At 42.2% G+C, this 140,725-nt stretch overlaps 1 protein-coding gene across 5 annotated transcripts; it reads right to left on the bottom strand.

Annotated features, from left to right (window-relative positions):
• Positions 1-19,322: 19,322 nt before the first annotated feature.
• On the bottom strand, positions 19,323-124,592 carry CYYR1 (cysteine and tyrosine rich 1). 5 transcript variants are annotated; one of them, XM_073363052.1, is made up of 5 exons: positions 124,269-124,592; positions 119,888-119,990; positions 55,647-55,804; positions 30,289-30,426; positions 19,323-21,092 (listed from the first exon to the last, which is right to left on the bottom strand). In XM_073363052.1, exons 1-4 carry the CDS (start codon positions 124,336-124,338, stop codon positions 30,323-30,325), a joined length of 435 nt encoding a protein of 144 aa, XP_073219153.1. In that variant the 5' UTR covers positions 124,339-124,592; the 3' UTR covers positions 19,323-21,092; positions 30,289-30,322. The 5 variants fall into 5 exon arrangements, with proteins under 5 accessions (XP_073219153.1, XP_073219170.1, XP_073219179.1 ...); XM_073363069.1 differs by having other exon boundaries at positions 19,323-20,949; XM_073363078.1 differs by lacking the exon at positions 19,323-21,092 and adding an exon at positions 25,524-25,569.
• Positions 124,593-140,725: the final 16,133 nt, after the last annotated feature.

The raw sequence follows: 140,725 nt of genomic DNA, 5'->3' as shown, positions 1-140,725 counted from the left end.
ACAGAGTTGGAAATGCAATGTTTAAAAATGACAGGCTAATTTGTAAGTTGCTAGGAACACTTAATTGCAGCTGAAGACTGAAGAGAATACACAACCATAAATAATTAAACAAAATAGAGCATGTCATCTATAATGACCAATTTTGTCTTTAACACAAAGAGTTTGAGCTGAAAACACTTACCCCAGATAAACAAGTAGTAATGCATTGAGACTAAGGAGCTTTCACACACACCCTCCCCCATATGCTGGGCACTGTCCTGGAAAGCTTTTTTGAAGGAAATTTTTTTTACTTCTTTAGCAATATTTGTGCTGCCTGACACATTTTTACAATGGAAAAATGGCCTTTTACTTCACTGGTTAAACATGCCAGTAAAGATACTGGGCCCCAAAATCCTCAAAGGTACTTTGCCACCTGCCTAACTCCCACTGAAACAGTTAGGTTCCTAAACAACTTTGAGGATTTGGACCTAAGAACCCTGTTCCTGCTGATTTCAGTGGGAGATTGGTCATTGACTTTAGGGGTGCAGGCTTGGACAGTAGGTAAGCAAACTGCTTGGTTTGGGTTCTTTGTTTTGAATTGTCTAGTAAAGTCTCAAATTGGTCAAATGCTGCTGTCAGTTGCATCTTTTACCTGGTTCTAAAACTGCACAAGTAGCTTAAAACATTAAAACAGGAAGCACTTCTCAAAGACTCAAACCAGGCCAGTGTTGTTTTCAGAACCAGTCAGCTGTGGTAAACGACATTCATCGATCACACCATAGATTAAATCATAATAAAATCCTTTCATAAACTCACAAGAAACACCACAAAAGATCAATAGGCTGAATTAAAGCCAAGATATAAAAGTTTTCTGAGAGTTAAGAAATGAAATGTTTATAGCTCACTGACATTAATCCGTTGTCCCTTGTTTTATCTGTTACATTATAGGAGTGTTATATTAATTTTCCAGAATTGAATCAAAGCTATTGAAGGAGAAAAGTGGGTTTGCAGAAGACTGAAACAAGTTATTAAACAGCCTCAGAGTATGGAGCTAGCTTTAATAAAATTGTTCTTTATAGCCCTTGTTATGCTATCATGATTTCAGTACTTTGTCTCCTTTATTCCTGAGCTGGAAAGGTTACAAATATACATTTAAATTCAGTCTAGGAGTAAGTGGGCTCAATTCCAGATTGAGATGCTAAAGGAGCACTCAAGGAAGATAAGGCCATTGTGGAAAAATGAAATCTTGCATCCGTCTTCACAGTTGAGGATGTGAGGGATATTCCCAAATCTGAGCCATTCTTTTTAGGTGACAAATCTGAGGAACTGTCCCATATTGAGGTGTCAACAGAGGTGGTTTTGGAACAAATTGATAAACTAAACAGTAATAAGTCACTAGGACCAGATGGAATTCATCCAAGACTTCTGAAGGAACTCAAATGTGCAATTGCAGAACTATAGTATGTAATCTATCATTTAAATCAACTTCTATACCAGATGATTTAGTTGGGGATTGGTCCTGCTTTGAGCAGAGGGTTGGACAAGATGACCTCCTGAGGACCCTTCCAACACTGATATTCTACGATTCTATGGTTCTATGACTCGAGGAAAGTTAATGTGATGCCAATTTTTAAAAAAGCTTCAGAGGCTATCCTGGTAATTACAGGCCGCTAAACCTAACTTCAGTACTGGGCAAATTGGTTGAAACTACAGTGAAGAACAGAATTATCAGACACATAGATGAACATGATTTGTCGGGAAAGAGGCAACATGTTTTTTGTAAAGGGAAATCAGCCTCGCCGATCTACTACAATTTTTTGAGGGGGTCAACAAGCATGTGGACAAAGGGGATCCAGTGGATATAGTGTACTTAGATTTTCAGAAAGCCTTTGACAGGGACCCTCACCAAAGGCACTTTCGCAAAGTAAGCTGTCATGGGATAAGGGGGAAGATCCTCTAGTGGATCAGTACCTGGTTAAAAGATAGGAGATGAAGGGTAAGAATAAATGGTCAGTTTTCAGAATGTAGAGCGGTAAATAGTGGTGTCCCCCAGGGGTCTGTACTGCGACCAGTACTATTCAACATATTCATAAATGATCTAGAAAAAAATTGCAGATGATACAAAACTACTCAAGATCGTTAAGTCCAAAGCCGACTGTAAAGAATTTCAAAGGGATCTCACAAAACTCTGTGACAGGGCAACAACATGGCAGATGAAATTCAATGTTGATAAATGCAAAGATAATCCCAACTATACACATACAATGATGGGGTCTAAATTATCTGTTACCACTCATGAAAGATCTTGGAGTCATTGTGGATAATTCTCTGAAAACATCCACTCAATGTGCAGTGTCAGTCAAAAAAGTGAACAGAATGTTGGCAATCATTAAGAAAGGGATAGATGGTAAGACAGAAAATATCATATTTCCTTATATAAATCCATGGTACGCCCACATCTTGAATACTGTGTGCAGATCTGGTCACCCCCATCTCCAAAAAGAGATATTGGAATTGGGAAAGGTACAGAAAAGGGCAACAAAAATTATTAGGGATATGGAACAGCTTCCATATGAGATTAATAAGACTGGGACTTTTCAGCTTGAATAAGAGACTACTAAGGGGGGATATGACAGAGGTCTATAAAATCATAACTGGGGTGGAGAAAGTAAATAAAGAAGTGTTATTTACTCCTTCTCATAACACAAGAATGAGGGGGCACCAAAGGAAATTAATAGACAGCAGGTTTAAAACAAACAAAAGGATGTATTTCTTCACAGAACACAGTCAATCTGTTGAATTCCTAGCCAGAGAATGTTCTGAAGGCCAAGACTAACAGGCTTCAAAAAGGAACTAGATAAATTCCTGGAGGATAGGTCCATGAATGGCTATTAAGCAGGATGGACAGGGTTGGTGTCCCTGGCCTCTGTTTTCAAGAAGCTGGGAATGGGCGACAGGGGATGGATCACTTGATGATTACCTGTTCTGTTCATTCCCTCTGGGGCACCTGACTTTGGCTACTGTCAGAAGACAGGATACTGGGCTAGATGGACCTTTGGTCTGACCAAATATGGCTGTTCTTACCTTCTACTCGGTCATTCCTATATATTTTGTACTCTGGTATTACCATGTCTCATTGTTTAGCATTGTTCCACAGTTTCATTGATGACTTCAGCTTTTATACCATGTGAGGTAATAAGGTAAATCAGCAAAGTCATGCTGCACAAATATTTAAAGAAGTTATAAGGCACTAAGTATGTCACCTCCCTCTGGGCAACTGCAGAATTCTGTATGTTTTGCAGAGCACTATATGCTTATTCATAGCAATTAACAAAAGAAAATTTAAGTCAAACATAGTGCTCTAATCTAGCACGGAGACTGCATGGCAATACAGATTTCTTGGCACTGCCCACATAGCTTGTGGTTTCTTTCTGTTCCCACACCAGTTTTGTGGGCACCATCCTGGCAAAACATGGCATATTTTCTGCAGTTTCTGTGAATAGAATCCTTCTCTGCCTTTTGTGGACAATGGACATGCTTCAGGAGAACATACTCCAGAAGTGCACAGAATTATTAGCCTCTTTTTGCCTCTCCCTCACACCTTCCAGCCACCAACCCCCACCCCACTAGCAACCTGCAAAGGTGCAATTACTAGATTGCCTCTACTGCACAATCCTTAAATAGGTCCCCACCACCCACGACCTACCTTTGTTTACTAACCTTTTCCCAAAACTGGCAGAACAGCCACCGCCAGTGCACCCCCCTCATACCACAGGAGTCCTATACAAATAAGAGAGGCTGTGAAAATACCTTGTCATTTTGTTTCCCGTGGCATCCTGCAGGGCTAGTTCCTTGGCCCTACACTATTTAACATCTTTATCAATGATCTGGAAGAGCAAAACAGTCATCACTGATAAAGTCTGAAGATAAACACTGGGGGAGTAGTAGATAATGAGGGTGACAGATGATTCAGAGCCATCTGGATCACATGGTAAACTGTGTGTAAGTGAACAATGTGTGTTTTAATATGTATACATTTGCATTTAGCCTTCTAGGAACAGAGAATGTAGGTCATATTTACAGGTTGGGGGACTCTATTCTGGGAAGGAAGGACTCTGAAAAAGATTTGGGGGTTGTAGTGGATAAACATGAGCTCCCAGTGTGATGCTGTGGACAAAAGAGCTAATGTGATCCTGGGAATGCATAAATTGGAATCTTGAGGGGATTTTATCTCTATATTTAGCATGAGTGCAACTGCTGCTGGAATACTGTGTCCAGTTCTGGTGCCAACAATTCAAGAAGGATGGTGATACATTGGAAAGGGTTCAGAGAAGAGCCAAGAATATGAATACAGAATGAGATAATATGCCTTATAGTGATAGGCTAAGTAGATTGAGGTCCTCGAGTCTAACAAAGAGAAGGTTAACTAGTGACTTGATTAGTCTACTAGTACCTATATGGGAAACAAATATTTCGTAATGGGCTTTTCAATCTAGCAGAGAAAGGTATAACATGACCTAATGGCTGAAAGTCAAAATTAGACAAATTCAGACAGGAAATAAGGCATACATGTTTAACAGTGAAAGGAATTAACCATTGGAAAAAGCACCAAGGGATGTGGAGTATTCTCCATCACTTACAGTTTTTCAGTCAAGATTTTCTAAAAGACATGCTCCAGGAATTGCATGGGGATGTTCTATGGCCTGTCTGTTCTAGTCTGATCTTCTGCAGGAGGTCAGACTAGATCAGTGATTTTAATTTTTTTTTCTGGCACAGTTGAAGAATATTGTTGATGCCTGCGACCCAAAGGAGCTGGAGAGGAGGGTTTTGGGGTGTGGGAGAGGCTCAGGGCTGGGGCAGAGGGTTGGGGTGGGGGGTGAGGGCTGCAGGGTAGGGCCAGGGATGAGGGGTTTGGGGTGCAGGAGGGGGCCAGGGCTCTGGGCTGGGTGTCCAGGCTCTGGGGTGGGACTGGGGTGCAGGACTTTTAACGGCCTAGTTGGCGATGCTGACCAGAGTCACCATGACCCAGTGCCTTACATTCCGCAACCCAGTACTAGGTTGCGACCTGCAGTTTCAAAACCATTGGACTAGGTGATTGCAATGGTCCCTTCCGGTCTTAGAATCTATGACAAGCTCAACCAAGACTGGGAAGAGCCTAGGGGAATAGAATTTCACATTTAAGGAAAAAGCAACATTTTATCACTGTCTACATTAACTAATTGTCCATTCCCTACCTGCCCCCCCCCCCCACCAATAGCAACTGACATGCTGTGGTGATAAAACAGGAGTACTAATATTGAGTGAATGTCTGTCCAATCTACACTGGAGGAATAGGAGCTCAGGAGATGACATGTTCAAAGAACTCATCAACATCCCAAGAGAGGGCTAAAAAGATGAAGTGGAGGAAGTGTTCCCAAAGAACAACAGAGGAGAGAAAAGTATGTGGAACTGGCTAGGTCCTCACATACACAGCTATTGGTGATGATGGAGAGGCAAACACCACTCGAAGAGAACACAGTGGCTTTCTAGTCAAGGACTACATCACAGACTACAAATCCCCTGCAACCCTCTACCCTGATACTGGAGCACTCTGGGACACACACCATTCACTGCAACAATGCCCAGAAACAGGTCATTTTCTAGGCAATCTTTGCCACAGGACAACAAAAGAATAGAGACAATGGGAGATCCCCTTAACTCCCTCATCATTGAGGGGAAGGCCTTCTACTGACATCCCAAGATGCAGAGAGCAATTTTGAGCAACCTACATACACAAAATTGTGACTTTAAAAGCACAAAATTGACTGCACACTATATTTCATAAGTTTATTGGGGTTTCGATGAGTTTAATTCACTTTGTTAGGTATATTTAATAGTATTTTATTCACACTGTTTAAATTGGTGTATTTATTAAAAATTCATTGAAAATGTCTTCAGTCATACAACTAGAACAGTTTGCGAATATCAATCTCCATGCATTAATTTATGCAACAATCATTAAACAGTTCATGAAAATGCACATCCTGTACACAAATTCATTAAAAAACCCATGAAAATACCACCTGCACATACACTACAAGATTCATACATGCACCAACTCAGAATCCCCACATGAAGCATGATAAAAGCTTTGCATCATTGCACACACAATGTGCGTGCTGTAATCCTAATTAAGACTACGATTTAGTCACAGAGGTTACAGAACTCACAAAATTTGTGACTTCCAAAGACCTCCGGGACTTAATCCCCTAGTGGCTGGGAGCTGCAGGGTTCCACAGCCTCCTGCAGTGACAGGGAGCTGTGAAGTATTCCCACTGCCTGAGGCAGCAGTGTCCTCAAGCTCCTAGCTGCCGGCAGCAAGGGGTATGCCCCATGCAGTCCTGGTAGTGGCAGGGGAGTTACCTAGCAGCTCCCCATGCTGCTGCAATGGGCAGGGGACCCCAGCGGCTCTGCCCTGAGTAGTTGTAACGTTTCTTAAAGAAATTTTATCTGGCTGATCAAAACATTCAGCAAGTCTACCAGCCTTCTCCTCCCATCTATCTGAAACGCTCTCCCCTTTGATTTCACCAGTATTGTGCAAAACACTGCAAACAGCTATAAGAGGCAAATACTTTTAGTCAGTCTCCAGCCTCGACACCAGATTCCTTCTTCTGCCTTTCAGTCTCCCAAATGCATATTCCCCTGTCATTCTAGAACTAGTCAAGGTATAATCGAACAGTTCCTTTCTCTCATCCTATTATCGAGGAAAAGGCTTCATAAGCCATGGATGCAGATAGTAAGCAGGGTCCCCCAGAATGGCAGCATGGATGGCAACACCATCAGTGTCCATAGAAAGCATGGGAGCCAAAGTTCTATTTCACATTGCAGAAAACAGTCTAGAGTTTCTAAAGATCCAAGACATCCTGGACATTTCCAGATCATCTCATGTTAACACTGATTGACAGTGAGCAGCCAGGCCTTGCAGCACCATGGAGACCCTTTCTGTGGATGAACTCTGAGGTCTGGTATTGGGGGCAAAGAATAGGCACACAGGCCCTTTCAATGACTTATGAGGAGAGGCTGAGGGAACTGGGGATGTTTAGTCTTCAGAAGAGAAGAATGAGGGGGAATTTGATAGCTGCTTTCAACTACCTGAAAGGGGGTTCCAAAGAGGATGGCTCTAGACTGTTCTCAGTGGTAGCAGATGACAGAACCAGGAGTAATGGTCTCAAGTTGCAGTGGGGGAGATTTAGGTTGGATATTAGGAAAAACTTTTTCACTATGAGGGTGGTGAAACACTGGAATGTGTTACCTAGGGAGGTGGTGGAATCTCCTTCCCTAGAAGTTTTTAAGGTCAGGCTTGACAAAGCCGTGGCTGGGATGATTTAGTCGGGGATCGGTCCTGCTTTGAGCAGGGGGTTGGACTAGATGACCTCCTGAGGTCCCTTCCAACCCTGATATTCTAATGGCCTCAATACAGCTGGGCAAAACCATTAATAACCTCTTGTCAATTGTCAGACCTTATGATCCAGAGGAGCAGTACCTTTTTGATAACGGCACACCTCCATGGCATCAGCCCTGATGGTTGCTCTACCAACACCAAACTGACTAGCTACTGACTTGAGGCAATTGGAGGTGGCGAACTTCCAGTTGGTGATGGCCACATGCCTCTCCTGCACCAACACATGCTGGTGTTCTGCAGCTGTAGTTCTGCCAAGAATTCTACACTGATTTCTAGGAAAGTTGCTTTTGACATCCTGAAGTTCTTCACCAGTGCTGATCATCCCTATCCTGTCCCACCAGTCAGTGCTAGTTGGCTGAGCTCAAAAGTGGTGCTCTAGGAGTGAAACCACTCTAGAAAGAGATCTTGGAGATGTGTCTGCTCAAGTTCAGCCCCCCCCCCCCTCAGGTGCTCTTATTACCCTGGTTCTGTTTAGATATGCTTCCAATGGCCTATTTGTATTGATTACAATGCTTGCCAATGTTTCCTCCATGCTGTCTGAGAGCACTTTGAAAATCGTGCTGGCTTGTAAAAGTCAGATGACTGATGGGATGGAAGAAACATCAAGGGGAGTTTTTAGTTTATCCCCAAGTCCCAGAATCCCATTGCCTTCTGGTAGGTATCTCACAATTTGCAACGCAATAAAGAAATGATCCATGTGATGTCTGACCAGAATGCTGAGTACTTGCTTTGGAACACTGCTGTGCTGCATGACCACAATAATGAGAGAAAAGAATAACCTAACGGTGGGATAACAATGTGGTATTTATGCACTGCTTGTGCCATGGTTGTTGTGGATCGCTTAGGGTATGCCTGCACTGTAACTAAAAACCTACAGCTGGCTCACGTCATCTGACACAGGCCAGCCATGGGCTATGTAGACATACATTACATGTGGATACCCAAAACACACAGCAAGTTTCAAGTGTACACCTGCCCTAATGCACACTACTTAAATTTAGGATACTGAGTAAGTCACTTGCAGTGAACCATTTGTATTCAATCCAGAGAATAAAATAATAAATAAACTGAATGCATTCTAAGAATTAAATCTCTGAATAAATTACATTTTACTTATGGATGCTCCATGTGCAAAAAGGGGAAAGAATCAAAATTCATGAAGCAAATGTTTCACTGGGCTTTGCTTTTAAATGTTATTTTGGCTTTGGTGTACCGCATTATGGGGGAAGTGTCCCTTCACATGGCTGAATATAGTGCCAAAGATCCAGTTGAGGCCAGTGTCACCTGTTTTGATTTCCCAGTAAGTGTCCACAGCTGAAGGAACCCTCACAGCTTTGGATTTTATGAGGATCTGCAAAACTTTTTTAAATGGCCCTCTAAAAGCTAAAGAGCATATGCTAGGTCCCAATAACAAAACAGCCCACTTTTCCTTGTTTTTTAAAATGGTTTTTGCCAAGAGAGGGAGGGCGTAGCCACTATCCTTAATTTTAAAAAACAAACATGAAAACTGTGGTTATGACCAAAAAAAAAAAAAAAAGTAGAAATGGATTGTCATGGACCATAAGTCTCATAAGCTGGAAAAAAGTGAACAAAGTTGAAAAAAGTTTTGCAGGTGACTTGAGAAAATTACTCTACAGCGATCAAAATGCCTCTTATGTTTTTCAGTAACTGGGCTATAATAGATTTGTAGAACAGTCTGCTTCCTTCCTGCAGTAAGATATACTGGATGCCATTCCATGAAAACATTGTTATCTGTGGGAAGAAAAGAAAATTCACTATTTGCCATTTAGTTCTTGCTCTAACTTGAAAATATCCTTGATGTATCATTCCATTATCAAATAATGTCACTGATGCATTCCGGGACTTCACAAAGTTTCGGTACAAATTACCTTCCTTCCGAATCAATTAGGTTTCTGTTCTGGGATTAGGATAAATAATTTTAGAAAAAGAAAGAATAACCAACCTTTGCAAAAAGTACGGATTTCCTTTTTCAGTGAAATTTGTCTCCATGAGAACGAGTCCCCAGAACGATAACTATATTGCAAAAGTGTTTAGCCAATCAATAAACTGCTTCCTACTCTGTAATTACTTTTCATTAGAAATGAACATTTATTGAAATAGGATCTTCCCATGTACCCCGGGTGCCTTTATATTGAATGGAGATATCTAACAACCTGAACCAGCAACTGTGCCTGGAAAGGGCAAAATTTGCTTCCTCAGGATTCAACACTACCGCTCAGCATGAAAGAAACAAACTACACACACACAAACTCACCAAAATGAGAAGAGATAGTGAGACCACTGCTAAAGATGGTGTTTCCCAGACCATTGCTGTATCCCTGACCCTCACTGCTAAATGTTCTATTAAATGTCAGCTCTGTTTGGAATTTAAATTTCTCTCTATCCCTATTCCAATTTTTTTTTAAATTAATGGAAGGCTAAGTTAAATAACCTGGGTCAAATACACCTTGATGCAAAGCTAATCAGCTTCCTCACCTTCTCTTGTTACCTCTCACTCCTTAGCCTAGCCCTTCCTCTCCTTGCAGGGTGTAGCCACTTGCAGAGTGACAAAAATGGTAGGTACCCCAGTGAACAAAAAGCCTCTCTCTCCCCCCCACCCAGCTCACTGTACAACTAGTTCTGTGCTGCTCTGTATTCCAAGAGGTTTCTTCATCACCCCTGGTTTCAACTGCTGAACCATGCTTGTTCCTGCTATAATGTAGCCATCAAGAACCAGCAACAGAAAGAGGCAGAATATGGTAGCAAGATGATAGACGTTACTCGCAGGAAGAATGAGTTATGTTTGGGACAAACTTCTCTTCACCATTCCAAAGTGGGCCCCTATCATGCCACAGTGACCTCCCTTAAACTATGGAAGTTACTCAGTCCGCAGATAACACCTTCTGCGTATTAGTTAGTTTCCTAAGGGTTACACTTGAAGCTGTGACTAGCTAGTCAGGAGAAAAATGTCACCATAAATGTCATGAAAACCTCCCATATTATATTGAAATGCTAATGGAAACTATCAGTGAAAAGTTTCTGATCACCTCTAGCTGTGAGGCATAGGCTTCAAATATGACTGAAATTGCATCCATAGGCCCTGATCCTGCAATTGACTTCAGTGGAGCTACTCACATGGTTATGTCTTTCAGGATTGGTGACATAACTTGTAGGTAAATAATGCAGTATACAAATATTCACATGATTGGGCTGGAGGCTAAACACTTGCCCCCAAATAGTTCTATGTTCACCTTTATAACTGAAAGAACAAATGTCTAATTTTACTAAACAGCATTAGCAGTCAGATGTGTTGGGCTCTTTTGGTCTGGGTCAACTAATTCATATTACCTATTCACCATAGGTGATTGTCACGAGGTGCTCTACTCACCGCTAGATAGCACCTCTTCCTGGCCGCTCTGGGGATTAACTCTGTGAACCAATGCCCCTTCCTGAGTTTGCACCCCATCTCTCACTCCAGGAGCTGCTGCGGCTTCATGACTTAGCCCTCTGGCCAGGTCACCATGCAGTTTCCCTTTCTGGGGTATCAAAGTCCTTTCTTTGGAACAGGCTCAGGCAGTCTTCTCATTCACTGCCCAGCCAGTGCCACTTCCCCCAATGGCTTCTAGGAAAACCTGGGCCCACCCTCTACTCCACATTCCAGTTCAGAGACCCTCTAATCAACAGTCAAGATCTATCCCCTTCTGAACCTTGCTGCTACTTTTCCTGAGGCTTTCCTGTCTGGCTCCTTTCTCTCTCTCTGGGGTTGCCAGCCTCCCAGTTCCTCCTCCTAGGTAGTAGTTGTAGGCTACTTGCTTCTGTAGTCTCCAAACACACATCTCTTCATGAAGAGACCTACTGCAAACTACTTCCCTGCAGGTCCTCACTGCTCTCAGCTACAGGGCTTTATAAGAACCCCCTTCTGTTTCTCCACAGGTGAGTTTGCTCCTAATTAGCTCCCTCCACACATCTTATGTCTCCCTCATTTGCTGCTTAATTGGCTGATTGGGCCCACCTGGCCTAATTCAGCCCTTTCAGAACCAGTGTGGGGAGTACACCCCCAACAAACAGACAAAATCATATGTGCCAAATTTGAATGGGATTTGAAATTCTGTCCAGAAATGGGCTGGGGAGGAGGAAGGTTGTGGAGTTCTGCATGTTCGCCTGCAGCCAGCTTCCATATGGCTTAGTCGAGTGGTGTGCGGCCCATCAGGGTAATCTGGTTGCCGGACGCAGTTGACCATCCGCAGGTATGGCCCCCGCAGCTCCCAGTGGCTGTGGTTCTCTGTTCCCAGCCAATGGGAGCTGTGGAAAGTGACGACCAGCGTGTTCCAGGTTGCCCACCACTGGCTTAGTCTGTTCTACTGCATCATCATGAATTCTAACCCAGTCCTGGGTGCTGAAAGCTGCAACGTTTTCCTGAAGCAGAAACTCTAGATAGGTAGTCACACTGCAGGGAAGGATGTATTTTCCAGGGCCACTTGGGAAGCTGACTAGACTACTCCAGTCAGAGATGTGCTGTTCGATCACTTATATTTGACTACTTCGGCTGCTTACACTGCAGGTTTCCCACCAGTAGCTTGGAATAACATCTCCCTTTGCCCATAGGGCACCGCAAGTACAGTTATGTCCTCCAAAATATGGAAGGCCTGACATGACTGACGTGATAGAAAAAGTTTCTGTAGCACGTCCACTGCAATGTTTTAGAATATAGTAGTTCTGTAATTTTTAGAAAACAAAAGACAGCTTTGAATTTTAACTTACCATTGTCTCTGCACTTCTTTCACTGTGATTAACCAGGCTGTGTCCAGGGAGCTTCTGTGGTCTAAAGCATCTCTCTGACAATACACTGAAGTTCACTTTGGAAAAGTCACATTTTATATCTTTGAAATTCCACAAGGATTTTTTCTGTGCTCCTGCACTGAGCTATTTGAGACAATAACCCTCTGTGTCTTGTCTTGTTCCAGGCCTCTCAACCTTTACTAGCAGCAGTACCTCCACAGGTTGCCCAAACTTCAGCAGAAGCCTGGGCTGACATACTGTTTCAAGAGGAAGCATTTCCATGATGAACTTATGGTTGAAGTTCTGGAGAGGGCCAACAAGCAGGCCCAGTAACACAGAGAAAGGGTCTTACAGCTAGTGGAATGGCATGGTGAGAGGCAAGAGGAAAGGCAGAGGCTGGCTGCACAGCTTGTGGACAGGGTCTCACAACAGGAGCAGACACTTGCATTGTAGTTCCTGGAGCAGGAACGGTGACTAAGGGAGGAGGACAGAGCTGAGCAGAAATAACTGTTTGAGTACCTGACATCACTAATGGCTGCTAGGGTATTGGCTCCTGCTACATCACCCACACCAGGGCTCGAGTCCCCTGCATGGTACCTTGTGATGCAGTCCAGAAACAGCGTGGAAAACTCCACGGCTGGGTGCCCCATGGAATTGGGCCCCATGAGTGGCTGGACTGGACAACCTTGTCCCATGAATCCCTCAATATTGACCTCCTCCCCTGTGGCTGCCTTCACCCCACTTTTTTTAAAAAAAATATGGAGCTATACCTATCTCATAGAACTGGAAGGGACCTTGAAAGGTCGAGTCCAGTCCCCTGCCTTCACAGCAGGACCAAGTACCATCCCTGACAGATTTTTGCCCTAGATCCCTAAATGGCCCCCTCAAGAATTGAACTCACAACCCTGGGTTTAGCTCAATGCTCAAACCACAGCTCAAACCAAACCCTCCCCTCCCAGTGCCAAGTGCATGGCAAACAGGGAAAGAAGGGGAAAGGGTCAGGGGACATGCAATGGTAGGGGGTTTCTGTCTTGTACTTGGTTTCACTGTTTGCACTTGTTCTTGCACTTTTTTTGGAAGGTTCTGTTGTTCCTGGTCATGTCATTCACAGGTACATTACATGGTAATCAAGGCCCCGATCCTCCCCAAGCACGGAACCTCTCCCCCCCGAAATCAATGAGTCCCATCTCCACTGCTCACAAATACATTCATAGAAGTACTATTCCCCCTCCTCCATTGGCCATGAAAGTCCATAATGTGAAAGCACAGAGCCTCCCTGACTTCTGTTGCCTGGGTGCATCCAGCTCCCGCAGTGCTAGCTGCACGTTCTGGCTGAGGGGACCGATTCAGCAGCCCCTCGCTGTCATAGGTCCATTCATAGGGAAATAGCTCACCTCTGGCTTCACAAAGGTTGTGAAGAGCACAGCAAGCCCCAGTAACGTGAGCAGCATTGATGACACTGGAATCCAAACAGGTCGATAGACATCTGCAACAGGATTTCAAACTGCCAAAAGCACATTCAACAACCATTCTGTACCTTTTGCTAGGGCCTCTGAAATCAGGGTAAGGTTTCATAAGACACGGCAAAAGGGGGTATGCAGTGTCTCTCAGAATAACGGTGGGGACAGTAACTCTCTTTATGACAGTGTCGGGGGGGGGGAGGAGGGAAGGGAAAATAATGTCCCAGCCTGTCCATGAATACAGATTCCTGACTGGCAAAAACCACAGGTATCATGAACTTTCCCAGTGCAATCCACACCAACATACATAAATTGCCCTCTGTGGTCCATGAGGGACTGCATAACAATGTACCCTTTGGGTTTATGTACTCATGTACTCTTTGAGGAGGGCAAACTATGGGCATGAGTCCCATCAATGGCCCCAGCACAGGTTGGAAACCCCATTGTCTCAAAGCCAGTAATTTCTTTAGGAATAGCTAGTATGCTGCCACCTTGGGGTAAACCACACATCTGGTAGGCTCAGAAACATATGCCACCACTTTACCCAAAGTCAACTTTGCAATGCCAGTTGGTTGGCAACAAGCCTGTAGCAGTCCTGGGTGGCCAGCTTCCAGACAGTTATAGCAACCTGCTTCTGGACTGGCAAAGGCTGCCCTCATGTGGGTCGGGACAAGCCTCTCACAAAGTTCCAGAAATGTAGCTTTCTTCATGCGAAAGTTCTGGACCCACTGCTGGTGATCCTAGGCCTGCATGACAATGTGATGCAGAAAGCACCAGTCTATGCAGGGGTCATCAGCGGCTCTACCGCGAGTCATGAGCAGCATCAGTCAGTTTGACTCTGCCATGCTGGGGTACTCCTCCTCCTCCATCACAAGCTCTGCCATTTGGTGGGTCAGAAAACACTGCCAAAATGTCCATCAGGGCCACACGGAAGCTGTGCCTGTCTCCTGGCACAGCAGTGGAAGCACAAGCAAGAGAAGGTCTTCAAAAGGCACTTCGTCCATGGTGCTGGCTCCAGTAGCTGGGAGCACACAGGCTAAAAAAACTGCTCGTCAGGCTGTGCTGGTGGGCTGTTTCAACTTCCTGTAACATGCAGCGTGGACAGTCAAGTTTACCCACAGTGCACCAACTAGAGCAGCAACATTTTGGAAGGGTGCTAGGGAGGCTGGGATATGGTTAGTCTGACTCAGGTCTGCATGCTGCAGTGCAGATGCCAGAGCCCAAGGTTCAAACCCACGTTAGAAAATTCTCAATGTGAGGTTAACAATCAGTGTTGAGGCTCAGTCCCTGGGTTCTCTAACCCAGGGTCAGCTACTTGAGTTTTACTAATCCTGGTCTTACATTGCAGTGTAGACATACTCTTCATCGTTTCTCAGCCCCTCTAGCTCCTGCCTCCCCTCAGAGACATTTTAGGCCATGTCTACACTAGAGAGCTTACAGTGTCACAGCTGTACCAATGCAGCTGTGCCACTGTAAGATCTCCTGTGTAGCCACTCTTTGCTGACAGGAAACAGCTCTCCCATTGACATAATTAAACTACCTCCAATGTGTAGCACACTCCTCAGGGCATTCTGCACCAAAAAATTAAAAATTCTGCACCTAAAAATTCTGCACTAAAAAAAAAAATTCTGCGCACAATATTTAAAAATTCTGCAAAATTCTGCAAATTTTATTTGTCAGATAAATGTGGAGGCTCTAGCATGGCATTGGGGAGCACAGGCCAGTGGTTGCACAGAGGTGGGAGATCACTCTGCAGCCTCCCCACCACCCACCCCCAGGACACGTACTCAACAGTGAGGCCGCACCCAACCCTGACACAGTGCAAGGACCGGGCCTGTTCCAGAAACACCCCAGGGCCTTGCTCCTCTGTGCCTGGTGCACCAGGTGTGTGCAGACAGGCTCAGTCCACCAGGATCCAAGCATGGAGGGGCTTAGTGTGTGGGGATCCAGGTGTGGGTTGAGAATGTTTTGTGTAGGGCAATCTGGGTGCGGGTGGTTCATTGGGGGATCTGGGTGAGGAGGTGGGCAGATCTGGATGCACAGAGATTTGTTGGTGTGGGGGTTCTGAGTACAAGGGTATTGGGACTCTTCAGGGGCTCCAGTGAAGGTGGTTGGAGCTCAATGGGGGTGGAGGGTCTGGGGGGGGGGTTCAGTGCAGGGTCCAGATGCTGGGGGAGTGGGGCTCAGTGGGGTGGGGATCCAGGTGCAGCTGGTGGGGCTCAGCAGGGCAGGTTCTGGGTGCGGGAGGTGGGGGGAGAGATCTGAGGCTCGGCAGGAGAGTCTGGGTATGAGGGGGTCTGGATGCAGGGGATAGATGGGAGAGCAGCTCCCTGTACAGTGATCCCTCCCCCTGCACCTAAGGAGCAATGGGTGCAGGAAATGGGGGTGGGGAAAGTTTGCAGAGCTTCCTGCAGCCTGGGGAGAAATCTGGGGGTGGGTCTGACCCAGCCCTGGATGCTGTGCTTACCCTGGCGAGCTGCATGCCAAACGTTGCTGATCCCTTGGGTAAGGGGTGCTTGGGCAGCTGTGGGGAGCCTGGGTCCCTTCACCTGCCCTGGATAGGAGTCCTGGGGTGGGGACACAGGTAGGGGACTACACAGGTAGGGTCCTCAGGGGGTCCTCAGGGGGGAAGGGGCAGGGGGGGATGGGGCCTTGGGGGGTGGGGTGGGGGACCCTCACCCAAGCACTTTTGGGAAGGCTCTGCCACCCCTTCTCAGCTGCAGGACATGAATGGACCTGTATGACTGTGGACTCCAGCTAGACATGTAGCTCCAAAAGATCTGCAACATGGTTTGATCTATAGTATGTTTTACTGTATATTTTAAAGACATATTAATTCAGTCCAAACAGACTTTAAAAAGATTTATCAATTTTAAAATATATGCATTACACGCATACCCCTATTTTGGTTTTCCCTGTTAAAAGGACATACAATCATGATGTTTTCAGATATTGAACATAATGCAGTCTTTATCTCAAAACAAGGTAAACATTATGACAAGAGCATGCAAAAGCCTATTTTGGTGGTATTTTAGAGAACACTGATTTAAATAGCACTCTGAAAATTTCAGTTATCTGCACTGATAGATTAAATTCTCTCAAGGAAAGATTCCAGTATGGCAAGTAAACTGGTACCGGGATCACCTCCTTGCCTCCTTTTGCATAAATTTAATACTCTGAGATTTAATCTTTTGAGATTATTTGCAGTAATTTCTACTTTTCAATGTAATATGACATTTCCTTTGATAAATACTCCCATTAAAGGGTTAGAATTTGCTCCCTAAACTTGCAACTCCAAATTTTCCTCAAGATGTAACAATACCTTCAATTCAGTATTTCCCCCTCCCCAAAGCTTGTTTTCACAGGGACTGTAGACATCTAGTTTAGTTGCAGGAACCTCAGTGGCTAGGAAAAAGGGAGAAACTATCAAGTGAAATATCTCAAGACCCCCAATTCAACAAAGCACTTGATTATACACTTAACTTTAAGCATGTGCTTAAGTGCCATTGAAGTAAATGGGACTTAAAGATATGTTCAAGTTCTTTGCTGAATATGGGCATCTGCTCAGGAGATTTAGATTACCCAGAACAGTCACTCATATCTGCATATCAGAGTGTTTCCATTCTGGTTTCAAAATTAGATATGATGAGGAAGCATTTTAGGAAACACATTTCTTCAATACACTGATATCAGCTTTATCTTTAGGGAGTAGCCATCCCTTATATGTTGGCTCTTAATGACAAGACTGGAAACTAAAACACATGGCAAAGTTCTTTAACCCATGGCGGGGAAAAAAGCCACTCTCAAGTTTAAATTAATCAAAACCCAGTCACATTGAATTCTACACTATTCATGTTGAATGCAGCATATTACAAATAAACTATAAACCATCACCAACAAGAAAAACTAGGAGCCCTTAAATTCTACTCTAAATTCTATGGATGGAATTCAGTCACAGTATATGTAGGTGCTTTTGCCATTGGAGCTGCCATATATCTAGAGCATCAGATGTAGTTAGTGTCCCATATTAAAAAATTCTGTCCCAACAGCTGTGGGCATTATACCGGTTTGCCTTGTTCTAAGCCTGTAGGGCCAGTGCATACCTCAGACCCATGCCCTTCTCCGTCAGGAGTACAGCTACACATTCTCCACCCAGGGTCATCAGCGTGATCACCAGTGATCTGCCAGTCTAGCAGGGCTGAAATATAACACCTGGAGCATTGTCCGTCTCCATGGCAGTACAATAACTGAGAGTAATGGAAAAGCAAAGACAACAGGGACCACCTTTAAAGACTGCCTTTCAGTACCAGCAGTGGTAGCCCAGAAGGCATCCCAAAGCAACAGCAGCAGTAGTCCAGGCAGCAAAACAAGCACCTGACAGCTGTATTGGCTCAGCACAAATTAAACCCAGCAGATCAGATGACACCTCAAAGCAGGTGGCATTTTAAAAAGTCCAATGGCTTCTCAAGACAGTTGCTGATTCTAGCCCAACAATGGGCCAAATTCAGTGGTGATACTGTGGATGTATACCTGTGAAACGAAGGGAAGTTTGGACCATTGTCTTGCTGGAACCATTGAGTATAAACAGTGCTTCAATAAACCAGAACATCTTCCATGTGGACTGTTTTTCCCCTCTTCACAGTCATCTCAATGTCAACCATATATATGTGCATTTTCAGGCTCCCATGCTACATGAACATTAATAAGATATTTTTGCCCCTGCACATTTCCAGGAATTACCAGTTTAATATTTATTCTCTCAAATCCACCCACACTATGGTTAGGAAAATTGGTTTACTGGATAAGTATGTGTTTGAAATCTCTGGAAGATTTACCCTGCACTGACACAAACCATGTCCAAAATTCATGGATTCCAAAAGACATTTAAAACAGACCGGAATGCTATTCCAGACATAGCATAACTGAGTGGTTGCCATGGATAAAATAGCCTTAAAATGCCCTGCAGTCACACACCTCCTCTGTACTTTAGAGACATTTTGCAATGACAAGTTTGGATTATTGTATGGAAAATTATATTAAGACTAGCTAGTACCTATAATGTATTTGCCCTTATAATTAGATCATTATTTCTATTTTGATGAGAAATTATCCAAAGGCTAATTGGAAAGCACATCTGTGATGGTCAGTGTCAATTAACCCATGGATACCAGCCTGGGTAATTTCTTGTTAGTGCTCCTGGTTGAACTACTGCTATAAATATCACCCTATTTCTATTTATTTATTTTATTAACCAGAGAGTCTTGCCATGCAACAGCTGTTCTCTGCTGAACTAGGGAGGGAAAATATCATCTGCTCCTCATCTTGAATTAACAGGCTATGACCTGCAAAATGTTAATGTATGGGAAGAAAACCAAAGAAATAAATAATGAAACAATCAGTGCCACAACCTACGTGCAATAACCAGATTCTTAGCATATTCAAAGACTGAATTTCTACAGGTGCTTCTTACTGACCCCAAAAAGGACAAATGCGTGGGAGGTGTCACTGTTTCCCTCAACACTGGAGCTAAAAGAAATAGGATTTTTTCACCCTTACTTCTTAAAACATAAATACCATTTAGTAGTGAGAGATTAAACATTCCCGAGTCAATGTCAGGCAATGAACACAAAATGTATTTAAACGGATTTATTATTACCTACAGACAGACTGAGAAAACACTTTCACAGAAAAAAGGAAATAACTACTATTCCAGCTGTTGTAATGACTGGTTTTGCTGACATCTCTGTTGATATTTGTCTGCTCCATATTAGTTTTTAAGCTGACACCCACACAATGTAGAAGAAAACTGTGACAGTTTTAATTTTAATCTCCACTCCCTAGACAGATGAGCAGTTTTCTCACATATTTTGTGGGATAATTAAGAAATTATATCAAACATAAAATGTGTTTAACAGACAGAGGGCTGAATTACAGACCACTTCAGAGAACCATAAGGCAGAAGTTGGTGATGATTAAGGCATCTATTCCTCACAGATCTGTACACACAGCTCCCATTAGCAGGCAGTGTCTGTTACAGGGGTTCTTCAGAAGATTTCTATATGGATTGCCACAGTTTTGTCACTTTTTTTTTGCAAAGATATTGAGCAAAACAAGAAAAAAATTAAAAAGCATTGCAAAGCATACTTCTCAACTGTGCCACATTTTTAGGGACAACACTCATTTAAACTCCAAAATTATCTACATTTCACTTTACTCCAGTGTCCCTTCACTTTCATGTTTGACAATAATTTACATTAGAAATGCAAAATCATAAAACTGAGGTTATAGAAAGTTAATGACGCCAAATGAATGAATTCCACAGCATTTTAATACGTGAATAATTTTCTCTCTCCCTTTAATTTGGGGCCTGCACCACACACTGTATATCACATTTAGGCTTTGACAGATGGTCAAAGGCAAGTTGAGCAGTGACTCACCTCAATGCTGAGGAGATTTTCTCCTAACAAAAAAGAATGAAATGCCAAGAGACACAAGTAACTGCAGGTATCAAGCTAAAGAAACTGTTGGCCGTATATTCCGGGGAATCTACTGGTGTATCTAATTAAGCAACAGCAATGGTTTAATGCACACAAAGTTTATATATAGAGGAGAATTTGAAAAACAAGTTTTGTTAAGTAGGATATCTAGTAATACAACTATTGCCAGCACTGAGCCAGACTTAATGAAAATTCTCTGGCTTCCTGAAGCAGAAACTTGCCTAAGTCCTAACAAATAAAAAAATACTGAGGCTAGATTGGCTTCAACTCTATGGAATTCTTGCAGAATTTTAGTAGACACTGCCTCATGACCAATATACTGAAAATTGCTATCTCTACATGTGTACACACATAATATGGCTACATTAGATGTTACTTAGATTCCTGTAGTAGTTAGTGCTAAGAACTAATGCTAAAATATTTCAGATTTTCTGCCATGGTTTAAGGTTTAGCTTCTTAACCCCCCACACAATGTAAACCTTCTATATTTATTTAAACCACCAGGGCAAAATTCTAACCAGATTTTCCTTTCTTAACACTTTCATCACTTTAAGAAAAGTGCTAACCAAAGCTGGTGGTTTATCAAGTCATTTCCCCAACTTAACAGAGCCAGAAGATAGAAAAAAACCTAAACAATAACAAAAACCCAACAGCACTTAGAGGGTAATGATTGTTGTCAGCTTCAGGTCAAAGTTGTTGCTACTTCCTCAGGCTGGCAGAATCTCTGGTCCCCTGAGGTCAGCTCGAAAAGCTCAACTGAGGTGAGGTGTTGTTGTTCGATGAATCCCGTCCTCTTTATTAGTGAGTAGGACCAGCAGAAAGAGTATAAGATAATTAGACAAACACCAAATCCTGGACCATCCTGGGCACATTGTTGAACCTGAGAAATACTATAACTCAAGACTCAATAGGCTTAACATTCATCTATCCCATGACCTGGAGAAGAAAATAAAGAAAGTGATAGGCAAAGCAAACACACCCCAGTCCCTAAAAAGCAAAGGGGCACCACCTCCCTCTGGGATTACTCTGTTTTTTATACATAGGAAACCTTCTGCCACCTGCAAAATGTTTCAGTGAGAGAATGCTGATAGCATAGTTATCTAGCTGATATACACGATCAGTTTAATAGTCTCAATCTTCCCTTGTCATCTATGTAGCTTAAGCAACTTGAGAGATTTAGTTCTTAATTTTTTTTTTCTTTAATGGCACAAGGGTCACTGACTGCCGGGGTAGTCCATTCGCGGCCCTCTTATAATTTTAAGGTATTAAGATGATAGTGACCTGACAAAAAAAATGCACGAACTGAGCAAGACCCTTGTGGTCCCTTCTAACCCTGTGGTTCTATGATTTTAAGATGAATACTTGCAGCCAAATTCTATTTTCAGTGTTAGTGGATAATGTTTGACAATCTGCTGGACTTCCCAGAATTGTGAGTTACTCTGTTACCCCTCTTTGCCCCAGCAGTTGAGAGTTTTGCTGCTGCTAAGCTATGTATCAGCTCCCTCACACACCAACTTGTCTGCTTTGCCAGCAAACTCTTCAGGGTGCTGCCCATCCAAACCTTGCCCCGCAGGCAACAATCAATGAACCCAGCTCACAAGTTCTTCAGAGGTGTCTCTCTCAGTGTCCAGCCCTCTTACTGAGCACTCATGGAGGTTATTAAGTTCTCTCCTCCCTCAGAGAGTCAGCACTCAGCAGCTTATTACCTTAACTGGGGTTAACAAACACTCTATTTTAATCAAAGCACTGAACTGGTTTGTAGTAAAGCTAAAACAAGTTTAAGTGATGCCAAGTATAAGGAGTAATGATAGAAAGGGTTACAAGCAAACAAAAGTAAAAATACACTTCTAAGACTAAAACCTGAATTAACAAACTAGCTCTAACCAAGTCTTTTTTCCAGCATGGCTGACGGCAATGTTCCCTCTAATTTTTTCGACCCATGTGCAGAATGAATTTTGTTATGTGCGCCAATAATATTGAAGTAATGTGCAGATGTGCACCACCAGTTGAAACAAAAAACCTATATATACTGCATTTATTTTCGTGCAAATTTTAAGTTATTTTACAGATATAACTAAAAATACAATTTGAAAACAAGCAACTTTCATCTGCACAGTATCTAAAGTTATTTATTTAACTAATGTTTTTTAAACTGGCACTTCTAAGGTTAGTACAGGCTAAAGTTACATTCTGGAAGGGTACTATTATTTGATTGTACTACTTTAAATAATGAATGACAAAGCACAATATGATAATAAAAGTAATAATGATAATTACTCCAGTCAGGACAGGGTAGGCATTTTAGAACTCACTAGTCAACGCATTAAATTTAAGTAGAAGAGAGAAATAAAATTATGAAATGGACAGACCAGTCAAAAAACTAAAATAACAGCACTCTGAAAGAATAAAATTACAGAGAACATATGTGCATTGCAGGAAGTACCAAGAAGTAACACCAACCACACCGCCAAAAGTATGTGTTGGGAGGTGAGTGTGAAAAAGACAATGTGTGTGTGTGTGTATGTATATGAGAATGAGAGACAGACGGACAGGCAGGGTGTATGTGTGTGTGTGAGACAGAGACAGTGAGAGAGAGAGAGAGTGTGTGTGTTTTGGGGAAGTGTATAGGAGATTGTGCACTGTCACTTTAAGCAGAGCAGCACTCACCAGTCTAAAGGCTTGTTCAAACACAGGAACAGCCGCCAGCAGCTCCATCTCACTCCTGAGCCCTGTCCCTGCTCCCGCCCACTGCTCTGCAGAGATGGGTACATGGGCGGAGGGGAGAGGTTGGAGGAGGGGGACACCTAACATCAGCACTCCTTCCATTCTGCACAGCAAACAGGAGACTCCTCGAAGCAGCTGACCAGGGATGGCTCCAAAGCAGAGGGCAGGAGCAGCCTGGCAGCAGAGCAGTGGAGGGAGGGGCACTGAACACAAATCGCTGAGGAGGAGGTGTGCAGCTGTAATAATCGAGTGCACGGCACTTGATGGACTGTTGTGCGGCCATGCAGGTGCATAACTTAGAGGGAACACTGCTGACCAGACTCTCTGGCTAAGACCCTTCACAGAGCTCAAAGTGCTCAATTTCTTTGACTCCGCAGGTGAAGGATAACTTAAGGGTTCTCTCCCCCTCTCTTTATAGTCCAGTTAATCTTTGAAATGCATTCTTCTGAAGTGTGTACCCAGATAAAGTTCCTTTCCCTGGATGGGTGTAGACACCACGCTGGTTCCTCCCCTGCTGGTGGTTTTTACAGTGCAAATGATCTCTTCCTGCAACAACCTCTGATACAAATGAATAGCCCACAGAATTTGGCCACAGCTGGTTTGAGATGTTGTCCTCTTTCCTTTGTCTGGAGAAAACCCGTTTATCAACTCCCTCTGACATGTCTAGTTTAAGTACCTTTTAGTCACATATTTCCAGCACCTCTGTAAAGTTCTTTGTGGGATTACTATATGGACATCATGTAAGAATGTTAATGATCAGTGGGGTATTAGTTTTCCAGTGATACAGTATATGCTACATTCTGGGTAAATATCATAACAGTATGCCATCTGGCATTGGGCACTCCTAGTGTGTTAGCTCTCAGATTTGGGAGATGCTCCCTAGTGATCAGATGAAAAGATCCTGATTAGATGCAAAACCTACATACATTAGAGATGGACCCTCCCTCAAACCAAAAACTGAGGTAAAATTCTAACCTCATTTAAGACAATGGTAAAACATATTAACTACAATAGGGTCAAGATTTCACTCCAGGGGTCTAGATTCAAATTTTACAAATGGCACCTATCTATATAATGGGGTGAATCAAAACCTTGGATTCTCAGCACTCACCGAACTTTGACTTTGCACTGTTCAAAATTTAAATGAATATCCAGAATTTTCAATTTTGAGCCCATATCTAGTATGTGGCAAACACGAACTTAAATACTGTCTATGACTGAATCTGACAAATAGGATGTGGACTTCTGAGTGGAGTTTGCAAAACATTGATTTATTTCTTCACTAGATAAGCCAATTTAATTACTTGTCCACATAGAATGTCTCCCTTGATCAAATTTCAGGCTATCAGCTATTTGATCTCATTGGCATTAGGTTTGCAAAGCTGGATATCTATCATAAACAAATTGCGGGCTTATTTGATGAGTATGTGCATTAAAGTGGCTCCAACTCTCTTCTCTGAAATATCTTCTTGTAACACAAGTGTCTGATTCAAAAATATCTACAGCTATTTTAATGACTTCTGAAGAGCCTTTCTGCAATTACTTTTTCTATCAACATGAAAGGTGTTTAATGATTCCAAAGATGCTTTCCTCCCTTACATGTAGTAACTGTAATAGTAACTAAAGCCCAGAAAGATTCTTCAGTATGTGGTCCATATTGATTGATTCTTTTGATAATTGAGAAGATGATTCCAGCACAAAAGCTGGCCATTAGGGTGACATGAGAATGACCAAACTGATGTATAGATCAGAGCGTCTTTATTTCGGAACCTCTTGTGCAACATACAATATCCCTGCCTCTGGCTTTTGAATAACTGAAGAAACTCCTCCTCCTCCTGGCTTCTCAATCCTGAGGAATATATTGACTTCCTTTATTAGAGAAGTTGGGACACAGAGAGCTCTCATGGTAATGGTTCCTCTTTTGGGTTCAAAAGGGGTTGTACTGTCTACAATATCATTTATTCCTAAAAAAAATTGGTGTTGAAATTGAGGTATTTCACATTTAGTATTCTGAATATAAATTAACCCTTTGATCATTAGCTGACGTATGAGACGGAGTACTTGTGGCACCTTAGAGACTAACCAATTTATTTGAGCATAAGCTTTCGTGAGCAGCTCGCGAAAGCTTATGCTCAAATAAATTGGTTAGTCTCTAAGGTGCCACAAGTACTCCTTTTCTTTTTGCGAATACAGACTAACACGGCTGTTACTCTGAAACCTGACGTATGAGAATGAGTCAGCTGTTAGACCTAGATGGGACTACCCACTATCACATCTAGTATAAGCTAAAGCACTTAACATGATTAGCTTCTGAGAAGGGGTTTACTGAATCAGAGTAGCAGGGAAGAAAATAGAAAAAATTAATTTCCTTATCAGGGGGTAGCCGTGTTAGTCTGTATCCACAAAAATAACAAGGAGTCTGGTGGCACCTTAAAGACTAATAGATTTATTTGGGCATAAGCTTTCATGGGTAAAAAACACACTTCAGATGCATGGAGTAAAAATTACAGATGAAGGCATTATTGTACTTACACATGAAGAGAAGGGAGTTACCTCACAAGTGGAGAACCAGTGTTGACACGGCCAATTCAATCAGAGTGGATGTAGTCCACTCCCAATAACTGATGACGAAGTGTCAATTCCAGGAGAGACAAAGTTGCTTTTGTAGTGAGCCAGCCACTCCCAGTCCCTATTCAAGCCCAAATTAATGGTGTTAAATTTGCAAATGAATTTTAGTTTGGCAGTTTCGCTTTGAAGTCTGTTTCTGAAGGGTTTTTGTTCAAATATGGCTACTTTTAAATCTGTTATAGAATGTCAAGGAAGATTGAAGTGTTCTCCTACTGGCTTTTGTATGTTACCATTCCTGATGTCTGATTTGTGTCCATATATTCTTTTACATAGAGACTGTCCGGTTTGGACAATGTACATGGCAGAGGGGCATTGCTAGCACATGATGGCATATATCACATTAGTAGATGTGCGGGTGAATGAGTCCCTGATGGTGTGGCTGATGTTGTTGGGTCCTCTGATGGTGTCGCTATGTAGTAGTATGGGGACAGAGCAGGCAATGAGGTTTGTTACAGGGATTGGTTCCTGGGTTAGTGTTTCTGTGATGTGGTGTGTAGTTGCTTGTGACTATTTGCTTCAGGCTGGGGGGCTGTCTGTAAGTGAGGACTGGCCTGCCTCCCAAGGTCTGTGAGAGTGAGGGATCGTTTTCCAGGACTGGTTGTAGATCGTTGATGATGTGCTGGAGAGGTTTTAGCTGGGGGCTGTATGTGATGGCCAGTGGTATTCTGTTATTTTCCTTGTTGGGCCTGTCCTGTAGCAGGTGACTTCTGGGTACCCGTCTCGCTCTGTCAATCTGTTTCCTCACTTCCCCAGGTGGGTATTGTGGTTTAAGAATGCTTGATAAAGATCTTATAGGTGTTTGTCTCTGTCTGAGGGATTGGAGCAAATTCGGTTGTATCTTAGGTCTTGGCTGTAGACAATGGCTCGTCTGATGTGTCCTGGATGGAAGCTGGAGGCATGTAGGTAAGTATAGCGGTCAGTAGGTTTCTGGTATAGGATGGTGTTTATGTGACCATTGATAATTTGCACTGTAGTGTACAGAAAGTGGATCTCATGTGTGGACTGGTCCAGGCTGAGGTTGATGGTGGGGTGGAAATTGTTGAAATCCAGGTGGAATTCTTCAAGGGCCTCCTTCCCGAGAGTCCATATGATGAAGATGTCATCAATGTAGCGCAAGTAGAGGAGGGGTGCTAGGGGACGAGAGCTGAGGAAGCGTTGTTCTAAGTCAGCCATAAAAATGTTGGCATACTGTGGGGCAATGCGGGTACCCATAGCAGTGCCATTGACTTGAAGGTATACATTGTCCCCAAATCTGAAATGGTTGTGGGTGAGGACAAAGTCACAAAGCTCAACCACGGCACGCTGGACAGTCTCTATGAAAAGACTAAATGGACACAAATCGGACATCAGGAATGGTAACATACAAAAGCCAGTAGGAGAACAATCTTCCTTGACATTCTATAACAGATTTAAAAGTAGCTATACTTTAACAAAAAAACTTCAGAAACAGACTTCAAAGCGAAATTGCAGAACTAAAATTCATTTGCAAATTTAATACCATTAATTTGGGCTTGAATAGGGACTGGGAGTGGCTGGCTTACTGCAAAAGCATCTTTCCCTCTCCTAGAATTGACAGCTCGTCATCAATTACTGGGAGTGGACTACATCCACCCTGATTGAATTGGTCCTGTCAGCAGTGGTTCTCCACTTGTGAGGTAACTCCCTTCTCTTCATGTGTCAGTATAATAATGCCTTCATCTGTAATTTTCACTCCATGCATCTGGAGAAGTGAGTTTTTTACCCACAAAACTTATGCCCAAATAAATCTGTTAGTCTTTAAGGTGTCACCGGACTCCTTGTTGTTTAAATTTCCTTGGGTACTACTGAAGCGTTCTGCATCCTCGATCTGTACCATCATGAGGATGGGAATCTGAGCTTTCTGGAGAGGCATTTGCTTTCCTTTTGTTTTAATTTACAGTACAGAATAGCAGTCACCCAAGACATTTGTTTCCTTTTCAGGTGACATTTTTTACAGTTTACAAGAATCTCAGATTTAAATTTTGTTTCTGTGAAAATAATTCAGACATGTTAATTCTATAAGAGGCATCTCACAGAGATCAAAGACTACAAGAAGCCAGCCTGCCAGCCTATGCATTGTTCTAATGATACCCATATTTTCTGGATCCAAAGCAGTAATGGATTAACTAGAGAAGTCTGAGTCCAGACTTTTGTCCCTGTCTTAGTATGAATTAGCCTCTCATTGTCTACTTTTCTTATTGTAACAAAGTCAAAAGCCATGGTGATCCTCTGTCCTCCTGAGGGGTGACCTTCTCTTTAAGAAAAGGTTGATGAGTCATATTCCAAAGTTCAGCCTGATGCAATTTGAAAGAGTGAAGAGATTAAATAACTGGGTAAAAAATGGACTTTCAGGGCTTATAACCAAAAGGCAGATGAACCGTTACAAGAGGCCCTTTCATTGGCAGCAGTGGTATTAATCATATTGTCAGAAGAAGATTTAATCTGTTAATCATTAAGCAAATGTTACGAACAGTAGCTCCTGTGCATTCATAATAGCCAATTCAACTGAATTTTAGGGTTTTATTTTTATATTACATTTTAGATGCACAAAGCACTGAACAGCAGTAAAAATACAGCGAGGACAGAAAATAAGATACAAGCTCATCAGAAATTAGTCTAGAAGGAAATAGTACAATTAACACAAGAGGTGGATAGTGGAGCTGCGTGTGAAGACTAGAACAGGCTGATGTCATGGAACAGGGAGGTTTGTAGCAGAGATATGAAAAAGTAGACAAATTGGGCTTCTAGCTTGCTGATTGGGAGGCTGCCCCAACCTTAGAAAGAAACTTGGGATGAGAGCAGATCCTCATTCAGCAGATGCAAATTGCTATATTGGCCTAGGATCTGACTCATCGAGGTAAGCATAGGGCAAAAGAAAAAATAAAGCAGAGAGGGATGAAGTTTAGTGGGACTATGGGAAGCCTGAGTCTCATCTCACTTACCTAAGTGTAGCTCCGTTAACCTCGGTATAGTTATTCTTGACTTTCACTGATTGAGATGAATGAAGAAATAAACCCAAGGAGTGGAATAGGGCAGCAGTTCTCAAACTGTGGGTCAGGGTCCCTAAGTGGGTTGTGACTCCCTTTGAATGCGGTCGCCAAGGCTGGCTTAGACTTGCTGGGGCCCAGGGCTGAAGCTCGAGCCACACTACCCAGGGCCGAAGCCAAAGTCGAGAGCTTCAGTCCTGGGCGGCAGGGCTCAGGGTTGCAGGCCCCCTGCCTGGGGCTGAAGCCCTTGAGCTTCAGCTTTGGCTCCCTTGCCCAGAGCAGTGAAGCTTGGGCTTTGGTCCCTGCTCCTGGGGGTCGTGAAGTAATTTTTGTTGTCAGAAGGGAGTTGCGATGCAATGAAGTTTGAGAACGCCTGAAATGGGGCACAGAAAGATTTTCCCAAGACACAATTTTTCCTTTTTGTACAGTTTGTTGCACTAGTGTTTCAAGTAACTAGAAGGATTTTAGTGGTATTTATTTATTGAATGCTGCTAATCTTCATTTGAGGAAGTACAGGAGGGTCTGGAGCATACAGGAAGAATAGGCAGAAGACTCCAGCAAAGCATAAGTACTTCTGTCCTCCTGGAAGAGGAAGAACTGGTAACTCTTTTATTTGCTCTGGCCGTGGTAGCAATAATCACTGGAGATGCATTTGTGTAATCTTACTAGATACTGGTTTGGAATCAATTACTATGAAGAGAAGGAAAGATGCCTGTTTCAAAAAGCTAGTAGAGTCTGAAAAATCAGTAAGTGAAAAATCTAGCTGCTGCCACTGTTTAAATATAGCACAGATTAACCAATTTAGTGCAATATTCAGGATAAACCTGCCAGCTGGTCACCTACCAATTAGTATCTAAGCTGGTTTGAAACAACAAAGATATTGCCCCTCAAAAGCCAGGAGTCATATTGCAATGTCGGAGAGAACATTAACGTAAGATCTTCAGTCGTCATTGCAATAAATCTGATGTTTTAGTAGTGTTAATTTTCCACTAAAAAGAAAAGGAGGACTTGTGACACCTTAGAGACTAAAAATTTATTTGAGCATAAGCTTTCGTGACCTACAGTTCAATTCATTGGATGCATCTGATGAAGTGAGCTGTAGCTCACGAAAGCTTATGGTCAAATAAATTTGTTAGTCTTTAAGGTGCCACAAGTACTCCTTTTCTTTTTGTGGATACAGAGTAACACGGCTGCTACTCTGAAAACTTAATTTTCCACTGTTGAGGATAAAGCAAAGAGTAGTTGGCCAGGGAGTGCTCAGTGGTGGTTTTCAAAGTTAAGATCAGTTTCTCAGCTGTTTTAGAATATTTTTCTTCAAACAAACTGAATGACATTAGTCCACAGTAAGTGCAATTGTCTGCCAAGTTTCCTTTTTCTCTTCAATATTTAATTAGAATTCAAAAGACTGACACAAACATCGCAGATCCCAGTCTCACAAGCTGCCCTTACTGAAACCTATTTCTTTCAACAAGGAGAATGAGGAAGTCAGAACAAGTTTCTTTAGCAGAGCTGAATAAATACTGAAAAAAATTCACATGAATATTCATTCAAATGTTTTAGAATTTTGCTTTGACAGGTCACATGCCAATTTTATTTGCTTTCCATAATTTCAAATTCATAACTGGGAGCATACATTCTGGAAACAAGATTCTAAGAATTATGCTCTTAGAATCCATGTATCCAAGCACCATGTGACTTATGCGTCATGGAGGTTACTGGGTTAGCTGGATCTCTGTCCACATGCTGGTCTCTCTGAGTGTGACAGGTCTCATTACCTCTTATGTGTGGAACTGTGCACTTCTCTCCCTCTTACACAGGGTGCTGTAACACAGGGCACGATCTGTCAACAGTGGTTACTTTGCAGGTCCAACTGTGTTCAGAACCTGAAGTTCTTCTCTTTGGAAATCTGTGACCTGTGGTGAATATAATGACCAGACAGTCTTCTCAAAAACCAGAGAATTGTTTATTTTAACAGATATAACAAAGCATTTAGAGAAAAAGGATTTTTAAAAAGTCCACAGTTTACCTTAGCTGAAGGCTTACCATCCCATGATGGTAACTGAAGTAGGCATATGTTTCATTCAGTGGGTGCTTGCGTTTCATTCTGATTTTCCCCAAAAAACTACCCCGCTTCCCATAAGAGAAGGTTCATTTTAATCCTTTCAGGGATCTTGTGTTCTTCTGTGTTCCCCAGCTGTGACCCTTCAGGTCATTACTAGTTTGTAGGCTCAGCAGGAGATTGAACCGGAATCGCAAAAGCATTTAGGTCTGGCATTTCGCCTTAACAACTCTCAAGTGTTTGCAGAGAAGTGGCTTATTTTGAGCCTTTCTTTTTCATTCCTGCCTGTTTGTCCAGGCAGCCTAGTTGATTTAACTCAATATATTCATACAGCAAGCATCTCAATAACCAAGCCAACACACAATATTCATAAATTATTACAGAGTGGTTCCAAATCAGCCGCTCTATGTAGCCAATAAAACACAGTTTTGTTACAAATTATTTGACCTGCTCTACTTTTTGGTCTTCTTATATTGGGATTATGAATTCAATTTGATTCTTGAGGAAAAAAATTAAATAGAAAGATTACAGTGAAGAAAAAGAGTAGAAGGAAGGAGAAAAACTATTGGTCAAAATAAAATCTTTAAAGATTAAACAAGAAGATGACAAATTTGGACCTACTTGAAATGCCTCTCTTAAAGGCTTAACTGATTTGTACCATATTTTGTTAAAAATATGTATCTTTGTATACAACTTGACTGGCATTTTAACCCTAAAATGTCTGAGATGCTAAGTCTATGACACTGGCATTTATAATGCCTAGTCTGACAGAACCTACTGAAAAATGTATCAGGAGACGAGTTTGAATGTGCACACATATTCATGTAGAAAGTGTGAGCAAATGCAAGGTAACACATTTGGGATAAAAATGAAATGCTGTCATTGGGCTAAAACAGTGGGTAACTCCTTTTGTAATGAAGTAACATCAGAGAGGAAGGTGGCCCATACAGAGACTGAGCCTAAATCATAGAATCATACAATCATTGAATTGGAAGGCACCTCGAAAGGTCATCGAGTCCAGTCCCCTGCACTCATGGCAGAACTAAGTATTATCTAGATGATCCCTAGCAGGTATTTGTCTAACCTGCTCTTAAAAATCTCCAATGATGGAGATTCCACAACCTCCCTAGGCTATTTATTCCAGTGCTTAACCACCCTGACAGTTAGGAAGTTTTTCCTAATGTCCAACCTAAACTACCCTTGCTGCAATTTAAGCCCATTGCTTCTTGTCCTATCCTCAGAGGTTAAGAAAAACAATTTTTCTTCCTCCTCCTTGTAACCACCTTTTACGTACTTGAAAACTGTTATTGTGTCCCCTCTCAGTCTTCTTTTTTCCAGACTAAACAAACCCAATTTTTTTCAGTCTTCCCTCATAGGCCATGTTTTCTAGACCTTTAATCATTTTTGTCGCTCTTCTCTGGTCTCTCTCTAATTTGTCCACATCCTTCCTGAACTGTGGGGCCCAGAACTGGACATGATACTCCATTTGAGGTGTAATCAGTGTGGAGAAGTGCAGAAGAGTGACTTCTTGTGTCTTGCTTATAACACTCCTGCTAATACATCCCAGAATGATGTTTGCCTTTTTTGCAACAGCGTTACACTGTTGACTTATATTTAGCTTGGGGTCTACTATGACCCCCAGATCCCTTTCCGCAGTACTCCTTCCTAAGCACTCATTTCCCATTTTGTATGTGTGCAAATGATTGGTCCTTCCTAAGTGGAGTACTTTGGATTTGTCCTGATTGAATTTTGCCCTATTTACTTCAGGCCATTTCTCCAGTTTTACTGCTTTGCATAGCTGCAGCCTATGACTGCCCTGTCTCGCACTTCTTTGTTTCTACTCCTCAGCAGAAAATGTCCCAGGAAACCAAAGATTGCATCTAAAGTTTCCAGGAAGTTTCTACACTTCCTGGAGAACTTAATCAATAGCACAGGTCACATGTGAAAACTGTAGCAGAGCTGGGAATTGAATCAAGGATATAAATTGGCCATCAATAAGTTTAGGCTTGAAATTATACAAAGGATTCTAGCCATCAGAGGGGTGAAGTTCTGGAACAGCCTTCCAAGGAGAGCGGTGGGGCAAAAAATCTAACTGGCTTCAAGACTGAGCTTGATACATTTCTGGAGAGGAGGGTATGATAAGATTGCCTGCATTGGTATATTGGTATGCCTGCGTTTGGGACTACTAATAACAAATATCTCCAATGGCTGGAGATGGGACACTGAGTTACTGCAGAGAATTCTTTCGCAGATGTTTGGCTGATGGGTCTTGCCCACATACTCAGAGTTCAACTGATCACCATATTTGGTGTTGGGAAGGAATTTCCCCCCAGGTCAGATTGGCAGACATCCTGAGGATTTTTTACCTTCCTCTACAGCATCGGGCACGGGTCACTTGCAGGTTTAAACTAGAGTAAATGGTGGCTTCTCTGTAACATGAAGTCTTTAAATCATCCAGAGGTTATGTGTCTATTACAGGAGTGAGTGGGTGGGTGGCCTGTGACCTGCAGGTGGTCAGACTAGTTGATCCCAATGGCCCCTTCTGGCCTTAAAGCCTATAAGTCTATGAGTCTTTATGAGTCTAATGAGGATGGATTAATGAGGCAGAGAGGCAGGGGAGGGGACAGCAAGAAACTGAGGAGAGAAGCTCTTATAATGTCATCACATTTGACTGAGCAAAAAGCTGCCAACTGTTCTTCATTTTGAGTGATTGAAAATGTCACTTGTTCTATAACTAACATGATATTTTGGATGACTTTTCACTTTTTGTTTATTATGGCTGTAGTTTAGGTTTGATTAGGAATGACCATGGACACTGTATGAGGGAGCAACATCTGCTTTGACCCTTGCCCTTAGGGGAAAAGGGAGAGGAAAACAGGACAATGGAGAATGAAAAACGATGCTTAGTGTTTTGAGAACATATAATGTAAATAGCTTAGATATTGATCAAATCACTGGCTCACCACCTCTAAAAGCTGCAAGCCTTGCCCAGGAACCTAGACAAAAAGTTTTAGAAGTGGCCACTGATTTTGGGTGCCTCGGGGAATTAGCTATCCAAATTGAGGCACCTTCGGCCTGATTTTTTTTCCTGAGGTGCCCAGCTTCAGGTGCTCAGTGCTTCTGAAAGTCAGGCCAGGAGTACTTCCAGTTGGGCACCCGAAAGTCAGTGGTCACTTCTGACAAATGTGAGCCTTAACCTCTGTCCCTCAGTTTTCCCACCTATAAAGCACAAAGGGTTATTAACAGTTACCTAGCTTGGTGGAGCACTTTGAGAGCTTCAGATCTGGAGTGCTAAAAATTATTATTTAAACATTTTTTTATACCCTGTCCCTGCTTTTAATTAGCAAGTTTGCTCTTGCAATAAAAACAAAAACAAATCACACACACTTAACTATTCTCTTCCAAAACAATACTACTGTTATAGAATGAAAATACCAGATTAAAATAGTTAATAACAGCTATAGATAACATTTTCTCTGACAAGACAATAATACACTGTTTTCAATAAAGAGTCAGTCCAACATTTGCAACTGCAATATTACTTACAAGGGAGACAGAACAAAAGAAATCATGTCAGATTAAGGTTCTCCTGAATCATAGCTCAGAACATAGAGCATAGCTTCTGAATAAACAGATTATGTTGCATAAGGTAGAACTAGTAGGCAATCTTCAGTTATGACCGTCTGCATTAAGGCTGCATATGACTTATTGTGGCAGGCCCAAGAGAAAACATCCATTGGCATTATGATTATTATAGATGCATTATTAAGTTTCCTTGTTTTTATTCTCCATAGGCTTCCTCAAAACTAGGAGATATTAACCATTCCATCCCTACTCTGCTCTACAGCAAAAATTAGACTTGAAATTATAATAAGAATCCATGGTGCCCAAAACAAATCAATTGCTTATTTTCAAAGCTTTTTAATCTGTAAAAAGATCCGAGAAATTGCACACAAAAAAGGGTAAAGCTGTAAATACTAGAGATAGGTGAATGACAAAATTCAAAGAATTTATCAAACAAACGGTTCGAATGTTATTTGACCATTTTGAGGCCCTAATTCAGCAAGCACATAGGCATGTGCTTGACGTTATACACTGTGAGTAGTCCCACTGACTTCAATGGAACTTCCCAATATTCTGTGCTATATAGATTCTTATACCTCCCTCAGCACAGCAGTATCTAAGCTCCTTCCACTAGTGCATAAAGTGACCAACATCGGCCATGTGCGTTCATTCTCTCTCTGACCCCCCTCCCCAGAGGAAGAATAGTATGTGTAGTATAGTGTTTTCTTTTGGTAGGGTCTGGAGTTTGTTTGTTTTAAATGTACACATTGCTCTGTGTCAGTGGTTCCAAAACTTGTTCTGCCGCTTGTGCAGAGAAAGCCCCTGGTGGGCCAGCCTGGTTTGTTTACCTGCCGCATCCGCAGGTTTGGCCAATCGCGGGTCCCAGTAGCCGCGGTTCGCTGCTCCAGGCCTATGGGAGTTGCAGGAAGCGGTGCGGGCCAAGGGACGTACTGGCCGCTGCTTCCAGCAGCTCCCATTGGCCTGGAACAGTGAACCGCGGCTACTGGGACCCGCGATCGGCTGAACCTGTGGACGCGGCAGGTAAACAAACCAGCCTGGCCCGCCAGGGGCTTTCCCTGCACAAGCGGCAGAACAAGTTTGGGAACCACTGCTGGGCATTTATATTGGAGACCTTGAACTTGACTCCATATTTTATGGGAAGCCAGCAACAGAGATCATAAGACAATATGCTGTGCTCGTGGTGGCCTGTGTTGCTGAGGCCTGCTGCAGGGTTCTGTACAAGTTGGAGTTTCCTGAGGGTTGATAATTTCATGCTCAGTTTCCCACAGTGTGTAAAATTACAGATGTGCATAGGTCTGAGCAGGATCATGGCTTTAGTAAGCACAGTTTGAAGTCATGGGAAAAATAGAGCTGAGCTACAAGTAAGGAAAGTTCCTGAACATTTTAAAGTCCTCTAAATAGATATTTGCTTCAGCTGTGTTCCCACTTTATTCACTTTTCCATGAACATTGAAATGAAAATCAAACAAACAATTAATCACAGGAGCATGCTTGGAAAATGAACGTTGGACTCATTGCTGAAACTGGTTTCATCATAAAACAAAACTTGGTTAATGACTAAACAAAATTTGTTTTTAGGAGAAAAAGACTGGATAAGTCATCCACCCAGGAATCAGAAATAATACCATGTGACATAGGAGACCAGTCACGAAACTCAAATACTTAAAGCAATACTTGTAGTGAACAGTTTGCAAGCAACTCTCTTGTCTCCCATGATGTGTAACCCCTGGGGCTCTCTTACATCAAAGGGAGCATTTCCTACTCTCCAACGAGCCCAGTGACCGCAACTGTCCGTTGCAGGGGTGTAAGAAGCAGGGCATCTCCTCCCATACTGAGCAGCTGGGCACAATCTGGCCTAGTAAGATATGGCACAATAATAAGAATAAATGCTTGTGCACAAATCACAGACAGGAAAAGGCCTGAAGCCACTCAATAAATTGTATGCTAGGAATAAATCAGCTAGCTCTAGTGAAGACTCATTTTCAGTTCATCATAAATCTTTTTGCAGAGGACCGTATATTGCACAACTATTACAGAAAATTCAAAGAGCAATAATAATACAACTGCAGTATATCACATTTTTGCCGATTTTTTTCCCTTTTCCGCCCAATTTTAACTAGGGGGATCATTTAAATAAGTAGCCGTTTTACATGATCTAATACTGGTACCAAAGTATTATAAGATGCACATGAAGTGACATGTACCATTGAGATCTGCTACAGAAGAGATATTTAGGGAAAGGCTGCTATTGGTTCCCTCCCCCCTCTATGTAGGTAGCAAGCTTATGTAGGAGAAAGGCCTTTCAGAATTAGCTTTTCTCACCCACCCCTGAATTGAGTTAAATGGAGGTGATGAGTTGCCTGCCTCCTTGCCGCACATGAGCATTAATATGGGTTTTATGTATGGAAAAAAATATTCATTTTTGCGGGCAGAAGGACTACTGATAACCCCTTATAATAAGGATTGAGATGAACAGCTAAGGTGGGTCTCTTCTATTTGAAAAAAAATTAGGTACAGTCAGAGATAACTTGGGAACATACAATAGATTGGGTCTATGAGCTGTTAGTCTTTAGTCAGGGTTTTTTTTGCTAGTTTGTGCAACAAATAAACCAACAGCTCCTGAAAGTCGGTGGCAGCAATTTATAGTTTGGCCAGTAAAATAAAAATTGAAAAAAGAGAAGTTTATATAACCCTTCTCCGGCTCCTCAGTGAGATAAACTGGCCTCTGACAGGAAATATTGGGGTACAAGCTGTGGGAGAGTGAGACTTGTTCTCCCCCCAGCAAACCAATTCCTCACTGCTCCTAACCTAGAGACCAGTTCCCATGCACTTACCTCATAGTGTTCCCGCTGCCCAACACAACCCAACTTGAGACATTCAGTCTTGATTAGCTTCCCCTCCATGATATAGATACCTTTCCTACTGACCCCATCCCCATTAACCAAATATGTTTTCCCAATGCACTCCCTCTAGGAGAGCAACCCAGCCTAGGGGCATTCCGTGCTCACTCTTTCATCAGGTACCCGCAAGTGGCAGAGCCAGATTTCGAAATGGGCATGTGTGTCTGTGTGTGTAAAGGGACGATGGGTCACTAGTGACTGGCGGTGGGCTGGAGAGTGAGCCTGCCCAGCACTCACCTAGCAGCAGTGGCTCCTGTCCTGTGGGGCTAGTCCTGGCTCCCCACTTAGGGTATTGCATGGGTTCGCAGCATCATTCAGGTTTGGCTTGGCCACCTCTCCATTCAGCCCATTGACATCAATAGAAATCAAACACTGAAATACCTTTAAAAATCTGATCCAAAGAGACTTGCCTAAAGTCACAGAGGAAATCTGTGCAGGGAACATTTTACAGCAAGAAACAATGACTCTTCTGTGTAGTAAGCTTGTGCCTGCTGTCATTTCTCTGGGGATTGTGGCAGTCTGTGCTAGCCCACCACCAAACAGGCTGCTCCGTGATAAAGAAAGCATGTCAGGCTCTCTTTGTAATGTCTCACCCATCACCCTGTCAGCTGTTTGACACTTTCTTCTGCTTGCCTTGATACGATACCACAAAAGAATATTTCTATGGATGATCCAGTCATCTTGCATTGGGTTCACATGTCCGGGCATTCACAAAGACATCTTAATAAGGCAAACAATGGGCTAAATGCTGCTCACCTTACTCCCATAAGTAATCCCAGTGAAGCCAATGGGCCCACCTGTGTGAGTAAGAAGAGTTTGGGCCAAAGTGGCTTCACTGATGTATACAGACAGCTCTCAGGGTAAAGAGAGAGTGCATTGAAGTATGAAATTCAAATATAGACATACAAACATAATTGCCAAAACTAGCTGCCACCTCCAGTATATTTAACATGCAGTTTCAAGCAGTTTTCAAGGAAGAAGCCGGCATATCACATCTGCATTGGACTTGCCGTCGACTAGAGATAGTTGGGATGATATGTAAACCTTGCCATGGGGTCACAATTACTCAACCCCCCCTCCCAAAAAAAACCCTCCTTTACAAAACACCACCACCTCAACATTGTATGTATCCCATCCACTAGCTGTGAACTGGTGTAGTAGAGCCCTACTCACTATGGCTTGACATGTTCCTGAGGCATTGCCTCCCTCAGGGTGTGTGTGTGAGAGAGTGTGTCTGGAACAGAAGCCTGGGTTTATTCCATCTGAGAATTCCACGCTGCTTGGAAAGCTCTTAACTGGCCAGCTGTGATTCTAGCCACATTACTCAGTAACCTGAAAGGAGCTGGGACTATGGCAGAGAATCTGGGCCTAAGATCATAGTGACTGAAAGTTATTAGCATCTAATAGTTGTTCAATGGCCTATATTAAATGAATCCCATGGATATGTGACCATATGTAATCTTAATTATTTCTAAGTCTGTGTCTTCGCTGCCAAAAAGGTGGTGTTTTTTTTAAAAAAAGCAAGATAACTGACACAATAGTTATCTTACTGTAAAACCCTAGTGGAGAGAAGACACCTCTAGTTTTTACTGCAAGGTAGCTAGATGAGGTCAACACTATATACGCTACCCATGGATCACCTCACCGAGCCTAAACTCATGATAAAACTACATTGCCATGCCTGCACTAGAATTTTACAGTGGGGTAGCTAACATGCATTGGTTACCCCCTGGTAAAAACAAATTTTTTAGCAATAAAGACTAAAGCTTAAGGGGCCTCTTATCTTGGTGTCTAAGAACTCAAGTATGGAATGGGACCAAACTTCCTTGCCCCAAAACAGACACTGGTCTCACTGGGTTATGGTTAAACTAAATGGCAGCTTTCCCTGCCCCCCATCAACCATTTACATTTATTCAGTGTTCAACAGAAACAATGACAAAAACAGATTCCTAACCCAGGGCCACAGGTCAGGTCCTTATGTCACTATAAACAAATAGTAGAAATCAGTGAAACACTCCAACTAAACATATACATTCCCCTCGGTTAATTTTAGTTATTTATATATTTTTAGCATAGAGTTCTGCCTGTAGCTTGTCTTGGATGTGTCTGTGAGGTTCACTTGAGCACAGCTCAACCTATGCTATAGCTTGCTGGGTTAATTGACAAGCTAATGAAGGACACCTGCCAGCAAACCCCACTGTTTTGTAACTCCTGCTGGGTCTGACTACATATCTGCAGCGTGCACAGGGTTATGAGATTCCTATCCAGTGACAAGCTTAGAGTGGGGTTATCACCCTGAATCCCCCAAGGTTGAGCTATTCTCTATGACAGACATTAATCACCATCACAATTAGTCTCAGCAGAAGCCCAGGATTAAATGGGCTTGGAGAATAAACCACTCTTTCACCCTAAAAGGTTATAGCTCAAGAATGTGGCTTAGGAGGTTCACTTGAGGGGCCCAGCTGTTGCCTGTACTGCAAATACTATGTAGATAAAAAGAGGATTCAATGTGACACTTCCCATATTGGTGCTTAGAAAACTGTCATGTGCTTTTTTATCTTCCATCTGAACAGCCTCCAGAACCTGGGAGGGGAAGACATCTCATACAAGAATGAGACTTTAAATGGTACCATAACTCCTATAGGTATTTTACTGAAATGTCAGTCTGGCGTAGGAGCCCAAGTTCTGGTTCAGGCCCCGATCCCTTGATGTTCTAACACACAGGCGAAAAGGCTGTCAGCTGAGACTTGCTGACTCATTTTAGCACGCAATGCTGCGGACACATTTTCACTGCTAACCTTGTATTTGATATTTCCATGGGCAAAACTGAATATTTTGTCATACCCAATTACATTTATGAGTTCAAGTCTTCACTCACTTAGAACCTAACCACATGCTGCATGTATAAAAATGATTATTTCCCCTTCTGAATCACACACAGACTGTCCAATCATACCTGAAGGCAAACAACAGGAAAATGATGTTCCCTGATTGCCTTCTCTCTAATGAATAAGAACTATAAAAAGGAATTTCGTTCAATATCAATTATTCATACTCCAGCAACTAGCTGACACATCCTCAATTATGACTACCATCCACACTGGCAATAAAATGCAGTTTCAGTATGACTGGAATATATGTTATTGTCAATTGAAATATATATCATGTACAAGGCAATAGACAATGACAACACCAGAGAGGAAATAACACCTGGCAGCCCCTTGGGAAATATAGAGGCAAGACAAGACAGCAAGATTGTCCAGTATCCTTATCTGCAGATTCTGTACTTTTAAACATTGACCTCTGAGGTATAAATAACAAGAAAATTTACCTGTGCTTACCTGAAAATTTCCTTTCTTCAAGTAATAAGGCCCACTGTTACAATGGGTATTTCAGCTGGCTTGAGGGCAGAACCAGACCTGTCAGTCACCAGCAGCAGCTGCATGCCCTACTCCCTTCAGATGAGATAACATCCACAGCCATGATCATTCAAATCTTTCCTAAATTGTTAAATATACATTGAGGAAAATGCACAACAATTTCTTCTACTGCAGGATATGTGAAATTCTTCCTCATTCCAAACCCAAATCTTTGGATATCAATTTTCATCCCTATTCTGGGTAATCTATTCGTGTCCAGGATGGGCTGGATTGGTGCAATTTATTACTTGAAAAAATGAAATGTTCAGATAAGCACAGATAAATATTCCTGTTTGTCATCATGTTCAGGCCCACAGATCTGTTACAATAGGATTTTCATAGCAGTGTGCCTCTGGGGATGGGAAGTAAGAGCATTTTTTAAATATGGAGCTCCAAAAAGAGAGAGATTATATATCCTTCATCTGCCCTTGTCCCCTAAGGCATGGTGAAGCCTTCTGCCAAAAAAATAAAATAAAATAAAATAAAATAAAATAAAAAATCCTGCATTGCTAAAGATTGGTTGATCAATGTGCATAATTTGGTGAATTTATGTATGAATGGCTATGCAGCTGCCTAACTGATCTCAGTACAGAAGGCCTCTTTCCCTCCTGTCTTTTGTATGGTCTCGAAGGAAGACAAAAGGGTGGGAAGGCATATATCAGAGACATTGCCCTTCTTTGTGAGAGGTTATTCCCTACCTCACTCCCAGGTCCTGAGACATGCAGAGGCCACAGGGCACTTTATAGCTGTTTCCAGATGCAAAGAAGTTAAAAGCACCAGCCCACCAACTGGACATAAAATGTGTGAGGTTATTTCTGAGTGCAGGTTCCACTCTGCTTTATCCAAGTTCTGATCTCTATGTATAAGTGTTAGTCTCCCTGCCAATTCGGGAGATAGAAACTTGCTCAGCCAGGACAGAAGTTGATTTCTCTCTTTGGGAGAAGGCTGATTGTGTGTTTCCTACTGTAATGATGAAATCCCCATCAGACACATTGATTGTTATGATTAGAATAGTCTGCTATCGATGGAAGGAACAGTACTTTGCCACTTCAATGAATCATTGCATTCCAGCTAGTCGATGCTTTTCTGTGTCTCTTCCTGGTAGCCATTCCTTGGATTGACTTGGGGCTTGAATGAGCCCCCTGCATTAGTCTCAGCTGGAATCAGACACAAGAATCATGCTACCTGATTTATAATGGGTAGATCCCTTCAAAAGTCTGGTTCTCTGCACTCACCAGTTGAGGGAAGGCTACACAATTGGACCTTGAGCTCTGCGTGGAGGGAGTAACAGTAGTTACTGAATAGGTTTTAGGCTATGTCTACACTACATACCACTCTGGGTGGTGTGTAGTATACATACACACAGAGCCCCCCAGCACAGGCATAAATAGGCGCGTGGCCAGTGAGGCATGGCTTGGGTGAGTAAAGCCACACCTGAAGGGTGTGAGTATGTATGTGAGTACATACCCTATATGCTCTCTACTCACCCAAGCAGTTCCTCCTGATCTACACTGCTCTTTTTAGCACTGTAGTGTCCCACTGCCTTCCTGATGCTGGAGCCTTCCCCCTGCAAGAGGAGACTCCCCCAGCAGGAAAAGGCTCTGGCAGTGGGGCGGTAGTGGGGAAAAGCTCTGCCATAGGAAAGACTCTGGCAGTGGGGAAAGGCTGCCAGCTCCCCATTACTGGAGTCCTACACCACCACAGGGAAAGACTCTAGCAGCAGGGAAAGGCTGCCAGCACCCTGTTGCAGAAGCTCTTCACTGCCTCAGGGAAAGGCTCCGGCAGTAGGGAGCTGCTGAAGCTTTTCCTGTGGTCTGCCCCCCTGCCAGAGCCTTTCACTGACATGTGTAACTATCCACTGCAGTGTAGACACAACCTGCTTTTCACTTTTCTGTGTAGCTCCACGTACACTAGGGTGTGTAGTGTAGATGTGGCCTTATAAGAACTCTGAGTCACTGAGGCATGCCTGTGGATGAGATCAATATTCCCAATAAGCTCCAATAAGGACTGGATTTTTGTTTCTGTGATACCACTTATTTTCCTTTAAGGCTCTCTTCAGCTTCTGTTAACATTCTGCTGAGATGGGATCTTGTACACGATAATATTGACTTCCCTATGATTGACTTTCCTGCCACCATGTGTCTGTGTGCAGCATGAATCCCAACGATTCTAGAAACTGTATCACTCTTGTGTTCGTAACCCAGGCCAGCTTGGTGTGGCGCTCTGTCCCCCTCTGGTGGCACCTAGCCCAGCTAGCGATTGATGAGTGTGCTACAGCCTTGGCTAAGAGCCCTGTGGCTTTTAGTTAATGCAACAGAGGCTTATGCATTTAGCTACAGAGGCCCCAGGTTCGATCCTCCTAATGACCAGAGTCTGTCAGTCTTACGTGTTCTTTTCAGCTTTCTCTCTATAAGGAGTTGTGATCACAAAAATTGCCCAGGAGAGTTAAAGTGGTGTAAAGCCAATATGAAAATTACCATGATCATGGAAAAGACCCTGGGAACCTCTGGTCAGATCAAATGGCAATTTTTAACTTTAGGGGGGAGACAAAACTGCCATCCGTATGAAAGATGGAGGAATTATCCATGGGATGGTAAAATGGGAATGTGAAGATAAGCCTCCTTTAGGGACTTACTTAGATGTTTGTCAGGTGGAGCCCCTCTCAGTTTGTTCCCAGTTCTCTGAGGCTATAAATACAATGGGGAGCAGTTTGTATGGCTTCAATATGTAGTAGATGATGTATGGCTTCATTCTTGTCCTGGCATTTCCATGCTTTCGAGATTGGGAATGGGACAAAGCTGTTCCTGTGATTCTTGCACCGCTCCATAGAATACACCCCCTGGAGAATGAGTTGGATTGTATGACAAAGGGGCACTTGGCTTAGTGGTCCAAGGTGTCCCTTCTGGTTCTATGTCTTACGTTCCTAAATCTCATGCTTCAGGGCTTCGGACAGTCACCTTTGGGGGGGAGGAAGGAAACCTTTCCCCTCAAAATGTTATGGGATTTTTTGGTTTCCTTCATCAGATGCAGGTGATGTCTGTAGAGGGGACACCAGATGGAATGGGCCGGTGCTCAGGCAATACAGAGAATTATCTTTCTTAGATGCTTGGCAGGTGGGTTTTGCTCACATGCTCAGTGTCTAACTGGTTGCCATATGTGGGGTTGGGAAGGAATATTCACTAAAAGCAGATTGGCAGTGCCCTTTGTTTGTTTTGCCAATCTCTTCCTTATGGGTTGCTTACTAGGATCATCTGAATACAGCTCATGAAATCAATCCCCTTCCATTGCAGGGGCCTTAGGCATTGGTGCTCCTGAGTCCTTCCTATTCTCTGCATGTCGCACACCATAGTTTAGTCTCCTCTGGGCCGCAATACTTCAGTCTAATCCAGGTTACTGGGCTCGATGCAGGGGTGACTGTTGGTCACCTCTGATATACAGAAGGTCAGACCAGTTGATCTGGTAGTCTCTTCTGGCCTTAAACTCTATGACCTCATTTTGACCAAAGCTTTAGGTGGACATTTGCTCCCAAATTGTACACTAATCAGGTGGTCTAACTCTGGATTGGGCTGGCTGGGAATCATACAGGAACTCAGGTATGATCTTCCATCTGGCGCACTGTCCTTCTGCATTGCTCTCCTCATGGAGATGGGGAATGGGGCCAGTCCTGCTTGAGGGAGGGGGATGAGATAACGCTGCCTGGCCTGGCCTGGGTTGAGTGGGAGACTGCCCTTTGCCCACAGAGCTAGCCAAGTTCCCCAATGAGACACTTGATAAGGCTAATTAACCTCTTACTCCACCTTTTCATGTTCTCAGTATATATATCTTCTCACTATATGTTCCATTCTGTGCATCCGATGAAGTGGGCTGTAGCCCACGAAAGCTTATGCTCAAATAAATTTGTTAGTCTCTAAGGTGCCACAAGTCCTCTTGTTCTTTTTGTGCATACAGACTAACATGGCTGCTACTCCTGAGACTTGACAGAAATGCCTATGACTGATTTAGCATGAAGTCTAAAGTGCTAATTCAGCAGAACATTTAAGTACATGTTTAACTTTAAACACGTGGGGGAATCCATTCCTATTCAGTAAAGCACTTAAGTATGTGCTTAAGTGCTTTGCTGAATCAGGGCTTAAATCAACTAACCCTTTAATAATAATATGTAACATTCATATAGTACTTTTCTTCGTAGATCTGCAGAGGTGGTATCTTTAGGTCTAGGCGGAAGCACACTGGTGGAGTAGTGGCAAGAAATTTGTCCTGCTAGTGTCTCAGCTTTACTTTTTCGATGGATGAACGGAGGTCTACAGAACTCTCAATCTGCCTCCTTTGACAAGCACTAAAATAAAGTTCATGATCTCGACCAAGCAACATCAGACAGCTTCCCAGCTTCTTGTAGTTTTGTGTTTGCTTTGCTGTCAGCTGAGGGCAGAAGTTAAAGAAGAATTACCTAATTTCCAGATGTAAAGAAAAATATAGGGAGGTAGGGGAAGTAACACAAGTCGTAGGCCAAGATAAAAGATCAAATGATCTGAGAAAAACTGTCTGAAGAAAATGTGTTTTCTAGATTATTTTCTCTCGCATAAGGACTTTCAAAGAACGTGGTATGTTTACTTGTTGAGAGAAAACTGGAATTTACCTTTAGAGGACCTGCGGTGTTTGCTCCAATCACATTCTAGAAAGTGAATATGTCTTTGTAAATGTTGTAAAAGTTATGGAATGACTGAAGGCAAAGATGGCCCAGTCACCACTTGTGTGGGAAAAAGGGATCTCAGCAATAACTTCATGGGGGTTTAGAGAAGAGCTCATTGTAAGGATTGGAGACTTGGTTTTCAATGGATTCTCCTTCTATTGTAGCCTAGAGACCGTATCTTGGGTTGATGTAAATAAACCTAGTTCAATTGACTTTAGTTGAGCTAGGCCATATTACACCAGCTGAGTATCTGGCCCCATATTTTACCTTAATAGCGAAGCATTGTCCTTACCAACCCTCCTAAGCCGCGGTTTTCTTTCATCTCTGTAGGTTTTAGTTAATCCTTCCTAGTTATTATTCGCATTGTGTAGGGCCCAAAGGACCCCCTCATTCACTATGATTGAAAATAATATTTTTGAGTCATGGGCAGCATAACAATAATAATTAAAATTTACATAGTGACTTTCATTCTCAGACAATGTTTAAATATTGACTATTTAATTCTCACAACAGATATATTAGGCAGGTAACTATTATTCATCTATTAATTGACACAAATACCTTATATTATCACCTTCCTGAATCTGAGTTTCCCAAATCCTTCTATGGATTATTGCCACTGTACCAGTTATATGTGAATATTTTAATAGATAACTGTAGTTTTCTGATTTTCCTTTATTAAAATATTATAGTTAATATTAATAATCTTTCTTTTGGATTATATCTAATACAAAGGTATTGAACATTTAATTTCTCTGTGCCTCAGTTCCCCATTTGTAAAATAAAATAATAATAATAATACTTTATTTCTTTTACCCTTGTATGTACATTGCAAAGTCTTAAAGGCATGGGCAGTTTTACAATGTGGATGTACATCATAGTGGGGCCCTGATCTTGGTTGAGGCCTTTAGGCATTACTGCAACACAAATACAGGCATTGATAAATAAAAATAACACAATAATAGTGACCACTTGCTGTCATTAAAGACTCCAGTCAATCTTTTCTCAAGATTTGTTGTGCAGACCCGGATTTCCAGGGCAAATTCCTATTTGGATAAATACATTCCATCTACTTTAATTCCATGTACAGTTTCAAGGGATTAAGGCATTTTTCTTTGCTTCCTGTCCCAAACTGTCATGTACTGTTACTCTGTGCTCTTAAATACCCATCCTGTTTCATTCCCTGGTTGAATACATTTCAGTGGTGGTTGAAAGATTCCTGTGTATCTAGTTAGTAAAGCTTTCAGGGATCCTTTAGAATGAAAGCTTCTATAGAAATGTAAAATGCTATTAATTATTATTATTCTAATACATGACCACTAGCCCTTATGAACTATCCCAATCCATAAAAATATTGCTGTGGTTTAACAAAAGGTCTTGGAAATATTAGCCTTAAATTGGAAAGATGTATTTTTAAAATAGAACACTGTTACTATCGACTTACTTGATTTATGAAGCATTATCGTCTTTGTATTGTGGCATCATTGAGAACCTGGCCTCCAGATTTGCTAAAATTGCTAAACATTCCCTATTACGCTTTCAAACTAATCAACATTAAAAGAGTAAATCCTTTAATTTTTCATTAATAAAAGTTTATATTACCACTAATAATCTATTCATTGGAGTATGTTATTTAAGTAATGATAGTCTAGTACATTTAACTTCCTATGGCTTTGCCTTGACCTTTTAACTCCTCTAACTGATCATTACCTAACTGTAAAATCCCCCAAATAGGTCATTAATGCTTAAATAGATTTCTCTTGAAATTGCTAGAATATACTCTGGGAGCAGAATGGTCTCTACAGAGATACCTGTTTGTGAGTTGCTTACTCTGTATGAAGATGAAGCACTGATCCAACTGATAAGACCTTTAATAAGTGCTACTCAGCCAGAAGTTCTGAATTCAACTAAATTTAACTCTGTGCCTATTTAAGATGGTGAAACTCTTCTTTCTTGTTATGCAGCAACTGTTTCTTTGCCATGTTGCTTAAATTTAATAAACCCTCCAAACTTTCTTTCATCTGCTTGTATTGAACATGTACCTCAGTTTGCTTTAAGAAGGCTGTTTCTATTTAAACTCTTCTCAAATACTCTGAAAGTACTCAATTGTATATAGTGTGACAAAGTTCCTCCTCTAACTTGGTGGGTCTTGCACTTATTGGCGGATTTGCTTGCCTCAGAGATTCACGGCAGCCCTCAGTTTGGCCGTTTTCGTGAACCCACAGCCCAGGCCAACTCCTCCTGTGTCTGACCAGGAGTTGGGAGGAACCCAGGCCCGCCCTCTACTCTGGGTTCCAGCCCAGGACCCTGTGGAATGCAGCTGTCTAGAGTGCCTCCTGGAACAGCTGTGTGACAGCTACAACTCCGTGGGCTACTTCCCCATGGCCTCCTCCCAACACCTTCTTTATCCTCACCACAGGACCTTCCTCCTGGTGTCTGATAATGCTTGTACTCCTCAGTCCTCCAACAGTACACATTCTCACTCTTAGCTCCTAGTGCCTCTTGCTCCGAGCTCCTCACACACACGCCACAAACTGAAGTGAGGTCCTTTTTAAACTCAAGTGCCCTGATTAGCCAGCCTTAATTGATTCTAGCAGCTTCGTGATTGGCTGCAGGTGTTCTAATCTGCCTGCCTGTCTTAATTGTTTCCAGAAAGTTCCTGATTGTTCTGGAACCTTCCCTGTTGCCTTACCCAGGGAAAAGGGACCTACTCAACCTGGGGCTAATATATCTGCCTTCTATCACTCTCCTAAAGCCATCTGGCCTGACCCTGTCACAATAGCTACATCATCATCTACTTCGATAGGGCTTGATGTATACTCCTTAAGTGACAAAATTCCAGCTGACTTGCAGGAATGGAACAGTCTTATGCTTCATTCTGCGATCAGCCAGGGCAAGGGATATTGTAAATCAGTTATGAGACATTGAATCATCCTCTGATATGGCCCAAAAGTTTTTTGAGAAAATTAATGTACAAAGTGTGCACCCCAAGGCTCTCTCTTACTGGGGTCCCATCAAACAAAAGGATGTTTATTTCTGTGAGATGCTAAAATGAATTTCTAAGACTGTCCTCCTGAATACATGAGCTACTTATGTAATCTAGACACCTAATCCACCAGGACCATCTTTACAACATGATACCATCAGTGATGTGCAATCTCAAAGCTGTGACTTAAACTGTGGGTCTCTTGACCAGTGATTTCTCACTAATTACCAGAAATGCCTCTTCCCATAAGAGATGTGCTTTATTACTGTGGATAAATTGGAGAGAGTCCAGTGAAGGGCAACAAAAATGATTAGGCGTCTAGAACACATGACTTATGAGGAGAGGCTGAGGGAGCTGGGATTGTTTAGTCTGCAGAAGAGAAGAATGAGGGGGGATTTGATAGCTGCTTTCAACTACCTGAAAGGGGGTTCCAAAGAGGATGGATCTAGACTGTTCTCAATGGTAGCAGATGACAGAACGAGGAGTAATGGTCTCAAGTTGCAGTGAGGGAGGTTTAGATTGGATATTAGGAAAAACTTTTTCACTATGAGGGTGGTGAAACACTGGAATGCGTTACCTAGGGAGGTGGTAGAATCTCCTTCCTTAGAGGTTTTTAAGGTCAGGCTTGACAAAGCCCTGGCTGGGATGATTTAACTGGGAATTGGTCCTGCTTCGAGCAGGGGGTTGGACTAGATGACCTTCTGGGGTCCCTTCCAACCCTGATATTCTATGATTCTATGATTACTTGTTCTGACTAATGTCACTATGAGAGAGATCTTTATGATGAGGGAAGATTTATGATCTATGAGACATTCATATTTCCCTTTTCTGTTCAGGAAACTGTAAGAGGTTAAATGTACAAAGTAGCATGAGGTCATTAAATAAAAATAGAACTGCAAAACTGCTCTCTGAGATGTATTTTTGTATGCAGGTACATTGTTACAGAGCAGAAAATCCAGAAACGAGGGAAGGAAAAGTACTCACTTCATTCGTACCTTCCTCTCCCAAGGGTAATTATTTTGGCATAAAAAGCGTCATCAGGTGTGATCAGCTGTAAAAAGGCATGGGTTACTAATGTGGCATTGCTATGGGAGAGGAGGGACTTCATGCAGAGAATATGATGCTTGCTCTGTTATGCAGGCTGACCACTGGCTGAGACTGGTATATTGGCAGACATGACATCATCCTAACAGATGGTCATGAGTAGGGGAAGCCAAAATATTATAATCAGGACTTCTACTGTCAAGTATATTTTAGGCTCTATCTATGAACAGCTGCCTGTCCCTTGTGAGCAGCCATATTAATGGCTAATGTGACACACCCTTATTACTCCAGCAGAGAGCTGGATTAATTTTAAAAATCAGATAATTTTGGATTAAAGTGCAAAGCACCAAAAGGAATAATAAAATCTCCATTCTTTGTTGAAGGCACTATGAAACTCACTATAACCAAGTTCTGCGGGATAGTCCAATTGCTTCTGAATAGATTAAGAAGTTTGAGTTCTTTACACAATGCTCGGTTTGGCCAAAGACCATGTAACAGCCCTTTTAAACACATTCTGTTGAGAATAAAGGGTTTTTATGCCTTCAGGTGGACTTTTCAGGGGGGTAAAACTGCCCATAGTGGAAGGGACAAATGCTACTCCAAAATACTAGCAAAGATAGTTATTCAGGCCTGGATTCAACAAGGTATTTAAGCTTGCAAATACCTGTAAGCATGTGAGTACTCCCACTGAAGTCTATGAGATCATTCATGTGCTTAACACTACACTAGCACTAAAAACCTTACTGAATCAGGGCCTCAACACCTCAAGTGCTCCTCATTTGGGACCTAATTCAAAGCCCAGTAATGTCATGGGAGTCTTTCTAGTGACTTCTGTAGGCTTTGGTTCAGGTCCTCAGAGAACCATCTTTCTTTTTAATTTGTAATACATTGAATGCCCATGAAAGTTTCCAGCTGAGGGCTATGTGCTAGTTTTTAAACAAACACATTCTGAGCCTTAACAATCATGATTAACCTGGAGTTTATATGCATAAAAAAGGCTGTTTCCACAGCTTTGTGAATTCTGGTCACCATAACTTCTTGACATGTTACATCATTTTTCCTCTTCTACCTTTTACATAAGTTGTGGAGCATACAAATAAGGAAGGAAGCCATACAAAGCCCATACAACAGCTGTAAATGTTACACAATAGTAAGTTAAAATATAAAAATCCATGTTGGTGTTTTTGTTCCAACAACCCTCTAATGAAGGACACTCACTAACAATGCCTGAAAAATGATTCTGAAAGAGAAGAGAAGAGGACAGAATTGCATATACCCCTATTTGTGTGTGCAGTTCTTAAACAGGATGGTAAATCCAACTCTGATCTCCCTTTCAATCTATGGAGCCCAATCACATTTAAATAACCAAGATGACTCATTCCCCTATCTTCCCTGTTGACAGCAATGTTTACAGTCCCTCTGCATGCATCTTCCTTTATGTTGACTATTAACTTGTGAGAACAAATGTCCAATTAAAATAACTACTGATCTTCATACAGTTTAATCAGAAATCAAACTGCAGGAAAAAAAAAAATCTATGGAGCCTTAATAACCTTGGGTTTTTTCCCTCCAAAACTATTTCAGGATTTTGCTGAATCTGTATTTACTTTCAAAATTAAAGTATTATCTAGTGACCTAAAAATCTGTATACAGTATTTAAATCCATATAAAAAGATATGTCTATAATTTATAGTGAAATCTACATACAAAAACATTCTGTATGCTTAGATTACAGGCTATAAACCAGGCTTAATCTTCTTAAAAGTAGGCACTTAAAATAGCCTGCATTTTGGTCAAAAGTAGTTACATCAGTCAAATTTTGGCTATTGAATGACTAATAAAATTCTTGTTTGCAGTATACCTATCAGATCCTAAATACTGCTATGCTGAACACATCTCTGGTATTCCTATTTGGAATGGAAGTTAATAAGTAGCTTCCGTCTTTCTTGTTCTTCCTTATCCACACCACTTCAAGGAAAGATATGATACAGGTTTGTAGACAACAGTTGGAATTTTCCTCCCAGAATAGACCCCAGCTGCTGTATCTCATGCTCTGAAGAGGAAACTTATTAACCATTTTTATCATACATTCCTTTAATTGGAAAAATAATATTCCAGTTCACTTTAACAAGTTGCTAAAGAAAGTCAGCAGAATTGTGGATGATGCTAAACACTGTTGGCTAGGCTGTAAGTCCTAGTAGCTGTTTCTTCTATTGTGCTTCAGTTTATTTGTAAATTACAGTGATCTGGGATGGACTATACTTTTCTTCATCCTTTAGAAGTCATCCTGAGCCTCAGCAACTGTCCCCTGTTACACTACCCCAGGCAGTATATGTGGATGTAGGCCCCATTCTATTTGCTCCTGAGCCAACAATATCTGTCCATAATGTGCTGGCTGATTCAACAGGCACTTTATATCTCTTTAAAGCCAGTTAATTATTTCCCTGAATATCCAGGGTAAGGAGGAGGTGGCGGATACTGTATTGAAGTCTGTGGAGTTGGAGTGTAAGGTGGAGGTAGGTCTGCTGGGTATTCCATCTCATATTCATAACTATAAGGTGGAGGAGCCACTGAAAGTGAAAGAGAAGAAGAATTAGTTTGAAAAGTATAATTTAACCAAATCAATATGATTTAGGTGGGGAAGGTTTCCAGTAGCAAAGAGCTCTACACATTGTGGGACAAAGCCTGAGGTCTTCTCTTAAGTGTTTCTCAAGACTTTAGCTGAATAAGACAGAATGAAAACTGAGTAAGAACTTTAGGCTTATATGTGATAATGCTATCTAACAGGGAATATATGGTAAGAGATTTGCTGGCTGGAAGTTTTTGAAAATTCTATTAAAATTGTTCACAATTTTGTCCCTTCCAACCATCTCTATCTGCTGTTAATCCTACAGAACAGGGTCTAACCCAGCAAGTATAAATCTGAAGCTCTTATTATTATTTATATCATGACAGCATCCAAAAATCCCAACTGGTGTCAAGGCCCCATTGTGCTATGCAAATACACAGAAAGACACAGTCTATGCCCTAGTGCAGTGGTTTTCAAACTGTGGGTTGCAACCCAGTACTGGGTCGTGGAATGTAAGGCACTGGGTCGTGACGGTTCTGGTAAGCACCGCCGATCAGGCCGTTAAAAGTCCTGTAGGTGGTGATGCCTGGCTAAGGCATGCTAGTCCCTACTGTTCTGACACTGCGCTGTGCCCCGGAAGAGGCCAGCAGCAGGTCTGGCTCCTAGGCAGGGGGGCCACAGGGCTCTGCACACTGTCCCTGCCCCGAGCACCAGCTCTACACTCCCATTGGAGGGTTCCCAGCCAATTGGAGCTCGGGGTGGTGGTGCCTGTGGGCGAGAGCCATGTGGAGCCACTTGTGCACCTTCACCTAGGAGCCGGACTTGCTGCTGGCCACTTCCAGGGCGCAGCGCAGTCCACGGTGCCAGGACAGGCAGGAAGCCTACCTTAGCACCCCTGCTGCACCACTGCCCAGGAGCCATCCAAGGTAAGCCCGTGCCCCAATCCCCTGCCTCAGGCCTGACCCCCTTCCACACCGCAACACCCTGCCCCAGCCCAGAGCTCCCTCCTATACCCTGAACCCCTCAATTCCAGTCCCACCCCGCAGCTCTCACCCCCGCACCCCAACCCTTTGCCCCAGCCCTGAGCCCCCTCAAGCCCCTTCCTGCAGGGAAAACTCAGATCCTAGTGTAAAGGAGAGATAATGGCACTTCCCCAAAATCTACTCAGAGCTGAGGTTGAGGCAGAAGAAAAAATTTCCATAGCTTGCCACCTATATCAAAGATAGCTCCTAGCTAGGGTGGGAGAAATAGTTTCTCAGAGCCTGCTCCATCCTCCAAAAACTGCTTCTTCTGAAGTACAGAGCCTCCCGCTGAAAGGATGTTCATACCAGAGATAGGAAAAATGGAGAGCTAAAATGCCTCCTGCTGGAGATGAATGGATAAGGATGAAACACAGCGAGAAGAGATGTCTAGAGATGTCCATTTTGTTTTTGCATACTAACTTTGCTCTTCATGATTGAGAATCCTAGTGAGTCCTATAGTGCTCTTTATTACTCAACTCTCTATGTCATGCAAAGCAATGTTGCTATAATGAGGGTGATTATAGCTAAGTTTCGTGCAGCTGGCAAGTATGGGAGTGAGGGGGAAGATAGATACATTGAGTACAGGAGACTGCAATACGGACACATGTGCAAATACTAACTCCGTAGTGAAATGAGGAGATTGTCAGGCAAACATAGTATTGTCTGGAGTGGCATTATCTTTGCTGCTGAACCCCAGTATGGTACGGAATCCCATTTTTAAGGCAAGGGGGAATTCCTGTAGTGCAGCACGACTGATTTTACTGTTTGTAAAATGTGTAACACAAAACCCTTATCAGGGCAATTTCAATAAAGTTGCTAAAATTAGAGCATAAAATAGGCCACAAGCCCAGGTCATACAACTGATAAAAAATACAACGGATATTTGTTTTAGGCTGTAAGCTGTTTGGTGCAGAGATTGCCTCTTAGCATGTGAATACAAACACTGAATAATATTTTATAAGCCCCGATTCATTTTCACAGACAGCTCCTAGCATTAAGGACCTAATCCTGCCAAGTGTTAAGAGCCCTCTCCTCCCACCCCTGGAATTTGCAGGAGGCACATAAGATGTTCCAGGAATGGGCTCTTCAGTGTACTTTATGTGATTCTACTGTTTCCATGCCACAAGATTTTACTTACAGAACCTGGCCAATCTCCTACTTATACCTCCGTTTTTTTTGTTTGTTTTAAAAAGACCTGTCCTTAAAAAATTATTCACCAAAGCAATTTCCCTAATTTGGTATATGGAAAACCAACTGCATGGTACTGTCACATCCTCCTGAGACAATATAACAAGATCTCTCTCTTTCTCTTTATGTCATGGCTTCTTGTGCTGTTTTTCAGCCTTATTGTATCGCAGGTATTCATTTCTGATATTGGAACATACCCCCATAAATGGGGTTGGTGGTTATCAAATGCCCTGGCTTCACTTTGACATGAAACCAACATGATAGACAACTGATTGCCTTGCATGCCCTGCCACCATGATTATTCCTTATGCGACACAGAGCCATTAAGAAAGGGCTGGATGGCAGAAAACCAGACTATATTTAGTTTAGTAGTATTTGTATTTTCCATAGCAAACCATCACAGTATTTTAGGGATTGACTATGTAGCTTGTAACTTGGAAATGAAGTATATAGTTTAATATTAATGTTCATGTGTTTGAAATTAAATGTATTATTCTTTACTAAGCGTATTCAGAAGCATTCTACATGCTTCAGAGAAGCAAGAGGAGACACAATTTCAGCTCCAAGGAGCTCACAAGAAAAGGTCTGGGGAATGACCTTTGTGGGGAGGGTAGCTCAGCAAAACCTTCAGAGGGAGATGTGGCTCAGCAAAATCTGCCCCCTGATATGAGCTGGGTGGAACTATGCAAGATGATCCACATCGAGATCTCCTCTTCCAAAACCCCTTGCAGTTGTGAATCTGGCCAATCTGCAATATGTTGGGTTTCCAGAAGCTTGAGATGCAGATACTATTAAATTATTTAGATAAACACTTCCTTTGCATCGTATAGACCGTCCCCAAGCACTGAAACCACACCTACCCAACTCTTGAACATTTGATGGAATGGCAGGGTGCACTTTACACTGCTCTGGAGTAGTTTTTGAAGTATCTTAGGGTACGTCTACACTGCAATTGGACTCCCATGGCTGGCCCATCTCAACTGACTCAGGCTCATGGGGCTGTTTAATTGTAGTGTAGACATTTGGGCTCAGGCTGGAGCCTGGGCCATGGGATCTTGAGAGGTGGAAGGGTATAACAGCTCAGGCTGCAGGCAATTAAACAGCCCTGCGAGCCTGAGTCCATTGACATGGACCAGTTTTAATTGCAGCGTAGACATGCCCTCAGTTATTGGGAACAGCTATCCTTTGTTGACATCTTTATGGCTTTATTTTACTTACTATAAACCAAGAGTGGATGTAACCTCCCCATTTAATGGCTGCACTTAACTAAACTCTTCTTATTGTAGTCAGGAGAGGCACTGACCTGCGACCCCGACACCCCTAATCCTGGCCTGGACGGGAGGCCTGAAGATGGGGAGGGAGGTGTTGGAGAGTGAGCCTGGCCCACACTCAACCTGTAGTGGGAGATCTTGTCCTGGGGGGGATGGGCTTGGCTCCCTGTTCTGGGTGTTGCAATGGGGTGGCCAGGGTTTCAGCACCACTCAGGTTTGCGGCATTAGTGGGGTGGGGGAGTGTGTGTGTCATGATTTCTGTGTGTAAAATTGACTCCATGAACCCCCACTAAAATCGTCACTGCTATGAAATCATAATGATTAAAGAATACAGATCTATTATGAACATGTCCTATGGAATTCTTTGGCAATCTTATGAAGGAGTAACTTAGCACCCTCACCTGGATAGGTGCTGATGGTGTTGATGTGTGTAGTTCTGATGACCCCTACTCGAGCCCCACGGTTGTTCTTCATGCACATGCAGATACAGATGGTGACACCGGCAATCACTCCCATTATAAATACGATACCAAATACAATCCCTGCTATTGCTGTGCCTCTGAAATGTAAGAGGAAATATGCAGTGAGTTTCAGTCAAAGGCAGTTTAAAAAAAGAAATCCTTTCCTCTTCAGTGTTCCTCATTTTAAACAAAAATGCGTATTGCAAATACCACATAAATCAACCCATCACAGCATCTAAACAAACATGAAGATCCCAGACACACACACAAAATGAGACAGTTCATTCAAAGTTACCTAGAACATTGAGCCAGGTCATTCTTTCGATTTACTATATGTTAAATTGTCTCATTCCAGGGCATACATAAATGACTTTTTAATATTGTGCAGGACAAGTTCTCCTCCTCCTCATTATGCAGTTTTCCCCCTAGAAGGTATCACTATTCTTTTTTCTTTAGAAAAAGGTAAAGTTTCCCATAGTACTTCTAAGGGCATCCCAAGATGCTTGCATGGTATGTTTCCATTTGTATTGTTCTTGTCTTTGCTATATTTTGGGTCATGAAGTTTTTTTAGTATGCAGAATTGTGTACCTATCCAACTCTTGGCCCACAGATTTAGGAGAACCTTCTCTATTGTGAACAATAAGAAGCAAATTCAATTTGGTCATTCTTTCCCACATCTTCTGGTGCATCCAGCATGTATACTTGCACAATGATTAAAAACAGTTATAGGGGCTCAATTTACTCCAGTTACCTTTTCCCCAAAGTGATTAATCAGACTGTAGTTCCAAACCATTTGGAAGAAGGAAGCCCTGTTGCACTTACACTTTGGGTCAAATTTTTTCTTTTAGATATACATAAAGAGCTCCTGATATTGAGGACCAAAATTAGCCCTTATGATACACCCTAGGCTCGGTCAGTGCATCCGATGAAGTGAGCTGTAGCTCACGAAAGCTTATGCTCAAATAAATTGGTTAGTCTCTAAGGTGCCACAAGTACTTTTCTTTTTGCGAATACAGACTAACACGGCTGTTACTCTGAAATCTGTGCAGTCAGTGAAGCATGCACAGTGTGTGAGATAGTATTGATAGTCGTGACTTTTATAAAGAGAAAACATGGTTTACTGAATATTTGTATTCTGTGCATCATTTTACTTTCAAAGCAGGATTCTAGATAGCAACCTTGTAGATACTGTTACGTATGTTTTATGTCTTCTAATTTGATACTTTGTTCAATAACAAATAAGCTACAATAGGATATCTTGCAATGTAGAGAATAAAGAAAGCATTGCGAAAACCTGAAAGTTATAAATAAAACAGGGTTTATAATGTGTTGGTTTTCATATACAAGTGTCAGCCCTGGAATGCATTTTAAAACAGTGAGTGCCCAGCCGCTTCAGTGGAAGTCAATGGTAACTGCAAGAGCCTAACACTTCTGAAAATCAGACCATTTATTCAGGTGTCTAAATATGGGTCCAGGGGCCTCTCTAGATCCACAAAAGGGACTTAGGCTCAGTGTTTTGTGCCCAAGGGAATCATCAGCCCCGAGTGAGGCATCCAGGCTCTTTATACAGTGAAGGGGGAGACTCAGGTGCCTAAGAATGGGATTCACAGAGGCCATCACACTGAAGAGCCTAGGCTAGCCAGAAGGAAATGCTTATGCCCTCAAAGGGAGTTAGATGTCTGACTCCCCTCAGGAATAACAGATGTGAACCCTCTCCTGATGGTAAGCACCTAAGCCAGCCCTTTCTCAGAAAAAACAGTGGTGGCACCTCCTTATAGCCCAGCATTTAGAGCAGGGGTGGGCAAACTTTTTGGCCCGAGGGCCACATTGGAGTTGCGAAACTGTATGGGGGGCTGGGGATGGAGGGCTGTGCCTCCACAAACAACCTGGCCCCTGCCCCCATCTGCCCCCCCCCACTTCCCGCCCCCTGACTGCCCCCTCAGAATCCCTGACCCATCCAACCCCCCCCCCCCCGCTCCTTGTCCCCAGACTGCCCCCTCCCAGGATCCCACCCCCTATTCAACCCCCCCGCTCCCTGTCCCCTGACTGCCTGGACCGCTCTCCACACCCCTGCCCCCTGACAGGTCCCCTGGGACCCAGGGCCGGCTCCAGCTTTTTTGCCGCCCCAAGTGGCAAAGAAAAAAAAAAAAGAAGCAGGACCCGCCGCCGAAGAGGGAGAGAGGGAGTGAAGGACCTGCTGCCAAAGAGGGAGAGAGGGAGTGAAGGACCCGCCGCCAAAGACGTGGACGTGCCACCCCTTCCTATTGGCCACCCCAGGCACCTGCTTCCTTCGCTGGTGCCTGGAGCCAGCCCTGCCGGGATCCCATCCCCTATCCAAACCCCCCGTTCCCTGTCCGCCGTCTGCCCCATCCAACTGCTCCCTGTTCCCCGTCCCCTGACCGCCCCACCCCAGAACCTCTGCCCCGTCCAACCACCCCCTGTCCCCAACTGCCCCCTGGGGCCCTCCTGCCCCTTATCCAACCCCCACACCATGCAGCTCAGAGCAGCAGGAGCCTGCAGCCCTGCTGCCTGGCCAGAGCCAGCTGTGCTAGCCACGCGGTGGCATTCCTGTGCGGAAGGGGGGACAGCGGGGGAGGAGGTGGGGGCTAGCTTCCCCAGCCGGGAGCTTAAGGGTCAGGTAGGATGGTCCCGCAGGCCGGATGTGGCCCACGGGCTGTAGTTTGCCCACCTCTGGTTGAGAGTTCTTGCTCAGGATGTGGGAGACCCAGATTCAAGTCCCCACTCTGCCTGCTTGAAAGCAGGCCTCCCACATTGCAGGTGTGCCATAGCTAGCAGACAATGGGCTATTCTGGGGTGGGTCTCTCTCAGTCTCTCCTGTTGAAGCTATTATACGTTTTTTATGCAATTTGTATTGTTGTTAGAGCAGAGACTAGAACCATGGTCTCCCAGGACAGTGCCCTAACCCCCGGGCTACAGAGTCACTCTCACGAGCCCAATGCATATGTGAAGTATTTGATAAAACACTAAAATAAGGGCACTCACCTGGGATGCGGGAGACCCTGGGTTCAATTACCTGTTCTGAATTACTCAGAATGGGGATTTAAACCTCAGTCTCATGCTCTAACAACTGGACTATTGGGCATAATGGGCACAGAGGCAACTCCTCCTTTTCTGTAGGGGGCCCAATCCTGTAGACAGCCCCCAGGAACTTGTGTCAGAGCAGGCCCTGCAGCTGAGATAGGCAGGGAATTGCCTAGTTTGAGAATCCTGCCAGGGCTTAGGTGCTAAGCAGCTCAGTGGTGTCAGGAATTAGATGGCTGTGGGCATGCCCACCAACAGAAATGTAGAGGTCTTTACTGGTGGAAACAGACTCCTAAGGACTTCGTGCACCTACAGGGTTATGCAACAGCTGTGCAGGGGTTCTGAGGGTTTACATGTTTGATTTAGGTGTCTAAAAGTGCTTAAATCCTTTTATTGGTGAACCCTAAGGGTTAGACCAACAGGCTTTAAGTGTTCCATACTTAGAACCAAGCCTAGAAATGTGAGACATGGGAAGCCCCTTATTTGTAACATAACAGAACATTGCAGCATTAGACTATGTGACTGAGATCTTCCAGTTGTCAAGTTCATCCAGTTCTCTCTGGGACCAGGTTAGCCACTTTTGGAACAACGGGCACATTAAAAAAAACATTTAAAATTCTGAAAAGACTTTAGTGAGATATTCTTTCATTTCCAAAGAGTCTTCTTATGACACTACCAAAAAATAAGACAAAACAAAAACCAAAGGCATAATGAAAGCTCCATTTATTATAAACCATCTCAGTACTGTGAATGCTTCCATTAAATGGATGAATCATTGTGACCTTTCCCTAGAGTGCAATATCAGAAAATCATACAGAAAGTTGTTGTGCTTAAACTATCTCCTTAGTGGAAGAAACAGAATCTGAAACCAAACATCCCTGGACTGCTGGCTATAATTTTAGTGTTTTATTTTTCCTTTGTACACATAAAGTAGGTCTCCCACATTAACTGTTCGACAGTAAAGTTCCAAATATGCAAATCTGCTCTGCCACACTCATTCACTCAAGCTCTGAGATTAAAACAATTCACTATTTTTCCATTAGTACAGCCTACAATCTGAGGGGAATCCAAACCACAGTTAAAAGAATAAAGGCCAACCCTACCCTCCAACCCCACTTTCCCTCCCTCTCAAACAGCCAATCTCAAAACCAAACAGCTCCATCCACTTCTCTGGAAACAGTGACTGACCTAAAAATGCAACAATATAAATACAGTGGGGCCAGATTCTGCACTCCTTATGCCAAGTTAATACTTTACAACATGAGTAGACTTGAAATCAATGGGACTATTCATGGAGTAAGGTACTACTCAATGTAAATGAGGCAAAATATGTCCAAATACCTGGATGAGGAGCAAATACTATTAGTGCTCAAATACTACACTGGTACTTAGGCCTTGTCTACATGTAAAAGTTTGCCAGTATAGCTATGCCAGGAAAACCCTCTTAATGTAGATACAGTTATACTTGGAAGAAAAAAAAAGAAGAAGAAAAAGTGCTTTTGCAAACACAGGTTACACTGGTTCAGGGAGAAAGCTAAGCTATACCAAAAAGTACTTCGCTAGTACTACTAAGACTTTTACCAGTCATCAGTCATCAAAAAGCTATGTCATCAAAAACCTGAAAGAACAACATAGCCCTGCCAGCTAAATTTTTAAGCTGAGACCCAGCCTTAGATACTAAGGTAATGAGTCACAAAAAATTGCCTTAGATAGCTAAGCATTTTTGTTTCTATTTATGAAGTCAGATTTTGCATTAAAGTGGTGTTTAGAGACTAGCTTTTAGACAGTTTGCTAGTGACAACATGAGACATGGAGAAAGAGCTGCCTACCCTCAAATGGCTTCTCTGTTCAAGTAGGGGCTGATGTAAAGCCCGCTGGATCAGACCCAAGGGTCATGCATTTTACATTGATTTGTAAAAAAAGAAGATTAAGAGGATTTTGAAGAGAGTGTTACAGCATTAAAGTGCTATCTGCTAATCAGCTGAACAGTAAGAACATGCTATTAAGAGGTGCTGGGCACCCACAGCTCCCACTGACTTCAGCTGGAGCTCTGAGCGCTCTGCACTTCTGAAAATCAAGCTCCAAAAGGCTAAAACTCTCAGAATCAAGTCCTGACATGACTAGAGTGTTGGAATGACTGTTCTGTGGATATGATGTGAAAATAAATACTTGTTCACTTTGTGGATAACCTTTGGTATGGCTAGAATGTATGAAGCGAAATCATAAATATACTTATTTACCCTTCTGACATGGCCAAATCTTTTTCAATGCTATTTTCATGTTCCTGTTCAATTAAATACCCTATAAAGAAATTTATCTCCTTTTATATTATAAAATGCATGCTCTTTCTCTCTCTTTCACTCAGTACCTAAGAGGATAGAGATAATATTTTTCATGCTATCACCACTGCAAGTTTCTTCAAGGGGGAGTGTCTTTAGAGAAAAAGGACAGTCAAGGAAAGGAAGACCTAGAAACTGCACAGCAGAATCACATAGCAACTAGGAAGGGTTGAAGGAAAGAGAAAACTTTGAAGTACAACAGTTTAAAGGAAAGCTTATGCAAGGTCCTTCATAGAAAAGATGTGCCTGGAGGAAAAAAAATATAGCTATAGAAATAGCGACAGAAAAAAAAGAGTATAAAGAAATGTAAAGGGGGAGAAGAAAAGATTTTGTTTGTAAAAAAATGAAATTCCAAGGGACATCCTCAGGGTAACAATAAAATATTCAAAAGACAAGTTTCCTTCCCCATCACTAACACCACATTTCTATTTTACCAGTCAACATTTCTGCTGGTGCCAGGCCCACAGAATCTCTTCAGATCTTCTGCTGGGCTGCACAGGGAGGCTGCCAGTAAACGGTGATCCAAGAAGCCTCTGAATCTCACATTCACCACATAGGAGGTCTCTCAAACCACCCGACATAGGCTGTCACAGAGGGTGGTGATGGGTGGATGAGAGGGAGAATGGCCACAGAACTGGCTACTATGTGAATGCAATGGCCTTAATGCCCTGCACAAATGGCAGAGGGGCAGCAGCTACTACTCCAACTCACTGGTGCGCAAACGGGGGGAAGGGCACAAGAGGCTCTCGGGGGAGGGGCATGAAGAAACTGGGACCCGCCGGCAAATTAACAGGAGTGGGATTAAAAAAAATAGTCCTCCCACCTTGCAAACAACATGAATGTTCCAGCCAGCAGCGACCACGCTCTGGCTGCCCAATGCTGAAGACAGCGCCACCACCACCAACAGCATTGTCCCACATTACTACCGCACTGTTACTGGCGGCGGCGCTGCCTTCATTGCTGGGCAGCTGGAGAGCAGCAGCTGCTGGCCAGGGTTCTGCCACCCTCATGTCTGCGCTGGTGCTGGCCTTCAGAACCGGGCGGCTGGACAGAGGGTGCACCAAATTCTCAGAATGGTAAGGGGAGCACGACTGGAAAAGTTTGGGCACCACTGCTCTAACTCATGGGCTAGAGTAGTGACTACTGAGGACAGGACAGTGACTGTATTACAGACCCACATCCTAATCCTATACCGATGGGGGTAGATTTCACCTACTTGACTTCCTTCCCCTGCAAAACTTGATAATTTGGGATTTATGCAAATGAAGTGAATTTCAACCTTGATTAATGAAACAAATACTATAGTTCCAGTGACATCTACTTTGCACTGTGGCATGTGTGCCTCTGAAGCATAAAATGCACATGATCCATAGCTTAGATTGGCTTCCGAGTAATTGTGCCTGTTGAACACCCCTCCCTACCTTAACATACGAAACAATGTAGAGGTTTTCCTGAAATTTAAAGAGCTTATCTACAAAGAGTTTTTCTACCTATATGCAGCAGGGACTTAGCCAGACTGGCTTCAGCTATCTGCTGCCTCACTTTCTGCCTCTTGGACTCCCCAATGACTCAATATAGGATTTCATGCATCAAACACCCCACCCCCACAATAGGGGCAGGTGGAAGGGAGGTGGAGTGGTGGGTCTGGTTTATTGATGCAAAGTTCAAAAGAAAATACAAGGAATTCCACCCAGTCTTCCCAGCTGTCCCACAGCCCTTAGTGCACAATTCTGAGTCCTGTCCCTGCTGAGACTTTGCTCCAGAAGGCTTGCTCCTGGCACTCTAACCTTCCTAGCCAGCTGCTGCTCTCTGCAGAATTGCACTTACCAGTCTCTCTACCTGAGAGCTAAGAAAGGGCTTTCAATGTTGAGCAGCTCATTCAGCCATCTTAGCTCCTTTAAATCTTTCCCTGACCTCAGGCTGCCCTTATATTTCCCAGCAGGCCTGCTTCTGCCTCACATGCTCTCGTCCAGTGCCACCTGGACTTATTCCCTTCACCTGTGGAGGTGGGCTGAGCCCACTACTCTTAAAGGGTCAGGTCAGTATGTGACACACATGGTTATATCAGTTTAGAACACAACATATAGTTAAAGTAGTACAAGCCTCTAGTATGGACAAAGTTATACCAGCATAAAACTCCTTCTATTGGGGTAGTTTACTCTGGGAAATTTACAGAAATCCAGCTTAACAGGGTGCAAGAAATACTGTTCTTAAAAGACATAAGACGGCCTTATCCTCATTGTATTTTACTATGTTTCAGTACAGTAAGGGGTACTCTTTTCACAATCCTCACTTTATGCATCTGATCTATGAAGTCTCAATTTTCTGTACTTTTTTAGTTCTCCAGTTAATTTGTTGCCAGTTGTTGGTACGAGTGGTTTTCTGGCTTTGAATTTTTGTAAATACTGTACATCAATAATGGTACATGTAACACAAATTTTGTAATAGTACTAATATATCTTTTAAAGGATTTTCCCTAGTGTGTTCAAAAATGAAGCTACAGGATTAAAAAAAGTAATTCTCTGAGATACTATTATAAAAAATAATATTCTGAGCCTCTGTTCCAGCATATGGTATGTTTGAAAAATGAACTCTTTGGACCTTTAATTAGGTCTGATTTTGCTGTGTTTATACTGGCAGAACTTCCACTGAATTTAGTGGGACTAACATGCATGTAAGGTGTGCAGGCTCATGTACACTTTTTCCTCACACACAGAAGGCAGATTCATGTCTTCTGGACTGTGGGTGTTGAAAGTGCACCCCCACCCTCCATCCTAGCAGGGGAAGCTATACCTGAAGGGGATTTACCTCCCCATGGAAGGCAGACTTCTCTACTATTACTCTCCTGCAGGGATTTTCCCAGGGAGGGAAGATTTAATTTATGGCTGGGACACTATAGGAGTTCCATTGGCAAAGCTTACATTAGACTGATTGATTCAGTACATCCTCTGGCTTCCCAAGGCTTGTTGCTTTTGGGCAGACTTTCCACCACAACGTGACCATAACCCTGGAACACCTTAATAGAAGCCTGTGTAACCTGGGCTGCATATAGTCAGAAAACTGCCAAACCTAGTACTCAGTGAAATTCTTTCGCTAGCTAGTACCCACTGTTTAATGAAATAAGTGGCATAGAGAATAGTAACTGAAGTAGGACTGGTTTTGCCTTTAAGGCCTTATTCTGCAGTCTTTACTTAGGCAAAACTCCTACTCACTTCCTTATTTTTATATTTTAAAACATAATTTGTATATATAGGAGTCTCTTTTCCCCACTGGAACTGGGTAAAAACAGTACACAGGATATATCCCCTGTATAAGAGAGTTCCCCATTCAGCACAGAACTGGTAGAATGGTACTATGTCCACCCAACCCCAGGTGGGCATTGGACAGCACATTCTGGCTATTCTTCTTGGCTGTCCATGGCTACTAAGGGACTATAGAGCGTATAAGGATAAATGAGAGTACCCCTGAGGCCGCTCTAATTTACTCCAAGTGTCTGGCAATCCCCCTTGTGGCTCTGAGAATAGAGGGAATGCAAAAATGGCTTAAAGTCACTTTTGCCCCTTCTTCATTTCTGTGCCCAGTACAGAATCAGAGCAACTCAGAATTAGGGCTAGCGCCCAGTCCAGCTGGTACTCTATACATGGAATTCCTTTTTTAAACTAAAATTCCCAAAGCAAGCACCTGAAGGTAATATTATTTTTCAACAAGCAATTACTAATTTAAAGATCTGCACGCTAATCAATCTTTAGTACACCAACAGCTACTTTAGAATTTCAACTGTTACTTCATTAATTCTGTTTTACTGAGATCAGATCGTGTATCTAAATATGTTGCTGATGTTTGATTCCATCCAAATTGATTTTTTCCCTCTTTGATACTCACAAGGAGAGTTACTTTTTTTTAACAGTTCAGCCCACAAAGTGCCTTGAGAAGTATAAGCACTGTGAAAAAGCAAAAGTACAGCCCTTTGGGCATACACTGCAAACCCTAACCTTCATTCCCCCTTCTCTGCTGGCAGCTCAAGACACACATAACACTACATGGGATTAAGAAGAATATCTTTTGTCTTTTAATATTTTCGATGCATGAACAGTAAGTTACAGCCTACAAGTTTGTTACAAAGTTGCACGTCCAGTGAAGTATAGCCAGGGCATATTTAAAGGACCTGAAAGGAAATCACATACACTGCAACATAAAAGGATACATAATTACAGTCTGTTCTGGTTTCAGTGTAATCCTTGGATGGACTTTTCAGACAAGTTATCTTTCCAGAAACATGTGAACACAGTGTGCTTACTTCCTTTATGCACATCCGCACACTCCTCTTCCTGGCACATAGCCTGAGTAGTTTGTCTGGGCAGTGGAGAACTCCGCTGGGGGTTATAAGAATGGAATGCTACAGAGTGGCAACAGAGTGCTCCAAATAAGCTACACTGGAGAAGTCTGTAAGATACAGGTGCCCACCCCACATAGGGAGAAAGGGCCAAATGATTTGTATAGTTGTGGATCCTCTAGCCTATTCCAAAGTCCTCTCACCTGACAACAGCGAGCCCCCGGGATGCTTGAAACACACCATGAAGGGGATGTGTGCTCCCTCCCTTCCCCATGCACTGAACAATAGAGAAGCATCTCAGTTCCTCTACAACTCTGCCCTCTGCCCCCACAGAGGATGATGCAGAATGTCCCGCTCAGTGCATTCAGGACACACACGAAAAGGTCTTTATGTCGATTTTATTTCTTGTAACAAAACAGGAAATGAATTTAGTGCTTGTGAAAACTGCTGAAGTGACCTTGGAACTGAAGTCATCTGTCAGTAGAACAAGAGAGTGTCAGCAGCGCATGCATGCCTCCAGCTTCCCAACATCATGCCTCAGCTATGGGATCACCTCCAGGGTACAAAGGTCATTGTTGTTTGAAAACCACATCCATTTAGTCTTGGACTTTCTGTCCTGACTGCCCACCAAGGACAACTCTGGTGCAGAAATGCACCTGACATCCCTAAATCATTTCACATAGGATAACATTATTATCAGTTTGTATTACAGTATAGGTGTTCCAGTCAAGGATGAGGGTGTCAGTGAGCAAGTCCCAAGAAGAAGGTCCCTGTCCTGAAGAGCTCATCAGTGGGTTTATGACAAAACATGAAAGTCAGATAAAGCAGATAAGGAGGAGGGAAGAAATTGGGCGGGGGGGACGATGACGACAACAGAACAGTAAAATTAGCATGTTTTTCATAATAGGAAATGATTTCAGGCTATAACTTGATAATGGCTAAGCAACTACATTTTGATCAGTCTTGAATTTTAAAAGTGAACAGATTCAAATCATGGCATTGAAACCCTGAGACAATCAGTCCAATAGTAGAGAAATTAAATGCTTTTATTGCCATTTGAAAAACTGTCAATACATTTAACTTAAAACAAAAGTGACACAGAAAAATGCTATTAACACTGCAATATCAGAAATGATAGCTTTTCTACTTTTTATCTTAAAGAATTTTGATCAGGACAGTGCCCCAGGCTTCCAATTACTGACTTTGCCCTCCTACCTGTTTGAGCTAGGTACTACAAAGGTATTTGAATCCCAGCCTCTCAGTTTAGTTTGATGTGGCTTTTCTCTCTCTATTTTCTAATCAGTTGCTTTACTCCCCTCCCCCTACTCCTCTTGTTGCAATCTCATGAAATTAGAGTTTTTCAGGGGCTGAGTGGAAAGGAAATAGAATCTGTAATGGTATTTCCACTTTTTGAAATGTTCCACATTGCTGTGCTTGCTCAAAGGCCTTACCCAGACACTGTATCTATAGCTGGGAGGGTTACAGTGTCGCACATTTAAATGATTATCACTACAAAAGGTTTTCTCCCCCCTCCTCCCTGCTCTCCTGCTGGTAATAGCTCATCTTAAGTGATCACTCTCCTTACAGTGTGTATGGTAACACCCATTGTTTCATGTTCTCTGTGTATATAAATATCCCCACTGTATTTTCCACTGAATGCATCCGATGAAGTGAGCTGTAGCTCACGAAAGCTTATGCTCAAATAAATTAGTTAGTCTCTAAGGTGCCACTAGTACTCCTTTTCTTTTTGCAAATACAGACTAACACGGCTGCTACTCTGAAACCTGACATTTAAATTATGTTCTTTTTGTTGCTTTTGGTCCCTGGTATTCCTGGTCTCAGACTACTGTTAAAAAGCACCTTCTGAGTCAGAAGCCAAGAAAGGAGACGGGAGCACAACAAAAACGGAGCAACATCTCTAACAGCCCAGGAAGAGAGCTGAGCTCCTTCCAAACCCCCAGCCATAGAAAAGTGGGGAGAACAGATTGCTACCACTCTACAGAACTCTAGTAATAACCCACTTTTGACATCAGCTTGGTTTGGTAGGTTTAAGTGCCTCCCAGAATGTTCTGACTAGTGTTTGTTTGGTAAACATTTGAAGTCCTGTTTCTGGCACCAATTTCATTTACATCAGCTTCTGAAAACATTTGGCTTTACATATTTCCACCAGCTCATTTCTAGAGCTATGTCAGATTCTGTGTTTTTGCTTCACAGGGTTTGTTTGAACAATTTATTTGCTTTCAATTTGCAACCTTCATTTACACTTTTGAACTTGGTATTTGGAGGAATCCAAAACCTCAGATCAAAACCCACCAAATTTCACTTAAGTTTGCATCCACAGTGGACGTGCCACAGCTTCAATGCCAAAACAAATCAAATCAAATCAGGTCAGGTCAGGTGCATGTGAGAGGTTCATGGTCCTCCTGAGGCTTTCAATGAACCTGTTCCATGTTTCAAGTTTCTAACAAACCCCTAAATCAGGCAAGTTTTATATGATTTTAGATTTCAGTGAGAACATCACACATAGCTCTGATCATTATCTGCAATGTTACCCACATGAGTAAACACTAATTAAAGGGGTGGCAAGACTAGGCTCTTAATTACTGTCCTGTGAGACAGAGGAGCACGAGCTTGCGGGGAGAATATTAAGTGGATGAGTGACTTGGAAGGTGGCACTTTATCAGTGTAATCGATAAAACTTCCATAATGCTCAGGTCAGAGACCTTGCAGTTGCTGATGCACAGTGAGAACTGGGTCCAGATATGCTTCATCTGTGGCAGTATATGCCTGAGACTACATAGACAAGTATGCCTCACTCAGCCCTGGAACACAAACATCCAGTTTGTGGCCGTTTCCTGCACTAGTGTGCTGAGGCAGACAGAAACGTTACAAATCTCTGTGTTGCAGAGAACTGTTGCAAGTACTAGATAAATCTCTTTGCCACATGCATCCACTCACACACACAGAGGAAGACTACCTGCTCCCTCTCCCTGTGCATTAGAGATAGAACAGCTATTGTTTAGTCTTAAATGTCAAAACACACGGTCGCTTTTCTTTGAGAAGTGTAGTGGTTGAAAGAATTATTAAAACTAAAAACTGAAAACAAAAGGACAAAATAAATGAACAAAACTCAAAATCAATGTGTGCTTGTGATTATTATAATGAAAAGGAATAGATTCCCAACGATTCAAAGCTATCTGGCTGAGCTGGAAAAGTTAAGTACCTTGAAAAGCAGAAGTTAGACGTGGAAATCAAACTTCTTCAAAACAGTAAGACACAACTCCAGTTGAGTGGTGCTGTATGTGCATATGTAAGCAATCTCTAATACACCAAAAGAGTCATAAGCCAAAATGTGGCATACTTCATGTGAGACTATGTGCTATTGATTCAAACTGCTACTCACTCAAACGATCTCCCACAGCTCTGGAAAGGCTAAGGCCACAGAATAACATTCTTTCCTTCATGGTGGCCATGTCTGGAAACACAAGTACTCTAGAAAAACAGATACAACAGCTTATATAAAATTGCTAAGGCTTGTTCTCAAATACAAGAATTTTTCTACTGAATATTATACAGTCTCTAAGTGCTCCATTAGTGAAACACTAGAAAGAACTATATTGCCATCTACTAATGGCTGTCAAAAGAAAATATCAGCCAACAAATGCAAAAATTCAGATAAGCCCTCTGAGGAAAGAAACCCAATTTGCAGAGAGGTGCCTTATAAGGAACGAGTTACTCAAACAAATGCTCGAGGAACAAGCATTATACAGACAAAGAGCTCTCCTCTTTTGATAGAGAACCAAAAATACATTGCATTGGAAGAGCCACAATAACTTTTAATTCTGTTCATATCAATGGACCACAAGGACAAGTGGCCACCTAAAGCACAGCAATGACATAATAAGAGCAAAAAAGTTCAACTGATGACATCAATTCTAGTTCTCTGTACATTTTCTTGCTGAGAGTGCTTTTATGTTAGCATCACTGACCAGAATTTGATAGAGATTCCTAGAAAACCATAGTATAAACAGATGGGCACTTTAGTCCCGAACCTGCACCCACTGGAGTTAATGGTAATATTGTCACTCATTTCAGTGGAAGCAGGATCTGGCTCTGTGGATGAAATTCCCCCCAACACTGAGCACTTATGCAAGGCCCACTGCACCACTTCAGCAGCATGGTACCTCTGCAGGAGGAGGCGATCTTGGAGCAGGTAGAGGCACATCCATTGTGTACTGCTGAAGGATAGTCTGCGGCCATGTCTGCACTTACCAGGGATCGCTGCTGCTGCGATCGATGCAGTGGGGGCCAACTTAACGGGTCTAGTGAAGACCTGCTATATTGACTGCAGAGCGCTCTCCAGTCGACTCCGATACTCCACCAGAATGAGTAGAGTAAGGTAAGTCGACGAGACAGTGTCTCCCATCACAGAATAGACACCGCAGTAAGTTGACCTAAACTATGTTGACTACAGCTACATTATTTACCTAGCTGGAGTAGTGTAATTTAGGTCGACTTAGTCCCGTAGCATAGACAAGGCCCGTATCGACTCTGACTGAACCCATTTGCATGGAGGCTGTGGTCACTACTCCAGCTTATAGTTCCCACAGCTGGCCAACTCAGCTGATGGAGTACACTCCACCTCCTCCAATCCCTGCAAAATGCACCACACATACAATCTAATCCAAAGACCACTAAAGTCAATGGGACTCTTTCAACTGACTTTAGTGGGCTTTGGACCAGGCCTATGGATGATTAACCCTTGCTTTATTCAGGGAAGGGTGAATTTCACGCCTTAAGAAAAGTCTCTCCTTTATCCTTTTTTTGTGTGAGGCAAAAAAGCACACATAATGGCAAAATAAAAGAATGTGTGATACCCAAACAGAAATCTCTCAAATTAAAACACAAATGCAACACTATTTTTACAGAGTAGGAAAAAAAGCTTTAGACTTTATTTTTGTAACATTTCATTCTCAGAACTTAAGTCATGCCCAAGAAATACAGTTAAGATTTATTAAATTCCAATTCAAAGAGGAAGATTTTATTGTCTTTAGGAAAGCTGGAAAAGAAAGTAAAAATGAAACAGATGTATTTTTTAGAAACTAAATGATCAGAATTATCTCCTGGAACCCATAGTGGAAAATTAAAGGCCCAACTTCATTAATCATTTACACCCTCATTTTTTAAAAAGAAAATTATATCTTTATGAACATTGTCAGAGGAATAAAACAACAGTGAAATATCTTTTAAAAAGGCAACACTATCTGATATTGTATTTTGTAAATCTGAATAATTCTATTTGGACTTTGAATGATCTGGCCTAGACTTTTTTCCAAATCTTCCAATAAAAATAGGACACTGAAAATTCAATTCTGTAGCAGAGTAGGGGAAAAACACAAAATAAAAATGTTTTCTTCTCTTTTTTCTAATGTACTATAAAATGTAGCCCTCTTACTAATAAATAATAAAATGGGCTTTGAATCTTTCAGCTGCTAACTTCAAGGTGAATCTCTTCAGCATTCTTTTCCTTGTCAAATTTACAACATTGTTTACTTTCTTTACCTTTTCTCCTCCCAGAAGCTGCATGAGCCCCCTGGAGACAACTCTCATGTCTTTTGTGAGTTGTAAGAAGGGCAGGGTCCAATTCTGTTCCACTGAAGACAATGGGAGTTCTGCCAATGACTTCAAGAGAAGCAGGACTATCTTCCAAGGCCCTGATCCTGCAAATACCTATATCTATCTATCTATCTATCTATCTATATATATGCATAACTTTAACCACGTGCATATATCTTCTCAAGATTGGAGCCCTATTGTGTAATGTAATAAGCAGAGATCATCAGCAAACTCTGATTAAGGTGATTAGACAAGCACAGGTTAAACATGGCTGTAATATCAGATGTGTAAATTATATTTATTAAGCATGGAAGTGATTGGTGATAGGAATCAATTTACATTTCTAAAGAAATAGATTATGGAGGATTAAACAGGAAATTTCTGTTTGCAAAGGTTTTTTTTGCGCACGTGGGGGGGGGGGGGGGGACGACACTTTGTTTTGTTTTTCTTGTATGTTCCAGAAAGTGCAATAATTAAGGTCATTTTACCTAAAGAAGGTGATGGTGTTGAGGATGCAGAAGGGGCCAGTGAATTGTAAAAACCTGTGAACAAGATAATTTAAATAATACAGAGCTAGATTCTTCTTTCACCTGAAGGAATGTTTGAGGTACTGAGGAAGGGTAAATTATGAATGAATTAGCCAGAATTCCTCTTAAGGAGTCCCAGAGAACACACACTGATGTGCCCACTGCACCACCTTATAAATAACAGAGTATACCCTGGCCAGCATGGAGTAAGGGTGGAAACATGACCCAGTCCCTTCCTTCCCCTTTTCAGGCATCTATGTCCAATGGGGTGCAAGGAGGGAGGAAGTACTACGCACTATCAATTCTGGCCAGTTCCTATACAGTGTGTGGGATGAGCTCCTTGTATCCCACTTCCCCTTTGCACATCCACATAGGGGCTGGCCAGAATTTGGCCCATTACTACTAGATACATTTCTCCACAATTTTTATCATAGACTTCAAAAGTCTTCGTCGGCATCAGACGAAGTGGGTATTCACCCACAAAAGCTTATGCTCCAATACGTCTGTTAGTCTATAGTCTCTTTGCTGCTTTTACAGATCCAGACTAACATGGCTACCCTTCTGATACATGACACCTATCATAGTCTTGTTTTCTTTGCCACTGATAGGCACAGATGCAGGGATAAAACCAGCACACCTTACTCATGCATGTAAGACGCGAAGGATTTTCCCTACAGATTGTAAGGGAAGAGGTATGTAACCTCAGTGGGGTCCCAATTCAGCAAAGTGTTTAGCAGATATTTAACTTTAAGAATATGAGTATTCCCACTGAAGTCGACAGAACTACTCAAGTGCTTAAGTGATTTGCTGAATCAGGGCCTGGGTTTTCATCCATTACATGTTATGCAACTAAAATGTTCCTTTGCCTCATGTTCCCATATCATGCAGGACTTTGGCACTACTAGGCTGCCTTAAAATTATATTATAAAAACATTCTGCGATAGCCTCTCAAAAGAATGCACAACACCCAGATTCTCAGTGGAAGAAGATGCTCCCAAACTCTCACCATTACACTCAATCATTTAAAAACAATCTGGAATCAAAAAATATTCCTCACTCTTAGGTGTGTTCCTTTTTATACTACAAGCTTTACTAAATTAGGCTTTTGTAACAGTACTGGAACATTACTACTTTGCAAAACGATGATATCCACAAGCCAGAAAAGCTCATTTCTATGCAAATGTCCCTAGTAATAAAAAACAGAAATACTGAAAAATTGAGATATATTGCCAGAATGGTCTGTAAACAGAATTTTTTTAAAAAAATTCTCCTTGAGGCTTTAAGTATTGCCTTTATTTCATAGCCTATTACTAATGTACACTTTTCATGATTTTTATAGTAATGTGAAGGAAGTGACTGAATACTATAATAATATGGTTTACAAAATATTCAAAAGCAAAACCATCTGTAACTGCAAGACCACATACTGATGTGGTTTTCACTGTGGCGTACCCCCATAGGGCCATTTCATTTTAAATGTCACACTCCAAGATAGCTACTTGAGACATATGTTTCAGTGTCTCATGATATAGCTCCTGAGTAGAGCAGTTGGGTCAGCTATGTGTCACAATAGCACATCATTGTAAAAGAAAACATTTCTCATAAAAAAAGGGCCAAATTCTGTCCTTCGATGTGTGTGAACAATTACCCCGACAGGAATTCTGCACATCACTCTGGGGCAGAATTTTTCTCAAAGAATTGATTAAAATATTCAAAAGGAATGTTTAAAAATATATAAGCAGAAGTATGTTGCCATGCACTACATCAGTGGCTCTCAACCTTTTCAGACTACCGTATCCCTTTCAGGAGTCTGATTTGTCTTGCGTACTCGCAAATTCCAGGTCACTTAAAAATGACTTGCTTACAAAATCTGACATAAAGATACAAAAGTGTCACAGCACACTATTACTGAAACATTGCTTACTTTCTCATTGTTACCTTACAATTATACAATAAATAAATTGGAATATAAATATTGTACTTACATTACAGTGTATAGTATATAGAGCAGTATAAACAAGTGATTGTATGAAATTTTAGTTGTACTGACTTTGCAAGTGCTTTTTATGTACCCTATTGTAAAACTATGCAAATATCTATATGAGTTGATGTACCCTGTGGAAGACCTCTGCATACCCCCAAGGGTAAGTGTACCCCTAGTTGAAAACAACTGGACTATGTCACCAAGGAAGAGACTAAAGCAATTATTGCACATTTTATATTAGACAGGCATATAGGGCTAATTTACAGAAAGGGGCCAAACATGTTTCACCAAAACTGGCACACTATTGGTAGAGCAAACTTTACAAAAATGTATGTGGTTACTCTCAATTCAAAATCTACACACAGCAGGTAAAAAGATCCTGCACAAATTTCAAAAGAAATCACATCTTGTGCCAAAACAGACTCCCCAAAGCTTTGGAGCGAGTGTGTTGGGTGAGTGGAAGAGAAGACAATCTAGGTTTTAACGGATGAATATGATGCAAAAAAATAGGTCACCTCTACTCTTTCTGCAGATTGTTGTATGGGAGCTGAGTATTGGGAGCTCTCGGGGATATAACCATATTCAATATACTGACTACTCACACAGAACAAACTTGTGTTCTAACAGCTGGTATTTTCATGGCTGTAGGCCACATTCATCACTGAAGTGAGCAGGTACAGCTCCATTGCCTCCAGTGGAGTTAATTCTACTGATGCCAGAGTGATAAATTTGGCCTGAAGAGACTGATAAAATGTCGAGTACCAGAAGTGTGCCTTAAGTACACTCCAATGTAATTAACTAACTACAGGGGAAATGTTCAAAGGCACAAAGGGGAAACAGGTACCCAACTCCTGGGAAGGCAAATGAGTGACAGAGGAAAAAAGGAGAGGAGTAAAAGAAAGTCAAGAAGGTACAGAAGGAAGAGTCGGAGTGAAAGAATGGTAATCAAGAAGCAAGTGAAAGAACAAGGAAGAAAAAGTAGAAAAGTAGAGAGTGATAGAAGAAAAAAATGAGTTGGGCACCTAATTCCCCTTTGTGCCTTGAAAATCTCTTCTATTCCTTTCAAGCTCACAGATGCTATTTTTCCTCACATGAGCTGTGTTTTAGAGTGACTAAAGCCCAGATTCAGCAAAGCACCTCTGCATGTACTTGAAGTTAGGCATGTGGTTAAGTGTTTTGATTGACTTGGGGTCCAATTTCTTAAATGGAATGAGGAAAGAGGTAATATAAAGGTTAGTGGCTATATGTTGGACTTGTGGGAAGGAAGGAAATCCACTGCACCTAATGTATCGTATTGATCTAAAACACAGAAAAAGTTGGGAAGGGATTAGAAAAATTAATATGGCTTTAAACGGTGACAACTCAGATAACCCTAGGATCTTCACTCTGGAAGATCTAAGGCCCAGTCTCAATCCTAGTAAAGTCAATAACAAAGCTCATAAGTTTCTATGTGAGCAGGATTGGGCATTTTACAACATCTCAGAGGTCTGACTAATCTTCAAGAACAAAGCACCCACAATTGGTAAAAGAGTAATTTTAAGAAACTGGAAGAAAGCAGACAAGCTAAATACTAGTTAGTGGGGGTAATGAACTGAGAGAAGTGGAGAACCTGGGAACAATTTTACATGCTATTTATGACTATTTATATTTACAAAAAATATGGTTCTGATTTTTAAAACTTTACAATGGATCATTTATATATCATTTTTTCTGTTTCATTATTTCATGATCGATCGACTCATGTTTGGCTGAGTGAAGTGAGACTTAAAACTCAACTCAGTGGCATTCTCTGTGTGTCTGTAATGTGACAATATTTAAAGATCAATCTGATCAATCGCAACATTTCAGGGGATGGTCTCGGCATCAGTGAGATGAACCCTACTGATTATTTTTTTCTGATCTGAAATTCAATGTCACTACTAATGTGATTAAAGTTATACATCTGTTTGTATTTTTGCAGGATTATGATCTTACACTAGAGTATAAACCCATATTTTCAGCTTCCATTTCCTACCCTGATAAATGTTGTACAGTATATTAGGCCCTCAGCAATATTTTAAATATCATTTTTGAGGATGAATATAATAAAAAACCCCACCCCTTGCAATGAACCGATAGCTGCTGCTATTCCTGCCTCTATGGCTCCATATTTTCTCATTGCGTCGAAGCTGACAGGACATAAAATTTGTTCAGATCAGTCATCATCCAGGGCAGTGTGGTTATTATAGCATGTTATTATTTTTAAACAGCAATTTGCAATGTGCTATATTAATACAAACTAAAATAAAATAAAAAAATAGAGTCCCTTTGTGCTTCTAACATCTGAGGTATTCATGAAGCACTGCCACATAATACAGTACATACCTCAAAGGACACCAGATACAATACCGTGGTGCCACAGAAGAAGAAGAATCATTTAAGTCCCACTGCACTTTTGCTTTCCTTTACCAGACGTTTATCTTGAAAGGGTATTTCATATATCTCACAATGTTTTCACAAACCCATTCATTCCTTGAATGGCTTTGGGGATTATGAACATACCTTCCCCTCTACCCAGGAATCAGATAATACTCCTGGAAACATCTGTTTAGAGACTCAGTGTTGTGGAAGGGCCATTACCAGATTATGGGTGGTCTGGAGTCTGTTGTGAATGTTAACTCTTGGGGAGGGAAAAAAGGATAAATTAAATCCTTTTATTTCAATACAGGAATACGGTAGGGGTTTTTTGTTGTTGTTTTTTTTTTTTTGCCACCAAAAAAGATTTAATAGCACTCAGGAAATTTCAGAAAAAAAGAATTTCACTAATAATGAGAGGCTTCACTGAAGTGTTCACATGGTTAAAACCACAGGGTTCCTTTGTTCCGATCTAGTTTTCAAAGGGCATGGTCTTGTTTTAATTTTGTGTTTTCCTCATTTACTAATTCCAGAGGAAATAATTTCCTTTACCCTATCCGGTTCCTTATGGAATTCAACTCAATGAAAACAAAAATTCAAATTAGGCTCAGTCAATGCCATTTAACACAAACCATGACCAGTTGGTTCTGATTTGAACTCAGAGAATTTAAATGTGTTTCCAATAAGGAAGTCATGATTAAGCACTTTCCTTCTAGGGACCCCTCAATTGTGCCTGGATTTATAGGGAACACCCACCAAACAGGCATTTGTATTGTGCTTGGCTGCACATTAGAAAGCCTAACAATTCCACCTTACTGTCCACTATTCAGTTTTAGTGCTTCTGGGGGATAGATGTGAAAGGATCATTTTAGGGGTGAGAGAAAACAGTGAGAAATAGCTTTCTCAGATTTCTAAAGCAAATTCAACCCAGCTCTATTTATTAACGCTATGTCGGTACAAGAATGCTTGCAATAAAGAGAAAGACTTCCCCCTTTTCCTTTCTGGATGACAGTATTTCAGAATAGTACTGTGGGAGTCAAAGGGCCAAATCCTCCGCTGATATAAATCAATGTAGCTCCATAAAAGTCAATGGGGTTATGGCAATTTTCATCAGCTGAGGATCTAGCCCAGAGGATTTATAATGTTTTTCCTCATGGAGCTAAGATAAGTTTATTCTGCCTTTAGTATCCAGATGTATATTAACAGACCTACGACTTGATTCTTTATTCACTTCCACTGGTGTAAAACAAGAATAACTCTACTGTGTCAAACTGGTATAAGTGACAGAAGAATAAAGTTCATAGGTTAAAATGTTTAAAAGTGACTAAATGACATGGGGCCTAAATGCCATTTCCAAAATTGTCTTATGCATTTAGGCTCCTAAATCCCATCAACTTTCAAGGAGATTTAGGGCTTGTCTACAAAGCCCTGCAGTTTCAAACAGGATGACATTAACACAAATTAGGTATCTTTTAGTTTGCAGTAGCCGGGTCTACATGGGGCAGTTACAGTGCAACATTTTAGTGTACACTGCAGTTCACACCCCTGTAGCCTGCACTGCAGGGCCATATAGACAAGCCCTTAGTTTCGTAATTAATTTAGTTGCTTTTGAAAATTTTACCCAAGTTTACAAAGATAAGTAGCAATCAGTATCCCTGTGTCTAAGAAAATACTGCAAGCAACAAACAAACAAAAAACAAAAAGCAAAAATAAATCCCTCCTCTGAAAGTGTTCTAAAGCAATGGTGCAAAAAATATTGTAAAGGGTAGTGTTATGGAGATCTTCTAGCAGAATACTACAGTATTGCAGGTGCTAGTCCAGCAAAGCATTTAAGCTTGAGTAGTCCCATTCCCTGTCCTGATTTTTCACACTTGCTATCTGGTCACCCTATGTGGGGATAGGGTGTGCACTTCCTGTTACACCATGGAGCTGTGTTCTGAGAGGGCTTCCTGTGCATCTTTGTGCCAGGAGAGGGACCACCCAAGCCTGCAATCACTGGTGATTACTGTAGCCCTGAAGTTGCAGTTGTTGCTACAGGGTAGATTCACTGCTGCTCATGGGGTCCAGGTGGGGAGATTCTATCCCTCTCAAGTCCTGTTGATTCCTCCAGTTTATAATCTCAGTAACTTTAGCAGAAGAAACCAAACAAAGCTGAGACAAGTTCAGTGGATGGAGATTGTCTAGACAAACTACATAGTGGGGGAGAGGAATTCACCTTCAGTTCCTGTTCTTCTTTCTCAACTGTCTGCAGACTCAGTCAGACTACATTGCATCTGTTTACATTTCATCCACATTTAGAATGGTTACTTTGAAAAGGTGGTTTCTAATCCTTACTGTTGCAAAGAGTTTAAATTCTGCTGAAATTGCTGGCTAGGCCCCAACACTAGAAAGCAGATTTTACAAGCCTGGTTTAGAGACAAAAATTAAGCTTCATAATAGCATTATCCAGCAAATACAGACCAGTTCATTTTACAGGTGGGGAAACTGAGGCACGGATGTTAAATTTGTGGCAGAGGCTAGGAAAAAAATCTATGATTTCTGACTATCAGTCCCCTGCTCCAGCTGCTCCACACACTCCTTTTGGCATCAGTTTCCCTAGTGCTAAATTAAGCTTTAAAATGTTATCAAATATTTTATTGCATTTGATATGAAGAAGCTGACAACAGTGGTACAAGCTACGCATAAGATTCAGGGCACAGCAGTTTCCATGGAAGTGCACAATTTGGTGGTGGCTGCAGAATTAGCACTGTGCTCCCTTGTGCTCTGCTAGTGGCAGCAGGATTCAAGAAGCAAGTGGGAAGAGGCTGAGGCCATTGGCAGGCTCCATGTAGAACTGGCAGTCTAATGCCATGGAGTCATTAAGATCCTGCTGTGGAAATCAACACGGCAGTGTTGTGAAGCAAAACAGCCCTTCAGTGGCCAGCATTCCCATCTGGGCTGGCAGCCACCTCACTATGTTAGTATTAGTTTCCTCTGAGAAGATGGCTAGCCATGCCTAAATGCTCAGTGATTTTGTGGTACACACAAATTTCTACTAAGAATTAGTTTAAACTAGCCTGAGACCTAGGCAATATATGAACCTGAATCCCAGAGGTGACAGGTCATTGGATTACAGTAGAACCTCAGAGTTACGAACACCAGAGTTACGAACTGACCAGTTAACCACACACCTCATTTAGAACCAGAAGTACGCAACCAGGTAGCAGCAAAGAGAGAGAGAAAAAAAGCAAATACAGTACAGTTATGTGTTCAACGTAAACTACTCAAAAAATAAAGGGAAAGCGGCATTTTTGTTCTGCGCAGTAAACTTTCAAAGCTCTATTAAGTCAATGTTGAGTTGCAAACTTTTGAAAGAATAACCATAACATTTTCTTCAGAGTTATGAACATTTCAGAGTTACGAATAACCTCCACTCCTGTAACACACTATACAAGGCCTGTACAAATGGCGACTAACAGACCTAGGGTAGGCCATGGCCAGCTTAATTCTGGCCCATGGGTTTCTATCCTAGAGTAGGCTTCTAATTTTTTCAGCAGCCCTGTCTGGCCCACGGTCCCGGTTGGTGCTCCATTCACTTCAAAGTGGCATGCAGAACACTGATGTTAAGCAATGCCTCCTGCCTGCTGAGCTTAGCTCAGAGAACCTGTGACAGCTCTGTGTGTTCCCTATGACTGGGGAAGGAGGAAAAATTCTTTAGGCCCTTTCCCCCATTGGCATTAGGGTGAGGAACAAAAGGAGAATGCCTCCAGCTTAGTTGAGAGCCAGGAGGGAGTGCAGAGTACTTTTTTTACCTGGCAGAGAGGAGCAGGGGAAGATGAACAGGGTAGACTGCCACCATCTTCCCAGCAACTAGGAAATATGAAGAAAAAGGGGACAGTAATGTAGAAGAGGAAAGTAAAAAGCCTGGTAGAGGAACCCCCTCTTTCTATAGCTGCTTGGATAACTCTGCCGTCTGGCTATGGATCTCATGAAAGCATTATGGGTTTGATCCTTCACTGCCTTGCCTCTGCGTGTGGTAATTTATATCTGTGCAGAGTCATGTAAAACACTAGAAAATCAGAAGGGTGGCATTTTACACTCACTTTGCACAGGTATAAACATCCGCACGAGGCAGTGGACAATCAGGTTTGTGTGTGCGTGCAGGAAATCCAAATGCAAAAAAATGTCAAGAATCATACCGAATCCTGGACACTTCTAGCTGTGGCCTGCAGCACTGTGACATGCGGTCTTCTGTCATTTATTGGTACACAGCATTAGTCCCTCTACAAAGCTATTACTATCATTTAATACGGGATACCCTCACAAGCACAAAAATATGGATGTTTACATGTCTATATGCTCAGAACCGAGAATAATCACTAGGGAATTCCTATAAAGTTGAAGTGTGGCAGCAGCTGAGGAGCATAACACATGGGGGAAGATGAGAATGCACAGGAACCCCGTGGTATTACAGTCCACTTTGGAGCTTGGCCGAAAAGCCAACGAGATATGAGATAAAGCATGAATGAGCCTTGCAGAACAAGTCTAATCAAAACCCTCAGAAAAGCTATTTAATTCTCTTAATCTTTGCATCCTCCCCCACATCCACGTAAAACAGCCAGAAACTTATTTTGTTTTATTTTAGGAAATATTCCGATCTTGGCTCCTGATGACAAGACGACAATAGGTCTTAGCACATGGAAGTTCTTGCTTGCTCTCAGTACTGGGTCCGCGTTGACACAAACTATTTGCCAATACAATCAGGGCTTCCCAAAGCAACTCTCTTCAGTGTTAGTGTGAGGTTTTAGTATCACCCTTTTGAAACTCATTGTGCCTGATAGGCAAAAATATTCATTCCCAATATATTTTGGAATTGGAGAAGGGATTGTTGACATTCATGATCCCCTATCTTATTTGCCACATAAGCTCTACATTGAGGGGGAACATTAAAAAGTGGTTTTAGATTTTTCATAAAGATACCTCCCACCCTGTGGTTGTATCGTAGAGCTGTAGACAATGGATCGTGTGGTGTGGTGGGGTCTGGATGAAAGCTGGAGGCATGTAGGTAAGTATAGCGGTCAGTAGGTTTCCGGTATAGGGTGGTGTTTATGTGACCATCACTCCTTAGCACCATAGTGTCCAGGAAGTGGATCTCTTGTGTGGACTAGTCCAGGCTGAGGTTGATGGTGGGATGGAAATTGTTGAAATCATGGTGGAAGTCCTCAGGGGCTTCTTTTCCATGAGTCCAGATGATGAAGATGTCATCAATGTAGCACAAGTAGAGTAGGGGCATTAGGGGATGAGAGCTGAGGAAGCGTTGTTCTAAGTCAGCCACGAAAATGTTGGCATACTGTGGGGCCATGCAGGTACCCATAGCAGTGCCACTGATTTGAAGGTATACATTGTCCCCAAATGTGAAATAGTTATGGGTGAGGACAAAGTCACAAAGTTCAGCTACCAGGTTTGCTGTGACATTAACGGGGATAGTGTTCTTGACAGCTTGTAGTCCATCTTTGTGTGGAATGTTGGTGTAGAGGGCTTCTACATCCATAGTGGCTAGGATGGTATTTTCAGGAAGTTCACCGATGGATTGTACTTTCCTCAGGAAGTCAGTGGTGTCTCGAAGATAGCTGAGAGTGCTGGTAGCGTAGGGTCTGAGGAGGGAGTCTACATAGCCAGACAATCCTGCAGTCAGGGTGCCAATGACTGAGATGATGGGGCGTCCATCTCATTATGGATCTTGGGAAGCAGATAGAATACCCCTGGTCGGAGTTCTAGGGGTGTGTCTGTGCGGATTTGTTCTTGTGCTTTTTCAGGGAGTTTCTTGAGCAGATGGTGTAGTTTCTTTTGGTAACCCTCAGTGGGATCAGAGGGTAATGGCTTGTAGAAAGTGGTGTTGGAGAGCTGCCTAGCAGCCTCTTGTTCATATTCTGACCTATTAATGATGACGACAGCACTTCCTTTGTCAGTCTTTTTGATTATGATGTCAGTGTTGTTTCTGAGGCTGTGGATGGCATTGTGTTCTGCACGGCTGAGGTTATGGGGCAAGTGATGTTGCTTTTCCACAATTTCAGCCAGTGCACATCGGCGGAAGCACTCTATGTAGAAGTCCAGTCTGTTGTTTCGACCTTCAGGAGGAGTCCACCCAGAATCCTTCTTTTTGTAGTGTTGGTAGGAAGTGGCAATTCTCCAATAAAAAAACTTCAAAAACAGACTCCACCGAGAGACTGTTGAATTGGAATTAATTTGCAAACTGGATACAATTAACTTAGGCTTGAATAAAGACTGGGAGCGGATGTGTCATTACACAAAGTAAAACTATTTCCCCTTGTTTATTTCCCCTCCTACTGTTCTTGTAAAGTGCTGGAAATGGCCCACCTTGATTATCACTACAAAAGGTCACCCCGCCCCCCACTCTCCTGCTGGTAATAGCTCACCTTTCCTGGTCACTCTTGTTACAGTCTGTTTGGTAACACCCACTGTCTCATGTTCTCTGTGTATATAAAATCTCCCCACTATATTTTCCACTGTATGAATCTGAAGAAGTAGGTGTAGCTCACGAAAGCTTATGCTCTAATAAATTTGTTAGTCTCTAAGGTGCCACAAGTACTCCTTTTCTTATTACCTAGTATTTAATTCAGTATTTTTCATACTTTCAACACAACATGGTGTCCCACTTGAGCTCCAATTTGTCATCTTTATGAGTCTACAGTTTCTGAAACATTGCCCTGAAAATGCATATTCATATGCAATGCTCCATTCCAGCATGATGATTAATGTTGAAACTTCAAGTAATAACCTGCATAAATCCTTTAATGTATCTAAATCTGGCTGCCTTTCTGTAGTTCTGTCCTTACTTGCATTGGTAAACATTCAGGGATTCTAAATAGATTCTAAATGCTCTCTTAAGCAAGACTTAACTTCAGCACTTATTCAGGTGGGTCACTATCATTAGATAATGCTCTCTCTCTCCCTCTCTCTGTATATATAAAGAAAGAGAGAGAGAGAACATACTTGTGAACAAGTGCCAGATTGATAGCCCAGGAAACTGACACCTGGTTACAAAAAAGGAATACAGCATAGGAAGCTGCAGTGCAAACTTCAGAACACTCCTCCACTACTGTGCCTCAAACATAACATACAGGGACCAACTTTAGAAGCGAGATGTACAATTAAGTTTCCATGGCAGTTAACATCATCACTTCTATGTGGAGACTTCCAAAAATGATACCAATCAGTAATAATTGTGATGGTGATTTTGTTTCCTGGAGTTGGACATGTGTCCTCTTGGAACAGGACCACAACAACCAACTTACTGGGAACTGTGTTTCCCTCTGCAACCTGCTATGTGCATTAAGAAAGGATGCTTGGGTGACCGACCCTAGGGTAACATTTTCAGGTACTAGTGGCAGTATATACATAGTGGAAAGCCCTCAGCTATGGAATTCTTTATAGCAGAAAATCAGGGTGCTCCTAAGCCTTGGTGTCGTAACACAGCACCTGCCATTGCCTCTTCCCTCAGTAACAATGACAGAAGAAGGACCAACAATGATTCTCATGGATGACTATTTTCAAATCATTCCCAGTAACTAATAACAGCTGAAAGCAGTGGTGAAAAGGAGAGCCCCAATCATGCAAATACATAAAAGCATGTGTGTAATTTTACTCATGTGGATAGCTCCACTGACTTCAGTGGGACTGCTCACATGAGTAAAGTTGGCACGTGCTAAAGTGTTTGTAGCACCAAGGCCTAGATGTCCTTTTAGGCAATTAATACTATTTTCAACTTTGTACTTGGTGCCTGGTAATAAACTACTGGGTATGACAGAAATGCACAGATAGATTAATCTAACAGAAATCAGGTGCATAGTGGCTATTAGCAGAAGCCTGTCTAGATCAGAAGTCCAACTGGCTAAGAGGCAGTTCTGCAGAAAAGGACCTGGGGATTACAGTGGATGAGAAGCTGGATATGAGTCAGCAGTGTGCCCTTGTTGCCAAGAAGGCTAACAGCATATTGGGCTGCATTAGTAGGAACACTGCCAGCAGATTGAGGGAAGTGATTATCCCCTCGATTTGTCACTGGTGAGGGCACACCTGGAGTATTGTGTCCAGTTTTGTGGCCCCCACTACAGAAAGGATGTGGACAAATTGGAGAGAGTCCAGCGGAGGGCAAAGAAAATGATTAGGGGGCTGGGGCACATGACTTCTGAGAAGAGGCTGAGGGAACGGGGCTTGTTTAGTCTGCAGAAGAGAAGAGTGAGGGGGGATTTGATAGCAGCCTTCAACGACCTGAAGGGGAGTTCCAAAGAGGATGGAGCTAGGCTGTTCTCAGTGATGACAGATGACAGAACAAGGAGCAGTGGTCTCAAGTTGCAGTGGGGGAGGTATAGTTTGGATATTAAAAAACACTATTTCCTAGGAGGGTGGTGAAGCACCAGAATGGGTTACCTAGGGAGGTGGTGGAATCTCCATCCTTAGAGGTTTTTAAGGCCCGGCTTGACAAAGCCCTGGTTGGGATGATTTAGTTGGTGTTGGTCCTGCTTTGAGCAGGGGGTTGAACTAGATGACCTCCTAGGTCTCTTCCAACCCTAATCCTCTATGATTCTATGATTTAAGATAGCGACCTAGTGGTGAAAGAATCCATAGCCTGTTTCTAATCATCTGAGCCACCCAAGTCCCTGTCTGATGCATCTCTTGGCTTTCACTGGTTATATGAAGTAAAAATGATAGCTAGATATAAAATAATTAATGACTAAGTTGGTGGTGATATATATTCTGAAGTGACACATTCTTTGCACTTTCAGAAACAGGATTAAAGTTAAAAAGTCTTTTATGTCGTTTCCTGTCAGTGACCCAGTGCGTTTATAGAAATCTGAGATAGAGGAATGTATTAGCTCATCTAGCCCATCCCTGCAGCAGTGCACAATTATTCTTTACAGTGCATTGTCTAGTTTAATTACCTCAAGTGATATGACTTTATTACGTTTTTCTTGCTGCTCAGCATAATTTTTCCTTTCCTTGATGTCATCCCATTCCTCCTAGTTTTTCTGCTTGTATACACGTGCTGACTTTCTTCTCCGGAGGAAGAACAAACAAGCAACCTCATTGAACTAGAAGAAGGTGGTGGTGGTGATGCTGGGGATGGAACAGAGGAGCCATTCTGTGCGGGAAAGCTTGCCCCATCTGTCACAGCTGTGGAGGCTCCTACCTGTGCTGAAGTGGCAACATCTGGAATTCGGTCAGAGTGAGCCCAGGCAGTGGGTTTGCAACTCTTGAATGCTCCAGAGCTTAGAGTCATGAGGACTCCCTTTGCATCTCTATGGAGCAGGGTTAAGGAGAATAGGGCCAAGCTGGAGGAGGAGTGGATCAGCTTCCAAATGGAACCATTAGCCACTTCTCCCTATAGAAAAGGACTGCAGTAGGGACGACTCAGGATTCTGCTACCTTTCCAATGCCTCTGACAAGCCAGTTGTATGGAGGAGGGATTTGGCCCTGTTGCAGAAGATGGTTTTGTTTTTCAAAGTTTGGAGCAGCTGCAAGAACAGCTGCCAATGCTGAGCCAGATAGGTATTCCCTGTTTATTAATTCAGACAGAGCCATGCTCCTGGAAAGGTAGATTTAATATGGCCAGTGAAGTCTGACCTAAGGTGCTGCAGGAGAGCTTTGAAAAATAAAATGAATGTAAATCTTTATAGAGGGGGATGAGCAAAAAGACTCAAATGTGATGGGCACATAATGAAGAGCGACAAGGGGCCTTATGTGATGGCTCCCATCTTGCCCAACACGCCAGGGACTGAAATGGGGACCTACAGACTTAAAACCATGATCTGCTAGAACTAAAGCTAAAGAACACTCTCTAGCTGGGAGCTGTAACAATTCATATGAGCTATAGATAGGCACAGAGCAAGACATGTAATGCATGCTCACCAGTGGGTTATGCTTGCACCTTGCATAGTTACACCAGTGCAAAATGGATACATAACTCTTCCAAATCAGAACAGCTGTGTTTTATATGCATTTGGCACAGATCTAAAATGACAGTCCCAAGGTGCAGGGTAGAGGAAAACTGAGTGTAAGATAAGGAAGAAGGGAAGTAGGATAACACACAAAAGGTGGAAGCCAGAAACAGGATTCCCAGAGGAGAAGGAAAGAATTCTTGACATGAAGTTATTCTCTCACCTTTTCAGAAACAATTTTATCCTGGTAATGGAAATCATTTTGATTCAGTTTCAGTTTCTCTCATACTCATTTTCCAAAACTAAATTTTTGTTTTTCTGAGCAGCTCTTCCTCCACCCATGGTATTACCTTTGGTTTGTCAGTTTCCACATTTGGCTGGTCTGAACTTCCTCCAAGGACTGCTGTTGAACTGTTTACTCCTTTGATCTTCCTAGCAGCCCTAGCATTTCTGTTTCTGATCACAAATTCAGGAGCAACACAGTGCCTTGGAGAGAGAAAAGAATGGCATAGCCCAGAGTGAGCCCTTAGAGGAGCAGACCACAGAAAGCATCAAAGCAAAGAGAGTCATGTCATTGCCAAACAAATCATCAATGATTCAGAATCTAATCCCTCTCGCCCTGGAGCTGTAACTGTTTAAAATCTCTAGGGGTAAAAGGGATCTCCTTCCTCCATTGTCCACTGATGTGTTTCCTGATTGGCCTGAATGCCAGCCCAGGTGAAGTAAAGTGTCAGGACCTACGCCAACACATGCACACATAGGACCATGCATAAACTGTTGTTAGGAATCTGCTCTTCTAAGTATGAAAAAAAGAAAAACCAAATGTAGATCAAAACCTTCAGTGAAAACATTACACCAGGATTTACAAACCTCATCTAACCTCAGGATTTTAAAAGTTCTGATTCATAAATCAGTCACTTGTATCCGAAGAGTAATGAAAGAATTTGTATTCCAAAGCTTATTTAGGAATTATTGGTAGGATTTGTATTGTAAAGGCATGGAAGGATTTATAAATCTAATTTCTGACTTATTCAATTTTTTATTTTTTTGTTGGTAACTCCAATTAATTTAATTTAAATTTCAAAATCAGAACTTTGAGCTGTGTCATATTCTCCGACAATAAAACCCAGAGCCCACAGGAGAAGGGGCCCAGGCCACTCAGTGAGGCTCACTTGGAAAAGCATCTGACCATTGTTCCTGTCCAGTGATATGCCCTTGGTGTACAAAAGAGGCAAGGGGCACAGTTTCCAAACTGGACAGATCCTGGAGAAAGGAAGCACTAGTTCCATGGTGCTGCTCAACCTCTCTCTTCTGCTTGTGCAACATCCCTTTTCCTGAGGAGACACATGGAATTGGACCTAATTCTGCCACTGAAAATATTAATTCCCTGCATCCAGCTGGATTCCTCCAGGACCTCTTCTATTTGGTGACTTCTGATTAGAGTTTTCCCCTCTCATATACTATCCACTGAGTCAAGAAGCTACTGAACCATGGAACTGTAACTTTTCTGAAATGGGGCAAATACCGTGAATTCCCAATGCTTGGTTTCATTTGGAGACCTAGACTTGTTTGAATCACAAATTAAATTAGATACGAGACTCGACTCCATATGGCAATTTGTCCAAACCATAAAACCACAAGGAAATTTGGCACAATTCAGGCCGTTTAGATAATATATGGAATGGTGACATTCTCCCACTTCCAAGTACTGTAATTCTGTCTCCTTTGCAGAGTCTTTTAGTAATTCTCCTTGTTTACTTAACAATGAGTTTACACTTATTAGAAGAACATGCTAAACAACCTATTTCTGAGGCTTAAAACAGCTAATGCAGGGCTATGGAATACCAATTACTTACGGTAATTAAGCCACAACAAATCACTTGATTACAGTGAGCATTAAAAAAACAACCGGCACCATATACACACTTGCATTTCAATCAGTGCCTGCACTCTGCATTCAAACTTGCTAATCAATTTCTAACTCCACTGCTTCAGCAGTAATCTGTGTCTTCTCTAACACAGAGAATGATTCTTAGGACTAACGCTCCAACTTCAGTGCTGATTATCTCTTCCAGGATAAGATCATTTTGTAAAGGGAGATTTTCATTTTGTAAGGGTCAGATCCATCAACTGCAATGGAGTATTCCAGTTTACATCAGATAAATCTCTGTCTAGAGATCCAGTGGTTAGAGCAAGAAACGGCTGTCAGGAAGCTTGAGTTGTGGTGCTGAATCTGCCACTGACTCACTGTGTAATCTTGGGTAAATCACTTTGCCTCACAGTGCCTCATTTTCCCCATCTGTGAAATGTGCATGATACTTACCTACCTTACAAGGGTGTTGCAAGTATTAATGTCTGTCAGTAGCTTTGGGACTGATGGATGGAAGGCACTATAAAAGTAATTTTTTAATTTCAAATCCCTCACCTAGGCAAAGTACCTCCAACTTACTCCCTTTATTTTTCATACCTGTATTATGATAGCTCCTTGAGACCCCAACCTAGACCAGGATCCTATTGTCCTAGATGAGATAAAGCTACTTAGGAAGAGATAATCTCCACCCCAATGGCTTTACAGACTAAAGAAATCTACATGGAGTATGTGACTTGCCCAAAACTAGATGGGAAGTTTGCGATGGAGCACATCACTCAATGAAGCTTTCTTGAATCCAAAATCTAGTGAGTTAACCACAAGGCCCCATCCGTACTGCTCTTTAACACCTTCACAAAATGAATAGGAAAACCCAGCATTAGTTACAACAATGCCAAGGAATCAGAGACTCCTCGTATTGCCAGAATAGATAGTTCTTTCACATGCATCAGAAACGTTGCATAAAATCCTAGCAAACCTGTAAGAAGGACAGTGTGATGGAATACACTCCTGTATTCACGCCCGACACACTACTGTCATAATCTTTGTACGTTTAAAAACTCATAATTTGCTGGTCCTGATAAAATGCATCTGGCAACACTGTATGTGAAGTTACGAGAATCTCCTGTATGATCTTATTAACACATGTACCAAATCCCACAGTCCTGCCCAAGCAGAAGTTGGCAAACAGATTTGCCCTAAACAAAGGAATGTGTGCTTGCCTTAATTTGCATTTAAGCAGTAAAGAGTCATCAAGCAGGAAGGGAAACAAAGAAAGCTCAAACAGGTGAAAAAAAGCCAGCAGGGAACATCCTTCCACATAGACTCTTTGTATCCTGGTTCTCGACTAGAAATGTTTTTCAAAACAAGGACTGAAACTATAAAAAGGAGGGACAAAACCACCAAGGACATCCCCTGCCCCTCCCTTCCCATTACATTCTCTGCACCTGAGAAGACAAAAGGAAAAGGTCATTGGGCTCTAAAGGGGCGGGGGACCTGACCTGAAGAGTTTGGTCAGTAACCTTGCTGGAAGCAGGTAGTGAGACATTTTGCTTGAATCTCATATAGTTTGTTAAGTTAGGCACTAGTAAGTGTTTTACTTTTATTTTTCTTGGAAACATTTGTGCCTTTTATGCCTCATTACTTGTACTCAGTTAAAAGCTCTCTTTGTAGTTAATAAACTTGTTTTACTGTTTTATCTAATCCAGTGTGTTTAAGTTGAAGTGTCTGGTTAATTATTTAAGATAATAAACTGCCATATTATTCCCTTAAAGGAATAACGGAGTTCATATAGCTGTACTGTCCATGAGAGGGCTGGGAAGTACAGGATGTACATTTCTGATGGACAATCTGGGACTGGGTGTGTATTGGGGTCACCCCGCAGTATAACCAAGGCTGTCGAGAGCCAGGATGAGGCTAGCAGGCTGCAGTTACACACAGACACTCCAGGTGTGGCTTGCATGCTGGAAGGCAGTCTGTGAGCAGCCCAGCTCAGAGCTATTTAAGCAAGGCATTGTAAGGCACCCAAGACTGCAAGTGATGCAGTTCCCCATTGGTCTGAATTGTACCCCGGTATGTCTCAGACAGTAAAGTAATTAACTGCTAACTTCATAAAAAGTTTAGCAGAAAACAATTTATTCTAATGGAACAGCACAATCTTATAGTTCAGTTACACCTTTTGGTGGAGAAACCACATTTGTACTAAATTACTATGTGACTTACATTTTCTGATTCATCAAGTCATGAAAGTTTCAACAGATAGCTGAATAAATCACTTCAACATGCAAATCTTCCAGGCATCAGTAATATTTCTCCAAGGATTCTATCTCACTGGCTCTTACCTGCTCATTGAAATGACTATGATTCAGAAAAGGCAATATATTGTATTTTAATTCACTATATGTTTATTTTAGCTGCAACTATTATATTTGGAGTATACGACAGAACACTGGTTTTTCCAGAGATCTCTAGAAATGTGTGAAATCTTCAGAAAAGAAGGGAAATGGCAAATGTGCAGAATAAGCAACAAACAGCAAAATGCATGCATAAGGAAGGATCAAAGATGATAGCAGGTTGCATTACTCTGTTATTAGTGCCCTGATTTTAGGAGGTACTGAGCACTCACAAATTTCATTGAAGTCAACAGAAGCGAGAATTGCACAGTACCTTTGAAAACTCAGGCATTAGCATACAGTAGAGTCTAATAATTAAATTATAATTACAGACTTTATAATGTATTTGTTGCAAATTCTGTACTTGTGGCTATTATACAGCATAACATTCACAGAAGATTTTAAGTTGCAGGTCTTAAGATGTGCGGTTATAAAGATCTTAAACTGAGATTCTTATAAGCTACGTATCATTTGAGGGTTCCAACTGAGTCAGGGCTTCATTGTGCTAGGCACTGTATGGACATACAGTAAGAGATAGTCCCTGTCCGCAAAAGTTTACAGTCTTAATTTAAGACAAAATGTAACAAGTTAATACATGTATATATTTTTTAAAAGACTGTCAGCATGTCCCCTCTATAACAAAAGTTCTGTGGGCTTCATGGAAGAAATGAGTCTGTGAAGAGATCCAGTACTATGCTTAAAACTTAAATTTTTACATAAATAAAGTAATTAACCGACTGCCTTCCAGAATACAAATAGTACTATACAATTGTGACGCACTGGACCTCAAAGTTTCACCTATAACCCCCATAGTTATCATGTATATATGATTGTGATATTGCATACAAAGCATGCCATGTAAGATACCATGTGAAAGGTCATGATATTATGAAACTCATTGTTCTGTCAAAATACATATATCATTAGTGAGTATGAAGTTTTGAGATTTTGCTATATGGTTGTCACTGAAATATGTTTGGGAGACGCCACTGCTAGCTCTCCAGTGACAACAAAGGTGGTGAGACACACCCAAATGGGCTTTAAGCGACCATCACAAGCCATTGACCACCAGGGGAATTGTAAACAAGCAATTTACAATTCTGTAAGAGACAGTTGCGTAACTATGCATTGCTCAACTATGTGACTTAGCAAGGCCCACAAGGACATGCCTGAGTCAGTATCTTTCCTGGGACATGAATTGAGAGTATAAAATAAGGGACAGTGGCATCCTGAGACCACCTCTCTCCTCCCCCATCTACACTGAAGGAAACAAGAACGCTGGGAAAACAAAGATTTTGAACTGAGCAGGTTGGTCCCAGCCTGCGTATTAAGAACTGTAACCTGCCTGGCAAGGTCCAGTGGGGGTGAGAAAAGCTGTTTGATTCAAATCCTGCTTCGTCTGAAAGTTTAGGATTTAGATTGTGTGTTTGCTTTTTCTTAGGTAACTCTCTCTGACCTTTATGCCTACCACTTATAATCACTTAACACAGCTGTTACTCTGAAATCTACCTTTCTTTGGTTAATAAATTTTAATGTTTTACCAGTGAATTTGTCTAAAGTGCTTGGGAAATCTGCTCAGATTACAAAAATCTGGTGCATGTCCACTATCCTGTGATAAAGTGGTGAACTAACTAATGAGCTTGCACTGTTCAAGAGAAGGTCTTGAGCAGTGTAAGACAGCACATTTCTGGGGTGCAAGGCTAGAGGGATTTGATGGTGTTTCCCTGTGTATGATTCATGAGTGTCTTAGAGAGCACTGGGTGTGTCCTTGAGTCAAGCTAGGTGTGCCCCTGCCTATTGTTAACTGAGTGATCACAGCACCTGGAGAGATCTGCGGCTTGTCCCTAGCAAAGCAGAGTAAGAGTTCGTCCAGGCTGGAAAGTTAAGGGGGCACAGCTGTCCCACAGTTCCAGGTACCCTGGGGGCCCCATCACAACAACAGGTTATTAAAAACCTAACATGCCTCAGACACCTAAAACAATGTTTCAAGGGAAAACGAACTCTTAGTTCTAGTGGAAATTCATGTGTTTCAGAATCTGGGGTATTTACTTGCCCACATGCTAAGTTAACTGTTCTTCAGAGCCTCTTTTGCAGTGTGCAGCCTCTCTGTTTGGGAGTTTCCAGAGTAGTCCCTGGCAAAAAAGCTCTGGAAGGAAGGTTGCCACAGGAGCTATGTTGATGATCAGAGGAGAGGAGTCCCAGGCATGGTGTGTGTGTGTGTGTGTGTGCGTGCCTTCAGTGCAAATGACTTCAGTAGAACTTGAGACATGCACCTTTTCTGGAGGCTTAATAGCCTGCCCATTGGCCATTTGTGACATGATGGCAGGGCAAAGTCTCTCTTCTTTAATCCCAAGAGAAGGATCTGAGTTTGCCTCCCCCCAGCTTCCTCCTGTGGATATTTCCGGGGAGGGATAATCTGGCCCCCAATTCTTAACTCCAGCTGTGTCCAACCAGCAGCGCCAAGATTTGACTCTGGGTCACTAAGAATTACTTCTCTATATATCCTTAAGAGCTAGTCGCCTCAAGCCCTGTACTCTGAAATGTGAAAGGAAAGCATATTCCTCAGCTATTCATGCCCTAATGTTACTTATTCAAGTACCTACCAGAAACAGTTAGGCTGATATACTAGAGAAATAATATTATGCAGAGAAACTTTTCCCTTTATATATCAAAACTTGTATAACATCCCGGAGAGCAAACAAAATGTGCTAGGTTCAATAAGAATAATAATAAAACACATACTCCATTCTAGCAGATCTGGGCATATTGGTTTCAAGATAAGCACATTTCCCCAGTGATCCACTTCAATCAGACTCTTAAAAGAGTGATTTCCAGTCTTGCAATGTGTTGTGACCCCATAAATTATTTAAGTATGAAATATTTATATTAGAGAAAAAGACCATGCTCATTCTTTAACCAGTTTAATTACTTTTTAATTATGTATGAATGTGATTTGGAAGAGTTTGCAACTTGTTATGTACCATTGGTTTTAATATGCTTGTCTCCATTCTTCAATATTCTCATGCAAGAAAAATATCTGAGATTTTATCTTCTTGGGTCCCCTTTCCCTTAAGAAACTAAAATGTAAGGTGATCTGAATTTTTAAAAACTATCATTATGGTTGGTTATTATTTGTACTACTATAGTGCCTACGAGTTCTATTCAAGAAGCAGGACACTATTGTGCTAGGTTCTACACAAACACAGAACAAATACTAATTCCTCTTGTCTCTCTATCAGCTTTGACCAGGACAACAAAGAAAAATGTATTTTTTTTCCTGACAGCATTTTGTACCATTTAAATAAGATGGTGACTATTTTCTACAGTCAGACACAATAGAAAAGCTGTCCTTAAAAAAACCAGAAATGACTGGTTTGGTCACTGTGGAAACATGGCAACTTGAGGTATGTCTACACAGCAAAGAAAACCCACGGCTAGCCCATGCCAGCTGACTCAGGTTCCCAAGGCTCGGGCTTTGGGGCTGTTTCACTGCTACATAGCTGTCTGGGCTCAGTCTCGAGCACCGGTGCTAGGACCCTGCAGGGTGGGAGGGTCCCAGAGCTTGGGCTCAAGACCAATCCTGGAAGCCTACATAGCAATGAAACAGCCCCACAGCCCAAGCCCCACAAGTCCAAATCAGCTGGCACAGGCCAGCCGTGGGTTTTTCTCTGCTGTGTAGATATACCCTTAAGGCCAGTCCAGTTCCTATTATGCAAGGGTGCTGCGGGGCTGGGATGGATTAACTCTCCTGTGGACCCGGGGCTATTAGATTTTGTGGGGTCCCTGTATACAAATATTTTTCCTGGGAGGGAGTTTGGGTACAGGAGGGGGCGTGGAGTCTTCTGGGAGGGAGTTTGGGTGCAGGAGGGGGCTCCGAACTGGGGCAGTGGGTTGGGGTGCAGGAGGGGATGCGAGGTGCAGGCTCTGGCCAGGAGGTGCTTACCACAGGCAGCTCCCAGCTGGCGGTGCAGCAGTGCTCAGGCTGCCGACCTGCCATAGCCCCTCGCCACTCCTGAAAGCGGATGGCTGCTGGCACATCTCTGCGGTCCCTGGGGGGAAAGGGATAGCAGGTCTCTGTGTGCTGCCTGCGCCCGCAATTGCTGCCCCCATAGCTCCCATTGGCCAGGAACCGGCAGATGGGAGCTGCGGGGATGGTGTTGGGGGTGGGGGACAGTGCACAGAGCTGCCTCCCCCACCCCACTGCTAGCAACGTGCCAGAGATGTGTCAGCAGCCGGCGGCTTCTGGGACCAGCATGGGGCCAGTGCATGCAGGCAGCCTGCCTGAGCACCCCTTTTAGCGGCCTGGAGATTGCTGCCTGTGATTTATTTTTGGAGGGTCCCCCTTGAGCCGGGGCCCTGGCCTGCAGCCCCTAAAGCCCCTGCTTTAATCCGGCCCTGCTGTGGGGAGATGCCATTCATAGACAGATTCCCCTGCTACAGCATCGTATGGCCTACAGAATATAATTCCACCCAAAAATGAGACCAGAAATAATATCTCAAAGGAAAATAGACCCATTAAGACAATGGGGTCCCACATGGGTGCAGAAGTCCTCTTACATGGAACAGCTTGTAGGATCAAGGCCAAAGTTTACAGCGTGTGCATGTACTTGTAAATTCTAACCATACTCACTTCTATTTTGAAGTGTTTTTCTGTTTTCTGAAGCTTGGAAATACATAGCTAGAGTTTTACAATTGACCCTTCCTTCCGTGACGATGCACACGCATAGGGTTTGGTATTTACCCATAGATTTTGAAAGAAATATTTACTTACAGTGAACTAGATGACTATGAGGAGAACGAGCCAAATTTCATTTACTGTGAAGTACTGGAAAAAAGAATTTCTTGATGAGTAGAAGGATACAGCTGCATTGTTACTATTACTGGATATTTGTGAAGCCATTAGCTCTGTGCCACAGGTAGGTACTCTTCTTTCTCAGAAGATTTGGGTAATTAAAAACTCTCTTTACATTTGGAAAGACAAGGGTCAATTGACATGCCTTCAACTTAGTCCTAAAACATTCCTCTCCATCCCTGACCTGCAAGTGAAATCCTTGCTTCACATCTTCTCCTAATCCACTCTATAAATAGACCATTGAAGTGCTACTTTTGCAGGGCTGCTTCTATCTGCTAGAATCATTCTGAACTCCTCTTATGAAATGAACTGGCATGAGCAAAGCTCAGCAAATGACAAGCAACTTCTTTCAGCTAAAGGTAATGTGGTTTTTGTATTACTCCTAAGGGAATTCTGCACCACTGTGCGTGCACAGAATTCATGTTCCCCACAGATTTCTTTGCTTCCCCAAAGAAAAATGATTTCTGATGGGGAAGCAAAGGGAAGCCACAAGCCATGCACCCCTCACCAGCAGTGCCAGTGCATTGTTTTGCATGCCCAGAGCAGCCGGCGGAGAGAGAAATCACTGGGGGGGGGGGAAGGGAATAGCTGGGGGCGCACCGGCCGGTGGCTCCTACCCTGCTCCAAGCTCAGCTGCTTGTCCTGGCTGGGCAGGATGAGACTTCTCCTTCCCCTGCAAGGAGTGGCTGGGTCCAGAACAGACCCACCCCTGGCTATAGGAAGCTCTGCACTGCCCTCCACCTCCTGTCCCCATCACTCCTCAGCTGCAGGTGGCGGGGTCACTGTATAGGGAGCTGCTCCCTGTCCACCTGCACTCCCCCATAACCAGACACCTCCATGCCAAGCCTCATTTCTCCAGCACCCAGATCTTTCCTACTGAGGCCCTTGCACCCAGAACTACCCTCCACCAAGCCTTATCCTCTGCATCTGAGGTTCCCTTACACCCAGACCCCCCTTCATCCAGACCCCCACCCCTGCACCCAGACCACCCCCTACTAAGTTCCCTGCACTCGAACCCCCATCCCAACAAGTCCACCCCCCCACACCTGGACCACCCCAATGAACCCCCTGCACCCGGACTCCAACCCCACCGAGCCCCAACCAGCTGCACCCAGACTCCCACCCCACCAAACCCCATTTCTCCACCACCCAGACCCCCCCGCTGAGCCTCCCACTCTCAGATTCCCCTGCCAAGCCCCAACCCCCCACACCCAGTCCCTCCCTCCCAACCACCTTCACCTGGACCCCCCTGCAGAGTCCCATTCCCCCTGCAGAGTCCCATTCCCCCTGGAACCACCACCAAGCCTTTGTGCATCCAGATTCCCCCCCATACCTGGACTCCCACTAAGCCCCCCACAGAACCCTCTCACCCCACACCTGATCCTGATCCTGCTGGGCTGAGCCTGCCTGCTCCTTCCCTGGGGTCAGGGCTGGGCATGTGTGCGAGACTCTGTCTCTCTCACTTGCTATATTGGTGCACCTGACTTGGGGGGCAGGGCTTCATGGTGTTTCTGAGCCCTTAAGCTGTGTCAGGGTTGGATGCAGCCTCACCGTCAAGTTTGTGTCCCAGGGTGGGGAGGGGGTAGGAGGGCTGCAGGGTGATCTCCCACCTTCATGCAGCCAGTGGCCTGTGCCCTCCACTACCATGCTGGAGCCTCCACATTTTATTTATTGACTAATAAAATATGCAGAATTTTGAAATATTGTGGACAGATTTTTATTGGTTAGGGGCACAGAATTGTAAATTTTTTGGTGCAGAACTCTCTGAAGAGTATCAGATGAAGGGCGGGGGGTATTCCTAAGCATCCTGATTTAAACTGATAATAAAGGAAACTTAGGGCTAATGACAGACCATTATCAAAAATACAGTTATAATCTGGGTTGGCTGCTGTACAATTATAACTTGGATTGGCTACTGGCATAGGAAGGGCACTATTTAAACTTATTGGGACAAATTCACTGTTGATGTCATCAGATGCTTGTCTGAGGACAACAGAGTTACATTCTATTACCTAGTGATGATGGAAGAGTACCAAAGAAAGTAGCTACAAGGATTATTTTTCACATTAAAGAGTGGTTATTCTAGTAACAAACACTCTTTCAACAACCACAAGGAATTTACCAGGGAATTGAGCACTTGCTGGTGTTAATAGTTCTTTTCTCACCAGGGTCATCAACATCCCTTTGACAGGTTTCAGAGTAAACAGCCATGTTAATCTGTATTCGCAAAAAGAAAAGGAGTACTTGTGGCACCTTAGAGACTAACCAATTTATTTGAGCATGAGCTTTCGTGAGCTACAGCTCACTTCATCGGATGCATACTGTGGGAACTGCAGAAGACAATATATACACACAGAGACCCATGAAACAATACCTCCTCCCCACCCCACTGTCCTGCTGGTAATAGCTTATCTAAAGTGATCATCAAGTTGGGCCATCTCCAGCACAAATCCAGGTTTTCTCACCCTCCGCCCCACCCCCCACAAACTCACTCTCCTGCTGGTAATAGCTTATCCAAAGTGACCACTCTCCCTACAATGTGCATGATAATCAAGGTGGGCCATTTCCAGCACAAATCCAGGTTTTCTCACCCCCCCACCCCCATACACACACAAACTCACTCTCCTGCTGGTAATAGCTCATCCAAAGTGACCACTCTCCCTACAATGTGCATGGTAATCAAGGTGGGTCATTTCCAGCACAAATCCAGGCTTTCTCACACACACCCCCCGGGGGGGAACACACACACACACACACACAAACTCACTCTCCTGCTGGCAACAGCTCATCCAAACTGACCACTCTCCAAGTTTAAATCCAAGTTTAACCAGAACGTCTGGGGGGGGGGGGGTGTAGGAAAAAACAAGGGGAAATAGGCTACCTTGCATAATGACTTAGCCACTCCCAGTGTCTCTTTAAGCCTAAATTAATAGTATCCAATTTGCAAATGAATTCCAGTTCAACAGTTTCTCGCTGGAGTCTGGATTTGAAGTTTTTTTGTTGTAAGATAGCGACCTTCATGTCTGTGATTGCGTGACCAGAGAGATTGAAGTGTTCTCCGACTGGTTTATGAATGTTATAATTCTTGACATCTGATTTGTGTCCATTTATTCTTTTACGTAGAGACTGTCCAGTTTGACCAATGTACATGGCAGAGGGGCATTGCTGGCACATGATGGCATATATCACATTGGTGGATGTGCAGGTGAACGAGCCTCTGATAGTGTGGCTGATGTTATTAGGCCCTGTGATGGTGTCCCCTGAATAGATATATGGGCACAGTTGGCAACGGGCTTTGTTGCAAGGATAGGTTCCTGGGTTAGTGGTTCTGTTGTGTGGTATGTGGTTGTTGGCGAGTATTTGCTTCAGGTTGCGGGGCTGTCTGTAGGCAAGGACTGGCCTGTCTCCCAAGATTTGTGAGAGTGTTGGGTCATCCTTCAGGATAGGTTGTAGATCCTTAATAATGCATTGGAGGGGTTTTAGTTGGGGGCTGAAGGTGACGGCTAGTGGCGTTCTGTTATTTTCTTTGTTAGGCCTGTCCTGTAGTAGGTGACTTCTGGGAACTCTTCTGGCTCTATCAATCTGTTTCTTCACTTCCGCAGGTGGGTATTGTAGTTGTAAGAAAGCTTGACAGAGATCTTGTAGGTGTTTGTCTCTGTCTGAGGGGTTGGAGCAAATGCGGTTGTATCGCAGAGCTTGGCTGTAGACGATGGATCGTGTGGTGTGGTCAGGGTGAAAGCTGGAGGCATGTAGGTAGGAATAGTGGTCAGTAGGTTTCCGGTATAGGGTGGTGTTTATGTGACCATTATTTATTAGCACTGTAGTGTCCAGGAAGTGGATCTCTTGTGTGGACTAGTCCAGGCTGAGGTTGATGGTGGGATGGAAATTGTTGAAATCATGGTGGAATTCCTCAAGGGCTTCTTTGACATGGTTCCAGATGATGAAGATGTCATCAATATAGCGCAAGTAGAGTAGGGGCTTTAGGGGACGAGAGCTGAGGAAGCGTTGTTCTAAATCAGCCATAAAAATGTTGGCATACTGTGGGGCCATGCGGGTACCCATAGCAGTGCCGCTGATCTGAAGGTATACATTGTCCCCAAATGTAAAATAGTTATGGGTAAGGACAAAGTCACAAAGTTCAGCCACCAGGTTAGCCGTGATATTATTGGGGATAGTGTTCTTGACGGCTTGTAGTCCATCTTTGTGTGGAATGTTGGTGTAGAGGGCTTCTACATCCATAGTGGCCAGGATGGCGTTATCAGGAAGATCACCGATGGATAGAAGTTTCCTCAGGAAGTCAATGGTGTCTCGAAGGTAGCTGGGAGTGCTGGTAGCGTACGGCCTGAGGAGGGAGTCTACATAGCCAGACAATCCTGCTGTCAGGGTGCCAATGCCTGAGATGATGGGGCGCCCAGGATTTCCAGGTTTATGGATCTTGGGTAATAGATGTGTATGGGGGTGAGGGGGTGAGAGAACCTGGATTTGTGCAGGAAATGGCCCACCTTGATTATCATACACATTGTGAAGAGAGTGGTCACTTTGGATGGGCTATTATCAGCAGGAGAGTGAGTTTGGGGGGGGGGGGGCGGAGGGTGAGAAAACCTGGATTTGTGCTGGAGATGGCCCAACTTGATGATCACTTTAGATAAGCTATTACCAGCAGGACAGTGGGGTGGGAGGAGGTATTGTTTCATGGTCTCTGTGTGTATATAATGTCTTCTGCAGTTTCCACGGTATGCATCCGATGAAGTGAGCTGTAGCTCACGAAAGCTCATGCTCAAATAAATTGGTTAGTCTCGAAGGTGCCACAAGTACTCCTTTTCTTTTTGCGAACATCCCTTTGGTTATTAATCCTCAGTGAAACATCACATGCTTGACTGGCAGACACTGCAATGACAGATAATAATGAAAGAAAAAACCCCACAAGTTTGTATATATCTATCTTAGTGGACATACGCTTACCAAAAAAAAAAAAAAAGTATCCACTCCAATCAGCATACTATTGATTGGATTGACTGTACATTACTGTCATGGAAACATACTAGTTTTGATAAACACATGTCCAGATCACACAGTAGTTAGAGAACGATTTATAGATCCTAGTAATAAAAAGTCAAACACCACCATGTGCTTCCATTGCCACCTTTTCTTTTATGTGAAGTTCAAAAACTGTCAGTTTGATAGAGACTTTTAGAAGGAGTTTTCCTCACTACTTGTGATCCTCTTTGTGGCAGCAGAATTGATTCTTGTTTGGAGCACCAAAAGCTCTGAGATATAGGATGTACAATATCCTGACCTCTGGCATCAGCTTCATCTCTAATGCCTCCCTTTGAGCTAAACTCTGCCGCATTGTTTTTATTCTGTGACTTTGCTTCAGGGGTGCTACAGGGAGATTATATTGATTTTATATACACACCACTTAAGGGAGACTAGAGATAGTTTAGAGGATTTGTAATGAAATAACAGTGTCTTACCTCCAGGTTGTAGCCAAGGATAAAAGACATTAGGTATATTTAGGATACAGAGGTGAGATATAAAGATTATTAATATTGCATTACTGGGCCTACAGGCCTGTAAAATATTTAATTTAGCAAAATTAGGATTTAGAACAAATTAGCATAAGTAAATTAATAATAATCATGCTGAGTTTATGTCTTTATTTGTGATATGCTGATGTTTTGAAAGTTAACTACTCAGTTTGGATAATAACGTCTACAAGAGATTAGCAGATACTGCAAGATGACTATTGGTAGCAAGGGTGAAATGTTAGAGACTTCCTTAAGGTAACTGCCTGTTACTATGGCGATAAAGTGACGTAAGTGGTAATGAGTGTAAGGGGAACCAATGAGTTAGCCTATGAAAAACGGCATACCCCAAAAGTAGTGGGGTGTGGAAGTTCAAATAAGGAAGAGGTTAATACCTTCAAAAATATGTATGAAGCAAAGCAGGCAACAGTCCAATGTACTATAAAAGCTGCATCACACACAACCTGTGTGCTTTGATGGGGCGGGGGGAGGGAGGAAAGATACCAGGAGGATATGGTGATAATGGTGATGGCCATGAGGATGAGAACTAACATTTCGGGTTTTTCCACAAGGCACAGTGTGAGTAATGCAAATATTATGCATTCTGTATTGGTCTCTTGCTCCTTTATCACATTGCAGTGTGTGCACTGATTGATTGGTTAATAAAAAGTAATGATTTTAGCAAGAGCACTATGACGTCTCTGTTGTACACTGAGGGGTCCCTCTTCTATTGATAAGCTCTCTACTCAATCTTGGGGTCTGAACTCTCACAGATTAAAGTAGGTGTAAAACCCTCACCACCGGGATGGGTAATTAGTTAAAGTAACCCATAACTAAAGATAAGGCTACAAGGTGACCAGTTGAAAAGTGGATGCTGCACGATTGCTCTTCAATAGCCTAATGAATAGGAAATGAATTGGTAGCCTCAGCCCAGTTCTAGTGCAAAGGTATCCGTTTCATAAAAGCCATCCCCATACCTGGTACCAGTGGGCACCTGGCAGTCTCAGCAGAAAGGTCATAGACTGAATGAGCCTGCAGACTCGAATGCCCCCTCATCCTTAGAGGCTGACTGTTATTTCTTTGTTTATGGTTCAGGCTGTACAACAGGGGTCAGCAACCTTCAGCACGTGGCCCATCAGGGTACTCTGCTGGCAGGCCACAAGACATTTTGTTTACGTTTATTTCCGCAGGCACGCCCCCCCGCAGCTCCCATTGGCCGGGAACAGCAGCCTGCGGACGGTCAACATACACAAAATGTCTCACAACCTGCCAATGGATTACCCTGATGGGCTGCGTGCCGAAGGTTGCCGACCCCTGCTGTAGAGAGTAGCTCTCACAGTCCTTGCTAATAGGGTGGGAATTCTTCAGGGTCATGATCCAGCTCCCTTGACAGTCAATGGGAGTTTTTCCATTGATTTCAATGGGCACTGAATCATGCTCCATGTAGTAAATCATGCACCTTTCAGAAAACTGTGTTTATTTTTAATATAATTTTAAAATAAAAAAGCTACCTGTCTTGCAGTACATTATACATTCTTAGTAACAACCACCTGTATTTTTTTTAAACATACAAACAAACATTATTTCAATAGAACACATTGCCCCTTTACAAGCATTTTAATTAACGTTACAACATATCCTAGTTAAACATATCCTTCCTCAGTAAAAACACAAAAGCTTTTGGAAAACTGTATTAGTGTTGGCAAACTCCTGTTCTGATTTAAACACCATTGCATAGCTAGCAATAACTAAATAGGTGCACTAGGGCATAAAACCCACCAGAGAGGGTCTTTCCCACTAACACAACTTCCCGTATCTTGTCCCTTGTGACAGCCACCCAGGATGTCCACTCTAACCCATACCACTTCTTGTTACCTGCCTATGCCTCATTCCCCCATACTGGTCCACCTATGCTTGTTACTGGCAAGAGGATGTTGGGGCGATCTGCTTCACTTCTCTATAAAGTGGGCATTAGCTCCCTTTTTACAGGTGTCATTCAGGTGGCCAGTTGTTTTAAGGGCTGCTAATAGAGTTGGGGGACAGCTGGCAGAGAGCTGGGCAGGGAAGCAGCTTCACCAAAACATCTTCAGCTATTTCCTCCCATTTCTGACAGTAGTAGGAGTGCTTCTGGAAGCAAGGAAAGGATTTGGGAGACTTTATCCCCCATCCTGTGCCTCCTGTTGATTATTCTCTACTTTCATATGGCAGATTATTAACTAATGGCAGAGGGGGGAACTCTTGAAACTTGTCTCTTCTACCTGTGTCAGCAGTGGCTTCTGCATGAGGAGATCTCCCCTGCGCCCCATTCCCGTTCCCCTCCCCCCAAAAAAAACACTAGTGGGGATGGCAGGCATGCTTGCTTTAGGGTAATCACACCATTCCTTTTCCCTCCCCTTTGTTTCTCTTATTTACCTCCTGCATCTTGCCATAGTGATGAGAGCTTTCTGGGGCAGGGGCTGTCATCTTATTATTGTATTTCTTCATACAATGCCTAGTGCAATTGGGCCCTTGTCCTGGAATGGTCCAATAGGATCTACTGCAATACCATTAAATTAAAAACATCAACAACAACAGGCTTAAGTACTGTCTACACAGAGAGAAGCTATCTGACATTAGGGTGGCCTTGAACATAGCAGTGAAAAGCAAACAAGATTCAACAGCTGGAGGATTAAATTAGAAAAATTCATATTAGATACAGGATGGAACCACTGGAACAGCTTAGCAAGGAACGCGGTAAATTTATCTTCATTTGGAAGTCAAAATTGAGACTGTATGTCTTGATAAAATATATGCTGTATTTCAGCTGGACTTGATAGCATACACTTACATAGCTGGGAAAGTCAATTCTCCCCACTGCAGGAATCATTGGATGAAATTCTATGGCTTGTGTCACGCAGGAGGTCAGACTAGGTGATCATATTAGTCCCTTTTGGTCTGAAGTCCTACAAATCAGCCAGGATTTACACCAATAGCCAACTTGTTGCAGCTCTCAGGTTGATGAATCTCAGATTGGACTCAAAGTAAGACTTTCTGAGGGTGACTTAGTAAACCAGAGGTGGCCAACCTGTGGCTCCGGAGCCACATGCAGCTCTTCAGAAGTTAATATGCGGCTCATTGTATAGGCACCGACTCCGGGGCTGGAGCAGCAGGCGCCAACTTTCCAATGTGCCGTGGGGTGCTCACTGCTCAACCCCTGGCTCTGCCACAGGCCCTGCCCCATCCCACCCCTTCCCGCCCCCTTCCCTGAGCCTGCTATGCCCTCTCTCCTCCCCCTACCCCTCCGAACCTCCTGCACGCCACGAAACAGCTGATTGGGAGGTGCAGGGAGGGAGGGAGAGGCGCTGATTGGCTGGGCTGCTGGTGGGTGGGAGGGTCTGGGAGTGGGAGTGGGGGAGCTGAAGGGGGGCTGCTGACGTATTACTGTGCCTCTTTGGCAATGTACATTGGTAAATTCTGGCTCCTTCTCAGGCTCAGGCTGGCCAACCCCTGTACAACAACGTCCTAAGGAAAGTGATAGAAGCCCATCACAAACATACTGCACTTCTGCACTGCAACGGCATGTATACTAATTTCCATCCATTGGTTTCACTGGTTTAAAGCGGTACACATGAACCATGAATCAGTTATAACAACACACAGGCCAGACTCCTTTATTATTGCCTCAGTCCCATCCCCTCAGCAAAACTGCCACTGATTTAGAATCAGAGAGATAGGGCCAGAAAGGAAAATATCATCTAGTCTCACCTCCAGTATATCACAGGCCATCAGCACTATCCAGCACTACACACTAAACCGAACAACCAAAATTAGATTGAAGTATGACAACCACAGAAGACTACACTATTATGTGCCACAGGCAGAGAATGGAAAGGGCGGAGGTGCACCAGTACTTGATGCACAAACAATAGTAGGTAAATGATTAAGTGATAATCGTTGATAATCCTTGCAAGTGACCCGCACTCATGTGTTGCAGAAGGCAGCAAAAAATCCCCAAGGTCACTGCCAATCTGATCAGTGGGAAAATTCCTTCCCGACTGCACATATGGCCATTGGCTAGACCCTAAGCATGTGACCAAGAACCAGCCAGCCAAGCACTGAAAAGAGAGAGACTGCTCAGTACCACCTCAAAGCCCTAGCCCAATGTCCCGTCTTCAGCAGTGGCCATCCAAGATGTTTCAAAGGAAGAATAAAAAAACCCCTTCCAGAATACACTGAGGGGGGAAAAATCCCTTTCTGGCTGGCAGAAACCCCAAAGCATTAGCATTAGGAACATATGACAAACTGGAAGCAAGCCCCGTCATGCTGTCTGGAGTGGCTCATGAGCAAGAATACCAACCTCAGGGCAGAATGTTAAGAAGCAGAGCACATACCCGAACCTGGTTGTGAGTTCTATACTTAGATTTCACCAACCAAGTAACAAGGGTAAATTCCTCAGACACTATACAGCCTTAACATGGAGTCACAGACTGTCCCCTTGGGCATTTCGATTTATTTTGCCACCCAGGCAAGCTTGACTCTGTGACAAATAGTCACTTAACACCAAAGATCACAAAATATTTAGGTTACTCATAGTCCTAAAGGATCAGTGACTTATCAAGGTCAATATTCACCTTAGATCTCACACCAAAGACAAGGCGTGTAGCCAATCCTATCATAAACTAATTAAGGATTTAAGTAAGAAAAAGAAACGAGTTATTTACAAGGTTAAAACAGATAAGCACACAAACACACATGTGGTACAATCTTAAATTCAAAAGGTAATAGGAACTTCTATAATAAGCAAGCTTTTATGTCCTTTTGGGCTAACCCAAGCCAAGTAGCTTGGAGAACTTTTGCTTATGGTCAGGAGTCCAGACAGCATAAAGAGTCCCTAATTCCTTCTGGTCAGGGATTTTTATCCCCATCTTCCTAGATCCACGATGATGGGACAAGCACTTTTGCACATAACCTCTTCATGGATGGGGAGCAATCAACAAGTCTTTGTTCCACGAAGGTCCATTTGGATTTGATAGTCCTTCCTGATGGACAGGAGATAACACCTTCTGTAGGAATCCAGCATTTTGCATTAGGTGAAGTTTTTTTTTTTCCTGTTTGGTGAATTACAGAGTTTGAGAACAAACATTTTACAGTTATAGAGCAAACACTAAAGTATTACCTTACAGCATGGGATACCGATATTATATGTTTAAGTCCTTAAACTCTTCAGTCCAGTTGACTTCTCTAACTAGTTCCCTTAATATCACAAAGTTTTTCCTTTTGAAATCAAGAAATCATAGATGACAAGCATCTTATCTTTCCATTTAATTTAAACTGAATAAATTCATGATCACTTGATCCAAGGCCATTTCTTATGAAGTCCTCATGAAAATTACATAGCCTCTTGTTGTTTCAGTGACAATTTCATGAAGAAAACTATCACAACCAGTATTAATATAATTTATTCTTCGATCTATATCTGTGAAGTTAAAATCTCCCATTATGACAATTCCCAAAAGTATTTCTCTAATAAGATTAAAAAGATCACTATCCACATCTGAGTCAAACCCCTAACACTATCCCAAAAGAACCTCTTTCACAATCCTTCCCCCAAAGTGATTTCAACCCAAATACATTCTCTTTTGTCCATACTATCACTTTGTATTTCTTTACAGTACATCTTTGAGGTACAATGGTACACCACCTCCTTTACTTTTATTCTAACCTCTCCTAAACAGCACATACTATTCATTACCTGTATTTCTGTCATGAATGTTATTCCACCATGTTTCTGTAATTCCTATATCATCTGGTTTGACCTCCTGCATCAGTAGTTTCAGTTCCTCAATTTTACTGCCTAGATGCCTTGCATTCATGTACAAGTATTTCAGTTGGGTTTTTTTGGACCTCACCCAGTTTTTTAGCTTGTGGTGTTCCATTATTCCTTACTATCTCTTGATTTAGCAGATTTTCCTGCTCCTGTGTATTGAAGCCAAGCATGGAGGTTTAAGAGTCTCTCCCTGCCTTGCCTCCTCATATCCTACCTTCTTAACAATCATGCCAGCCTCGATTCCAGAAGATTAATACCTCAAATACTCAAGTGGAGTCCATCAGTCAAAAAGAATGCTCTTTCTGTGAATGCCTCCCAATAGTGAATCATCCTAAAACCTTCCTCATAGCGCCAACCGTTGACACATCTGTTGACTTTCATTATTTTGACATGCCTTTGTTCTCCTTCTCTAGGAACCAGAAGCTGAAAATCACCTGAGCTTCCACTTCTTTAAATGTCTTACATATCTGAGTATAACTGTCCTTGATACATTCACCTGGGAATCTAGCAGTGTTATTTGTCCCAACACGTAGCACAATGGATTTTTCCCCGCTCTCATCAGGATTCTCTTAAGCCTCATGTCCACATCTTGCATCCTTGCTCCTGGAAGACAGCACACTCTTCTGTTCTCTCGGTCTGGTTTGGTGACAGGCCTGTAGATTCAGGAGTATGGAGTCCTCGCTCACATAGACCCGTCTCTTCCTGGTGTTGGTATAAATCTCTTGCAGCATCCTGAATATCATCCTCATTTTAACTCAGGCTCCAGTCCCTGGCTATCTCCATCATCTCTTCTGCAGGTACTGGCTTCCCTTGTCTTCTTTTTCACACCCCATCTTCTGCCTGTTTCTTTTCCTCATTCACCAGTGCAGCAAACCGGTTACTCAACTTGATTTCATCACCACTAGCTGGTCTCTTCCTCCATCTTGTCCTCGTGGTCACATTCTTCCATGGATCACCCTCCTTTTCTGGCAGTTCATCCTCCAGGTCCTTTCGTTTGGCAGGTATCCGCAAATCTTGTGTTGTCTCTACCACCTCTTCTCCTACATTATACCTTCAACTCCCTGTCTGAATTTCCTCATTGTCTCCAGCTGCATCTCCAATCCTTGGATCTTCTCTGCCACGAGCTCTACCAAGTGACATTTCCTGGATAAGTAGCTTCCATCAGATACCCATTCAAGAATGATGTGCATCCTTTCTAGTGCTATCTCATAAGCCATCATTGGTTTCTTCTCCAAGATCTTATTCCTACGGGAAAAAAAAAAAGGACAGGAAAGGGAGGGAAACCATCAACTCCCTTGCCCCCAAAATACCCATCTACTTATGAACTCCCACAGAAACACTTCTGTCAGCTGCTAACTGCTCAGTGCTTCAGTAGATCAGATTGAGGCCCTCAGTAACACGAAAAATCTGTTTTCAAAATAATCCTGAAGGTAATAGTTTAGGCATGAAGCAAACATAGTAAGGTAGGTCAAGATTTTTAGGCACAGCCTTCGTAGCATCTCTTTAAAACATAACTCCTCTTCCCTCCCTGGGGAACCAAACCATATTTCACAGCTTTAAAAGAGTCACTAAGAAGATATTTGAAATACCTGTGGGGCTAGACAACACTGCATGCTTCTACTCAAAAACTTATTTCATGGGGCTTATTTTTACTCTATTCTTGATGTCAAACCGGAGAGATGCCCTGAAGCTCTGGATACATTGTCTCATGTTATATCTGGTGCCATCAGTTCAAAGGAATTTTCTGCCAATATTAAGCTATCAAAGATCACAGGATACAAAGATATTGTGTTTAATTAACATCTTTGGACAGCTATCAGAAATAGAAAATGTAATCACATCTGATTAAGAGGCTCATTTATTATTCACAGTTAACAGACACAATACAGCTATTTTAGTAGACAGTGTATATAGAATGACTCAAAAGCAGAGCAATGGTCCAAGGAGAAAATACAGGATTTTTGGAAAGGGGGGCAGAGGGGAGCAACCAAGTTGCTGAGACTATAAGTAGATCAGGAACTAAGTGTACCAAAATCAACATACACACAGAGATTTTGCTCCCAAGCATGGTCCTCACTTCTAGGATTTGCCCAGGGGAAATTTCAACCATAGTAGGCAAAAGCCAAGATTTTCAGAAGTGACTGGTCATTTTGGATGCGTCCATTTTGAGGTGCCCAAATCGGCAATACCATGAAGAGGGCCTGATTTTCTGAATGCGTAGCACACGTCCTCCAACTCAGGTTCCATTCAGGTTTCTCAAGTCTGTCACCCAAAAACAGAGGTACCTAGACTCATTAGGCTTACCTAGAATCTCTGGTTTTATTGTGCTTAGCTTTCTAGAACAAAAAGAACATGACAAACAACAACTTTCATCTCAAGTTTAAAAAAACGTATGAACTGTAAAAAGGTGCTGCGTTAATGTCTTTGGAGACTGAACTCTCATATTTATCCCCAAAACAGGTACTACACAGGCAGCAGCATAGCAAGCTTCTCTGCATTGTCTTGTTTGGAGGCCTTCATTCTGACAAGGAGGTACCACCTCTAGAGATGAAAGAGAAACGCATTCTCCATTCCTCTGTCTCTGTCCTGAGCCAACTGACAAATGTGTCAAGTTGGTACTAGCTGTGGTGGGTTTTTGTAATATCAATAAAAGCTGGAATAAGACAGTCAACATATTTCATATAAGCCAACTGATACAGCAATGTCAACAGCAGGCAATACGTATGGTGGTTATTGCTGGCCACTGCCACCTTGGTCCACATTTGTAGAGGTGACTTAGATATTATGTAATCCATATCCACAGTAAAAACCAAGGCCCTCTGTTGGAGTATTATATGCAATATCCATTTACGGCTCCATTTTAACCTCACATGAAGATGCACATGCCTTTACATACTGAAAAAATCTGCTGTAGTAAATATGCAGAAATAACATTGTCACAAAACTCTCTGAACACAGAGAAGATAATAATGTAATTAAAGAATGTATCATAACGCATACACACAAGGGGGCTGAATTAAGGCTGCACAAGCAAACTAAATCTGGCACTTCCTAACTTCTGAGTGGGTGCCTCTGTAACTCTAACACTCTTTTAATGGAGATTTTAAAAATGTAATATTATATTAATTGCATATACACACACACGTATATGTATGTATATAAAGATTGTTTATATTTGATTGTTTCCCTCTTCTTCACATGCTGCTTGTTTTCATAGATTGCAAACCCTTCATTGCAGGGACTATGTTTAATTCATGTAACTAGTAGAGAGATCAGGGCCTCCAAACCCTAACACAATATTAAATAATAATCTCACAAGTTTGGCCTGGTCAGTCATGCTGTGTACTAGTCATTCAAGACCCCCAAGGAAAAGTAAGGCTCCTGTTTCTCTAGCAGAGTACTGGTGATTCAATAGGTGGCATTTTTTTTCTTTTAGTCAGTAATGAACTAATGGGCCAACATGATATTAAGAGGCATATTAGTGACATTGGGGAAGTTCAGTTATGTATAATGAGACCTAAATGCATAGTTCTGATCATTTATGGTCATTAAAAATTCCACTTTTTGCAAGAGCAGGGGTGTAAGTCATATGCTCACAGGGAGCGCAGACAATAGGGGACAACTTGGGAAGTCCATTTGCTAAAAGCCGGTTATTATTTCAGGGTCATCAACCATCTTCACTACCCAAGGATGAGCCACGCTAATAACTGACTTGCAGCCATCCATCACCACCACTCCAGCAGTTGACTTGACAATGCCAAACTTGACAGACCCTCACCTGTAGCAGTTTGGGGTGACCAGCTCCCAGATTCATTCTGATAGTTTAAGACCAGAAGCAACCATTAGATAGATCATCTAGTGTCTGACCTGCAAATCACATGCCATTACATTTCTCCCAGTCACCCCTGTATTGAGACCAATACCCTGTGTTTGGTTAACGTCCCCTGGTAGTTAGTTCCAGTGGTTAATCAGCCTTCCTGTTAAAAATTTCTGCTTATTTCTTATTTGAATTTCTCTGTCTTCAGCTTCCAGCCATTGATTCTTGTTATGTCTTTCTCCACTAGATTAAAAAACTCTTTAGTTCCTTGTATTTTCTCCCCATGAAGGTACTTAAAACACTGTAATCCAGTCACCTCTCAGTCTTCTTTTTAATAAACTAAAGAGACTGAGCTCTTTAAATCTCACTGCAAGGCATTTGGGTACAGAATAGAAAGAAGTAATTCTACAGTTACCCCTTCAGAAGTGGCTCCTCCTGGGAGGACACAGCTTCAGGGCAAAGGGCTGTTGAGAGAATGAGGCCTGAGATGGTATGCAACTGGAGGGTTACCACAGCTGCTCCAGGAACCAAAACCAGCGTGGAGTGATTAAGGTGAATCACCTAGGTTGTAAACAGCTCCAGGGACAGATGGGGAGACTTACCTCTAATGGTTCAAACTGGGTTGTCCAGAGACCAACAGATAAAGAAAGAGCTTTTGATCTAAAAAGGCTGAGTTTAAACTGGCTCAAAGCCTTCCTTCTGACCCAGCAGACAGACAGGACAGGGTCTTCTGTCCAACAGGGGCCCTAATCCTTGCAGAAGGGTTTTCCAGGGCCCCAAAAGACTGTTGGGTGACTCCTTGTACATTTAGTGTGTGTTTAAATTTATTTATTGTTTTTAATATGTTTTCTCTGTAATGCTTTTGTCTTAAGAATAAATGTGCTTGCATAGAAAGAGTTGTGTGGTGACTTGTAACTCCTGGCAACACACTGTTCATAGCCCTTGGAGGGTGAGGGGGAAGAACAATGCACAGATACTGGCCATTAGGCAGACTGGTTGGCTATGGCTATCACAGAGGTACTGCAAGCCTAAGCCCCGGTCAGTGGGGAGAGAGATGAGTGTCTCTGCCTGAGAGGGGTGATTGATGGGAACCTAAAACCTTAAGAGAAGGACCAGAAGGAGGGGTCAAATGTGCAGTTAACTTTGAAATTGTGACAGAGGCTGCCACAGCAGATCCCAAGGGAGGGAAATAACAACCCCAGATGCCAATTAAAATTAGTCATATTACAGGAAGACTGAACATTATCATTTTAATAATTTAAGAGGCCAAACTGAAAGAATTAAACCTATTGTCAAGGGAGCTCTGGAAAACAATGCAGTAACTGCCAGGCCACTTAGATACCTGAATGCGTGCATTCAAAATCTACCAATAGATCAGACAGACAAGACAAGAGATTTGAGGCAAAACAACCTGCAGGTTTTTCCAAGGAGAAAAAGCAAAACCACTACAATTACAGCAGAGATGGGGCAGGGGGAGAAGAGACAGAACTGGCAAAAACCTGTCTGTAACAGAGGGAAAGGATTGATGTCCAGTTTCAGAAGAGTTCAAAATAGCTCAGAGGGTAGCATCCTGCAAAACTTGCAACTTCAGTTAGTGATTGAGTCTTATGGAACAAAAACTGTGCTTGCATCCCTAGGAATGGGACAGTTTTGGTTGATCACATAATGCCAAAACCACGACAATGTGGTCATTTCTAAGCAGAAAAGCACCCCATAGATTTGAAATCAATTATCACAGCTGTTTAGTCACGGAGTGCCTAGACATTTTCACAGGCCAGAAGCCAGCAAGACTTTCTGCTGTCTCTAGACCAATTGAGTGAAGGGTATTCCAAACTATTTCCTTTTCTTGGTTTTGAAAGAAGTTTGGTGGTCCCTCTCATACCGGGCCAGATCTTCAGCTGGTGTATATTAGCAAAACTCCACTGACATGAACATTAATTTATACCAGCTGAGGACCTGGCTCTCTGAATCTAAGGTTTGAATCCCTTGAAACAGGCCAAATTTTATGCCTAAATTTAAAAATAATAGGGTGATAAACATAGCAACAGCTATGACTGTCCTACTGGCAGTTACCAGTGGGCTGTTAGTTCTAATTGTTAATCATTTGTTGCCGAAGACTGTTTAGGTAACAGTGTAATAAATCTGCTGATTTGTTTTCCTAATCCACATGTCCCTTTTTGTAGGTGTAGCAAATGCCTGGGCAAGGACAATAACATCTCATTATGAAATATCAGCAACTGAAATGTATATCAAATTATCTGAATGAAATGAAGCCTAAATGAAAGGCCTCATCTGAGGCCTAGATTCTTTTGATTTAAACCTTGCTTCACCTTAAAGTACAATGAAAGACTTCAGAGAAAAATGTATTTCAAGCTTCCAAACAAAGCTGCTTCCCCTTCCTCAGAACCCTTCCTAACCAGTCTGTGGACATGGTCCATTGCTGAGGGAAGTATATCTTGTATCTGTTGAAAAGAATGGCAGAGTTGCCATTGTAATGTACCCTGTCTTAGGGCCCCAGTGAATTTCTGCCTGAGCCAGCACGAATTCTTCCTAGGGCTCGGGCTGCAACACAGACCCTGTACACCCCTACAATGTAGGTTGCAGCTTAAAAGCCACCTTGAGGCTCATATTCATTACAAAAAGAAAGGGCTCATTCTTTAATGAGACTGTCATTAACAGTCGCTAAAGTAATTTGGGAGGATAAGTAGGTTTGTTGTGACAATAATTCTTGGGAAGACAAACAGGACAAAATTTAGTTTTGTTTTATAAAGTATAAGATGATTTAATTGATACAATCTAAAAAGTACTTCATTACTACTGACTGTAAAGTAGAGTTCAAATTACATACAGGAGTACACGGATGCTATTTTCCTAGATACACCAGAATATCAAACACAATCTTAAGGGGTCACTATAACACAAACCTAGAAGAGAACCCCAAGACTCAGAACAAAAGTCTCTTACTCACAATTTTTCAATACATAGGTAGGGCCCTACCAAATTCATGGTCCATTTTGGTCAATTTCACGGACATAAGATTTTAAAAGTAATAAATGTCATGACTTCAGCTATTTTAATCTGAAATTTCATAGTGTTGTAATTGTAGGGGCCCTGACTCAAAAAGGAGTTTTGTGTGTGTGTGTGTGGGGGGGGGGTCGCAACGTTGTTGTGTGTGTCGGGGGTGGGGGGTTGCAGTACTGCTACCCTTACTTATGCGCTGCTGCTGGTGGGGCGCTGCCTTCAGAACCGGGGGCCCGGCCAACGCAGCCACTCTCTGGCCGCCCAGCTCTGAAGGCAACACAGAAATAAGTGTGGAAATACTACAACCCCCCTAAAATAATGGACCCCCCTCGCACAACTCCCTTTTGGGTCAGGACCCCCAATTTGAGAAACACTGCTCTCCCCTGTGAAATCTGAATAGTATAGGGTAAAAGCACACAAAAAGAAGCAGTCTAGCAAAAACAAATCAAAACTACTTTATAAATTGCTAAACCAAAATAATCTAAAACAGAGACCATTTATAAAAGCTCACGTGATTTATATGGCTAACTGACATTTTTTGTGGATAAAAAAAAATTACTGTCCCTCTGGTATTCTTTACATGAAATAAACTATATTAGAAGATAATGAAACTCTGTGGCTGCCGGATACAGATGTTAATTGCCAAAGGTCCCATTCTCCTTCCACAGAAGTCAATATCCACTATATTACTTGAAACATATTGTACTCAAGTGAAACAGCATTAACAGTACACCTACCATATAGCAATTTTGAAAGCATTATTGTAAAGCTGACATTTTATTTCATTCCTGGAAATATGCATAATCAAGGATTAAATTTTAGTCAATAAGATGATGTCTCCAAAAAAACGTGTAAGGATGTGAAATACTGCTTCTTGTGTCAGAAACATATGGTGTTATTGTTGTCATAAAACTGTAGAGAATGAAAGCCACAACTTTTCATTTTTGACTGTGATTTTATTCTCCTACTGTCCATTTGAATTACATATTTCACATGGTATTCATAAGCAGCCGCAAGAAGAAGCAAATGAGAGCTGAATTGTGATTCTATAGCCCTCTTTCAGAATTTCAGTTTACATTAATGAGTCTTAGGAATTAGTACAAAGTACAGGATAGGAGCCACATTGTTAACAAGAAGCTTTCTATTTCTGGTCAGTCACAATACAGTTAAGATTAAATGGCTCAGAGATATGAGAGATGTTATTAGATTGTTTCACTGCAGTTCCTCTTAGGTTCCACACAGCATAATCTGGCACAGTGATATTCAGACTGAGGCTCACAAGCAGCTCTTTAATGTTTCTTCTGCAGCTCTTTGCATCACATGAAATTAAAACACTGTGTGATTATGAACCAATCAGGATGCTTTCACTGTCTTATTAACTAATTGTAGTTGATAAAATAATAATACTTGGAGGCAGTCATTTTGCTGTGAGAATATATATATCTGTATGTATAAAAATAGTAAATGAAACAATGAATTCACACAACTGTGGCTCTTTTGGAGTAATGTTGATTGCTAATTTAGCTCCCATATCACTGATCTAGAATATTGCGATTTAGGAGAAACATTTAGGCTTTAAGGCTATTAAGGCTTTTGACAGTGTACACAGAGACAGTCTCTGGAACATTATAACTTACTATGGAACACTAGCAAAAATACTTGGAATAATCAAAGACATTTATGAGAATGCTAACTGCACAGACAGATCGTGATAACATCACCTAAATGTTTGCAGAGACAACTGGAGTAAGGCAAGGGTGTATTATGCCCCACGGCTGTTTGCATTGGTCTTTGACGGCATCATGAGGAAAGTAACTGCAGAAGGCAACTGAGGTATTTTATGGACAAATGATAAAGTACAACTGAATGAATTTGTTTTTGCTGATGACAGTGTCTCGCTCAGTTCAACACCTCACCTAATGGAAGACAAGACCCTGGCTTTGGTAGAAATAGCAAAACAAGTTGGTTTGTTTATCAACAAGGGAAAAACAAAATATATCACTATCAATGTTCCAAAAATCAACAGTGCAAGTAAATGGAGAAACACAAGAATAAGTAAGTCACTTCACGTATCTAGGGAGTGAGATGTGCCATGATGGTGACACTATGCAATGAATATCAAAATAGCAAACTCTTTTAATAAATGTTAAAAGATTTGGAAAAGTAGAATGATCAGCACCAATACAAAAATACTAATTTTTAACACTAGCATCATATTGGTCCTTGTTCATGGAGCAGAGTCATGGAAACATGTAACAGCAATTGATAAGATGATCGATTTATTCCAAAGTACATGCCTGTGGACAATTTTCAGAGTCCACTGGAAAAAGTTCATTACAGTATCAGAAATTCTAAGTAGAACACACCAACTTAAAGCATCATATGGCAAGACGAAGACCGTGGTCATATTTAGGGCACACTTTAAGGCTGACACCTAACACAACTTCCATGTCAAGTGATAACATGGACACCCTCTGGAAAGTGAAAGATAGCATGATCTAGAGAAAGGTTACATAGAACAGAGAAAGAAACTAAATCCATCGACACTCAGAAGCCAGAACAGACCAACACAAGACCAAAACAAATGGTGAAAAATGGCTTATGCACCTGATGGTGCGGGAGAAGAAAGAAGGAAAGAAAAGAAAGGAAAGGAAATTTAGGAAGAATATTTAGTCTTGGCCCTCAACAGGGCTCTAAATAAATGGGAACAGATGGAAATAGGCTGTTGTCTCATAAGAATGCAGCTTTTGCAGGTCAGACGGTTTGAGAAAGATTATTTGCATTAGAGTAGCACTCAATATATACTACCTCTGAAGGGCTTTCAGATGATAGAGGCCTGAGGAGTGGAAGGCTGAATTTGATACTCATTCTCTCTGTCATGATAGCACATAAAACTACTTTTAGTGCATTGAATAAACCTTTCCCACATATTTTTGGCATCTTTATACTAACTCCCAACACTCCACACAAGGGTCTTCAGACTCTACCCCCTTCACCTCATGGTTCAAACCCCACTACATCCACTCCCACAGGGGAATCCTCCCATTGGAAACCAGAATTAAACTCAGATGTAAAGTTTTATAAATAAGTCCTTTAGGCTTGCAATAGGGTGGCCCTTATGCTTCTGAAATGTCACAAGCACAAAACTGTAATTGCCAGAAAATTGACATTTTATAATCAAATGTGCTTCTAGTCATGTGAACCACTGAATGTTGAAATACACTGATTAAAAGAGATTTAATTTCAAGCAGAAGCAGATTGTAAAACTTTTTACAATATAGATGCAAATGTATCTCTTAGCCAACGGTTGCTGAACATTTTAGAATTTATTATGAATTCTGAATTTCACTGTATTTATTGTGAAGTACATAAACCCGGTCTCTGCCCATACTCCTAGTTTATCCAAGACATTCTGAATGTTCATGCACTTTTCTTCATATCAACTGTCCACACAAAACCATGAATCAACTTAATATACATTTCTTATTCCAGGTCACTGATATCTGAAATGAACAAAATCCCTGTTTATCACAACCCTTGTTGAACTCAGTCAGTCACCTTCCTCATTTACATACTGATTCCAGTCAGAAGTACCCTTTGCTTGATATCACATATCTTACTGCACATGCCATACTTTCTGCCACTACATATTCTTATTTTCCAGTTCTGCAGCTTGGAGTATGCACAAACATTTTAGATTGAACATATCTACCTTTTTTCCTTACATTCTTTCTGTCCCTCTTCCTTCCTTCCTGCCACAAAATGCAGGACCCAGACAGTAACAAAAATATTTTCCCCTGAAGTTCACATAATACCTGTCAATTCACTAATCAGACTGCTACTTTCTCACCATTTCTTTTGGATTTGTTCAGCATCCTCTTTTGCAAATCACAGATTTCTAAGGTTTTTATTTGCCCTGTATTCCATTTGGTTTTTGGTATCACTGGAGTGATGTGTTGTATTTTTCAGTCCACGCAGGACTCAAAATAATCAGTCCTTTACCAAAGGACTTCATAATCTTTGCAACAAAATACATCCCTTAAACTGCCCTGACAAACAAAGGAGCCTGGACTGATGGCTATGCCGAGCTGGCTTTTAGATTTGTAAAGCTTGCAGTGCCCCTTCTCGCTAATTCTGAAGCCTTGAACATCAGTGACAATCTCAGCTTTCATATTCTTGTCTACCTTTTAAGTAGACATTTCCACTTCTTTCTTTTGTGAAAATATCCCTGAGAATATAAACGGATCACGAGGGTTAAACCTTTGCCAGTGACTTTCCTAAATACCCAAGGAATTCATTACCCAGGAGCGGTGTATTGGGACACAAACCCACACCTTGAAGTCCCTCAGTTTTTTGGAGGACCTAGCTCTGGTCAAATGACAGTCGTCACGAAAGCTCATGCTCAAATAAATTGGTTAGTCTTTAAGGTGCCACAAGTACTCCTTTTCTTTTTACTCTGAAACCAGTCGTCAAAAAATTATTTGGCTTATTTCACACCATTTTGTGACTAAGTTATTCAACATTTTGCCCCATTATTCACCCAGCTCTGGGAAGACGCCAGACCCACTGAGAGCTGTGGGTGCGACTAAGGCTGAGGGTGCTACCTAAGATGCTACTGATGGCACAGGATTTAGTAACGCAATCTCTCCCAGACAGTCCCTTGCAACTGAGACAGCTCCATTGTTAAGCACTCAGCATGGCCTCTGGCTACAAAGAGGGGCAGCTCAATAAAATAAGAGACTGACTGGTGTAATGGACTGTAGAAACTTCACCAGTCTAACCCTCGCTGTGACACTACCTAGTTCCCTGTGTGGGCTCAGTCAAGTCACTTAATCTATCTTAAACTCTCCTTCTCTGTTGGCATTTATAGTGGTCTCATCAGTACTGGTATCTTAGCATTTGTAAAAACTGGAATAATGTAGATGCCTACTTCACAGAAATGCCGTGACAATTAGTGTTTGCAATGTTCTATCAAGCGGTAAAATTCATCCAAATGCACACAAAATCCTCCACCGGCCCAGCAACTCCCAGGTCTCAAACTTATGTTAGATAACTGTCCATTGCAAAACTGTTTATTACACAGATTGGAAACAATGCATAAACACCAAGAAAAGCAGGTCGGCTCTACCTCCTGCAGCTGAAGGCGTTGTGACCTGAAGTCTTCCTCCTATCCCCGCCCTTTATATAAAATGGGTCTAATCTTGCAGGATGCTAAGGAATCATTTTGTTGACCCTCCCCAAATCCCTGTGCTGAGCACTGTTACCAGGAAGGGCAGAATTGGTTAGGTTTGTGGGGCAGTGGAAGATTAAAATTGTTCTTCAGGCCCACCCAACAACGATATGGTTGTCTCTGATTTGATATCCTTTGCTAACATTCCCACCACTCTATGCAAGAAATACAGACTGGAGCTGGAATAGGGATCTCAGAAACAACAACCCCTCTCTCTCTCTGTTAAAAAATGAGGAAACGTCCTTAGAATGAGTTTTTATTACATAGAAAAGAAAATTAAATTGGAACATTTTATCCCCTGGGTGGAAGCAAGAACCTATTTTAATTCTCAGACAATACCAGGAAATCTTGAATACGTGCTCACCTATTTCCAGAGGAATACAAGATTCTGACACTCTATTGTTAGATTATGTACTTTTGTCTAAAAAATTTCTAATTTGGTCCAAAGGCCTTGGATAAATTAAGATAATATCAATATGCCTGCTCCTTCAAAGCATGATGAAGTATGCTGACTGGAACACTGATATACTCCCCATGTTCTAGGACCAAAACAGAAGAATTTTTTTTTTTTTAAAGGCATGATATACGTCTCTTTGCTACTCTGGTTTTGATCAAGAATATGTAACAAATAACTCTCACGGCTTGCATTCTGAAAGTTAAATAGAAACTATTGATGCAATTGCTAAACACAATTTGCAGTGCAATTTATCACAGAATACCATTATATATTTTAACGTTTGCTTTGTTCTGATGCACATGTGGAACACTTACTGGCTATCACTACATTTAGACACTGAGCCTACAATTAGACTTGCTAGTGCAGACCTGTACACCTACAAGAAACCTTACTGATTTCAAACAGGGCTGCACTTGGGGACAAAGATCTGCATTAGTGGATTTGATTACAGGATTGGGATCTGTTTCTATACATGCATGTTGAACGGAGAAATTTAACCCTTGCACTTCTTTTGGTATGGGTATATCCTTGTTTCCGCTCCATCAGCAACCGTTGTTTTTACACATACCACAATGTGCAACACACACTAGAACATGAAAGGACCAGCAGACCCTAATCTAAAATGTTTACAATGAATTTTAACTAAAGACAAAACACCAGTTTTCCAAAGCATGAACAAATGACATATGCTCAAAACAGGAAGATCAAATTTACAATAATCTAGCCCACTTAGCAAATGCCTTTGTTCTGGTCTGTCCTGGGCTTGAATAAATCAGTGTAGCTCCAATGATCACAAAGAATTTACACTAATTTACACAAGCTGATGATCTAGCCAAATCTATTGACATGAATACATATTTTAAAAGTATACAACACTTCGATTTCATGGGACCATTAAGGGCTTTTATTCTGGAAATATTTATAACTTTATTAGCAGGAAACAATCTTGAAATGTTTATTGCTAAACAGTTCTCAATAACCTAAATTTACAGCAAACCACGAATACAGGGCATCAATTTTCTCAAGGAAGTGACAATACTTACGAAAGGACATTCCCAATATAGGCATAATAGGAGCAGCAGTAGGGGATAGTCCCATCACAGCAGTAAGCTTTGCAGTCATTGTCACACTGAGCAAGACAATCTTCTGCAGAATAAAAACAACAATGCATTCTCAATAGTAAAAAACTATACAGCAAAGCTTTAAAGAAGATGCATTGTAGCAGCTTTTTGCATTGAACCAGTCATTGATAGGACCTCACTTGAGGTTTGATCTGACTCTGCAATCCGAACTCCAGCAGAATTCCAACTGGCTTGAAGAGTACATCTTCAGGTGCCACTGTATATCTGTATTTTTCAGTCTGGCTATATGGGCTCTCTCCCTCTGTTTTTTAAAAAAGAATTTCAAATTTCCAACAGTGGAAACCCATTGTCTTAAGGCACAATCTGCTAGCTAAGAACAATTGAAGCACAGCGCACTTTGACTCTTCCCCCACTAACCCTGTCTCCAATTCATCCTCTGTATTAGAGGCCACGAGCAGGGTAGTGTAGGAGCTGGCTACACCACTATAGAACACCTTTGTGCCCAGGGAACGCCTAACGAGAAGGATACAACTTTTGCCCTCACCCCTCCCAGTCTTTTAATGTGTCATTTTCTGGGAATGACAGAATAATCAAACTGTAAAAGGAAATACAATCAAAAGGTTAGCAAACAAAGAATGAATATCCACATATTGAAGAAAGAGAAAAGTTTTTCACTAGCAGTGGTTTTGTTGTTGTTTTTAAAGAAACAAACCAGTCCTCCTAAGTAAAAGCCACAATCCAAAGTTCAGGTTCTCCTCTGAAAAAGTAGCTCTGTAAAACTGTTATTGCAGTGTTCCAAGTTTATTGCATCTCACTGATCTCCAGTGTAATTTTGTTAAGTTTACACATCAAGATGTTTTTCTAACTGTCATAAACCCAACCTAGGCTCTGGAGTCTACTTGGGTTCTTTCCATCTTGTAGGTCATTAACTCCCAGTAATGAAGATTCAACAAGCCAAATTAATTCCTTAGCTAAACACATGCAGCCCCATTGAGGGCTTAATTGGAAGACAATGGATTTGCACAAGTGCAATTGAGGGTTTTATTTGGAGACTTTTGCCCCAATGCAACTACAAATTAAGCCCTTGTTGACATTTCTGCATTAGTTTTCAGTGGGGCTTCTCCTGTCAGTAAGGTCAGGCCCCATATGCTTCAGAGCCTTGCTTCCTCACAATAATCAACAAAGCAAAGGAAGTGGAAGAATCCTACAACAATCATCTACATGGCTACAGCAATCACTGCCTCCTGGTTTTACTGGTGCTGGGTCACCTAGCTGATAAGGAGGGATTTAAAAATCTTGCAGTGCTCATTTAGGGGGAGTGAGTGAGTGAGCAAGCTAGTTTAATTTTTGGCAGCATTAGAGAGACTTAAAATGGGCATGATTTCCTTTTTGAGAAAAAATGAGGAGCCCTTGTGGCACCTTAGAGACTAACCAATTTATTTGGGCATAAGCTTTCATGGGCTAGAACCCACTTCATCAGATGCATGGAGTGAAAATACAGGAGCAGGTATAAATACATGAAAGGATGGGGGTTGCTTTACCAAGTGTGAGGTCAGTCTAACGAGATAAATCAATTAACAACAGGATACCAAGGGAGGAAAAATAACTTTTGATGTGGTAAGAGAATGGCCCATTACAGACAGTTGACAAGAAGGCGTGAGTAACAGTAAGGAGAAATTAGTATGGGGGAAATGGGGTTTTGTAATGACCCAACCACTCCCAGTCTTTATTCAGGTCTAATTTGACGGTGTCCAGTTTGCAAATTAATTCCAGTTCTGCAGTTTCACATTAGAGTCTGTTTTTTGAAGTTTTTTTGTTGAGGAATTGCCACTTTTAGGTCTGTTATTGAGTGACCAGAGAGATTGAATTGTTCTCCTACTGGTTTTTGAATGTTATGATTCCTGATGTCAGATTTGTGTCCATTTATTCTTTTGCATAGACACTGTCTGGTTTGGCCAATCTACGTGGCAGAGGGGCATTGCTAGCACATGATGGCATATATCACATTGGTAGATGTACAGGTGAACGAGCCCCTGGTGGAGTGGCTGATGTGGTTAGGTCCTATGAGGGTGTCCCTTGAAGAGATATGTGGACAGAGTTGGTATCGGGGTTTGTAGCAGGGTTTGGTTCCTGGGTTGGTGTTTTTGTTGTGTCGGGTGTAGTTACTGGTGAGTATTTGCTTCAGGTTGGGGGGCTGTCTGTAAGCGAGGAATCCCATAGAAATGTCCTGTACACACTCTTCTCATTCAAAGAATGTAGATGATCAATTATTTGATCAAGCAACACAAATGAAACAAATTATCAATTTAAATTATCAACAATAATGAAACTTCCCCAAAAGTGGCAAAAGTTATCAGCCAACACACAAGATACTCTTATGTGAAAGAACAGTGCTATCCTTTATTGTTAACTGTACAAAGCACAGAATCTCGGTAGCTTCTGATTGATAATTGTACTGTCAATTTTAAAGTTACTGAGTCAGGAAAGCACTTAAGCATGTGCTTAACTTTATCCATATCCTTAAATCCCAAAGAGTACGGTCCTGAATAGGGATTCTTTCCTGATTTGAGGCCTCAGTACTTTCCAAATGAGGGCAATATGAGGTAAATTAGTCCCCTTGGGCTAAATTCAGACCCACTTTAAGTGGCAGCTACTCCATTGTAATCGGGATTTGTATAGCATTTTTTTTTTTTTTAAATAACGTCTCCCACCATTGCAGCGCCTCCTCCTTGTATGGCAATGGTGGGCAACCTGCAGCTCGTCAGGCTAATCCACTGGCAGGCCGCCAGACATTTTGTTTACATTTGTACAGCTACCCACAGCTCCTCGTGGCCGTGGTTTACCGTTCCCGGCCAATGGGAGCTGCGGGAAGCGGTGCGGGTCGCAGGGACATTCTGGCCACCGCTTCCCGCAGCTTCCATTGGCCAGGAATGGCAAACCGCAGCCACCGGGAGCTGTGGGCAGCCATCGGGAGCTGTGGGCAGCCATGCAAATGTAAACAAACTGTCTGGCGGCCTGCCAGCCGATTACCCTGATGGGCCACAGGTTGCCCACCACTGCCGTATGGCTGCCATTGCCATGGGACTGGTTTTCTTGTTTTGTTTTTTTAAAACCTACCATGTCATGTACACCTCCTCTGTGTAAATTTACATGGCAGGTGATAAAAATGCTGTCACCTGTCTGCAATAGCACTGCCAATGTGCTTCCATTTGTGGTACTGCAACTGTCGAAGGACTGCAAAAGAGACTCATACAGATACAACCATGGAGCTATGGAAGCTTACACCTGGTCTGAGTTTGGACTGAACACAGACAACAATTTCCTGAGGTTCCAGGTTTTATTTAATTGCAATTAATATTTAAAAGGTTAAATGCACATCCACTTCAGCCTACACTACAAATAGCTCATAAACTAATTATCTACTGTAATAAAATGAGAGAAACAGGATAAAGTGAAAAGAAAAGGAGGACTTGTGGCACCTTAGAGACTAACAAATTTATCTGAGCATAAGCTTTCGTGAACTACAGCTCACTTCATCAGGTGCAGGATAGGGTCCTAAATTACTACAACATGAGCATGTTGCATAGTGGAGGATGTTTGGAGAAGCTTTTATTATTATTATTATTTTGGTTTAGTTCAATTAGTTTTAAAGATAATTAAATGCGATTGTTATCAATTTAAAAATCAACATAGTAAAGACAAATGTAATTGTTCTCAGGAGCAGATGACAGAGCTAGGGAAAATGTGCCCTTACTTTATTTGCTCTAATTATCGGCAATTTTAAACCTGGAGTGGCACCGGGGTGGAATACACAGGGTTTTCCTCTGCAGGTAATCCACTGAAAACTGCTCATCCTGGTGCGAAAGAAAAGCTGCCTGGATTCAGAGTCGCTTAGTAAAACTGGGTTAAGCAATTCCACAGTCACTGCACCACGTCTGCCAAACAAGCCCCTTCCTTCTTCTGAAAAGGGCTGGTCCGAGTCCCAGGCGGGGGGATGCCGCTCTGTGTCCGAGGCAGACAGCCCTGCTCACCGAAACCCCTCAGGGGACGGGGCCGGCCACGCGCCAGCTGGCGAGAGGGGAATCCCGCTGAAGCGCCCCGGGAACTCTCCCCCGTGGCCCTCCACCGCGGCGTTCCGCGGGCTTTTGCCGGAGGCTGACAAGCCCTGGCACGTGGGCAGGGGGAGAGCAGAACAGCTGCTGCAGGGTGGACGCGGTGCAGCCCTGGCCTGCCCGCTTCTCCGAACCGCTCTGCCTCGCTCACCCAGCCCCCGGCACCCCTGCAGCCGCCGCCCCCCAGCCCCCGGCAAGCGGCACCTCCGCCCCGCGCCTTCCCCACTGACCTGCGAGGACAAAGAGCAGCACCAGCTTGGGAAGCAAGTCTCCTTGGCCGCCCCGCTCCGGTGCGTCCATGCAAGCGGGCTGCGGACGGACAGCGGGACTGCTCCTCCTCCGCTGCGGGGCAGAGATGCGCCCCGCGGGAAAGCAAAGGGCGCAGCCGGGGCTGGGGGCCTGAGCTGCCGCGTGCGCCCGCCCATCAGCGGGGCGCTGCCGCCGCCGGCCGGGCCTCTCACGCCCCCTTTGTCTTGCTGCTGCCTCTCGGGCCTGGCCGGGGCTCACGTTTCGGCTCGGTGGGTGGCACTGACGTGTGTACAGAGGCAGCGTGCCTGCCCGTGCGCCCTGGCTCTTCCAGGCCCGAAGTGTGAGTGGGGGGCGTTCACACACAGAAGCGAGCCGATGGTTTTAGGAGCCGAGCTTCGCAAAGCGCCCTGCGAAGTTACGGCACGGGCACGATATACCAAGCCGCTGTAGTTGCTGATGTGTCTGCACGGGCGGCGGGGAGCCGCGGAGAGCACACAGCAGGCCAGCCGGTTGCATTGCGCTGAAGCATCCCTTTCTCTCACTAGGTGTGGGGGGAGACATCTGGATGACTGTGAGCCTTTCCTCCTGGGCTGCTCTTCATATAATTGTTCAGCTGGTGCCACAATAGCTTGGGGGGGGGGGTTCATAGCGGGCGCTCTGAAAGCAGTCGTTATACAGTAGATGGAATCCGCAGCACAACCCCAACGTAGCAGTGTGCTAGGCTGTGACTTGATAGAAATCACACACCTTACATGACGGCAGATGCACCTGTCACTTGAAGGAAGTCCAAACAGTTTATCCTCAGACTCTCGCTACATACAGCAGAAGCTGGATGCTTTGGGTCAATTTTGAGGACAATTTTTGAAATCTAACAAATTACTAAATGTAGATCCTGTAAATCCCAGCACCCACAACTTATGAGTGCTGGTGTGGATATCTTTTTGTTAATTGTTTTGTACCTGCTGAATGGAGCAAGTACAAGAAAAACATCCATCCATCCCTTTTACTCTATGCACACTCAAACAGCTGTACTTAATTGTTTAGAACATATAGGAACTGCCTGTTATCAGATATGTATTCCGGTGTCTGACCTGTTATTTGTTGCTTACCTCTCTGCTCTGGCTTTAGGTCAGACTAGCTTCGAAAAGCAGGAGTTACCTGGAGGATTTTAGAAGTTGCCATTGGCATTTGCAAATACAGACCTCCCTCCTGACTGACATTGTTGCTATACATATGATAAACCAAAGCCAACTGTGGCATGTAATTACCTAATTTGTGGTTAGTTGTTTTTGTTTGTTTGTTTGTTTAGATAATGGCATAGAGAGTACACTGATAAAGTTTGCAGCCAAACCAAATTGGGAGGGGTTGCAAATGCTTTGGAGGATATGATTAAAATTCAAAATGATCTGGACAAACTGGTTCAGAAATGGTCTGAAGTAAATAGGATGAAATTCAATCAGGATCAATGCAAAGTACTCCCCTTAGGAAGGAATAATCAGTTGCACACATACAACATGGGAGATGACTGCACAGGAAGGAGTACTGCGAAAAGGGATCTGGGGGTCATAGTGGATCACAAGCTAAATATGAGCTAACAGTGTAACACTGTTGCAACAGGCCTGCATGGCTCTGCTAATTAGGTGGGTGGCCCTCCATTCTGTCATGTGCAGCTGCCCAGGCGCGTATCTTAGAAGGAACTATCTGTGGACTACCCAAAGGGAGCTTGCGGACCACAGTTTGTGAACCTCTGGTCTAAATAATACTTAGTCCTTCCATGAACACAAGGGACTGGACTGGATGACCTCTTGAGGTCCCTTCCAGTCCTACGATTCTATGATCATCTACCATAAAAGCCATAGTTTAATTTTTGGCACCAGTCCTGTTCCCATTGATGTCAGTAGAAGCAGGATCAGACCTTTGAGTGGTGAATGGCTTGTGCGCATTCTACTGTAGGGGTTTGGACAGTGGTTGTATTTGTACCTGCTTTTTATTTATTTTTTTAAATCGGACATAGTATTCACATCTGATTTTTCTGGATCTACTGGAACTAGACTGCCTATTTTGCTTGCAGCCACATGGACAGAATCAACATATGGAAAAGTGAATATAAAACAATGTCCACTGTAATGTTTTTTCACTACATCTAAAACACTGTTCAAACATGATTACAGGCCTGTGTACTTATTACACAGTTTGTGGACCTATTTATATTAAGAGAAACTAAAAAACTATATTACCTGAGGAAAATTGTAGCATGGTTTTACCTATTGTAGATGATATTAAAAAAATTGCTGTTGATATTGAATAAGAAAATTGTTCTACAATGTAAGCTGGAAACAATATCTTCAAAGTATTTGTCAAGTATGAATCCTACAACCATATATAAATATTTCAGTTAACCTTGTTCAAGAATTAATGGGGATAGGGCCCGGAGGCCAAAATATTTAGCAATGACCTCAAAGAAACAAAAACCACCCACCAGTCTGTCTTTGTAATGAGTTATATGCTAATGTAACCCTTCTGCCCGTCAGAGTTGGCAGCAACAAGGGCCGGGTTCAATATCTAGGGGATCCATTCCAATAACACAATGCAAACCGGCTCGAGCCCCCACCCAGTGACCTGGGACAAATATATACCACCCCCGCTGGGCGCCTCCAAGAGGCAATACTTCCCCTCTCGCAAGCACATAGTCTGAGTGTAGCAAAAGCCTTTTAATAACAGAGAGAAACAATGTGGCATTATGTTTGGGAAACACCACCAACAGGATTCATAACACAACCCATGAGCAAAAAACCCACCCCAAGCAAATTGGGGCATGCCCTTTTCCCTTTGGTTCTTGACCAGCAACCCCAAATCACCCAAAGTCCCAAAAGTCCAATGCCCCAAAAGTCTCGGTCCCTGGTCAGGGCAGCCCCAGAGTTCGAAAGTTTATCTGCGGAGCTTTACCTCCCAACCTGGGTGGAAATGGGACAGGGGTAAGAGGCACCTTACATGATCTGAAGCTGACCACCCCATAGCTCCATAGCAGCGCTCCGCTCCGCCAGCCGCCCCACGAACTCCTTCGCTCAGCTCCACAGCCCACAAGCAGCTCCTGCCATCCACAAACTGCTCCACCAGCCGGCCCACCAACTGCTCCACAATATATCTTCAGGCTCCCCCACTACTTAACACAACACTCAGTGATTTCAGCTCTTAGGTGAATTCAGCTTGTAGTAGGGGAGCCCCAGTGCTGGTGCACTGTCAGCCCAAAATGAGCTCAGCAGCCTATAACTAGACTTCTAATGAAATCAAAATTAGCTCTGATATTCCACAGTGGAGAGAGGAGGAAGTGCAATTAGCATGTAAGGCCCTTACCAAGGGGCCCATGCCACCAAGTATTAATACTTGTCCCCAGCCTCTCTCCATTCACACAGTTTTGGAACCCATGACCCTTGCCTAGCGAGTGCTACTTAGTTGATGGTGAATCCCTCCATCATAACAAAAGGCCACGTACAGTTCCAAGCACAGTTCCCATAATCAGGGTAATAACAATTTATTCTTCTTGCCCCAATAACAGAGACACTGGGGATCCCACAGCAGCCAAAGTGACCATTTGGGCAGCTATGGTCTCATTCTAGGCATGGTGGGTGTGCCTATGCAAATGAGATCGGCCCCTGAAGTTCTTTTCCACAACTTGCCACACCTCACCACCAGATGTCAGGGTGGAGCTCATCCTGACACTGCTTACACTAAGAAATGCACTTTGAAATATTAAAGAATGCACACACAAAAATGAGAACAATCCACAGGTGTTTTTGTTCATAAAAGGCCTGTTGTACATGCATCTATTGGTGGCTAGGAGAGGGAGGACTTGGGGAGGAGAGAGGGATCTAAGGACTTTTTGGGAATATGTTACTTCCCCTCCTCAAAAAAACACAAAACGTTAACACCCCTAAGGCAAATAAACACACAACCCACACACCGACAAAAACACTTTGCAAACCTGTGGCTTTGTCCACCATTCATTTATTAGCATGTGTTTTATTTGTGTTAGAAATTAACCATTAAAACAACCCTCTTTTCCTTTATGTTCTTGATTACCATGCAGCATCTCACTTGAGTTAAAGGCTGGAATCAGCTGAACGGTGATTTAAATTATAGTGATTTACAGACCAAGTGGGTGCAACTTCATCAAATTCAGTAGGGTTGCACCTGTTTACTATGGCTGAATTTGGCCTCCTGGCCAACATTTATGCCACAATAATTTGATAGTTTATCTTTTATCCATTAAATAAATCATTTAGTTTTATCAACAGATACATTGCTTTCACATTTGCTACCTCTGCTATCAGATTGATGAGATTCAGATTTCATACATAAAAAACTGGAGAATCTGCTGATTCTTCTAGAGTTATTTTTAAATTAATCTTCATCTACACCAATAATGTCAAAATACTTTCACTGGCATTTATTTTCTTCTTCTCAGCTTTTTTCTTTTGACTCCTTTCCTGATGCCCTTTAATCTCATTGCTGCTTGTGCTAAATCACTCTTCAGTATATACCCTAACTGAAATGCTCCCTGGGTGGCTCTTACCATGACCTGGCTTCTGGCCTAGCCAGGGGACACGGCCTCGGGGGGGCGGGGGGAAAAGGAGGAACAGGGGGTAGAGGCACAGTTCCGGTGCTGGTGGTCCCCAAATTGGCCAGGATCCCTGGGCATGGGCCCCGTAGGTCCATGCATTAATTCACCAGCGCGTATAACCTAAATAAGATTAGCATTAGGCTCATAGTCATGAAGATGCTTGTTAAACATTTCCAGAAGTTCTCCCCAATCACAGACAGCATCCCCTGACAGCAAAATCATGTTACCTGAAATGGTTTTCAATAAATGATCTTGAAAACCATTTCAGGATTGGGAAAATTTTGTAAAGAGGACAAGTCCCCTAGTGCTAGCCATCAGGGATATTCTGAAGAGACATTCCCTCTCTCACTGTGTTAATGTCTTGAAACTCACTTTAATCAGGTATCACTCTCTGTAGCTGAATCAGCAGTTTAGAAATAGTAATTACCTTAGGTAGAGTGCAAAAGGCAGTACAAAAGGTTATGAGGACAGTCTCTGAAAGTGGTCAGTATTGTACAAGATGATTCAGCAGAACCTGTAAAACTCCCATAATGGATAATTACACAGTAACATGCCGCTAGGGGATGCTTCATCCTAAACCCAGGCAGTTAGTGGTTGGCTGGCTCGTGCCCTGAAACATGAGGGTTGATACCCCTTATACGTATGTGGAACTACAGATATTACTCTTACAAAAAAGGATTAGACAGTATCCTACTAAGTTCTTTTCTTCAATATCTATTGGCAGGGAGTCTATTGATAAATTATACTTTTTGCAGTAAAGTATTTCCTTTTATGAGTTTTACATTTAGTGTCTCCCCATTCCCTTATCATGAAAGGATAAATAGGAGCATCTGATTTGGAGCAGGATCCAAACACACACTAAGAGAGTCTTCCAATTGACTTCCATGTTAGCTGGATCAGTGTAGAAGTTCTTATACATTCATTGTATAAACTTTTACTTATCTCCTTTCTACTCTAGTCTTTCATGCTTCTAATCAGTTTCACTGCCATTATTTTGATATTGTCTATTTCTGATATATCTTTTTTGACATAAGGTGAATACTGAACATAATATATAAGATGAATATGGCATGATAATATTTTCTGTATTGTTCTGTATCCTTTTCTTAAAGTAACAACATTTTGTCATAGCTACTCAACTCCAATTATAAGGATCTTAGGCTCCAACAGGCTAGTTTTATATAGTTATCAAAATATTAATTGTTATGACACAGGAAGTAGGTGTTTAGTTTCTTCCATCACAAAAGTCCTCTGTGTCTACACTGGAAGCTCTCAATTTTTACTACTTTACAAACCTTCTTGCTGCCTCCTTCAAGGTCTCTCAGGCTGAGAAAGACTGGACGGGGAATGAAGTTTGTCAGTGCAATTCCATAAATCACCCTAAAAGAGTGCTGCTGAATGATGCTCAGCACTCCTTTTTAATGTTAGCTACTGAAGTCAGTGGCTATAACCCTATCACAAGATAGGAGTAATGTACCTTTCATACCCCTGACATTGTCATATGACTGGACCCAGGAAACACAGACCACAGTCTATTACCAGAACTCCTGAGAATAACACCTTTGTTACATCCCTAGTTGTTGCTGAATATTAACATCATAAGAGAGTGTTATGTAACAAATATAATGTTCTTATGAGTCCTGGATGTGCCTTGTGCCCTTTTATTGAACCTAACTGGCTGAGCGGTTTCATTTCTGTAATTTATGGAAAACCTAGAGAAATCCTCAGACAGCCTAATATGCACAAAAGCTCAAAGCAGCAAAGGAGGAGGGGTGTTTTTCTTATTGTCTGCTTATCAGACATATTTTGCTGTTCATACCAAGCATTTACCTATAGGAAGAATAGACAATAGAATTCCTCTGGCATTGTTTCTAATAAGGGTGAGGTGTTCCTCAAAAAGGCTATATTCTTTCTGTTAAAGCACCAAATGTCCATTTATAAACCTGTGCCAACAGAATGCATCTGGAAAAAGGCTGAATTCCATTCAGCCTTGATAATCACCATTTAAAAATACAGGCATTCATGTTTTTATTGCTTTCCTTAATGAAACATTTATTTAATAAACCCAAACTAATTAGCAGTGCTTAGTGAAGCTTAGCAAATGGTAACAACATCTGGGGCTAATTCACTAGCCACAGGGATCTTGGACATAGGCATTACCATTGCTATATTTCCCTTACAACCCCTCCCCCGCATCAAAACCTTCATAATTCAAAATTAAGGTTGATAACTTTGGGCATTAAATGGTTAAGGTTCCACATTGATTTAACTCTTTCCCTTAACATGTACACTGTAATTAGGGATGGTTAAATTGTCTGGACTCCAGTAAGGAACATCACATATTGATCCAGACTTTTTAACTAACAGACAGACAAACAAACAAATCAAAACCCTCTAGCTCTGAAGCCATGGGCCCAATGTCAAGTAGACATAAATGTGACTTAAAACCACTTTTGCTCTCTCTATGCTGAACCAGGAGAAAGAGAGCCAGTCCCAAGGGTTTGGCCCTGCATTTCTAGAATCTTTGTAGAGAAAGTGTAATATCGGGTTTTAGCATGATACGGTAGGAAGTGTGTTTCATGGAAGTCCAGTTATCTCCTTTTCAAACAAAGTTAATTGTTTACAAATATACAATATGCTATAATCTTTGTAGGAAGTGTCAACCTCTATAATGTTTAAAGAAAGCAAAGAAAAACTTGGAGACATGCCAGAAGGCGAAAGTTAAGGAGCTGTTCACAAGCAGAAGATGAATACCCACTTGAGGGCAGCCAACTGTTATTTCAACAAATTTCAACACTCTGCTCAATCTAAAATGTTCTTTTTAGTTTCAGATGCATCATTCTGAGCAGTGCACCCACAATGCAATGTTGAGTTGGAGAGTTAAAAACATATTTTGGGGACAGACAAAAGTTTCAGTTGGCCAAAAAATGTCAGTGAGGGAAACGATGCATGAAGGTATACAAGGCAGCTGTCTGGTATAGCATTATGGTTTTCTCCCACCTAAAGTATAGTATATTTTCCAGTGCATTAAGTCCTATTGTAACTGTTTTGGTTACTTAGCTCTTGGTGATTCTGGTATAATGAAGGGAGTCTATATTTTGGCACCATGTTAAGGTGATTCTACTGGAATTTATTTTCTTTATGAATTGTACAGTGAAGACAGCCAAAAGTCACTTTTCCTGCTTAATCCAGCAAGGAAACTGCACAACCTGAAGACTGCTGGCGCAGTGTCTGACCATAATTGGAGCTAATTAGTTTTTGGCAATTACAGCACTCAGAGAATTTGGGCTTTGCAAAAAATTGACTATCCAGTCCTATTCTTTGCTAATTTAGTCCATCTCTGAAAATATTTCACCACAAGTGAACAAAGAGCAGTCTATTAATTATGCACTGTTCTTTGGAATTTGTGCATCACTGATGAGATGAATACACATATATGTTATGCCATATACATGTATTCAGCAGTGAATACACTTGTTCAAAATCTTATGTATGTATTCAACCAAACAATGGAGAGCAGTTTAGAACAGCTGCAAATTCACAGGGCCTTAGTGCTCCAAACCCTGCAGCTATGTGATATCACAAATCTCAGTTTTTATACATTTTTTGCTGCTCTCATGGTTTTCATGGTTCTGTTGGGGGTGGTATCAGAAGGGGCTCCCACCCACACCAAGTCCTCTGCTCTGGTGGAAGAAGACTTAGTCCTTCCTCTTCCAGGATGGATTCCAGTCTGCACTGAAACAGGCAGTACTGGTCCAGGAGTGGGAGGCCTTGGTCCACCCAAAAAAGTAGCAATGGTGACCCGAAGCCCAGCAGATAAATCATGTTTATGATCCCTGCCATTACACCGTTCCCCCCCCCCCGAAAAAAAAATTTGTTAATTGTATTAAAGTAATGAGAGCTTGTAGTTAACAATACTCAATCATTACATAACACAGAAACTGGAGTCTGCTGTTAACTGCAGTCTGCACTACAGAGCTCTGACCTTCTAAATTCTTTTGGCCTCTATCTCCACACCTCACATCCTTATACAACAAAGCGGCTCCACACACCAACCTGGGGCAGGGACAAGGTGGAGCCCCATGCTAGGGTATGCCTCCGGTCCCTGATTGCAACTTTGTAAATTCTAAAGGGCTTCAGTACAGTCACATTAAATCAAAGCCTGGTATGTGCAAAATACCCACACATTTTCCCCTCAATATCAGCCACAGAAGTGTAGAACAATTGACAAGAACTAGGATACTGTTACCGTTTAAAACAAACTCCTTGTAAAAAAACCCCACATAAATCTATTTTTCCAAATGATAAATAGGACTGTATGCAAAATACAGGCCCAGTCCTGTTATTCAAGCCTTGCTCAGATTTACAAGCTTTTGCTCTGACACAAAGTGATCAGGGAAGGAAACCTCAGCACCAATACAATAGTTCATGCCTATGTCATCCACATAGCTGATTTGCAGTTGTGTATTGTTGGGTATACAGTTGAAAGTAATGGACTCGGCCTGATAATCCCTCCTACATTGGTTTTGTCCCCTGTGGGTTTCCATCATAGATACTCGGTACACATACTCCCAATATGGTCACTTCTACCATCTCTGAAATACAGCAGAGCAGAGTTATGCAGAGGTCTCCTCTGGATTTGCAGTTCTCTTGTGCTGGTTCTCCACTGCTTGACACATCAACACAAATCCATAACAGTGGAATTTCAGTATACCAGACCCTACCTAATGCTTCTGTGTAAGGCCAAGATCATTCCCTCCCACATCAAAGCCCCTCCTCTGCAAGATTACCTATGGAAGATTCCCCCCCGTCCCCCTCAGCACCCTTGCCATGTTATTCCATCAGGGGATTGGAGTCTGGCATCCACAGAAAAGACCACAGGGCTGCCCCCAAGCCTAGTGGATACTTTGGGATGGCCAGGGCAATCCATGCAGAGACTCTGTGCTGCCACACTGTGTCTGGGCCCTGGCAGGCCTTCTCCATCCCTGACTCCTTGGTAGCTCCAAAGTTCCATCTAAGCTGTGCTACCAGGGGACACATCTGGTTGCCACAGCCCCTAGGACTCCCTGAGACAGGAGCAGGGCTATGCAGAAAAGATAATGCAGCCTGGCACTTTTTCTTTTGTATTCCAGACCATTTGTTTACATTTGCCCAGTCGCCTGCAGCTCCCAGGGGCTGCGGTTTGTGATTTCTGGCCAATGGAGTGGATATCTTGAAAATCTAGCTCCAGTGAAAATCTTTGCCCTACTTTGGTGTCCAGCCTATTTGTATGCCACAAATGGTAAGTACTAGAAATTTTTCCTTTTTCTGTCTTCACTGTCAATGTTGTCATATAATTGATCTAAACTTGTGAGAGCTGGCCAAATGTTGCTTGCAATTACATAAATATAAATCCATAGTAATTCCAGTTAAATCAATAGTTACTCTGATTTAGGTAGCTGTAACTGAGTAGAATTTGGCCTGCTGTTTGTAAAAGTCACAACACAGAGTGAACATATCCTTATTGGTTTCCTTTGTTGTATCTGGTGTTCCTGTCTGGTAAAACTATTAACCTTCTGTACCACACTAATAATCTCCTTCTTGTCATACATTCCTGTGATAAACTCTTTGCAGTTATGCTTAACTTCTTATGATGATCAAAGGTAATCTAATCAGTTGATTAAAAGGTAGACTTCTTCAAGGGAGCCAGATGGAAGACTGAAGCCAAAAAAAGTAATTTTATCAGCTTTTTCCTCTGAAGATTGTCTCCAAAAGTCCCTTATTTATAGCTGTATAAACCTAAAAGTGTAATGTTCCACTGACAGAAAGAACCAGCTAGTTTACTAGTGGAAAAAACCATATTAAAAACAATAATAAACACCAATAATCCCAATGATTTCCTATCACCTATCCAGATTTTTAAAATACCATTACTTAATATTCAGTAGAACTGTAACCATTAAAGAATCAGGATTTGTCTATGATTACTACCAAATTATTAGATTCCACAGTCTTCTCTATGCTCAGAACAGAAGATACCCAAGGTACTTTTAAGAGAGAGCTGAATTTTCAATGTTCACGGTGTGATACTGATGTTAATACATGCTTGGCAAATTGCTAATTACTAGAATATTTATTTTGTTTCAAAATATGCCATGAACAGATTGGTACAGCAAAGTGTCATGTACAAGTCCACGACCACTCTCCTTTTTAAAAAGGAAATATTTTATCTTCATAGTGACAATAATTCTTGTTAAATACTATCTCTACCTATAATACTAAATACTATGAAGGGTGACCTCTTCCTCTATATACCCCTGATCAAAGCAAATATTCTTGTTAGGTAGCCAATCCTCACTTTTACTTTCAGAGCCAAAAAGGTTAATAAATATATGAACATTTGAATAGTTCTGCTTAAGGGTGGGAGGCAGGGCCAGATCCTCAGCTGATGTAAATCGGTGTAGCTCCACTGAAGTCAATAGAGCTATACCAATTTGCATCTGCTGAGGATCTGGCTCATGATGATAATATTTGTATATTGCTTACAAAGGTACAAACTACAGCAGAGCTTAGGTATAAATCCACAAATTGAGAAAGTGATTGTGCCATGGTATCAAACCCTCATCACTTTTTGGAAGCCATGGTGACAAGTGACAAAAATAATTGGGACAGAGGACTCAGAGTCAGCAGAAACGAGGGCTATTCTCAGCTCTGCCAAGGATTTCCTTTGTGAGCTACCTGACCTCTGAACACTTGGTGTCCTGGCCTGTAAATTAAAGAGTGCAAATAGTATCAAACTCTCCAAGGTGCTTAATACAAGGTGTTTGCAAAATGCTTTGAGAGCCATAGAAGAAAGCTGCTATAGAAGAGAAAATATATGTTATAACTCATATTAGAGATATAATAAGTAATAATTTTAAACACACAAACATTTTTAGAGACGCCAGCAAGACAGCAATAAAACAGGTTTTTTGGCAGTGATGAAATGCACTTTGGCAAATTGGCACTGTAGCAGGAAACATCATGGCTGACTACGGAGAAGAGAGATCTTGGTCTCCTCAGCAAGAACAGTACGCAGTAACGGGAAAGTCGTTCGTAAGAATTTCTTGTTGTTTGCACCATCATTATAACAACATAAAAAGCAGTCTGTACATATGGAGTGTGCTGGTGAATGCATGTTTCATGGCAGGCATCCACCTTACAAGGATAGAATGTGCCTAAACATACAGAAATAGTGACATTAAGAACTTCTAGTCATTTGCCAGACTGATGGCCATTATACAGGTTTTAATGGCTTTAGATTTTGAAAGGCTGTTTACAGCTGGAGGTCGTCCTTTATCGCCATCCTCCCCTATTGTGCAAAAAGAGAAACAAATTACACTGAGACCAGGTATTCCTGCTGGGCCTCCTTATTTATCATTCAAAAAATCCATCCTGTTTTTAGGAATGCCTCTGCCTATATTCTAACTTTCCAAACAGTTTTGCAAAATGGTCATAAAAATGTCCCCACCTTTTGCCAGGACAATAGATGATAATATGCAAAAGTGAAAATGCTATTTTACTTGCCTGTCAAAAATAATTGCTCACCCGCAGTGAGTGAGCAGATAAAATTTTGCCAGGCTGCTCCCAGAGCTACTGCTAGCTAGAGATCTCTAACTCACACTAACCTAGTTGCTGTTTGCACATGGATAGCTGTAGAATTGTAAAAAGCAATGCAAAGGCTTAAAGTCAGGAGGATGAGTAAGAACTGGGAAGGCTTGAACTCCTGAAATGTAATGACTAGAGGCAGTAGAGGCTTGAACTTCTGGATTATAAAGAGTAAAGGCAAGGTATGTAGTCTCCGAGTTATCTATCCAGGTAAGAGGTCTCCAGGCAGAGAACCTCTGAATATTCGCTGTGATATTCACCCAGTGCAGGTGGAAATCATGAATATGTTTGCAATTTGTATTTACAGGCATTTCCATATATGACAAATTTGGACATTTATCAACTTGTACTAAAATGACACCTTTTTGCAGTAAAATCAAGAAGCTGAAAACAGCCTAATTATTAATGTTTGAAAATCAGCAACTGTCCCATGAGCTTTAATGTCAGTGGAACTACTCACAGGCTTAAAAAGTTAAGCACGTGCCTCAGAGCTTTGCTGTGTTTGGACCTTAGTACTGTAACTTTTTCATGTCTTTATTGTTTTTGTTTTTTTTAATTCTTATGTCTGTAGAAATATATGTCAAAGTTATATGGCTTGTTGTAATACTGCACATGTTTTATTTAACAGGACTATAACCTGGATGAGAAGAAACTATTATGGTCTATTGAATAACATGCAATATTATTTATACTCACATACATATTATTCACACACATAGACACTGACCTGGAACCTTCAGGAAGACTGCTGGTTCATGTGGAATCCCACTGATTTCAGTGTGGTTCCATATGTGTAGCAGTCTATCTGCATGCCATAGGTGCTGGAACTAGGGGTTCTGTGGGTGCTGACGCACCCCCAGGCTTGAAGTGGTTTCCATTGTATACATGGTTTATAGTTTTGTTCGATGGCTCTCAGCACCCTCACTATATATATGTGCCTAAACTATACAAATTGTTCCAGAACCCCTGCTGCACGCTCCACATTACAAGATCAGAGCTATGTACGCTATATACACACACATGCAAAACTATTTATTTACAGAGGATACATGATAGTGTGGTTCAGTATAAAGAAGAGCTGGCCAAACTTTTTCAAAACTATTGAGCAGCAAAGCCTCAAGTGAGTTTTGAGATCCTTACAAGTAGTGCTATTATAGGCCCTGATTCAGAGAAGTGTTCAAGTGCACGCTTAAAACCAATGGGTCTTAATTACATGTCTGAAGTTAAAACTTAAACATATGCCCTCTTGACTAGAATTTGATTTAAGCTCATGTTTAAATGTTTTCCTGAAGTGGGGCCAGAGGCCTCAGTTCTGCAAATACTTAATGCACACGTTTCATTTTAATGACAGTGAAATTACTAAGTTTGTAAAGTTAAACCGATACAAGAGTCTTTTGCAGGATCTGTGCCTTATCCTGCACCACTGCATTGTGTATAAAGTAGATGCCAGACATTTTACAGAACACAAAACTATCTTAGGAATGTTTTAGAGATTTAATATTTAATGGGTAGGTTTTTTATTTCTTAGCCTAATGTCAGAAACCTTTACCAACTGTACAGGACTCAGAGAGGAATATTATAACTAAGACATTTTCAAAGCCTCTAGAAATTACTTATAATAGATTGTGTACAAAGAATAAGATTTTGAAGTTCAAATATTTTGGGACCATAGAGAACGTAGGCCCTAATTCAGCAAAAGCACTTAAGCACATGCACTAACTTTAAGCACATGTTTAATACTTTGGAGAACAGGGATACACTTAAGCAGGTGCTTAAATGTTCTGCCGAATAAGGGCCTAAAAAACAGGGTCTGTGCATCCCAGTAGACAACTTGGAATCTCTCCTTTCCAATGGTATAGAGCTCCCATTTCTAGCTCTGACTGGTGAGATATTGGATCTTAAACCAGTCACTGATGCAGGATGAGAACTGTCCATTTGATACTTCAGACCAATGTTGGGAGGAAATAGTTCTCTGTTTTAGTGTTTTTCTGTTGTTGTTTTCATACCAGACACATACATTGAAGCTTCCCAGGGCTTTGGAATATTAGAAGTCCCAGGAGAGATGCATTCGTGGGCAGACAGCAGGTGAAACACTCAAAGATGCATGATAAATGCAGTCTTCACACAGCTGTGAAATTTATCACACGTGGCATGGCATGTACTTACCTGAATTGAAGGTGCAATTCTGAGATGGGTGCGGGGGAGGTGTGAGTTGAATAAATGACATATGTTTACATAGAAAAACTACATTGCCATTCTGGTCTGCTGGATACCGAATATGCTTTAAAAAAAGCTCAGTTACATGCTTAGCTAGTAAACTAATATCTCCAGTGGGAGTCATTTTGGTTTAGTAAGAATGAATAAATATGTATTTACCCAGATGGAGCATTTTCATTATCTTGGGTGAAAGATACAGGGATACTTGCTACCCAACTATGAAAGATTTTGAAAGAAAAAAGCAAAGGAAGGTTCCCCCTAAACCAACTGTTATTAATAATAATACTAAAAAATCCCACAGAGCAGTGAAATGATAATACAACACTCCAGCCTCCTACACCTTATTCAATATAGATTTCAGACTATTAACACCCACAGACTAAGCAGAGAGTTCTCCCAGAGTCTTAAAATTTCACCTGTCCTGCAGAGATGCTCCTTTCTGCGGGGTGAATTCCAATGAACATTGAGAAGCTCCATGCCTGCAGATGAAATGGAATTTTAAGGTTCTGGAGCTTGTACATTCATCAAGAAATATCTCAGTTGAATAAGGTCTGGCTTTCTCATCTACTTGTATAAACTACATAAAAAAACCTATTAGAAGAAAATTAAGGAACATCAAATACTCAAAGGTGAATACAGTGTCTGGAATGCCATATCTCGCAAAATTGGCAAAGTTTGCCAATCACTATCTTACTTCTTGTTTCAGGCAGGGCATCAACCTCCCAGAAGTTTGAGTAGTAGTCCACTCTAATCAAGTACTGCTTTTTTTTAATATAAATAAGTCCACAACCACTTTTTCCATGTTTGAGTGTGCAGCTCATGTGCTAACAGAGTCTTTTTCTGCAGGTGGTTATTACATGACTATCAGCTGTCACACCTTCCTATCAAGGAAAGGAATTGTGTATTCATTCCTGGCCATTAAACGCATTCTTGAGCCCATGTAAGACACCGGTCAATGCCCAAGTCTGAGGCATGTATTTTTTGCATAACATCCGTATGTAATGAGGCAGGGACAACAGCTCACTGTCCTCAAAATATGATTCCATCCTGAACAATCAGCTCATCTTTAATTTGCAAATATCGTTCTGCCCCTACCAGTACTTGGCTTTTGTCTTCTGGCCACCTTACCAGTATCACTCTCTTGACTGCCTGTAGGTGGATGTCTTTTTCTCTAGCCTCTTTGATTTCCATCGGACTGGGAGATAGGACATTAAATCCAGTAATATATTGCATTGATCACCTTCCCCAAAATCACCGACGCCGGGTATATATATGCCCTGCTCAGGGTGTCAGCAAACACTAGTAATCATCCTGAACAATGTCTGATCTCTACCTAGTACCCTGGAGATGCATCAACACATGCTACAAATCTCTTTGGAGCACTAAGATGGGGCTTTGCCATGATTGTCTCTGAGGCTTTGTGGTCTGATTGCATTATTACTGGGAGGCCATAGGTATATTGATGAATCAGTCTGTGACACCCCAAAGCAACACCCTGGCACCCCCATATTCACCACTGTCATATAATTATGATATGTTTTGTACAAAGTATGCCTTATGAGGCATCATTCTAAAAGTCTTGATCTGTTGAACATTAATATCCTGTTGGATTGTATGTGCTATAATTATATGTGAAGTTATGAAGTTTTGCTATATGTGTGTTACTGAAATATGTTGTGAAGTTGGAAACACCAAAAACTAGCCTTTCAGGTATAACAATGAAGAAGTTATACAGAAGCAGCAGAAGAAGAAGAACAGTGCTAATGGCCCCCATTAAATGGAACCCACTTGCCTAGGGACTATCTCAGGAATTGTTTATAATGGAAGCTTCCCAAAGGGAGCACAGTAGGCAATGCAGGATGCTTAACAGGGTGGGCAGACCCCCACATCACAAGCAAAGATCTTTCCAGCAAGCTGGAAGAAGCTATAAAAGAGAGGAAGTGACATCATCACTTGGTCTCACTCCCCCTAGAA

Source organism: Lepidochelys kempii, chromosome 1 (assembly GCF_965140265.1).
Source record: "Lepidochelys kempii isolate rLepKem1 chromosome 1, rLepKem1.hap2, whole genome shotgun sequence".
NCBI classification, from domain to species: Eukaryota; Metazoa; Chordata; order Testudines; family Cheloniidae; genus Lepidochelys; species Lepidochelys kempii.
Note: the sequence above shows the minus strand (reverse complement) of the source record. Positions and strands in the feature narration are given on the sequence as shown.

What these genes read in the sequence shown, in the direction of transcription:
- CYYR1 (XM_073363042.1), bottom strand. Translation starts at nt 124,338, where the DNA reads ATGGACGCACCGGAGCGGGGCGGCCAAGGAGACTTGCTTCCCAAGCTG. An exon ending in TATATTGGGAATGTCCTTTC is followed by an intron (nt 55,805 to 119,887) that starts GTAAGTATTGTC and finishes CTTACATTTCAG; the next exon opens with AGGCACAGCAATAGCAGGGA. An exon ending in CACCATCAGCACCTATCCAG is followed by an intron (nt 51,766 to 55,646) that starts GTGAGGGTGCTA and finishes TTTCACTTTCAG; the next exon opens with TGGCTCCTCCACCTTATAGT.